General features: G+C 44.2%; 1 long non-coding RNA gene and 1 gene segment (V, D, J or C); both read right to left on the minus strand.

The window, feature by feature from the left end:
- Positions 1–38274: 38274 nt before the first annotated feature.
- On the minus strand, positions 38275–59190 carry LOC140487732 (Ig heavy chain C region, membrane-bound form-like). The segment is given in 9 exon segments: positions 38275–38531; positions 38671–38798; positions 41612–41941; positions 42396–42704; positions 44643–44948; positions 46776–47081; positions 57818–57908; positions 58549–58959; positions 59071–59190. Coding segments are annotated over 7 exon segments (1407 nt in total).
- A 7371-nt stretch (positions 59191–66561) lies between these two features.
- Positions 66562–97661, minus strand: LOC140487733 (uncharacterized). Its single transcript, XR_011962912.1, has 3 exons — positions 96585–97661; positions 70524–77237; positions 66562–66837 (listed from the first exon to the last, which is right to left on the minus strand). It is a non-coding gene; the product is annotated as an uncharacterized lncRNA (long non-coding RNA).
- Between the last annotated feature and the right edge of the window lie 46518 nt (positions 97662–144179).

Consider the following 144179-nt stretch of genomic DNA (forward strand, 5'->3'; position numbering starts at 1 on the left):
ATAATCGACAATGTACACCTCTCTATCTCAATTAATCTTTTTAGGCGCTTCTTCAGAAATACCTGTCAGGCCAGTGAGACACAATATTACTTGTTCAAAGCCATGTTGACTATCCCTAATCAGTTGTTACCTTTCAAAATGCGTGAAAATCCAATGCCTTGTAATCCTCTCCAACAACTTACCCATCACTCACATCAGGGTCACTGGTTTTTCGTTATTACCCTTCTTCAATCCTTTACGTAATGGCACCAAGTTAGCCAACCTCCAGTCTTCTGGCACTTTACCTGTCGCTATTGATGATAACACGGAGCCCAGCATTCACTTCCCTTGCTTCCCACAAAGTATAGCGTACATCTAATAAAAGCCAACACATTTTCCTTCCTTTGCATGTTTTAAGATCTCCAGCAGCTCCTCTGAAATACAGACACTTTCCAAGATGTCACTACTTATTTCCCAAGTTCTCTAGCTTCTATATCCTCCTGCACAGTAAATACTGATCCAAAATATTCGTTCAGTACCTCCCCCATTCCCTGTGGTTCTGCACATGGGCAGCCTTGCTGATCTTTACGGATGTCCTATTCTCTCCACAGTTCCTCTTCGTCCTTGATATATTTGTAGAATTCCTTTGGATTCTCCTTAACTCTATTTGCCAAAGCTATCACATGTAAACTTTTAATGCTCCCAATTTCCCTCTTAAGTATTTTCTTGTTGCCTTCAGACTCTTCTAGTGATTCACTTTAAATCAGGAATTAAGAGGCCAATGATGACCATTCCGATTGTCGGGAAAATCCATCTCGTTCACTGAGACCCTTTAAGGAAACAAACTGCCATCCTTAACTGGTCTGGCCTACATGTGACTCCCCAACCATAACAAAGTGGTTGTCTGTTAACTGCCCGCTGGGCAATTAGGGATGAGTAATAGTTGCTTGCCTAGCCAGGGACGCCCTCATCCCGTGAATGAATTAAGAAAAAAAATCTCCATTCCTGCTGTCTATATCTGACATATCCTTCCTTCTTATCCGTTACCAGAACCGCAAGTTCTCCAATCCTCCAGCATTCCTTACACGTACCAGCCTTACTCTTCACCCTAACAGGGATGGAATGTCTCTGTCCTCCTGATGTGTCATTTTCGAAGGCTACTCTCTTCTCAATTGTCCCCCTTCTCTGCGATTATCTGCCCCAATCGACTTTGGAAAATTCTTGAATATCATCAAAATTGGCTTTTCAACAATTTAGAACTTTAAGTTTTAGACCTGGTTCATCCTTTTCCATCTCTATTTTGAAACGAATAGAACTATGATGGCTTACCATAAAGTGCTCCCCCACTGATACCTCAACCACCCCCTCTCCACTGCCTTATTTCCAAGGGAAATGTGATGTTTAGATCCTTCCCTGTGAAGGAGAGCATTGGACAAGCAGCTGCAGCGTTATAACCGGTTATGGGGTCAGCAGAGTCTTCGATTCATTTGGTTGATTCTAACAATAATTTGTCTCAGTGCCATTTTTATAGAGTGTGACAGAGGGATTGTCTGTACGAGGCTGAGCTAGTTTCCTGGTGCTATCTTATGGAATGCATCTCATTAACTACCCACCCCACCACATGGTGACCCTCTCATTCAATGCCAGTCCGATTCTCCCACCCATCATGGCTGGAGGTACTCACCATCGTCCAGATGTCCCTGGATATTCCGTGAACCCTGACACTGGTGCCATCTTTAAAAGGCCAATGGGCACACAGTTGAGCTTTCTCTGTTAGGAGCTGCCCTACACAGTTTACCCCGAGCATGGCAGGTAAGGAACAATTACACAACGGTTTGTCGACAGGGACACGGAGGTCCTGGTGGATGGGCTAGTTCAGACGGGGCCATTCTCTTCCCAGAAGGGGCCACACCACCAGACCCACCGAGCATGGTCTGAGCTCACTACCCAGCTCAGTGCAGTATCTGCGGGCTGAAGAAATGTCCAGCAATACAGGACAAGCATCAATAACCTTCCCCGCTCTGTCAGGATAAGGATCACCGTACTCTCTCTGCTCCCTCACACTCACTGTATATCTGTTATAGCACCGACCCCCGAACAAGACTCATGCTCCACCACTCTCACTGCTGCAAACAGCACCTTCCTCTCTCTCTCTTTCCCCTCCACCATACCTCTGTCATTAATAACACTTTTTGGATACAATACGATGGACTGACTCCTTCTTGACACATCACCCTCTCCACCCCCCACCACCCACACCAGCACGAACAGCAGGGACCCCCACTCCTACCTTCACTCCCTCCCTCCATTTCTCGTATTCCAAGAGAAGCAGCCTGGAATAGGACAGAAAGGGACAAGCCGCGTTGTGGAGTGCCCAATATCCATCTCTCCACTACCACCCGGAACTGTGTGTCTGTATTTGACTCTGAGTATCTGTATGTAAGTGCAGGTCTGACCGTCACTGTGATGCTGAAAATGAACCAATCTCTCCCTCAGCTGGCCTCCCCACCCGACTGCAGTGACAGCGGCAGAGAGTGACAACCCTCGAGGATTCAGTCTGGGAGGGAGAGACAGTGAGAGAGCTCATAGCATGATCCAAACTGACAGCACCATGAATACTTACACACACGCAAACACGAGCAGGCTCGCACACACAATGCTGGTAGATGGAATGTTGTAAATATACTTGGGCCTGTCAGAATGGAAATGCTCATCTCTGAGTGAACCACTTTGTCAGGAGATCAGATGAATTAATTTCTCACTCCGTGACTTGCAATGTTAAAAACTTACGTGAGAAAGTATTGAAAAGTCCTGAAAAAGGTCCAGTAGTGTTGCTAATGACGCAGAAACAACATTGCTCAGTATCAGACAAAACTGCTGTATGCTTCCAACGATATTATTGAAAAATCAAACGGCCGTGCAATTTGGGAGGTACACAGTAAAGGATTTGTTATCTTCTGAGAGAGGAGAAAACTCTGCCATTGATGCAGTGGTGTGGGGAGGCCAGAAGAGGGTAGTATTGTATGAATCTAATCACTAAACTCAGAGGCGAGCACTGCTGCCTCACAGCGCCAGGCACCCGGGCTCGATTCCACCCTCGGGTGATTGTCTGTGTGGAGTTTCACATTCTCTCCGTATCTGCGACGGTTTCCACCGGACTCTCCTCTTTCCACCCACAGACCAAAGTTGTGGATATTAGGCGAATAGGCCATGCTAAATTGTCCAAAGTGCCCAGGGATGTATAGGTTAGGGACATTAGTGGTGAGTAAACATAGAATAGTAATTAAACGTGTCTGGGTGGGTTACTCTTCGAAGGGTCAGTGTGGATGGTTTGGGTCGAAGGGTCTGTTTCCACACTTTAGGAATTCTATGAACTCTGCGAACAACAGGGACAGACAGAGACAGTGGAGGAGGGAGACTTTGATTCCAATTTCATTATATTTACTTCAAAAACAACTTTGCACAGAGATGCAGACAGAGGTACACACAAACTGAGATACTGACACTAACATACATAACGTATGCACACAGAGGTACGCACACAGATATGGACGTTTACACACAAACACACGAACATAACCCCACATACAGGCACACACTGTCTTTAATACAGCGATATAAACGTTTTATTAATAAGTTATCAATGGTCAGTTGGAGAAGGCAGGAGAATGGGGTTGAGAAATATTTTTGCCGCGATCAAATGTCTTGACAGACAAAAATGGGCTGAATAGCCTAATTCTGCTCCAGGGTTCCTTGCTCATATGATCATGTGGTGCCTGGAATCGTCTTTCCACAACGTCAGTGGAGGCTGCATTTGGTAAGTATGTGGTTTAGGAGAGTTAATGAGAAAATGGACAGGCTTGAAGAGCTGAGTGATCAATATCTGTTTCTAATTGTTGTCTCCTTTTATATCAAAAGCGTGGTGATTACTTTGAAGGGAACATATTTTGAGAATAAGGAGATTCCCATTTCAGACTGAGACAGGGATATTCCTTTCTGTTTAGGGTTGTGTAATCTGTGGTGTTCTCATGCCGAAGTAGCAAGGTTCAGTTCCTTAGATCTTTGATGTACAAGAGAATCCATGTTTATTGGGTACAGACAGGAAAGGGATGTTTAGTAACAATCACATCAACAATGCACATTCAGAATGGTGCAGCAGGCACAAGGGGCTGAATGGCCAGCTGCTGCCCCAACCGATATGTTGTTTTCTCAACCACTCAATAATGTTACAGAGGTAAAGAAAGATCCCATTTAGCCAGTCAGCATCGTTATAATGAGACAGACGGAGACCATTCTGCCCTCTAAGGATTCACACAGGAATAGATTGAGGTTATTGAGCCGGCTAAGTACATTACACAGTGTAGGATGAGGCCATCCTACCTTTCTAGCTTACTGTCCAGCATCAGGGGAAACCTGGTAAACTATCAGGGAATAAATATTCCCTGATTTACAATTTACAATCTATACCAATGACATGGATGAGGTGACTGATTGGATTGGAGTTCAATTAGCTCATTTACCAAGACAGTCATTTAACAGGATATGGAGCCTCTGCAATGGGATACCGACAGGGGAAGTTAGTGAGTAAATTTGGCAGAAAACAGTATAACAAGGGCTAAGGGAAGTCAGTGCTCTGTAAAACAGATAAAATAACAGTAACCTACTTAAATGGAGAGAACATCACAGAACGCATTGGTCCGGAGGGATGTGTGTGTCTCGGTAAATGAGCCATATAAACCTAGTCAGCAGATTCCGCAAGGGATTAGGGAAGTGTATTGAATGATGCTGTTTCATGCAAAAGCTATCGGGTATAATCACCAGGATGTTTTACTGTATCTGTACATGACAATGCTGAGACTACATCGAATGTATTGTATGTAGTAATGAACCTTGAAATTGAAAGAGAAAAAATATGCAATTGTTTTGGACGCTTTTCACAGATGCTTCACTTTACTCCTTGTTAGAATGAAGGCCTGATAGAACCATAGTGTCATACAGCACGGAAACAGACCCTTCAGTCCAGATCATTTGCACCAACCAGATATTCCAATCTGATGTAAAACCATTTACCAACATTAGACCCATAACTCTCTAAACCTTCTTATTCATATACCCATCCACTGCCTCTTAAATGTTGTAATTGTACCAGCCTCCACCACTTTCACTGCCAGCTCGTCCCATTCACGCACTACCCTCTATGTGATAAAGGTACCACTCAGGTATCTTTTTAATTTTCCCCTCTCACTTTAAGTCTTTGCCCTCTGGTTTGGACTCCTCCAGCCTCGGAAAATAACCTTGGCCGATCACACATCCATGGCCCTCATGGCCTCTACAAGTTCAGAGTACTTCAGACCTGAGAATGAGAGTTGATCGTATTGAACCATATAAGATCCTAAGGAGAGTGTATTGGGGCGGAGCTGAGGGATGGGAGAATAAAACTATGGATTAAATTTTTAAAAACAACATACTCATTTTAACACAGGTACTATGAAGACATGAATTTATGTACAAAAAGTATATAGACATATATAAATATACCTTCAAATTATAAATTACAAATTATTCCTAAATGAAGTAGGTAACAGGGATGGAGTCATTCAATCAGAAGAATATTCAACCAGATCTTACCGAGTCCAGGTTGGTGTTTGGGTCACATTATTGCATGTTTCAGATCAGAGAGGGAGCAAATGCAAACTGTCGTAGAAACAACAGCCATTGCTCAGTCTCTACTTGTACTTCTCTACAGCAATCTATGAGAGCTGAAAACCAATCAGCCATCTTTAGCACTCTTTGAGGGTTCCTGTTGAGGATTCCTTGGAATCTCTCCACTGCCTGCAGCAAAGGGAATTCAGGCAAATCCAACTGTTCCATGAGGAAACCCCAGTGCTAGCAGCTTCTGTGAGGCAGAATCACTTCATAGGCAGAATAACAATTGAAAATCTCTATAATTTGCTTTTATTCTGAAATTAACTGTTATTTGGACAAAGGTCTTTCAAACTAATATTCTACAGAGTTCCATTTTTTTCTGTTTGCCTTCAGACGTGTGTGTGCTTGCATGCGTGTGCGTGTGTCTTCGTATGCATGTTTCTGTGTCTCAGATTTATAGAAAAATAAATGTTGATGTACATATTGTCGATGTTCAAACTGTATTGCATTTATGTATCCATCGTAATTCGAGTAAATTTGCTTTGGTTTTAGATTAGTTATTTTTACAAATTTAAAAAACCTATCTGACTTGTTCCTAACACTGAACCTGACCCAGTCTGAGACGGATATCATTTACCATATCACACACTTAGTTACACTGATAATTTGTCGTGACGTCTGGAGGAGTGTGACTAGAAAAAGAAGCAATGACTCTCTAACCTCGGTAGGAACAGCGATAAGGAGAAATTCTCAAAAGGCCATTTGAGTGGGAATTTCTCCTACCCACAGGTTTGTGGTCCTGTGTGTTTGCATTTATTTAAAGGTGTGTTAGTTAAATATTTGACGGGCAAGTGAATCAAGGATAATGAACTGTAGATAGGAACGTGGGGCTGAGACCACAATCTGATCAGCCACAACCTTAGTGCCTGGTAGTGCAGGGGCCCACTCCTGTTCCTCAGTCCTACTTCGCCCCATTCCATTCAGCCACTCAATCGGCCATTCACGAGCAATTGGAGACCACTTACTCCTACTACCTGGTGCACAGAAACTGAGGTGACCATTTAGCCCCTGAATACAGTCAAAATGATTTAGTGTGGATTGAAAAACGTTCTTGGGAAAAAGAGTTGGTGTTACTGTGAGACAGTCCCCTCCTGTCTCTATACGGAATTTCCTCTGTCTCCATTTAATTGTCATGTTGTTGACCCAGATTCATAGTGAATAATGACCACATACTGTACCCAGAAATTGCTCACAAAATCCTCTGGTCTCTTTGACTACAACATTCCTTCACAGGACTTCCAGGAAAATAACAACGATGAACCTTCCAATAACAGAATGCAAGAACATGAGAAGCAGGAGTGGGTCATTCTGCTCCTACGGTCTGCCTTTCCCTTCAATTGGATCATGGCTGATCTGCTCTAAGCCCCAACTCCTGGAATGTCAGCCGTTTCAACCATCCATCCATCCCTTCTTCCAACTACCTCAATGATCTATCTCCCCTTCCTCTGTGGAAGAGTGAAGTCCCGATGGTAACTCCCCTCTGTGAGAAGGGAACACACCGCAACTGTACACCATGACCTATTGACATCAACAAAATATATAAGAACCAGGTGAGTGGCCCTGACAACAAGGCAGTGTTTAACTGAGGATGGTATCAAGTAACCTGAAGAAAATTGAACATAATGGAAATGAAGGGTAACCTCCCCACAGGTTGGAGTGATTCAGCACAAAGAAGATGTTTGTGGTTCTTCGACATGTCCCACCTCAGTCTCGGGACATCTCTGCAGGAGATCCACAGCACAACCATCCTCATTTGTGCCTCGGTGTCTTCCCCCCCCCCATCAGAATCTCAGAAGTGGAGATTGTGACTGAAGATCATGTAAGGTTTAGAACAATGTGCCCCCCTCACCTCCTGAAGCAGCCTGTGTCCATGTGCAGGAAGACCCGGACAACATTGAAGTGTTGGTAACATTCATGTAACAGTCCTGCTGGATACTGTGCGTTACCAGAGTAAAGAGAGGTGCTCATTCAGCACCTCAAGCTCACTTCACAGGAATGTGAGGAGGTCATTCTGCCCATCAATGTTATTGGATAAGAATAGGGATAGCCCATTCATTCTTTCCTGACTATTACACAGGAAGATAAGGAGCCCAGTCAAATACATGAGCTGTTGAACAGGAAACACAGTTTGCCCAGTCAGGTTCTTGAGCATCTCCCATGCCATCAAGAGGTAGCCATTCAGCCGCTCAAGCCCATTGTACAGAAATAAGACGATGTTTTTTATGACCAAACAAGACAAACCAATGAAACAGAGACTGCACGGATAGATTGCTCTATGTCGTTCCTCCTGGCTCCATTGCTAATGGTACACAATAGATACATTAATACGGTTCGTTGACGGGGAGGAGGGTGGACATCTCCGAGAAGGCAGACCGGTATTCCCAGTGGAGGTCGGAAGCTGTTGGGAACAATAAATATTTTAGGCGTTGCAGCTGCTGACAGAATTGTGAACAATGTGACTTTCAGTGCAGGGTCACACACCAACTGCACATTGAGGCAATGAGAGTTCATTCAGAGCCTGAAGCTCTCTCCCAACCAACATAGGAGCTTCACAGAGGTACATAAACTAAAAAGAAGCATGTATCATGGGCAAAATGTAAGTTCCCATGCCATCAATGTTTTTCTCTGGACGTTTTGTGTGTTTGTCCATAATCTTCAAGGTTCAATGCAGTCAACTCTTATTCTCTCACGGTGCTGCAAATTAAACATCAATTTCCTTCACACTCTCTTCATGTTACCATCATCCCAGAGACTATTCTGATAAAACAGCTTTGCACTGCCTCTGTGACAAGGAGATCACCGATTTATAAAGGTCAGAAAATCTGTCCACAATAGCCTCAACAACTCTCCACAACTCCTACATATGATTCATTTTGTAATGAAGGCTAGCATTTCATTTCCTGGATGCCCTGCATGAATTCTGATCATGACGCGTGATCAAGGACATTCTGGTCCTTTTTGGCAAAAGCACTTCCCAACCTCGCACCTTCTAATAAATACAACATGAAAAGGAAAGTATATGTTAACAAAAAAGAACAAAGGAAATGTACAGCCCAGGAACAGACCCTTCGGCCCTCCAAGCCTGAGCCAATCCAAATGTACTATCTAAACCTGTCAGTCAATTCCTAAGCATCTGTATCCCTCTGCTCTCCATCTACTGCATCTGTCCATATGCATCTTAAATGAATCTACCATGCCTGCCTCTACCACCTCAGCTGGCAACGCATTCCAAACGGCCACCACCCTCTGTGTGAAGTACTTGCCGCATGTATCCCCCTTAATCTTTCCATCTCTCACCTTGAAAGCGTGACCTCTCGTTAATAAATCCTTCACACTGGGAAAAAGCTTGTCTCTATCCACCCTGTCTAAACCCTTCACGATTTTGTAAACCTCAATCAGGTCCCCCCTCAATCTCCTTTTTATTAATGAAAATAACCCTAACCTACTCAACCTTTCTCCATAGCTAGCACCTTCCATCCTCGTAAACCTTGTTTGCACCCTCCAAAAGGCGTCTATATCCTTTTGACAATGTGGCGACCAGAACTGTACAGTCTTCTAAGTGCGGCTGAACCAATGTCTTGTACCATTTTAACATGACTTGCCAGCTCGTATACTCAATACGCCATCCAATGGAGGCAAGCAAACCAAATGCCGTCTTGACTACTGTATCCACCTATCCAGCAACCTTCAGAGTACCATGGACCTGCACTCCCTGATCTCTCTGCCTAACAACTTTTCTTAAGGCTCTTCCGTTCATTGTATAATTCGCTCTAGAATTAGTCTTGCCTACTTGCATTACCTCACATTTGTCTGGATTGAAAACCAACTGCCACTTTCCGCAAAAATCTCCAGTCCCTCTATATCCTCCTGCATTCTCTGACAGTCCCTTATGCTTTCTGCTACTCCAACAATCTTCGTGTCACCTGCAAACTTGCTGATCATACCAAAAGTGTCCTCTTCCAGATCATTTATTTATATTACAAACAACAGTTGCCCCAACACTGACCCCTGTGGATCACCACTGGTCACCTTTCACCATTTCAAGAAACTCCCTTCAAATACTCCTCTCTGTCTCCTGTTTCTCAACCAGTTCTTTATCCACCTAGCTAGAATACCCTGCACACCATATGACTTCAATTTCTCCATTAGTCTACCATGGGGAATCTCATCAAACGCCTTACTAAAGTCCATGTATATGACATGTACAGCCCTTCTTTCATCTAGCAAATTGCTCACTTCCTCAAAGAACTCAATTAAGTTGGTAAGGCACGATCTCCCCTATACAAAACCATTTTGCCTATCACTGTAAACCCATTCTTTTCTAAATATAAGTAGATCCTATCCCTCAGTACCTTCTCCAGCAACTTTCCCACCACTGACGTCATGCACACTCGTCTTTGGTTACCCAGAATATCCCTACTACCCTTCTTGTATAAGGGGACAACATAAGCTACCCTCCAATCCTCCAGCACCTCACCTGTATTTAAGGATTCCACAAAGATATCTGTCAGGGCACCAGCTATTTCCCCTCTCGCCTCCCTCAGCAACGTGAGATAGATCCCATCCGGTCCTGGGGATTTGTCCACCTTAATAACCACTAGCCTACCCAACACATCTTCGCTACTTATGTCAGCGTGATCAAGACTAATCAAATTTCTATCGCTAATCTCAACATTCATCATGTCCCTCTCCTCAGTGAACACTGATGCAAAGTAATCATTCAGAATCTCACCCATTCTCTCAGGTTTGACACACAGGCTTCCTTCATCATCCTTTAGTGGACCAATCCTTTCTCTAGTTACTCTCTTGCTTCTTGTATAAGAATAAAATGCTTAGTGATTCTCCTGAATTCTGCTTGCTAAAGATATTTCATAACCCATTTAAGCCCGCTTGATTTCTCGTTTAAGACTTGTCCTACTTTTCCGATATTCTTCCAGGGCCCGTTCTGTTCTGAGCTGCCTAGACCTTATGTACACTTCCCTTTTCCTCTTTGCTCATCGTAGAATTTCTCCTGTCATCCACGGTTCACGAATGTTGCCCTTCCTATCCTTTGCCTTCAACGGGACATGCCTATCATTCACTATCTTTAACCTATCTTTCAAAGCCTCCCACATCTCAAATGTGGACTTCACTTCAAATAGCCGTGTCCATTCCACATTTCCGAGCTTCTGCCGAATTTTGATTTAATTGGTCTTGGCTCAGTTTAGTACTCTTCCCTTAGGACCACTCTCTTCTTTATCCATAAGTATTCTAAAACTTACAGAATTGTGGTCACTGTTCCCAAAGAAATCCCCCACCGCAACTTCTACCACCTGTCCTTGTTCCCCAGTACCAGGTCCAATATGGCCTCTTCCCTCGTCGGACTATTGACATACTGCAGTAGAAACCTCTCCTGGACATTTTTTACAAATTCTACCCCATCCAGACCTCTGACGTGAAGTATATCCCAGTCAATGTTGACAAAATTAAAATCTCCCATCACCCCTACCCTATGGCCTCGACATATTTCCATAATCTGTTTGTTCTTCTACCACATGCTCACTGTTGGGAGGCCTGTAATACAGCCCCAACAGTGTAACTGCACCCTTCTAATTTCTGTGCTTCACCCATAATGACCCACTACCCAAGACCTCCATAGTGTGCTCCTTTAGCACAGCCGTGATATCGTCCTTGACCAGCAATGCAACTCCACCTTTTACTTCCCTCCCTGTCCTGTTTTGAAGCGTCTATATCCAGGGATGTTTAATTGCCAATCTTCATGCCCTTCCTTCAACCAAGCGTCTGTGATTGCAATGACATGATACTCCCAGGCACCAATCCAAGCCCTAAGTTCATCTGTCTTTCACACTATACTCCTTGCATTAAAAGAGATGCATTTTAGGCTACCAGTTTTTTTGTGCTCTGTCTACTCTTCCCTTTATGAATGCAATCTTCGTAATTCTTACATTCTCCACATCACTGCCTACTTGTTTTCTCTTCTGGTTCCCAGTCTCCTGCCACATTAGTTTAAATATTCCCAAATGCAGTAGCAAAAAACCCACTAAGGACATTGGTTCCAGTCTGGTTCAGATGTACACCGTCCATTTTGTAATAGTCCCACCTGCCTCAGAACCGGTCCCAATGTCCAACAAATTGAGCCCCTCCTTTCTACACCATCTCTCAAGCCATGTGTTCAACCTGTCTTTTTTTTAAATTTCTACGCTGGCTCGCACGTGGCACTGGTAGTAATCCCAAGATCACTATCTTTGAGGTCCTCCTATTTAATTTCCCTCCAAGCTCCCTGAATTCTTCTTTGAGGACCTCATCGCATTTCCTACGCATATTGTTGGTGTCCATAAGCACCAAGACAACTGACTGTTCACCCTCTCCTTTTAGAAGGATCTGCAGCTGATCGGTGGCATACCTGACCTGAGCACCTGTGAGGCAACATACCATCCAGAAGTCCCATTCCGGCCACAGAACCGCCTATCTACCCCCTTCACAAGAGAATTCCCTGTGACAATGGTCCTACGAGTCGTTTTATCGCCCTTCTGAACAGCAGTGCCTGCCATGATGCCATGAACCATGCAACTGCTGCCCTCCCCTGGTAAGTAATCTCCCCCAACAGCAGGCAAAACTGTATACCTGTATTGCAGGGAGATGACCGCAGGAGGCACCTGCACTGTCTTCTTACTCTTTTTCTGTCTTTTAGTCACCCATTCACTGTCTCCCTCAGCAATTCTAAACTGTGTTGTGACCAACTCACTAAACGTACTATCCATGGCATCCTCAGCATTACAGATGCTCCACAGTGAGTCCATCCACTGCTCCAGAGTCGTCATGCGGTCAAACAAGAGCTGCAGCTGGACACACTTCTTGCAAGTGTAAGAGTCAGGAGCGTCAGCCACATTCCTGAGCTCCCACATCAAGCAAGAGGCACAGGCCACGGGTCTGAGTCAACCATTGTTGACATCGTACAGTGGAAGTTTATAGTATCCATTTGCCTTACAGACATCTTACATTTCATGATTTTCACATATCCATGGTGTGTGTGTGTGAGAGAGTGACAGAGAGAGAGGGGGGCTGACAAGAATCCTATTGTTATTTTGGTATACTCTAATTATATTCAGGGGTTCAGCCTTTTTTACATGAATGTTCATTACTTCGGTGTTTGGAACTGAGAATTAACCGGAGTTCAGAATGGTTAGGATCATATAACTTGGGCAGCTATTTAAAACAAATCTGAATCTGCTCAAATCTTCCACGTATTGACTCACAGTCCATGACTCACGAAGGAATTAATATAAAGCTAACATGACAAAAGAAAGGTTAAAAAATAACTTCAGATGACATTGGAGTGCTATAGAGAAATGTAGGTTAAGTGAGTCGTCAAAGGCCTGACAAATAGAGCTTTACGTGGATAAAAGTGAAGTTGTCCATTTTGACTGGATGAAAAGCATTTTTTTTAAATAGAGGGAGATTCCATAGCTGTGAGATGCAGTGGGATCAGAGTGTAACATTACCTGAATCACAAAGTGCTAGCAATACGTAATTAGGAAAGCGAATAAATGTTTTCCTTTTATCGTGGGGCAATTTAAAGCCAAAGGTAGAGAGCACTGTTGAGCTTGTATCTTGAATGCTCTAATTCTTATCGGTCACCCTGTTTATGGAAGGAAGTAAATTCATTGGAGGCAATTCGGAGAATGCTTACCAGAATAATACTTACAGAATGACTTTCATACAAAGGGAATTCGGATAGTCTAGGCTTTTGTCAGTTTGTGGTTAGGAGAGGAAGAGACAAATTAATTGAAACAAGATGTTTCCTCTTACGGAAGAGACGAGAATGAAGGATTGCTGTCTAAATGTCAGTGGTTGCCCATTTGAAACACATCGAGATGATTTGTTTTCTCTCAAAATGTGGAAACTCTGACACGTTATTAAAGCAGAGCTATGGAATATTTTAAAGGCAAAAATAAATAGTTTATTGTTGAGAGAGGGATGGTGAAAGGTTTTCAGGGTAGGCAGGAATGTGGATTTAACGTTACAATGAATGAGACATACTCATGTTGAATATCTAACTCATCCCTGTTTGTATGGGATGTGGCAGGTTGATTAAACTGACAAATTGGAGTTTCAATGTAAAGATCCAAAGTTTATAATGCTGAAATCCTCCATCTTCAGAGCCTTTTCAATGGTTGAATTTTTCAAGTGTTTGTTTAAAATCACCTAATTTGTGCTGTAACACTAATTGCCGATATGGAAACTGTGAAGAGATTCCAGTAATGAATGCAGTGATCACAAAGAAAGTTTTAGTCCAATGTGGGACTTAATTAAGATTCATCTAGAACTCAACAATGTGAAAGAAAATTAGTGTTACTTCCCGTAAGTTCTATGGAGGGGCTTCTGTCTGAGAACATGCCACAACAATGCAACAATAACAGTAAATTGCTGGTGGACTGACAGTTTCAGTAAGATAACGTAGAGACTCCTCATGAAAACAGCACACAGCAATGCAGAGAATACCATTCCCGACCATAGCAATCACATACTGCCTCTCCATTATCGACATTATCCTTCGGGTCAGAGAGTTTATTACAAAACAGACAGTTTTAGGAGAGGACATCAAGGAAGCTTGAATTCAAAATTGCTTGCAAATTTGAGTTACTTGTCCCTCCTCATTTTAGTGTCTTAAAATGAGTATATTCAAGAAATACGTATCCCATCACACTCTCACCTTTATCACCGGCTATAATGTTCATCAAACCTATGAAAGGGGTTGAAGAATAAAATCAGTATTGATTGCAGTATCCATCTGGGTTGTAAGAAGTTGAACAAAAGCAGCTGAACGCAAGCTGCAGGACTGCCTCCAGAGTCTTCAGCCATTCAAGCAGCTGGCACTCAACAGTAGCTGGAGGCAAATGCTAACTTCAGGATTTAATTTATCTTGTCTGACCAGTTACAGGCATGGTAAGGTTGACAATCCAAACTGCAAGGGATATGTAAAATATAATTCTCCAAGATTGTTTGCAATAACTGGAAAATATGTTTGATCTTTTGTGTAATTCGTACTTCATTTGATATTATATTTTCCAAGGCAAAGGCTGGAGAAGAAGCAGTTCCTGTGAAGTTATGTAGATATTTCCTTCTGCATCCAGGAACCATGTAGCAGGCCCTAGTTACCACAGTCAGCTTTAACCCCCAAAAGATGTATTACATCCAGAAGTGGGATAGTGTTCTTTCTTACAGGAGACTTTTGCAGTCATCATTTTATGAATTCTGGTGAAGCCCTGCTGGTTGAACTGAGAGCTGGAGTCAATCGTGATGGTTGGCAGTGCCAAGGGTGGCATGGTACTGACAGTAGGTAGTACAGAAGATGCTGCCTGATCACAAACCATCATTGAAATGGCATGATCCCAGGAGCTAACAGCAACAACAGAATGAAGACAGAGCAGTGATCTGTCCTTTGCTGCCAGTAGTGGTGGATATTGCTGAGCCTGTACTCAAGAGATTTGCAGGCCATGGCCCACTGCAGGAGTTGAGGAGCTCTCCTATTCACTACACAGACAGACACGAGTGGCTCTCAACTGGTGACTTCATTTCCCCCCCCACTGACAGGATAATATAATGGGGCAGAAGGGAGTTGGGCTTTGCTCCTGGACTCCCCTCCGCTTGGCCTGACTCATGAGAATCTTGACAAATGCCAGTTGACATGGAAAATGCAGCCCTGCATGTGGAGACAGTACCAAAGGTCTTCATTGGAGATATTGGAAAATTGGTTGCCAAGTCTCCATTTGGGCCTGGAGCTCTTCAATTGAGATATTTTGAGACGCTGCAACAAGTATAAAGTTTTGAAGAAATGAATTGATTGCATCGTATCTCCCTTTCTTTGCTTCCACACTCCAGCCTCATTAGCTTGTCTTGCCAACAGTTAATGAGGGTTTTGAGCTAATAAATCTTGAACCAGTTTTATAAAACTAGCTGTCAATCGCTTGAAATATTTACTCAATTCTTCAGGTTTATTATGATGATTTTATTGTGGATGTAGAGGTACGCTTAAAATGACTGAATAGCACGTTTCTGACTATTTGCAGATCACCTGAGAGTCCAAAGTACAAGGTCGATGAAAAGCTGTACACTCCAAAATCTATCATGAAAAAAGTAAGTTTGAAAACAATATATGATTTGCTTCATTCAGAGGACACAAAATAGAAAGTAAATCACTTTCTCTGGACTTTTCAGGAAACATCACACAGCAGCACAGGGAAGACCACTGCAGGCAAGAGCATTTGCATTACTGTCTCTCTGTTATCTGCATTAGAATGAGGGATTCAGAATTTTGTTTCAAAAATATCAGGAGAGAACATCGAAGACACTTCATTGTAAGTTTGCTTACATTTTATTATTGAAGTTTCTAAACTCTTAATATGAATACATTCAAGACCTTGCTATCCCATTTTTGTCTCTAATCATTATCACCAGCAACAAAGGTTTTGAAGAACAAATTCATCATTTATTGCTAAACATCACACAACACCAGGTTATAGTCCAACAGGTTTATTTGGAAGCATGCTAGCTTTCGCAGTGTCGCTCCTTCATCAGGTGATAGTGGAGGGCTCAATCCTAGCACACAGAATTTATAGCAAACATTTACAGTGTGATGTAACTGAATCATGAACATTTATTGCAGTCCCCCATCTGGAGTGTGGCCAGTTTCACTCAAACGGCTGAATGCAAGCTGCCGTCCTGAATCCCGAATCTTCAGTCTTCCAAACAGCTGGCACACAATTGTGGGATGGAGGCAAATGCTCATTTAAATAACTTCATGTATCTTTTATCATCAATTGCAGGCATAGTAAGTGTAACAATCCAAACTGCAATGGAAATGAAACCTATAATTGTCAGGAACAAATGAAGAAATTGAAGTGTCAGTTTGATCCAAAGTGCAATTTAACTCCTGAATAATATTGTATTTGGAATAAAGGCTATTGCTGCAGAACCAGCAATTCTTGTGAAGTTATGTAGGTATTTCCTTCTGCATACATGCAAGAACAATGTCAAATATGCTGTTCAGGCCACAGTTAGCACATTGTGGAAACTGCTGGGCTCTGCCTCCCAAGTGTGTATTTTACCGAGAAGTTAGATTGTGGTGTTTTTTTATTTAAACAAGGCTTTTGCAGTAATAATGTTGTGAATTGTGGTGGAGTCCTGCTGCTTGGACTGAGAGCTGGAGCCAGCGCTGCTGTGGTGGATGGCACCACCAAGGGCAGCATGTTGCTGATGTGGCCTGACCAAGAAGATATTGCTGGGTCACTGTCCCAAGAATGAAATGGCCCAATCCAAAGAGCTGATGGTGAAATCGGAACGATAACAGAGTGGCAAATCTTTCTGTGCCACCATTAATGTTTGCAATTGCTGAGCCAATACCCATTGATGAGGAAAAGTCAATCCTGTATTCGAACCAGTATCCAAAGCACTTCACTGGAGAAATTGGACAGTTCGTTGCCCTTCTATAATTGCCCCCAAGCTTTTTATTTGAGACTTTTCTAGACTGTGCAACTGTGAAGAAATAGGTTTGTAACATCCTTCATTTCCATGTTCCAGCCTGCCTGTCAGTGGCTTGAAATCCTGACACTCCTATTCAAGTTTCTAAAAATGTTTTTATTCTGAATGTAAATGTTTGCTAAAATTGACTTAATGGCACTTGATTACCATTTGCAGCTCTGAAAACATCAACTGCTGAAAGTGCAAGGGAGCTGGTGATTCTGGTTCTCCAGAAACTAAGAAGGTCATTGAAAAATAAGCTGAATACAATGTGTGACTGTCTACTAATAGCTAGCAGGTCTGGCTGCATCTGTGGAGTGAAAGCAGAGTTAATGTTTTAAGTTGAATGACTCATGTTCAGAACTTCAGACCTCTCTTAAGAAGGGTCACTTGACTCAAGGTGAACTCTGCTTTCTCTCCACAGATGCTGCAAAATATGTTGAGTTTCTCCAGCAACTTTTGTATTTTTTTCAGATTGTCAACTTCCACAGTTTGTTTTTTTACATTAAAGAAATTATTGACTGGTGTATAATCTTTGCTCTATCGTTAATCTTGTAAAAAGAGATTTTAGGTGGAAGCTTGCAGTGAATGCTGCAGACCTAATGCTCGGACTGAAACCTAGAGTTTTGGCGGATGCTAAGGATGGTATATTGCCAGCGGTGACCAATGAAGAGATTCTTCATTGATGAAGGGCTTTTGCCCGAAACGGCGATTTTCCTGCTCCTCAGATGCTGCCTGACCTGCTGTGCTTTTCCAGCTCCATTCTAATCTAAAATGAAGAGATTCCTGCTGGGGTTACTCATCAGTTGACAGTGCAGCTTAATTTCAAGAGTTGCTACTCCAGTAAGAGGGACACATTTCTGAGCCCTACTGTTCATACTGATCATTGTTGAGGCTGCAAAGGTGGGCACAATCAGGGAAATGAGGGAGGCAGGACTGAGAGATCATGCAGAGTCAAGATGTCAAAGAGAACTGGTCTATGTCAGCATGGCTTAGCAATGAGAAGGTGCCAGACTCCCTCCTGCCATTTTCCAAATTCGACCACCTCCCAGTTAAAGGTTAGTGAATAATTGAGTGAATAATGCATTAATACAAAGTCTTTCAATAATCATTTCCAGCCCTTCAATGTTCAGGCCTTCAGTAGTTCACTTCAAAGCACTGGACTGTACAGTGAGGCTAAACATATTGAAAACACATTGACTACCTAACTCTCTGCTTCCAGATACTATTACATTGGCCACCTCCCCTCACCCCATCTCTTCCAAAAGAACAGACTAAGGTGTCCTGCAAACCTCTGTGGAAGTTGAAAAAAAGTCAGCATATATTGCAGTCATATCTTTTGAAAGTGGCCTTTTTTAACAGAATATAATAGAACATAGAACAATACAGCACAGAACAGGCCCTTTGGCCCACAATGTTGTGCCAAACATTTGCCCTAGCTTAAGTACCTATCCATGTACTTATCCAATTACCAATGGATAAAGGTCACCAATGATTCTGACTCTGCCACTCCCACAGGCAGCGCATTCCATGCCCCCACCACTGTCTGGGTAAAGAACCTACCCCTGACATCCCCCCTATACCTTCCACCATTCACCTTAAATTTATGTCCCCACGTAACACTCTTTTGCATCCAGGGAAAAAGTCTCTGACTGTCTGCACTATCTATCCTAATGTAATCAGGAATTTCTGGAGAGCATTAATTTCTGTAAGATTTCTGGAGGAACTTCCTCTTGACAACATCTCTCAGTGCTATAGCAAACCCCACCATTCCAGACCACAGCCCCTCCCAATATTTGCATTACTCCTGGTGATTAGAGTGATTCCTCTCTTTTTTAAAAATATGCTGTATCAGCTCAATAGAGCCTTTTGATCTTCAGGGTTTATTTTCAAATGTTTGCAAGTCATTGATAAGTGTAAATCCTTTGTTTAATTTGTGCTTCACGATGACTTGTGCCTGGGGACATTTTGACAGACTAGATTGTCAGGAAGATGGGAATCAAAGTTTGCAAGACATGAGGAAGCAAGTTTGATTTGATCTGATTTTGATGTGGTTTAATTATGATTCATTTGGAATACAACAATGTGAAAAGGGAATGTTGGAGAACCATTGATTCCTTCAAAATGTTTTGTGCAATGCAACGAATGCCAGTTCAGAAAACAGCAGCTCCATTAAAGAGGCTGCTAGACTGCCTCCCAAGGAATTTAAGGTTAGGGACAGAGTTGTCTTAAACAGTAGTACCACCACCCTAAATGCTGAGAAGGGAAATTACTTGCTGATCAATATTGAGGTTCTGTTTCTGGACATCGGAGCTATAGTGAAAACACTGAAGAATTGTGTTCCTTTCCTTCACCCCACCTCATCGCTTCTTTTTGTCTCTCTTTCCTGCTCATCCTCACTCCCCTACCCCCGATTCCACACTACCTCCAAAATCATCACCATGGTCTCCAGAGTTCGGTGACATTTGATGAAATATGGCTGCATATTTGAAGAAATATGGCTATGGATTGGGACCAGCTCCTGGTATCCTCACCTTGGTCTATCTCCCATACAATGTCGCCATTGAATGCTTCACACTTTTTATAATTTAAGTTGGCCAGAGGCCATGTGTATCCACAGAGTCAGGCACATTCCCTAGTAATAGTCATTTGTTTGAATCAAGCTTATAAATTGCTTTCATGGTGAATTCAATACAGGCAGCATCACATCCACACCGTTTCACTGACATCATCAATGAATAGAAGCCTAAATACTGAGGTCATTACAGTGCTCTGGGTCAGAAATCTGTAATTACTCCCAGGTTTATTATGGTCAGGTCTTTCAGTAAACTCCAAACAGATGAAGGAAAAGGAAGGGAAAAGGAATAAAGTTCTCTTTTCAACAAAACAGCCAATACTGACTAATATGACATGAACATTCAGTGAATTTGAATAATGAGAAATTACTATATTCGGATTCTGAATCAAACATTGAGCTACAAATTGTGCTTGTAAGGGTTAAATTAGCAATAGTGTATAAAGGGCTTGAGTTACTTTTTCAGAGCTAAGGAAGTTAAACTTGAATCCTTGCATTTGGGATGTTGTCCCTCTGTCCAAGTGCAGACAAGTCTTGATTTGACCTCTTTACTCCCCACCGACCAACTCCTACCCTGACAGCCAAAACTTTCGATGTTAATAAGAAGTGCCAAACATTAATTTGTGATTATGCACATATTTAAAATGATTTAACTAGTAATTTATAACCAGTTGCAGCTGTGAAAATGTTGACACCTCACACTGTGAATTAGGTGGAAACCTAAGTTTGCCAGAAACTAAAAGGAACAAATTGGCAAGTAAGTTTGGTCTAATGTAAGATTTAAATCTGCTATATTATGGATCCAATAATGTGAAAAGGAAGTGCTGGCAGTTGTTGTATGATTATGTCAGGATTGCCTCACGAATGCATCCCATGGCAGTGTGGTGAACACCAACACAGATGAGAACAATCACAGAAAACAACTGCTTGACTGGTTCAGAAATGCTTGGCTTATTTCGAAAGACCAATCTTGAATCAGCATAAAATATCCAAAGTTTTTCAATGGTCGGTTGAATTTTGCTTGTCTTTCAGTATGAAGGTCTTGCATAGACCAGAAATAGCTATAAACAATGGTGACATACTAAATAAATGGTTTTCTCTTCTTTTCACTCTGTACTGTCTCTTCCACACCCCAACCCCAGCATTCCCTCATTGTATTGTACTGTAGAGATCCTGTGGAAGTCAAAAGAACCCCATAACAACAGGACCAAGATGGTTTATGATGCATCTTGAAAACAAATAAAGTCCCAGCACCATTTTGTAGATCATAGGACAGCATTGTCAATACACTCCAGGGGGATGGGTGGTGAAGGCATCAATAACTAGTTACATTAGCAAGATCACAAGACTGGGATTCAAGGTATACTGCTCTGTCATTACCCCCTCATTAATTTCACCATTACAAGGCTAAAATCGGGAGCATTGGAATCTTCACTGCTCACCTGGTGATGGGTTTGTTTGCAATAATAGTCAAGAAGCTCAATATGATCAAAGAGAGAGCAGTTTGATTGACTGGCAAAAGAACTAATGAACCTAATTTCCACCTCCTTCACCATCACTGAGCTACGATGTTGGGCTACCTAGTACTTACACTCTACGGAATGAACTGCAGCAACTTATTAGCCTCAAACTGAAAGGACCTTTCCTGTCTATAATCTCTATTTCTGAACAGAACAACGATCAGCTAAAGGTCTGTTACACCAGATTCTGACTTTGCATGGATATCTCTGTTCTGTTATTATCGCTATGGCAAAATAATGTGATTTATTAAAATTGCAGTCATTAACTAACTTATGAAAACTAATCGATCAGGCTTGGAATATTGAATCGCAAGTCTGCGATGTTTTTTGTTAAATTGCTTTGGACTTAATTCTGAATAAGTTTCCTGATAGCAAATTACTTAATTTGTGCTCTTCGATGAATTGCAGTTCTGGAAACATTGTCAGTGCAAACAGTGAGGAAAGTGGGAATGTAGGTTCTCCTGGATCAAGTGAAGTAATTGCAAAGTAAGTTTAGTTTCATGCATGACTGACGAAGTCATTATTTCAGAATATGACAAACCATTAGGAAATAACTGGTGAGCTGGGAGTTTGTGCAATGTTATACAACGATCAGTGGTAACAACTCGGAGGCAATGATTTGATGAACTCTCAAAGAGGACCTTGCCTGTGTTCACTCCCAAGTCCTTTTAGTATGTGATACTGCAAAACCTCTCCGTATGAAAATCGTAGATTCCCTTTGAAGACCATCAGTTGAAGCTGCCTCCACCACTACACTATTAGGCAGAACATTCCAGTTTCCGAACTATGCTGTTTTTTTTAAAAAAAGGATTCCTTGTAACCGTTGTTTTATTTTGCTGATCATCTTAAATCGGTGTCCTTTTCTTCTCAAGCCTTTTTAAAATAGAATCCGTACAGTATGGAAACAGGTCACTTGGCCCAACAAGTCCACACCAACCCTCCACAGAGTAACCAATCCAAATGTATTCTCCTCCCCTTTTACTCTACTCTATCCAAATCCCTCATGATTTTGAACACATGTAAAATGTCTTCTTCATCTTCTGTTCTCCATAAAGAGCAGCCCGAGCTTCTTCAAACTATCCACTTAGTTCTCCAGTTGCTCATCTCTGGTACCATTTTTGTGTACCTTTTGTGCACATTCTCAAATCCCTTCCTGAAGCGTGCTGCATAAATACTATACATGTGGGAAAAGCAGGACTGTTTATAACCATTTGTCATAATTTCCTTATTTTGCTAGTGACGGTCCTATTTCTCATGTTCAGAATCCTAATGATATCTTCAATCTGCACTGCCAACTTCATAATTTGTGTGCATACACACAATATGTATAAAATGCATTAAATATTAGACCGGGATCATTTCAGAAAGCATTGATCATTGTATCAAAAGATTTTAGCTTGTGTATTAAATGAACAAAGAACAATCCAGAATAATTCTGAGTTGGAGGAGGGCTGAGTTCAATGGGGCAAGAGGGCATTTGTGCAAGGGCATTTGAGCACAAATCTGGGCAATGTTCAGCTTCAGCTGTATAGTACAGCTTAACATTTCCACAAGCAGGAAATGGTGGCAAAAACAGTACTCTAATTCCCTGCATGATATTGCAAAGGATATGGATTATTGTTAACCTCAGTGAGGACCATGCTAAATATAGACTGTTCAGAGGAGAAATAAAGAGTAAGGGAGACTGGCAGCTAACTTTAAAAGGGAATCCAAAAGTCATCATTAGTCACAAACAGTGAAAGGGTACCAAAGGAATGAGTGGGGCCAATTCTCATTCATCTCCTGTTTAAACGTCATCGGGGCAGGGGCCTGGCTGAGGTATTATGAAGAGGAAGGTGATGTCCAGTTCATGGTGAAACAAAATGTAGTTGAGACTTGGATGAGATGAAGTTTGACAGAATTTTAGAAAGGCTAAAATAAAACAAAATTGCAGATGCTGGAAATCTGAAACAAAAATGAAACTGCTGGAGAATCTCAGCAGGTCTGGCAGCATCTGTGGCGGGAAAGCAGAGTTTTAGTTTTCGGGTCCTATGACCCATTGAGTAAATCCAGCTCTTTCTTTTTCAATGAGAAAGGCTGATCATCATTGAGTGTTGTAACTGATAACAGCGAAATTGGAGATACCTGAGGATACAGAGGAAAGGAACATTGAAGCTGCAGTGGGAATATCCACAACAACCGAATCCTGTTCAAATAGAGGCATGAAATCAGAGACAGGAGAATCACAACATTTCAAATACTTTTGTTCAAAATTGTCTGGATAAATCCAGCAACCAGATTCATCTTAGTGGTGGGAAAGTTTCTAATGAACTGTAATCACAGCTCAAGCAACAATACTGGGAGATCATATGGACTAAATTTATATGCTGACTAAAAATCTAATATGTAACCTGTTCACCTAAATCAACTGATGAAGGCTCATAATTCTGAATCTTCAGTTTTCTCGGATATTTAATCCAGTTTAGAAACGTAGAAAATAGGGCAGGAGCAGGCCATGCAATCCTTCGAGCCTGCCCTGTCATTCATCACGATCATGGCTGATTGGAGTATGACCTTGTTTCATTAAATTAGTTGATCAAGGCTTGAAATGCAGCATTGTGAGACTTCTGCTTTTTAAATGTCTGGCAATAAATTATAGACCCAGACACCATTTTAGTTTGCTTTCAATTTTGTGGTTATTGATCAATTGCAATTTAACAGACAGAGCATTCAAAAAAATTATAGACTCAATTCTACAGAAAAAAAAGTGACGAAAAAGTAAGTTTGATTTGTCATGTGGCTAAATTGTATTTTTAATGTGGAATCGAACACCATGAGAGAAATTGCTGGAGAGTCAGAATATCCTGCAAAATAATGTAGAGACTTTCTCATGAAGACATGCCCCGAAAACCAGTCTACATTGTTTGTCCTTGAACTTTTCCAAAAACCTTTCAAGGATTATGATCAATATGTATGGTTGTCTCAGATACATTACTGGCAAATGTTGTAACGCCAATGCCAAACCCAAGGTCTCTTTCTCAACTTTAAACATTCCTAGGAGAAATTGAGGATGGCAGAGTCTGGAGATCAGAGATGAAAAATGTGTTGCTGCAAAAGCACAGCAGGTCAGGCAGCATCCAAGGAGCAGGGGAATCGACGTTTCGGGCATAAGCAATAGTCAGTCATTTCTATCAGTATCCACCGTTACAGCTACAAAAAATCCTGTAATATCTCTCCTCAATGGGTCATTCTTCCCCTTTGAAAGTGGGCAGTGAGCACTCAGCTCTATCTTTTTTTTGGCAGCAAATGGCTACCTTACTTCCAGCCTGCTCTCAACAAGAGGTTAACTTGCACTGTCAAAGTGTGGCAATACTGAGAGGAATCCTCCCCATACATGATCCATGCTATGATCACAAGAGAGGGGCTTATACCCGAAACATCGACTCTCCTGCTCCTTGGATGTTGCCTGACCTTTCAAATATTCCTGTTGATGAATGTTTAGCTTCCTGAGAAACAATTGATAAGTCTTTTTATCTTCTCGATGCTTTCTGTAAGAGTATAGCACCAACACTTCTATCACTTGCATCGATAACTACATTGGATAGCTTTGGGTTATTAGTTGTCGCTAATATTGGGGCAGTAGTTAACACAACTTTCAGGCTGGCAAATGCCTTCTGACAGTTTTCCATCCATTGAAACTTCCTGCATTTCTACGCAATTCAGTGAGTGAAGCAGCCACACTGCTAAGACTCCCTACAACTTTCTGATAAAACCCACTTGTAGTACTACCAAATGCAGAACAACCTCTGTTATATGAACGTCAATTATCCAAATTTCAGATTATCTGAACAAGATCTCAAGGTCCTTTGTTTGCAATCTGATCAGTTATCTGAGCAATGCATTATCTGAACAATTAGTTATCCGAACAATTAGTTATCCCCACCCGTCTAATGTGGATAATCAAGATTGTTTTGTAGTCGTACTGCTCTTTTGGTCGATGAGGACACCTGTCCATGTTCAATAACATGGTCCAGGAGAGTGATTTGTGTTTTCTTGAGTTCGCTGTCAGCCAGGTTTATCACCAAGCCTGCCTCTCAAAGTCAAGTGAATAATTTTGAGAAATTCTGCAAATTTTCCCTCCATGTGTGACTAAAAACCAGGTCATCAATGTGTACCACGCAATTGGGGAATGAAGAAATTGCGTCATTGGTTAGTCTTTAAAATGTAGCTGGCACATTCTTCATACCACATGATATGGCTGTAAACTGTACAGTGCATTTTGGTGTCACGAAAGCCAAAATTGTCTTCACCTTTTTGAATAGAAGTAGCTGAAGGGATCCTTTGAGTAAGTCGTACAGAGAAATATAAATTGCTAGTCCCATCTTCTCAATATGGTCTTCCAAACTTGATTTAGGACATGTATCAGATTTAGTAACTGCATGGATTATGCATAGGTCCACACGTAATCATTGGATATTATCTGGCTTTGGTATCACTGATGTAGGTGAGCTCGATTCACTACGACAGATTTTGATTATATTGTCTTTCAGCAAGTGTTCAGTCTCTTTCTGAACCTGTGCCAACCTTCAAAGGTTAAATCTGTAAGATGTTATTTGATTGGAACAGCATTTCCTCAATCAATATTATGTGTAGTGAGATTAGTAATTCCCAGGTTATTCCCACATATCTCCCCATGTGATTATACTATTTATTTTGGGTCATTTCGATTTTCATCTGGAAGGGAACTCAGCAGTTTATCCCAGTTTCCCAGAACTTCCTCATTGTTCAATTTAATTTGAGGAGACAAATTCACAATCATCTGAAATTATTTTGTCACTCTGTGTTGTAACCAGTACCACATTCTCTTTTGTTTTCCTATCAAAATAGCTTTTGAACAAAACACATCTCTTCAAGCCACAGAATGGTCACAGAAGTAAGTGGAGCAGTAAGCCATTCAGCCCCTTAAGCATGCACTGCTGTTCAAAATGACGATGACTGATTATTCAACTCAGTACCCTGTTCCATCATTCTTTCTGTAAGCTTTGATCCCTTTAGCCCGAAAAAAAAACTATTACGTTTTGGACTCAATCAATTTCTATGACAGTGAATTCCAAAGAGTCACCACTGTCAGGGTGAAGAAAGGTTTCCTCATCTCAGTCCAAAATGCCCGAGCCAGTATCCTTAGACCGTGAGCCCTGGTTCTGGACTCCCCAGCCGTGGAGAACATCCTTCCAGACTATCTAATTCTGGACATAAACACTGACTTGTGCTACATCTTGTGATCTTAGCCTGGGTCAATATGGGGAGAGTTGTTCTCAGTATTGCCACACTTTGACAGTGCAAGTTAACCTCTTGCTGATAGCAGGCTGGAAATAAGGTAGCCATTTGTTGCTAAGGAAGAGATAGGACTGAGTGCTCACTGCCCATATTCAAAAGGGAAGAATTACCTATTGATAAGAGATATTAGAGGACTTTTTGTAGCTGTAACGGTGGACAGTGATAGAAATTACTGACTCCTGTGGAACACACAGGGAATCAGCAAAGGTGACCCAAAGTGCTGATTCCTAATTACACATGTTGCACTTTCCAAATGACAACAGCCCATTGTTGAAGAAGTTTTCCTTTATTTAAAATTAAAATGCCCATCGATGTATCATACACTTCTGGAGTAGGTGGGACAGGAAGATAAGCCTACTCAGTCTAACCTAGGAACTTAAGCTACTGATCTAGGGTAGGGAGACTACCATTCGACGATAAGAGGCCTTTTGGCATCTAATACAGAATCGATGCAATTGCCCTTAATTGCTTCATTAATCCCTGGGGATGTAAGTAATAAGCCACTTGTCAGAGTGTTGTGTTTTGCTCAAGTGTCACTGAGACGTGTGCTGATCTTTAAGTCGGAACGTTCAGGGTTCAAGATCTACCCTCGGGGTTAAAATAGACTAATTAATACTGCCACAGCAGTGCTGTCCTGAGATAATCCTACACATCAGACATATATGAGGCATTAAACCAAAGCCACTCTGCCCGCTAAAGGGACCCTTATTATTTTGATCTACCGTGAGGAGATTATACTTGGTGTCCCGGCCAATATTTATTTCTCAATCCCGATGAGCAGATGATCCAGTTATCATCTCCTTCCTGGTTTTCTCATGGCACACAAATTAAATATCACTTTTCTTACATGTGACTACATGATCAAAAGTACTTCGGTTGTTGTATAGAATATCTCTGATTGAAAATTGATTTGTCAGAACCTGGATGTATTGTTACTCAACTTTGCTGTTCATTTTTTTATTCTCTTCACTCTATGCTGTAAGAAAAAACTCCTTTCCAACTTCCACCAAAGGAGAATGAGACAAAGCTCAGTGCTGTAATATTTCACTTTGTACTAACATCTGGATCAAACTAAAATACCATTCAATGCAAATATAAAACGAATTGAACCAGTTTTAAATGTTTAAAACAAATTGCATATTTCACCAAAGGAGTGTATTGAAATATTTCAATAGTTCTCGTTGTGTCAAGTACCAGCAAACAGTGGAGTCTGTTCCAATCTATTTTATCTTGTCGAAAGAATAGGCTGAGGAAAAGAGCAGTGCATTATGGGCTCCTTCAATTTGAGAATGAGGAAAGGAGTACAATGTGGATCAGTGACTAACAGCAGGAACAGTATTCTCCAGGTTAGAATAGATGTGCAGTGGAATATACTAAAATGATAGAATGAGAGAAGCTGAAGTGGGAAGCTGAAGCGTGTTCAAATCGGGTCAGTCAGGATCTTATTGAATGGTGGAGCAGGCTCAAAGGGCCAAGTGACCTATCCTCGTTCATTGTTCATACCTCGAAACAATAATGTTAGTTACTCAAGTGGAAGTATTAAACACACATTTTAAACTGTTACATGGGTACGTGCTGATATTTCCATCTATGACTCCCTGGGTTTGATAACATGTAGTTGACAGTGGCCCCAGGGGTTCTGCACTTGTTTCAGAGATCTGGAAATAGATGTATAGGATACTCTGAGATTGCATTAAGATGTTATATAAATGCACAACTTTTCTACTTGTCTTCCTGCGAGGGTAGAGAGGGTTTTGCTCTTCATCAAACCTGTGCATCATTTGACTTCAATCTGCTTTTCTTTTTTGCATTATTGTGTGGAGGTTATTCTCTTAAGTCAATAGCCTGGGTTTTGCCCAAAGTTTAAGAGGTTTTTACTCACATTGGTGAGTTTCTGTATCCCATGAGGTAGATTCATTGCAATCAGTAATGGAAAATAGAGCAGATCAAATATAATGTTGTTAACTGTTATTAGGTCATTTAACAGGGATAACTATGTGCTGTTCTATGCCCCTCAGGATTTAAAAGCCTTTTCAGTGAGGCCATTGCTGATTTACCCAAGGCGCTATACTGGTGAAGTCACTGAGACTGCAACCTTTATAATCTGGGACAATGATGAAATACAAACTAACTGGAACTGCAACTTATCAGAAAAACTAGGGAACAGGGAGAGATTGGGGCCGAAGCTCAGAACACAGAGTCACTGTAAACCCAAGCACCCATTGACACAGCTTCTCGAGATGAGTTATGGTGTGGTTCTGCACTATTCGGGTCTGATCTCTGATCAGAACCAATGCTTCTCTGTCAAACCTATGTGGTTTGTGGAAACAAATAATGTCTGCTCGGAGGCAACTACAAAGCTCTCCTGCAATAATGTGACACACAATCAAGTGAAATTTGGAGTATCCCCTTTTGGGGCTTCTTGCATCCTTTCAAGTGGCAGCTGAATTTGTTGATCAGGTATCAGTTACCATCGAATTGGATGAAATCTTGTTAGTGGTTCATTTATTTACATTTCCCTATCTCTGAGGTTTGCCCCATTTCTTTATTAAAGAGCCAATGGGTGTGAGATCTCTTTAGTGCTGTCCATCGGAGAGCCGTGCTCCTGCCACTGTGCAACTTCATATTGATATCTGCCTTTAAAAACGATCTGAATCTATGGTCACATACTGGTGTCGGAACTGAGTAGGGCTCATAATAGAATGACCAACTCGACAACTGCTACAAATCAATGTGGGCTAGATTTTCCAACTGTCATTATCACAAGGGTGCTTTTGGTGCCACATTCACTATTCAGAATAACAATTAGTTTTTCTGCTCGTGCAGAATTTCTCTCTATTACTTTAAGTAATATTGTAATGATTGTGGTTTGTTTCTATTTATTTCTGTTCCTCAATGACTTTGCAATTCTTACTGTAAAAGGATCAAAGGCAAAGTAATGCCATTCTTCTCTCTCCAGAAGTACATTGTTGCTGGTTTTCCTCTGAGGCCAGTGCAGAACTCTACCAGTTCATTGTAGGCCTGATACATTATAGTTAAGTTTCACCTCTGCCAGCTGGTACAACATGGAAATTTGAGTATTGATGAAAATAAAGATTTTTTTTAATTTAAGTCTTTATTATTGTACTTATCAGGACACGGTCAAGAATACCAATGGGAAGGGAGAAGACATTTAATCTGTCTGGGTAATGAGTGCTGATTGGTAAAGGCCTGGAGAATGGACCAGCTGATGATTGGCAGTTTACTGCCAATGCTTGTTGTGATTCGACTAAATTGGTGATGGCCATTCTCTGATTCATTTGGCAGGGCAATACCTTAACCACTCAGGCAACCTGCCAATTGAAAACTGAACAAAGTTTAGCTGTTAACTGTCCGTCACCATCTGACCCGCCCATTTCCATTGGGGACATCTCAATCAATCATTGTGCACTTTCCAAAGCTGCAGATCTCTTTTCCTGTTCAGTGTAAACTGTTGTTTCCCTTTACATCAAAATCCTTGCAGCTATGCTGATGCATGCAAGACAACAAAAAATAGTATGTCCTATTTTACAGCAATACCCAATTTCTGTATTTGCAAACAACTGTTTGAAAATGGGAACCTTTTGCTAATGGAGGATCCAACATCCAGCTGATATGATTAAAATGGAGGAGAAAGTGAGGACTGCAGATGCTGGAAATCAGAGCTGAAAATGTGTTGCTGGAAAAGCGCAGCAGGTCAGGCAGCATCCAAGGAACAGGAGAATCGACGTTTCGGGCATAAGCCCTTCTGAAGAAGGGCTTATGCCCGAAACGTCGATTCCCATGATTAAAATGGAATCTAGTTTTCGAATTTGAAATAATTTAACCCCCTGACAAGCCCACTTTGTACATGCAGATCCTCTTTGAATATTGTATCAGTCTGGCTGTTGAAAGACAGCTTTGGAAAGTTGTTTGATTATGTTAACTTCATTTAATGAATTGCTGAACCGGTGGAAAATACATTCGATTGCATTTACAAAACTAAGATATCTTGTGAAATCAGGAGATGTGCACAATGCAAATGAACATCCCATTTACTGCTGGCCTGGACAAGACTGGTAAATTTAATCTGGCGCTTATAGAGAAAAGACTGAGAACTTAACTGGCTCATTATCATCTAATGTATTGAGTTTAAACTTATGTCTGTCTGTAAATTCTTCAAGGCCTTGATCCACGCTGTCTCTTGTACCCCCAATATACACACAATGTTCTTTTGGTTCTCTGATTGCTTTATATCTTTTTGTCCACGAGTATGGTCAAGTCCCCTTAATTAGCTGGACTTTACTGATAAACTTCCTCAGATGCCCCCTTTACTCATTCTCTCTTTGAAAGCTTACTTAAAAGGCAGTTTCATGTTTCTGGTCATTGGTCCAAACTCTACTGATACATGCCAACAACCTTCTCCTGTTTGGCTTTCGGTGCATCCTTTTCCAGTTTGGAAGGTCGAACTCAAATGCTGAATATAGGGTTAAAGACAGGATTCTTGGCAGGGTGGATGAACAGAGGGATCTGGGTGTGCAAGTACATAGATCCCTCAAAGTTGCCACGCAAATGGATAGGTTTGTTAAGAAAGCATATGATGTTTAGACTTTCATTTACAGGGAAATTGAGTTTGAGATCCGCGAGGTTTTGCTACAGCTCTACATGTCCCTGGTGAGACCACAATTAGAATATTGTGTCCAGTTCTGGTCACCCTCCTATAAGAAGTATATAGAGGCTTTGGAGAGATTGCAAAGAAGGCTTACCAGGATGCTGCCTGGACTGGAGGGCATGCCTTATGAAGAAAGGTTGAATAAGCTCAGACTTTTCTCTCTGGAGAAAAGGAGGAAGTGAGGAGACCTGATTGAGGTGTCCAAAATAATGAGAGGAATAGATAAAATCAAAGCTAGAGAGTTTTCCGCATGGCAGGATTGACAGGTACGAGGGGGTCATAGTTTTAAGATATTAGGAGAAAGGTATAGAGGAGACGTTAGAGTAGGTTCTTTACACAGAGAGGTGTGAATGCATGGAATACATTGCCAGCGGTGGTGGTGGAAGGAGATTCATTAGGGACATTTAAGTGACTGCTGGACATGCACATGGTTAGCAGGGAGTTGAGGGATGTGTAGGTTGTTATTATATTTTACATTAGGATTAAAACTCGGCACACTGTCGTGGGTCTGAGGGCCTGTTCTGCGTTGTACTTTTCTATGGTCTACGTGAAAGCACCTCATAAATGTGAGTAATAATGTCCACTTTTGGCAGATTTAATTGATTCTAATTGGAATGTATCTGCCAAACCTTTAGCAAAACTGAATCAGCAAACAGCTTCAAACTGTGCGCACATCCATCACATCACATTGCTGTTCCTCATTAACTCTTCAAATACACTGCTCCATTCCAAATAGCGGACCATCCCATTCCCATTCAGAGACATTTGTTTCTGATGGATGGAAGCGGTTGCTTCTGTACTTCTGCCATTTTTATTGAACTCATCTCAAGCTACACTTTAGAATTTGAGAGTCAGGCCAAGACTGTTTGTGTTAAGCTTTATCAATTTTGACCAGTTTTCCAGCTCTTCATGTTCTTGAATATTGGAATGGGACTGGGGTCTATCAGGCCTCAAGGGACAGGCAGCAAGGTCATTAGGTGGATAGTAGGGTGGAAGATGACAAGGGAAGGAAGGAGTTTCTGTGGCTCTCATATTTCCACCTCCGTAGTGTTTTATTGATCCCAAATTCGGGAAAGGATGGCTACTCAGGTGGTCAATGTAGAGTCTGTTCCCGCCAGTGCTGGCAGTTTATTAGCAGTAGGTGGGTCCTCCATTGCGTGGGAGACCTCCTCCTGCATCCTAGAGACACGCCTGCAGGATGTCCCTCCTAATGAAGTACCTCATGGCTCACAACAGGGTATCCAATCTGCATACTGGATCAGTCTCCTGTCCATGGTAGCGATTATTACGGGAACTGGAAATCAGAGTATGTGAGTGAAAGAAGCCGTGAGGGCTAGAGTGTTCACAACATTCCCAGGACCAGGTTGGCAGGTCCTACTGAAGCCATTAATAAGTCATTAAGATCCCCCAATTGGTGCATGGACAATGGGTTACTCCTACTCCTAGTAAGAGTATTGTGATTAATGCTTTTTAGTGCTATTAAGCAAATAGTGAAGTGTGGCCATGTGATAAAATCATTTACATTCACTGCTGAATACTCGGGACTTTTTGTGAGAAACTTTATAATTTTTCTAGCTGTTCTGAATACACTTTTTATTTCATACAATGGTGATTTTCTACATAGGGTTACAGAGGAAAAACAGACCATTTGGCACAATCAGTCCATGCCAGTGCTTCTGTTCCACTCAAGGTGTTTCACATCTTTCCTCATCTAAATCGCCCATTGTAATTCTCTATTCCCAACCCTTCCAAGTGCTCGCCTAGTTTCCTTGAAATACATCTAAACTATTGATTTCAACTATTCCGTCTGGTCACACATTCCCCATTCTCATCATTCTTTCAGTGAAGAGGTTTCTTCTGAATTCCCTTTTGGATTTCTTGAGGTACCGCCTTATATTGACAGCCTCTAGTTATGTTCTACCCCAAAGTGAAATGTTTTCTCTGTACCTTCTCTTTTCAAAACCTTTTATGATTTTAGAACTGTCAGCCTTCTTTTCAAGAGAGAAGTGAACAGCACAACAATTCTTCCTTGATATGCACAGCCAGAAACTTGTGTAGCATTTTTATAAATCTTCTCTTCACTCTTTCTCATACATTCTATAATATGTCAACTCGACCTGCAAGCAATACACTTAATTATAGTCAACCAAATTTTTATAGGGACCCTACTTTCAAATCTATCCCTTTCGGGATAAAGCTTAGAGCTTTGTTTGCATTTTTATGGCCTTTGGTACCTGTGGTGAAATTGTTGATGACTGATGTAATTGTCTGAAATCCCTTTGTTTATCTCCCTCACTTAGACGTGCATCTTTGAATAAGTGACCTGCACATTATTCCGACCAAGATGGAACACCTTACGTTTCTCTGTGTGGATCTTCATTTGCTAATTTTTTGAACATACCCTAAATTAATTAATGATCGCTTGCAACTTCTTGTAGTCTTCAGAATTGGCTACATTTCAACATTCCTTTCCAATTTGGTATCATTGAATTGCTCATTTTTTTTTGTCGTAATTAGATACAATATTTAATTTGCAGTTTTACTTTATTTTGTTTTGAATTTTTAGAGAGGTGCAGTAATCCACACGGTAACTATAACAACTAAATGTAGAATGACAGATAGATGAAAATTATTACAAACACAGGGTTAATTAATAGACTCTATTAACTGCAAGGTCAAAACAGGGAATTATTTTTTACACGAATGATATGGTGAGATTATCCGTAGTGGAATAACTTTTTGTCCATTTTTTTGTTGCAGTTTATTTCCTCAGGTCTTTCTGTGCTACTGGTACGAAATTGAAAAGGCACCCATCCTCCATTTTAAGCTAAATGATAATTTTTTAAAAAAGCATTTATATAAAATGTAACATGATTTATGAAGCCATCCCTCTTGGCTTATACATATTCACAGCCATGTAGAGTTATATAGGGAGAGGCTGAATAGGCTGGGGCTGATTTCTCTGGAGCGTTGGAGGCTGAGGCGTGACTTTATAAAGGTTTATAAAATCATCAGAGGCATGGATACGGTGAATAGACAAGGTCTTTTCCCTGAGTTGAGTGGAGTCTCACCTAAACCTATACTCGTGAGTATAGGTTTAGAGTGAGAGGGGAAAAAGTTGAAAGTACCTAAGGAGTAACATGTTCATGCAGAGGATGGTGTGTATAGAATGAACTGCCAGAGGAAGCAGTGGAGGCTGGTGCAATTTCAACATATAAAAGGCATCTGAGTGTGTATACAAATAGGAAGGGTTTAGAGGGAAATGGGCCAAGTACTAGCAAATGGGACTAGATTAGTTTAGAATATCTGGTCAGCATGGGCAAGTGAGACTGAAAGGCCTGTTTCCAAGTTGTAAATCTCTATAACTCTATGATCTACCCCTTTGCTCTTAATGTACTAGTCGAATCTCTTTGGATTATCTTGAACATTATCTCCCAAGGCTATCTCATTTTCCTTTCTTGCCCTCCTCATTTCCCTCTTTAGAATGTCCCTGCACCTCTTGGACTCTTCGAGATTCACTTGATCTCATTTATCTATATCTAATATATGATTCATTCTTAATCTGAACCAGAGCCTCAATATCTTTATTCCTCCGGTGTTCCCTCCTCTTACCAGCCTTATCTTCACACTAACAGGAACATCACGCCTCCGAACTCTCGTTATCTCACTTCTGAAAGCTTCACTCTTGCCAGCCGTCCCTTGAGCTGTAAACAGTCTACTCCAATCAACCCTTGAAAGTTTTTGTCTCATACTATCAAAATTTGCTCTAGTCCAATTAAGAACTTTAACTTATATATAATGCCAATCCTTTCCATAGATATTTTACAACTAATCGAATTATGACCCCGGCCCCAAAAAGCTCCCCTACTACCCATTCAGTCCCTTGCCCTGCCTTGTATCACAGGAGTAGGTCAGGTTTGATCCTTCTGTGATAGTTACGTCTGCATATTAATGAAGAAAATTGACTTTAGCACTTACCAAATTCCTCACCATCCAAGCTCTTAAGACCATGGCTGTCCCACTGTATGTTTGGAAGTTTAAAATCCTATTATTCTTCAATATAAATAAGATCTTTCAACATATTTGTTACTCAATTTCACTCTGACTACTGGGGGGACTATTACAATTGCATCAAAGTAATCACGCCCTTCTTATTTATGAGTTCCATCCACATAGCTTCACTGGACCATCCCTCAGAAATCCCTTGTGTTAGAACAGCACTTATATTTCACCACAAGAAAAATTGACTCCAATCTCCTTCTAGCTCTTCCTATTTCTGCCGAACCTTTGATGGTGGGAGGGGCTTTGAACATAAATTATTCAATTTACTGGTGATGGTTAGTAGCTGAAAATAAAGATACCATGGGTGACTTGGTGATGGGAAATAAAAGGTTACATTGTGTGGAAGGAAAATTCTGGATATAAACAAGAATTTTACAAACCGATCTCCATTCTGTCTGCCCAGGTCTTGCCTTCACCACTGTACCTCCAGAGGACTTTCCTTTTATTTTGATGAGTTCAAGTTAATCTCAGCCGCTGTTTTGTACTTGTCAACCATTTGTTAACGGGGGTTTGCCGTTTCAGAATGTAGGTTACCTTATTGTGTACCTTCTCAGAGTTCAGTGTTTGGGGTCCTTGTTGGTTCACCCTGTGCTTTGGTATATAATGCAAAATTACAGAAAAATATTAATAGTAATTTAAGGTAAAATGTTAGGATATTGGAAGAACAGCTAAGAGCATCAAGTTTGACAGAGGGTTGTGGGACAGGACATGGAAAGCAGCAGGGTTTCCAGAACTTCTCATCTCTGCCTTCCCTGATCGAAATCAACCTGTGATTTATCATTTTTGAGGATTGTTATTCATTAATATCGGTGTGTCAGATAGATCTCAGTCTCAGGGAGGTGTGACATGCTTCTTTGTTTTGTGATGAACTCAGAGGAACATACAATAGTAAGGGTGTAAACCCAAAGGGGTGAAGGAGCAGAGGATCCCCCGTGTGTATGTGCACAAATCAGGGAATGTACCATGACACGTGGACAGAAGAGCAAATAATCCCTACTTCATCAATAACGCTGTAGAGAACAAACACAAAGCAATTATATTAAACTCAAATAAAACAGTCTCTTGTCTCACCTGGAATGTTGCATCTTGTTTCTGGTGCCATGTTTTTGAAAAGATGCGAAGTTATGAGATTGAGTGTGTGACTGATTCACAACACTATTCCCGGAATGATACACCTCACCAACTCTGAGAAATTGGGACTGTTCTCCTCTGCTGATAGTTTCCAGACTCTGTGAACAGTTGCTCTGATTGGTTCTCAATTCAGTCTTGCGTCACATAGATCCCAATTGCTGAATATTTCAAGTACTCATGAGCTCTGCCTTGCCTGATCAACATCGACCTCTGATTTATTATTTGGGAGGGTTGCTGTTCAGGAATATCCCTGTCTCAGATAGATCTCAGTCTCATTCCCTGGGATTTGACAGGTGTGGTGTGTCAAATAGACCCCAGGAATTGTGCTCCATGAGATTTAGGTGTGAGAAAAACTCCAGTCCTGAGAATCCGCCCTTGGATTGTGCACGTGTTGTGTCTGAATACCTGACTGAACGTTGACATTTTTGGCTGATGAATGTTTCGTTGGGCACTTTAGGTGGCGATTTCTGCATTACTAACCCAGGCTTTCCCCACATTGGGAGCATTTTTAGTTTAGACGGTGTAGAGTAAAGTTTCAAACTCCTTTGCCTGCCTTTTATAGGCTTCTGGTGGAGCAAAGCTCCTCATTTGTATCATTAGATGACCCGAGGTCGTGACCCTTTGTGCATAAGAGGAAATGTTCTCTAATCATTCTGCCTCTGGAGTGTTCCATCAGGCATATGGTGTGATAGATGTATTTACATTAGTGGGCTGCATGGTAGCGCAGCATTAAACTAAATGACTGGATGAAACACAACCAAACAGAACAAGTGAAAGCATTTGGCTGGGAAAGGAGTAGGATGTGGGAAAATGTATTATTACTGACTGGCCTTGAAGAAAGAATTAAGTAAACTCAAGATTAGTGCATATTCATTTGAGATTTATTAACAATTTCAGAAAGCATTTTTATCCAAAAAGTTGATGTAAAAGCTAACAGAAGTGAATATAATGGCTGGATGCCACATTGAGATGAGAACACATGCGCTGTGAGCTGGGAATTTTCTGTACATCAGTAACAGTCACAAGAAAGGGAATACAAAGGCTCATCAGAAAGGGTTACATCAGGAACAGTCACAAGAATGGGAGTACTAAGGCTCATCAGAAAGGGTTACATCAGTAACAGTCACAAGAAAGGGAATACAAAGGCTCATCAGAAAGGGTTACATCAGTAACAGTCACAAGAAAGGGAGTACAAAGGCTCATCAGAAAGGGTTACATCAGTAACAGTCAGAAGAATGGGAGTACTAAGGCTCATCAGAAAGGGTTACATCAGGAACAGTCACAAGAAAGGGAATACAAAGGCTCATCAGAAAGGGTTACATCAGTAACAGTCACAAGAAAGGGAGTACAAAGGCTCATCAGAAAGGGTTACATCAGTAACAGTCACAAGAATGGGAGTACTAAGGCTCATCAGAAAGGGTTACATCAGTAACAGTCACAAGAAAGGGAGTACAAAGGCTCATCAGAAAGGGTTACATCAGTAACAGTCTCAAGAAAGGGAGTACTAAGGCTCATCAGAAAGGGTTACATCAGTAACAGTCACAAGAAAGGGAGTACTAAGGCTCATCAGAAAGGGTTACATCAGTAACAGTCACAAGAAAGGGAATACAAAGGCTCATCAGAAAGGGTTACATCAGTAACAGTCACAAGAAAGGGAGTACAAAGGCTCATCAGAAAGGGTTACATCAGTAACAGTCACAAGAAAGGGAGTACTAAGGCTCATCAGAAAGGGTTACATCAGTAACAGTCACAAGAAAGGGAATACAAAGGCTCATCAGAAAGGGGAGGCAACCATTCTGAGTAAGGAACTAATAAAAGCAAAACAAATGGGGCTTCAAACAACTGGGAAGCTACAAATTCTTCCAACCACAACCATCTCAAAGATATCAAAGTAAAAAGGAAAATCCATCAATAATTGTCTCAGTTACACGCTGATAAACTGAAGTAATCTCACTGTTAGAGTCAGCAACAGGACAGATTGTAGATTGGGAATTCAGAGACCTTGATAAGCAGATCAGGAAAATCAAGGGGGTCCACAATTCATTCACTTAACCTGGAAAAGAGAGATAAAGCAATGACGCAGATATTTATGATCAGGGACTTTCAGACTTAATGTTTATTCAATGGCACACTTAGAGATTTCACAAAACATATTGGGCTGCTTGGCGTGAGAAAGATGTGATTATTCTCACCTTCACCAGAGTGACGGCAGCGCTGTAGAAAATACTCAGGAAGAACAAGGTGATGAAAGTGGAAGCAGTTGTCCAGATGTTGCTGTTATCATCCTCATAGTCTTCAATCCAAGTGCGATCTATTGAATCTATGAATATAAAGTCGTGAGAACGCATTTAGATTGTTTATTGATCCAGATCGATCTATCTGCATCCAAGTCATGTAATTAGAGACCATTACATCTTCATAAAGCAGTCAGGTATTTCTCAAGTGTGACTCTTATCTGTATCTATTAGTGCATTATTGACTCTCAGCAAGAAATTACAAATACTAACTGCACATGTTCTTTCTTCATTGTCCATGTCAGAACGTTTTAAATTATTTTTCTTTCAATCTATTATTTAAGGATATTATTATTTGAGGAATGCTGATAACTAATGATTATTTTAATTGAATCATTATATTTTAAATATAGGCTGTGACAGCACTTTAGTTGAAAATTGTGGCCATCACTGAATAAAAGTTCAAATGTGGTTCTCATCTTTATGTATTGGTGACCAATTGCTTGGCAAATCATGAATATAAGTGACATCACAGTCAGGACATTGCTTCATATTTTTGTTTGTAGGATCTGTATATTTAGGAATAAGTGTTTGTCCATGTGTCCCTTAATTTATTTGATCTACTGCTTGGTGTGTTTGGTTTTCCTTCAATGTTTGTGTATGTGGTTATGAGAGTCTCTGACTTCACTCTTGCCCATGTTGGAGTCTGTGCGTGAATAAACATATTCCTGTTCCTTTACTGCTGGTGTGCTCATGTGTTTGTGTACCTAAATTTTGGTCTTTTCACATTGTGTCAGCATCATCATGCTAATATGCTACTTCATTGCTGCCTATGCTTATCTTGTAATTTTTTTGTGAGTGTTCACTTTTCATTAGTGCTATCTAAAATGTGTGGTTATGTGTCTGTTTCAGATCCTACCTACATTAGGTTATTTTCATGTTTATGCTTAATAAATGTTAGCATGCAATGTTATGTTTTGATGGATGTTTATCTTTATATGATGATGTTTGCTTGTGTGACAATCTTTCCCAAACCATCTCCTGAGAAGCTTGTTTGTGTTACTGTTTGTGGATGCTTGCTGATGCTTGTGCCCATTATCCTTATTTAATCAACACCCCTCTATTTGTTGATCTATGCACTTGTGTGTCTGCATGTGAGACTCTGAATTTGTGTGTACGTGTGATATTGTATCCATGCTGATCAATGCGGTTTAAAAATAACGAATTAAGCTGCCTCTGTCATTGTATGTTTGTGATTCTGAAAATGGGAAAATTATGATATTAATATTTATCTCTGTGCACTTACGTGCCTGTGTGAGTTGACAAGTGGGAGGACATTTTTCGGAATTTGTATCGGTGTTCATGCGTGTATGTCTGTACGCATTGTGCTGTATGAATGTAAATGTATTTGTGTGTCACCGTGTGTCTATGTTTCTCATGGTTATGTGTGAGTACCCCTGTTCATTTGTGCAAATGATTTTCATTCGGTGTATGTGAGTTTTTGTATGAGCTTAGAGAGTGTTCAAGTGCCACTTGCATGTGTGGCTCTGTGTGAGTATGCATGTGTGACATCTTATCTATATGCACATTTGAGTGTGCACATAAATATGTGTCTTTAGGTGAGAGCTCGTATATGTGTCATTACGAGTGTATTTGTGATCATCTCTCTGTATCTGTTCTTATACCAGACTGCAATTTTTATTATTCTAATTTATTGTTCTAATTTTAATGGATTGCCCATAATTAGATCTGACCTTGGTGTTGTAGGAAACATTTCCCATCGTCATGGAGAGATAAGTGTTTTATGAGCAACACTTCTGTTGCAGTGATAGAATTTCTGTCTCTGAGAGAAAAGTCTTGAGCTCAAATCCCCACTGCCCCAGAGATAACATTTCTGAATATATTTATTAGAAAATGTCGACTTGTGTTCTGTATGTGAAACAAAATGATATCAGGTATTCGAATACCAGAATTGATCCCATGTGCTCCAGAAAACTGAGACAAACCTATGGAATTCAAACTGGGACGATGCAAACACCAGTTTTGGATTATGGGAATCAATGTTAATCATTTGTTAACAGAGCCAAGCATGTCCAACATGCTTCAAAGGTATTATTTTGGAGGGAAATGTTAAATCTTTGGACAGTAAGCAAGACGCTGACAGTTCCTGTTAGCAACTGGGTTACATTACAGAGGACATCTTCCATGAAAACTCTTCACAGGGAGCAAGAGGACAGACCATTCATCATTCCCCTCCCCTCTGCTTCACGACAACTTATCTGTTGATTCTCTTTGGTGTGAAAGTGAAGATACATTCTGTCAACTCATGCGCTGGTGCAAGTTCCCCAGAAACAAAGGTTACATTCAAACTGTTCTGCACTATTTACGATTGGTATGTTCCAATCAAATTTAATTTTTACGTGTCTTAAATTTACATTTCCAATTGGTGCAATGTGGCAGTTTAAAACTGACATGAATTTTGTAAGAGTGTCCAATCGGGGGAATCAAGAACACCAAGTTCAAAACTCGTGCTCTACCCTTGACATAAAATGGACATTGTCAGATTTTGTCACAAAGGGATTTAGGATGGATAAGGTATTTGGCGGAATCCTGCAATGAGTGAGCTTTACTCTGTCTCTAACCCAGGGTGTATCTGAGCAGAGAACATTAACTGCACAAGACACTTGTCCTAGACCTGTTAATAATCCACTTTAACTACACAGATGGAATGGAAGTCAGGGTGGGAAACAATTAATTCAGTATTTAACTCACAACTGGAGGGAAAAAAAAACACTTCTATTACTTCTGTTGAATTATTAAATGCAACTTTGAGATTTTTATTGACATGAATTAACAGTGTCCATCAGTGCAAGCGAAATGTTTACAAAACTTGGTTTACCGCTGGATTTATCGACTGTTCTGTTGATGATCTTCAGTGGAATCGCTTCATGTCCCACCACACAGGAGTAAGAAGCACCGCTGGCCCACTCCTCCGCTGTAATGGATAACAGGCTGTACATGAAGAAGGAGATGTTGTCACTCTCCGCCATCACCTCAGTGTTCTTGTAGTTACTGGGATTCACCGGCTTGTCATTGTTTGTCCACTTGACGAAGATCTCTCGGGGGGAGAAACCTCTCACTAAACAGGTGAGGGAGAGAAACCTCTGAGCGGAGATTTCTTCTGTTGGTGGCAGGAGGACTGACACTGATGGCTCCAGTGGATTAATCACTGCAAAATATTTGAGACAAATATAAATCAACCAAAAAATGCTGAACCAATATCACAATTTCACTAAATATTAAAATATGCCATGTTTAATTTGGGATTTATTCACTTCCGTTTACTAAAGGAGCAGAATGGTAGACATTCTGTCCAGTAAAAAAGGTCGAGTTTAATGTGAAAGTTGCCTCCATGTTTCCAGCCCACAACAAGGACATTCTGTCCAACTGTCATTGCTGATGGTGACGTCACAACCCAGGCTTCTTCCCACTTTATCTGACTGAATCAGAATACAATATCCTTTGGTCCATCTTTTTCTTAATCAGCTACCCAGCTATCCTGCCTTCAGATGCATCATTAATACTCCCAATGGTGTTTGTTCATTACCAATCACAGCCTGACATTGATGTAACTGGATCTGGATTACACATGGGATCCTTTGTGTTTTAATCTCACCGCTCACCTTTCTCCTTGTGGATGGAGTCTCTCAGCGGAGTCGGTAGATTCTGATGGTACACCACACATTCAAAAGTAACGCCACTCAGCCAGGCTTCAGTAGAAATGTCTAATTTGCTGATCACGCTGTCGGGATTCTGTCCAGGCTGGTCAGCAATCTCTGTTTTCAGAGGCTTCTTTTCTTGTTTCCAGGTCACGTTGACTCCAGAAGGAAAATTGGACACAACGCAGGTTAACGTCACCGTCGCCTCCAGTAAGACTTGTTCTACTGGCGGTGGGAGGATTTTAACGGTGTTAGGGTGGCACTCGGTATCTTCTATGAAACAAAAATCAAAGTTAATGAAAAATGCCCCTTTATGATACAAACAGTCAATCCTCAGATTACTTCTTCACAGGGTGAAGACACCACCTTCAAAATGGCAACTCCAACTATTGCTGAAACGATGCTTACTGTTGTTGATGTATTTTGATTTGTGAAAGCATTTGTGATTACCTATAACATACCCTGTGTAAGTACTCCTAAAGAACACTGGCTTTGTAACAAGTGAAACCTGAAAAAAAATAAAATAATCGAAGATACCATCATGTAACCCATGGAATTACCTTTCTTTCAGAGTCTGTCTCTCACTTAACACCATCTATTGATACTTGTGACAAGAGTAATCTCAATATAATGAGTTCATTTCCATGTTCATAACCCTTAGGTGCAAATGCTGCTGGTCATGCTGACTGCCAAATCACATCCTACATTTTAGACAAATTATAATAAATAATAATTATTCTCTTTGCAGAGTTCTAAAGTGTTACAGGAGCGGTGAACAGCCATGGAAATTCTGTTCATTATATTTAACGTGATCAAAAATACTTTGCGTTATTGGTGTGATGTCATTCTCTACTTTATGTCATTGTTCCTCGTGAGCTGTGTTTGGAGTAGATCGGAAAACAAGACATTGAGTACAGTATTGGATATCGAGAAGGACACCCATCTCCTTAAGTCTTTCCCTCCATTCAGTTTGTTCGTAACTGGTCTGTACTTTCACTTTATTTACCAAGGTGCGTTTTTTAATTTCTTCATAGAGCAGGGGAGAAAAAAACAAACAAAAGCGTCTTAAATTAATCTACAAACGCGATGGAAATGTGCACTAGTTTTATAGACATCCACTACTCACTGTGTAAACATCACTACCCCAAACCAGGCTAAATCAGCCTGTCTCGAGTTCCTAGTTCATTCATCCCTATTGGACCGTTCTTACCAGAATTTATTCTCCTGCCTCATCCACTAATTACAGAGAGCATCTTAAAGAAGCTCATTGAGATCACGTTTATCCCAGTTGATGTGATACCCACTTGGTCTGGGGTCTGATCCCATAAGTGAAGTTAAGGAGTTCAGTACCAGATAAAAATCGATGTCGTACAATGTCCAAGACCAACAGGTCATTCCTGAGCAGGGAATGAAGCATTGAACGCATTTTGATTTATTTTCAAGTAAGGGTCACTGCATATTTTAACCACATCTTTTTGAGACCACAACATCATAAGATAGAGGATCAGAATAAGGCTGTACGGCCAATCCAGAGTTTAGATCAGAATGATGCTGGAAAAGCACAGCAGGTCAGGCAGCATCCGACGAGCAGGAAAATCGATGTTTCGGGCTACAGCCATTCTACTGTCTTCTCTAAACAAGAGCCGATCTATCTCTGGATTGAATACACACAATGGCCTGGCCTCCACAGCCCTCTGCAGCAACACGTTCCACAGCCTCATCACCCTCTGGCTGAAGACATTTCTCCCCACATCTCAGTTCGAAACGGTGCCCCTTTGACCCTGAGATTGTGCCCTTGGGTCCTAGTCTGGCCTACCAGTCAAAACATCTATTCCACGTTCACTCGACCTCAGTCTCTCAGTATTTTCTATGTTTCAATCAGATATCTCTCCAATATCCCCCCTCCACCCCCAAGCTTATCCTTGAAGCGGCCCTCTGAACGCCTCTCCCAGCATGGTCAGGCAATAAACTATTTAACAAAGCTCACTGTCTATATATCTATCTTCAACAGAGAGGAAACATGCTTTTCTGACTTGCCAAAATGTTGAGTCATGAGCGATGCTAATGTAACACTCAAACTGAAATGCAATATGTGGCATGTTGGGAAACGAGAAGCTGTACCGTACTGTTTACTACGCCTGATAAATGAGCGTGTTTGATTCACATCAGAGTTCAGAATGATTTGTAGCTCTCTCAGTGTGTGTCTCTTACCCTGGAGTGCGGTGATGTTTTTACTTTGAATGTTCTCTCCATGAGTGACCTGGCAGGTATAGACTGCGCTGTTGAACCATTCACCATAAGGGACCATCAGCCGACTCATCACTGAGAAGTTCCCGTTTGCCTCACACACAGGAGACGTGAAGAAGCCAGAATCCAAGGGTCGGCCATTTTTCAACCAACTCACGGAGATTGACTTCGGATGGAAATCGATGATTGAACAGACGACGGTTGCAAACTTGCTGCTTGTGATTTCTTCACTGGAGCTCACGGTTAGGAGAAGAGTTGGTGGGAGAATACCTAGATCAATAGGAAACACATCGCATAAATTATCTGACGAATTTCAGAACAAATACAATCAGTTCTCATATATCAAGGTTTCTTGTGGTTAATTGATAGAAGAATCATAATTGTGCAGAGTGCTGGAGAAGCTGGGATCCACACAGAAAGATCAGCAGGACAATGTGAAAGGCTAAAATTATAGGGCACAGCAAGGGAGTCAAGGAGGCATAGAAACTATAGGCCGGTAACATCAAAAGGGAGATAGCAATGTTGGATGGTATTCGTTTTAATGACAGAGTCTGATGAACAAGGCAGACAAATTACCGGCATAAATGAGGAAATGATGCGGTTGCTATCACGGAGACATATTGAGAGTCAGGCAGGAGTGGGCTATTCAATATTCCAGGATTTAGTGCCTTCAGGCGAGACAGGCAAAGATGGAAAAGGATGAGGGCTGGGGGTGTGCAATGCAGAATGTTGCTTCTGTCGCAATTCTGACAAGAGTATTTTAGGCTGTAAAGAGAAATGAAACCATGGATACCTCCTCGAACAAAGGCAAATGGACAGTACTTCAAAACCAAAATACAGCAAACATAACTACTGGGAGAGCACGATAGACCTTACTATCGGTCCAAAAGAGCAAGTGAACATACATGGGCAAATTTCAGAGAAATGTAAATTAAATAGGGGAATGAGAAAAGAGGTTTTTAACTTCCTCAGCTTAGGCTTGGATATTCATTTTGTCAAAAATTTAGAGGGAGCAGAATTCTGAAAATGCCCCCAGGAGAATATTTTAACAAAGTATGTGTTTAATATTGAGAATTTTAATCCAGACCTTGCAAGAGAGGGGTGAATCTGGACTTAACTTTAGGGAATGAAGTCGACCCAGTGGGTAAAACCTCAATGGTGGAGCACTGTGCAGACAGTGATCGTAAATCAGTTGGATTTCAGATTGTACTGTAAAGGAATAGAAATTGGCCCAAAGTTCTGAAAAAGGGAAGGACAATTTTAGTAAGATCAGGTAATGACTTGACCAGAGTGGACGAGAAGCTGACACTTATTGGTAAATCTGAGTCAGAGCAGTGTGACACATTTAAGAGAGAGATAAGAAAATCACAGGGAGGACATTTCCCAGGAAGCCACTGAGTGGGACCAAGAATGCAGTGGGCTCGAGACATTGACAATGAAGAGTAGGGAGATGATACTGGAACTTAATAGAACACTGGTTAGGCCATACTGAAGCGTTGTATGCATGTTATCAAAGGAATGTGATTACACTGAAGGCAGTATTGATGAGATTTGCCAGGATCTTGCCTGGGTTGGAGGGTTTCAGTTATGAAACTAGTTTAGATACACAGGGGTTTTCCTGGGAGCAGAGGAGAATTAGGGAGAAGATTATCATGATGTCTCGAATTATTTTAGGCATAGACAGGGTCAACTGGATGAAACCTTTCCCCTTGATGGAGAGATCAATGCCTCAGGGGCACAGGGTGAAGGTAAGGCCAGGAGCTTCCAAGTGGATCTCAGGGGAAAACAAAATCAAACAGAGGGTGGTGTTAGCCTGGAGCTCAGCACCTATAAGTCATGTAGAGACTGAGCCCCTCATAATAGGTATGAAGTATTGCGATGCATCCTTGCAAGGGCAAGTCACACAAGGCAATGGATCAGCTGCTGGCACATGAGACTGGAATAGTTAGGTGGCTGTTATTGATAGGCGTGAACTGGATGGATCAAAGGGCCTTTTTCCTGTGCTGTATAAGGTGATTCTGTGAAAACGGTTATAAATAATGCCTTGTTCATATTAATCCCAGATGCTCTGTTTATCTCAGTTCCCACAACACGTACCTGAACATGGCATTTCTTTGCTCTTGTGTGACCCGCTGTGTTGAACCTCACAGTAGATTTTGCTGGGGCAATCTGCCGCTGACCCGGGCAGGGTTAACTGGCTGCTCAGGGTGTAGGTTCCCTTCTTGTTTCTCACTGATGGGTAAGTCTTAAATCCATTCGTGATTAACTCCCCACCTTTCTTCCAGGTTACCTTGGTGACGTCAGGGGAATAGTCCATCGCCAAACAACCAAAGGTCGCAGAACCAGTGTCGTGCTCCTGACAGGAGGAGACCAGGCCATAAAGCGTGGGGGGAGATGGTGTCTCTACAATAGAATGACCAATTGAGCAAGTTAGTTTCTGTTCATTTGACCTTATCAGTTACTCAAATGTATCCTCAGCTGTAAACGTTTGCCAGTCTGCTCCCACAGAGTCTACAGCATAACGGGAGTTTATTTTTGTTTCCTACCAGTTACTGATCACGATCATTTGTTCCTTCTTTAGAAACATGCCCTCGACCTTGACCATTGCCATATAATTTAGGAAGAAGAACATTCTGATCCCACCCCAGTAACTTTGAAGATCTCACCAACTGACACTTTCACTGGATTGCTGTGAAGAGCAAAGACATTTCACAAAATACAAACCAAGGAAATGCAGATTCATCGAAATTCTACAGTGTGTGCAAACAGGCCATTTGGCCCAACAAGTCCACACCCACCCTCTGAAAAGTAACCCATCCAGACCTATTCCCCTACCCTATTATGCTACAGTTAACCCTGACTCATGCACCTAACCTCCCAATCACTGAACACAACATTTGCAATTCCCCCAGCTTGCACATCTTTGGACTGTGGGAGGAAACGCACACAGACATGGGGAGAAAGTGCCAACTCCACACAGACAGTCACCCAAGGCTGGAATGGACCCCGAGTCCCTGGCACTGTGAGGCAGCAGCGCTAACCACGGAACCAGCGTGCTGTCCCACGAGGTACCGTGCTGCTGGAAATACCCAACCGCTGGCAGTACCCCCGGAGAGAAATCAGAGTGAATCATAGAACATAGAACATTACAGTGCAATACAGGCCCTTTGGCCCTCGATGTTGCGCCACCCTGTCATACTAATCTGAAGCCCATCCCACCTACGTCTGTATGCCTAGGTAAAAACAATGACTACAGATGCTGGAAATCCGATTCTGGATTAGTGGTGCTGGAAGAGCACAGCAGTTCAGGCAGCATCCAAGCCTGTCCAATGATGACTTAATCTTGGCGAATCTACTACCATTGCAGGCAAAGCATTCCATTCCCTTACTACTCAATGAGTAAAGAAACTACCTCTGACATCTGTCTTATACCTATCTCCCCTCACTTTAAAGTTGTGTCCCCTCGTGTTTGCTGGAAATCAGGTCCAGTGAGCCTTCCTCACTTATCAATGCAAGGCAGAATGTTCTCTCTGGGAGGAAGGTCACTGCAGCAGCAGCACAGGCAGGAGCTGAGCACTGGGACAGGGAGGAGGGCTGTCACGGCTGAACTCAGGCCAATTGTCTGGAAGTTGAAACATCTAATTTACAATTATCTGAATTCTGGAGGCCTCTGAAAAATGGAGGACCATTAAGGTTCAGAGACTTTGGAGTGTTACAGCTGAGTATTTACGTAAATATGATTTGAGAAATGAACTGGTAATGTTTAACTTTAATAACTATCAAATTGACACACAGTTCACCACCAAACCTCATCTTTCAGACTAACCACTGCACTTACTCTGTCTAGACCTAAATGTCCACTCACATTGACAAACCCTACCCATTCATGCCCGGAACACACAACCCCTATCACACAAAACACATCCAAGGCAATCCATATTGGTAGTATAGCTGAGAAGAGAGATCTCGGTGTCTATGTACATAGATCCCTAAAAGTTGCCAGCCAGTTTGATAAGAGTTATTTAGAAGGCATACTTTATGTTGGCTTTCATCAATAGAGGGACTGAGTTTCAGAACCACGAGGTTAGGCTGCAGCTGTACAAAACTCTGGTGTGGCAGCACTTGGGAGTATTGTGTACTGTTCTGGTCACCACATTATAGAGAGAATGTGGAAGCTTTGGAAGAGATCAGAGGAGGTTTACCAGGATGTTGTCTGGTATGGACGGAAGGTTTAATGAGGAAAGGATGAGGGTCTTGAGACTGTTTTTGTTTGAGAGAAGAAGGTTGAGAGGTGACTTAATTGAGACATAAAAGATAAACAGAGGGTGGACAGTGAAAGTCTTTTTCCTTGAATAGTGATGGCTAGCAGGAGAGGACATAGATGATAGATGTCAGAGGTTGTTTCTTTACTCAGAGAGGAGTAGGGGCATGGAGCGCACTGCCTGCAACAATAGTACACTCGCCAACTTTAAGGGCATTTAAAGGTCATTGGATAAATATATGGATGAAAATGGAATAGTATAGGACAGATAGGCTTCAGATTAGTTCCACAGGTCAGCGCAACATTGAGGGCTGAAGGGCCTGTACTGCACTGTAATGTTCAATATTCTATATTCCAGATGGACATATGATCTCAATTCCTTTCACTCATTTACATTCCTGCCACCCTGCACCTGGCCCATGGTGAATCTGGCCCTGACTGGACCTGGCACCATCATTTTCACAACCTCTGACAAAAGCCCACTACCCAAGACATGACCTCAGCCCTTGATCACTGACCTTACATCTTACCCAAATCAACCTGTGCACATTGCATCCTCGCTCCTTTCGCATCTGTGCTTTACAACCTACCATTTTGCCAGACTCCGAGCTTTGCATTTTGACAACACGTCCACCTGTCACTTCATTACAGTGACCTTCCACCCTGAAACATCCTGACACTCTGCCCACCTCTGCACTAACCAGCCTGGCATCCTTCCCACCTCTCTATAAACCTGTCTGGCAAAGACAGACCTCCTGCATTTCAGCTCAAAGTACCCCTCACCTACCAAGCACAATTCGAACAAATTATCCTGTGACCATTACCATTTACCTTGATGCCACTTTGCCTGACAGAGTGCATGCAAGCTTACCCAGCAGCCAGCCAACACCTCACAGCCTACCAGCCCAAACTCTCCCACATGCCCAATCTAGCCCCTCACTTGCTCACCACCTTCCAACTTTGAGCCTGCTCCAACATAAAGTCAGAGAGTCATAAAGTCGTACAGCACAGAAACAGTTCCTTTGGTCCAGCTCATCCATGCTGACCAGAGTTCCCAAATTAAAGTCATTCCACTTGCCTGCCTTTGACCCATATCCATCCAGACATATCCTGTTCCTTTAGCTGTTCAAATGTCTTCTAAATGTTGGACCTATCTCTGCATTTACCACTTCCTCTGGCAGTTCATTCCAATGTTTTGGACAGTTACAACACGAAGCCCTAACTCCTGCACTCAGTGCCCTGACCAATGAAGGTACATATGCAAAACACCTTCAACACACTAGGTACTTGAGACAACGCTTTCAAGAATCTATGAGTCTGAACCCTCAGGTTCCTCAGTGTTCAACATCACTGTCCAATGCCCTACCATTAACCCTGTAAGACTCTATGAGTCTGGACCCTCAGGGCCCTGTGTTTAAACATCACTATCCAATGCCCTACCATTAACCCTGTAAGACTCTATGAGTCTGGACCCTCAGGGCCCTGTGTTTAAACATCACTATCCAGTGCCCTACCATTAACCCTGTAAGACTCTATGAGTCTGGACCCTCAAGGCCCTGTGTTTAAACATCACTATCCAGTGCCCTACCATTAACCCTGTAAGACTCTATGAGTCTGGACCCTCAAGGCCCTGTGTTTAAACATCACTATCCAATGCCCTACCATTAACCCTGTAAGTTGTGACCTGATTTATCTTCTCAAAAAGCAACATGTCGTATTCATTTAAATTAAACTCCATCTGCCACTCCTCAGCCCATTGGCCCAGCTGATCAAGATCTCATTGTACGTTTAGATAACTTTCACTGCCAATTATACCACCAATGTTGGCATTACATGCAAACTTACAAACCTACAAACCATGTCCCATTCAATGTTTTCATGGCTTTCAACCAATATTGTAGCCTGTTTCCCTTTCTCCCACATATCTGTAGCACTTTTTTAAAGATTGAAGGAATCTATCTCCTTATTGAAATCATTTAATGTTTTATCCTCAATCAATTTCTGTGGTGGAGAATTCCAAAGGTTCACCATTCTTTTGCTGAATAGTAAACAATCAGGTTCAATGTTATCGAGTGTTGGGAAGATTGGTGAGCAGCAAGATTAATGATGATCCCATGAATGGAATAGCCTTCTAGAGGGGCCAAGGTGCCTTCTTCAGCTTCCATTTTGCATGCTGTCATGTCTCTTCGGCAGCATGTTCCAAAATTGTGACCCTTGAGGATAAGGGCGCACATGTATGTAAATGCTTCTCCTGAAAGCTTTCCTCCAAATCAGACTTCAACTTGACTCTCAACTATTTCCCTGCCCGTTTCCTCTTCCTCAATCACAGCCATGGGACTCACTTCCTAACAGCGCTGTGAATGTGCTAATACCACACCAACTTCAGCAATTCAAATAGACTGATGACAACTGGTTTCTCAAGGCAATATAAAAAGTCTGACACTTCCACACCGGTCTAGAGATTCAAACAACCACTGGAAGAATTGTAAATAATTTGAGGCACTTGTGTGTCTACACAAGATGACATGGTTTCCTTTTGTGTGATTTGACTGTGTTTTCACTAAAGGAACAGAGCTATTTCTTAATCATATAATAGGAATCAAGCATCCCTCATTTTTAGCAAGGCAATCACACATTATATTTCTTTATTCCAGGGAAGTATAGTGTTAACTGAATGAAATATGATGATTGGGATGTTTCAATTGGAAATAGTCAGAGATTTAAAGTTTACTTTCATGAGCAATTAATTCCAGCCTCATTGTTTCACAGTACTTTGTTTACTGAATCAGTAAATCTGGGATAGTTTTTGCTTGTTAATCAAAGGTGTTAAAGAGTTTTAGCCAAAGGGAGACCTGCGGATTTAGCTCACAGATGCTCCATGATCTAAGTAAGTGGTGGAACAGCTCGAGGGGCTGAGTGCCCTCCTCTTGCTCCTACCTTCCTATCATTGTGTCATTCATTAAACTAGCACTGGCGGTGAACACTTTTTATTAAAATATTTCAACAAATTAATTATTTCACTCATGCTTTAAAAAGAATTCTGTTGAGTATTTGGAACGAGATCATTGACATTCTCTATTTGAGTGATCAAAATAACTTCCACCCAATTACAGCAGCCACTGCACCCTGGAGTGGGTTGTTACTTCATAATAGTTTCTTGTGAAACTACAGCTCGAGATCAGGGTGCTCAAATTCAATGATTCTCTGATCTTTCATATCTCTGAACATTCGCAATTTGTTCAAATGCATCTTTTCTCTGAAGAACGTGTTTAATCGAACAGAACTTTTTTCAATGAAACAACAAACTTTAAATGCTAGAAAACCAAAATAAAAGACAGAAATTTCTGAAGAAACTCAGCAGGTCTAGCAGCTCCTGTGGAGAGAAGGCAAGGTTAACCTTTCACATCCAGAGACCCCCTCTTCACCAAATTGTTTTCATGTTTTTGACACAAGAGCTCACACCTGTTGAGATAAACAGCGATTACGTTGGCTTGACTCCTGCTGGAGAAAGGATTCTTAGCAGAGGGACTGGATGGTCGGAGATAGCAATTGAAGACCATCTGAAAAGCTATCTCCATCTGCTGCAAGTATTGGATTCAGCGGAACTCCCACCGTACTGAACAATCAAATTCAGCTACAGCACTGGTTTAATATAAAGTAAAAACAGCCGAAGGATCATCTCATCAAATGTGCTTCGAAAATGATTCAATCTGGATTAGTTATAAATTATATTGTTAGAACAGCAAGTCAAAAGCTGGGATTTCTTTGAGCACTTACTCCATTAACACCATCTAGCAATGCCCAAAGGCTTGTGAACAAATATTGATCTGGAAAAAGCTGCTAACTGCCAAAATTCTGTTTAATATCTAAGAGACACAAGTCAGGACAGCGATCGAATAGATTTCACTGGCCTCTGTGAGTGGAATTCCAACAAACACCCAAACATCTCAATCTGCTTTCTTGCACTGAAGTAACCTGATAAGAGATGGTGTTACATACCTCTCTAACAGGTTGTAAGTGAACACAGGCCACCTGGCACAGAATCAGGAACACTACTACAACATCACAACAGACCTGAACACAATGAGCTCGACACTATCACAGAGAACACAGCCCACCTGTTTGACAGTACATAAACCATGTTAGTTATTAACACCTTCCAACAACCAGGAATTGTTCCAGAATGTTTGTACAATGAAAGTAACATTTCAACATTTATCCAAGAATACTTTGATAGCAGCTCCAAATTGTTCAAACTCTATGGGAACTACAGAGGAATAAAACTAGGAATTGTATTGCCATCAATTCACTGTCACTGGATTCCAACCTCGAACCCCCTTCCTCTTTCCCCTGTGAATGTTGCTGCACCAGCTGGTCTACTTAGTCTGAAAAAGATTAAAATGTTTTGAAGTGTAATATGACCGTTGCCAGTGACATTAAAAGCTGATAACAGGTTTTCAAATAATAAGATGCAAAAATTCTGATTCTACATTGTGCCACGAAACATGTCCTGCATAACTGAGGCACAAAGAAAGTATACAGCATATTTCCATCTGCCTCGCTCAATCAAATATCTCTTGTTGCCAACAACCAATTTCAAAACTCTTGCTATCTGCCTTTTGTTCCTGAAACGTTCGTTCTGATTGGAACAACTTAGTCAGGGCTCTCAATTCTGAGGTACCTAATCAAATATTGTATTTCTGGCTGATAAAAATGGTTTTGAAGCGCGAGATGAAATTGAACTGTCTGAGATTCAGGGATCCGAATTGGACAATTTACAAATGGTCAGGACCGTTGACAAGTTAGTCAGAGATAGCACTGAAACAAACTGTACAACAGACTTAATCCTAGAGGATACATTGCTCAACTCCTCACGTCAAATATATTCACTGTACTTGAACATTCATCAGAGGAACTAACCAGTGGATTAATGTGAACGAGAATGTGTTCACAATGAACATAAATAACCACTGAGTTAATAAACTTAATAAGTCATTGTATTTAATAAAATGATTGAGGTGGGAAATATCGCCAATTAAAGCACAGATCCGGAGGCAATGGATTATTCTCTAAATTATTTTTACATTTTTTTTCAGATTAGATTACTTACAGTGTGGAAACAGGCCCTTCGGCCCAACAAGTCCACACCGCCCCGCCGAAGCGTAACCCACCCATACCCCTACATCTACATCTACCCCTTACCTAACACTACGGGCAATTTAGCATGGCCAATTCACCTGACCTGCACATCTTTGGACTGTGGGAGGAAACCGGAGCACCCGGAGGAAACCCACGCAGACACGGGGAGAATGTGCAAACTCCACACAGTCAGTCGCCTGAGGCGGGAATTGAACCCGGGTCTCCGGCGCTGCGAGGCAGCAGTGCTAACCACTGTGCCACCGTGCCGCCCAAAACGTTCCTTGAACTGGGGAGATTTTGCATGCACTGCATAAAGTCAATACTGCATTTCAGTGTGGAAAGCATTTCTGTTGAAGGAATCAGGGCAAGGTCATTTTCTTGTTTACTGCTTTTAATGAACGAAAATGTTTAAAAAGGTATGAATTGAAAACATGCTTCTGTCTGGAGTTGCCCGCTTTAACAGATGTCTAAGTAAATGTGGGCACTGCTGCCTCACAGATCCAGGTACCCAGGCTCGGTTCCAGCCTTGGGTGACTGCCGATGTGGAGTTTACACAATCTCCCCTGTGTCTGTCTGGGTTTCATCCCACAATCCAAAGATGTGCAGGTCAGGTGAACTGGTCATGCTATATTGTCCATAGTGTTAGGTGCATTAGTCAGGGGTAAATATAGGGTAGGGGAATGGGTCTGGGTGGGTTACTCTTCAGACGGTCGGTGTGGACTTGTTGGGGTGTGGACCCCAACTCGGTGACTCGGTGTGGACATACTGCAGGAAATCTAATCTAAACGATTGTAACACTTAACAAATGTGAGCAGATTCCTTTGGATCGCTACATTGCAATAAATCAGTCAAGTATATTAATTAAAATAAATATTACTCTATTTTCAGTGTCTGAATAAACAATGTGCTCCGTTATCCTCTAGTTCATGTCTTCTGCAAATTTGTGAACTCTGCATACGTCTGAACACATCGATATAAAATGAATTCTCTGTGTTTGCAGCAAGTACTCCCATGGTTTTAAGAGTAGAGTTCCTACAGTATGGAAACAGGCCATTTGGCCCAACAATTCCACACTGACCCTCTGAACAGTAAGTAGCCCAACCAGACCCATTCCCCCTAATTTATATTTACCCCTGACTAATGCACTCTAACCTAGTCATCCCTGAACACTATGGCTGTGCTAAATTGCACAAATCACCTGACCTGCGCATCTTTTGGACTGTGGTAGGAAACCAGAGCGCCCGAAGGAAACCCACGCAGACACAGGGAGAATGTGCAAACTCTACACAGGCAGTCACCAGAGGGTGGAATCGAATTTGGGATCCTGACGCTGTGAGGCAGCAGTGCCAACCACTGAGCCACCATGCTGCCCTGCGAGTTCATGGGTGAATTATTTTAATTAATCCAAAATTTGTCCTTGGTCACATAATTCACTATAGCAGTTGTTTCCGAAAGAATGACTCTTCAGTTGATATTTTTTTGTAAAATGTAACTATTTAATTAAAATGCACAGATTGGGAACACATAAAGCACTGTGCAGATTAAATAATTCAGTTAATGTTTTATTTTTATTCTGCAAATCCAGTTTAAATCAGGGACATAACAATGAATTAACTCAAGTTACGTATGAAACTGATCAAAGCAGTGAAACTGATCTGTTCTTCATAGAATTGTGCAGAATTTCCAAATGATCTTTGCCAATGATCTTTTCCAGTCAGAAAAATATGTATGTAGTGTACAGCGGAATTGAAAGGTGTTTCTTGATCAATTATAACACTGTCATGGCATTTTTGCTCAAGAGCAAGAACTATTAGAACATTAGATTTTTGAAATGCTATTTATATTTCTCTATGACTTGTAAACTGTTTAAAGACAGACCTTGTGATTGAACTAGATAGTGGAGTTCTGAATTTGGATTGGAAAGCATGGATTAGATTAATCCTTAATTATTACTTTTAAGTAAAAATGGCGCCTGTAGGTATCTGTTTTCCCTTCATTTCTAAAACCTTTGCGATTTGCCTTTCACTTAATAATAGGCTTTATGAAATTTCAACTCGCATGCTGATTGCATTGAATGAGGAACCTGGAGCGGTTCACTGTCACCAACCGTGTTAACATTGCAAAAACAATGTTGAAACCAGAAACGGTTTCCCAAATATAACACATTTAATGTTACCCAAGCACAGTCCTTCCTCAACAGATGAACGATCACCAGATCACAACATGGTGTGTTTGCAGCAGAACTGGCTCTGCAAACATTTTCAACAGAACCAAGAACATGATGTAACCTCACACAAAAAAACAAACTGAAGTCTAACAAAGCTGCTCAGAATCAAGCAAACTAATGATTAAATTGAATAGAAATAACAAGTCATAACAGCAACCTTGTTTGTGAGGGGACTTAACACTTAAAGCTGTAACATTTCTGGCAACAGTTCAATTTATTTCCAACCTGCACACCCTTCTTGATCATGACAATCCTGTGCAGCACACAGTAGAGCGGTTGAAGGCATATATTGATTAATCACTTCATGGTCAAAACAAAATTACTGAATGGACAAATATTATCGCATTATAATTTTAAGTTAGTTTCAATTACATAATCTGTTCAATTCTGCAGTTTCAGATTTTAGTCCCAAATTTTATTTTGAATGAGGCTACTCAAAACAAAATTCAGTTAGCTTCCAATTAGAACTGAGTTCTTTTTTTAAAAATTCAATGCATTAAAAACTTATTTTTTTCATTTCTCACACTTCTGGGTTTCTGCCTTAAGTTGGTTTTCAGACGGTTACAAATGGATGTAATGTTTTCAATCAAGCAGAGAAAAATGTGTCATATAAGTTGAACAAATGCAGAAATGATTCATGAAAAACAATAGAACTTCACAAATATTGGTAATGAACAGTAATCCAGAGAGACAATCTCCTCACCAGAAAGAAAACACCAATTACAGAAAGCATGAAAACGCTGATCAATTCCACAAATTGAATAAGAATTCAATCAACTCAATTCAACAGAATCAAGGAAAATAAAATCAGAATCCAATCAACTCAAAACAACAGATTTGAATGAAACATAATCAGAATACAACCAATTCACTTCAACAGAATCAAATAAAACAATTTCAAATACCAATCAACACACTTCAACAAAACCAAGTAAAAACAAAGCCAAAATCCAATCAACTCAATTCAACAGAATCAAGTAAAACAACTCAGAATCTAATCAACAAATTGCAATATAGCACCGCAAGAAAATTTTATGACAGTTTCTAACCTGCTTGTCATCAACAAAATAAATGAGAAAATATAATCATGGTCAGAACATATATTCAAGAAATGAATAATGATATTTTAGCATATTTTAATCATGTTTGGTAATGTCTCAAACATCTTTGAATTCTTAGCGTTTGTTGTTGACAATAAAACTCACAGTCAGTGTGTCACTGACATTAAACATTATTTATAGCTGACTGTTTAAGAGACAATAGTGCTTCAAGTAACCCAACCACACAGAATGCCCATCTGATCAAAAAAAAAGAGATACACGGAGCAACTGACGCCATCATCACCATTTTAGCTATTTGCTGAGCCTTAACTGAAGTCTATAATCAGTCTGAACAAAAATCAATCCGAACCAAACCAAACTCAGCACAGAATCTGAGTTTCATTTAATTCAGAAATTAGTCACATGAATAGAAAGTTTTTAAAAAGTTACGAAGAAAGTTCATAGTTCTTACCTGAAGTCACTGTCACCATGGTCCCTTGGCCCCAGTAATCAAGATAGTCACAGTGTTACATTCTCTGGACTGGGTCACACAATAACTAGCTCTGCATAAAACAAATCAAAAATTTACCATCATTTTAAATTTTCAGAACCACAGGCAAAAATAAAGTCACAATAAATCTTCATCACATAATTGCGCTAGTGAATTCTGATCATTCTTGATAAATTTTAATACTGTTTTATACTTCACAGAGTAACACATGAGCTGATTCTCAAAATCCCCAAATGGTGTATCGATAATTACCCAACACTTTTACAAATTAAATAGTGATACTGGCATTAAACCCCACAGAATTAATACTGCACTGCAAGTTAAGACGATTTGAAGAAGTAATCACTGACTAGTTTCAAACAATGGAGGCTGAATAGGTTTTTGTATTGATCATAATTGCAGTGTCACTCCAGTTATATCACTGTGAGACATGTTGTGTCAAATACTATGACAGACTGTAAACTGTAAAATGCAGATAATTTCTTCACTTCCTGGAAAGCAGTGATTCAGACTCCTCTAAGAATGATTTGGTGCATTATTTCTGCTTTTACTCTTCATTGTATTTTGAAAACTTGGAATACTTTTCCAGGTTTGGTCTGCATTTAACTTGACAATCAACACGAAGAAGGTAGAAAAAAATTATACATTTGTACAAACTAGCACGACTGGATTGTGTTTAAATTGCATCTCACATTATTTCTCGCTCCTGCTATGGTAGAAATCACCAATTTGAGATAATCACTTGTCAGTGGTTATTGTATGAGGATGTCGCTGTGCACAACACTGTGACCCACTGTAGTATCTTGCACAGTAATAGATGGCGGTGTCTTCGATCTTCAGGTTCCCCATGTCCAACGCGAAAATGTTGTTTGAATTGTCTTTGGACGCAGTAAATCGATTCTTAATCGCTGGTGCATAGTTACTGCTGGATGAACTATAGTACCACAGCAGCCACTCCAGACCCTGTCCGGGAACCTGTCGGACCCAGCTCATGTAGCTGCTGCTAAGATCGAAGCCGCTGGTTTTACAGGTCAGTTTCAGGCTGCCTCCGGGACGGCCAGTCTCTGCCTCTGGCTGAGTCAACACAATCTCCGACTGGACACCTTTAAAAAAGAAAACAAATAAACCATGAGCATTAATGCTGATGAAATCATGCCTGCGGTAGACTAACATTGAGACAGTGACAAAGACAGACTTCAACAAAAAACACTCACATGATAAGAAAGTAAGGAATAAACTGAGAAAAATTGTCGACACAATCATTCTGATAACTTGTGGGAAGCGGTTCTGTCAAGATCGTTCTAAACAGAGCCGACCCAGGAGTGTTGAATTACGGTCTAGTGCCCAGGATTTATATGGCCATCGGAAAGGGGCAGGATCACAGCTTCCGCCTGTTGGTTTCCTGCTGGAGGCTCAGACTAGATCCTGGTCTCAGCTTGTACAGCCCGAACACATGGGATCATGTATTTACGAGGTTACGCTGAAACATGGACATATACACATCTTGGGATATTTATTTTGCTGAATAGCTTCTTTGGGAGTGTTTTTATTTAAATGGTGGAAGTAAAATTGAGTAGCTTCAGGTGTGTTTCACATGATAGTTGTAAGTATTTTGTTTAAAAAAAACAAATTCATTCGGATGTTAGCTCCCTTTATTTCTACATTAATTCACAAGCAGATAAAACTAAAATCAAAGTTCAAACATATTACCAGCTAGTAAAACAATTGAGCTTGTTTTCCCAGGACACTGCCAGTCTCTGTCCCACTACAAAATAACATGTAATTCATACTAAACATTTCAAAATTCAATTTAGACAACTGAACTTAGAGCTTGTCCAAAGTGATTATATTTAGAATATTCAATTAGAAGTTAACTCCCTTTAATTCTACATTCCACCACAAGCAGATAAAGCTAAAAAGAACTTCAATAATATATTAACCAACAAAATTAGTGACTTTATTTTTGCTGTCAAAGTCGCTCTCACTTTACAAAATAACATACCATTTCTAATCTGCGTTTCTAAATTCAGTTTAGGCAACCTAATATGGAGCATGTCTAAAGTGATTATGTTCAGAATGTGAGTGTGTGTCACTAAACAGTTTGGACTCGGAGATTAAAAGCACCTCCTTACATTGCAGAATGTCTCTCCCTGCATCTTTTTTTTCAAATTGCTCCGACCCTAAAATGCATAGTAAAGGAAAGCTGTGTGCCTGAGAAACAAAAAAATGAGTTGGCAGTGATACATAACACCTAGGTAAACTTTTGAAAGAGCATCTAATGAACTAGAACAGGACAGTCCATACGTCCATATCTAACAGTCTGGGTGCATCAGGAATGTTTGATTAAATTAGAGAGTATTACAATAATCATTACCACGGATGGAGGTTATAAACAGTACATGTCTCTGCTCACTGATAGCTCTGACAGGGGCAGATAACTCATAAAAATCAGTAAAAATTCGCTGTTACACTCAGTTTTAATGAGATGCATGAATCCGAGAATGGTGTAACAAGTGATGTGAGTTTGAACCAATTCAAGTTTGCTAATTTACTTTGAGATGATAACAAATGTTACTGCAATGTGGGATTTTGGATCCATTAACTTCATATTCAGGAGCTTTAAAGATACTCAATAAACAGGCTGAACTAACCAGAACGTCACTGCATTCAATGTCCTGTTTTCTGACAGTCATACAGTGAATGCTGTATTCAGTGACTTTCCTTTTTAAAGAAGAAATGCCAAGTGAAATGTATCCATTGTAAGTAAATGGGAAAATATCGTTTGTTTGGTAGGATTTTACTTTAGTTTATTCATTTTCCCTTTAATCAGCCAGATACAATAGTTGGCAGCAATTAAACTGACTGCCGAAGGGGTCCTTGAGTTTCCAGTTTCATTTACTGGAAACAGGTGGAGTTTCTGCAGTGGATCAAAGTTTTTTGTCTCACTGTTGACCAGTTGGTGGAAAGCAAACTGCAAACCATAACCACCGCCTCCTCAGAAACAAATCGACTCAGCAACAATGCTGGAGGAAAGTTTATTTTTCAGTTATGTAACTTGGAGAACTCGTCACTCCTCTCATTGAAAGAAATATTCACAGAGTCTCAGACACAACCTTAACATCAACAGTTCATTCGAGGATCACTACAGCACTGTTTAATATTGAGAAAAATTGATAAATAGTCAGAGTCATGTTGTGATACAGCATGGTTCCAGACCCTTCGGTCCAACCAGTCCATGCCAGTCATAATCCCAAACTAAACTAATCCCACCTGTGTGTACTTGGACCATATCCTTCCAAACATTTGATATTCATTTACTTATCCAAATGTCTTCTAAAGGTTGTAAGATCATCCCACACAAAAACCATTCTCATTGTAAAAAGTTGTCTCTGATATGTTTTTTAAAATTTTTCTCCTCTCATTGTAAAAACATGTTCCCTATTGTTGAAATCCCACACCATAGGGAAAATTCACCAATGTCTTAGTCAAAAATTGAAAACAATCCCAGCTCCAAACACTTACAAAATATCACTATGGATCTTCCTCGAGTCCAAAATAAGATTGTCCCCTTTGATCAATGATTTGTAAAATTTACTCGTGTATCTACTGTGATAGACGTTTTCAAATAACTTCTTAAATGCAAATGGTTCACATCAATCGGATTAAAGTAACATTTCGTGCACTACCCCACACAAAAAAAAGAACTAGTTTGTTAACATGATTTGCTCTGAGGAAGTCTACGATGGATTCTTTTATCAAACAAAATCATTTCCACTGTTGTGAGCGCTCGTCTATCTTCTGTGCAATGGTCTGAATTTTAAGTTGTGTCTGACTGCAGATGAAACTGGCTGATCTGGGTAAAAGTACAGTTTGTGCCTTTCACATTGTTAATGTATATTGCTGACTTTAGGTGTTGTCCCAGGCATCGTCTGGCACCATTAATTAGACCATTAATTTCCACATCACTAGCCAGATTATCAGGTGGAGTTTATTGATATGTGATATTTTTGAAACGAAAGCTTCGTACATTTCCAGTATGAATCATGTCAATTAGAGCCATTCACCTTTCCACTCATGGCTTGATAAACTTATATGAGGTCGCCCCCCCGAACTCTCACCCTCCTGTGATAAAGGTTCCAGTCTATCTGGATTTCCAATGGTGGTTCTGTTCCCTCACATTCTGCTGTTTAAGATCCTCCTGCCACCCCAGGTCCACAGACAGTGTCCCTTGATACCAATTCAAAGAAATGAAAGGAACTTGTCCCACCATATTTTTCAATTTTCTTTGGCTTCAAACACCATCAAAAATAAATGTTTGTGTCATTGCTGATTTATGGGAGAATGCCGTGTACACAATATCTGCTGAAATACCTGCCATACCATCCTGAATCTGGTTCGCAGGTTCATCTGTTGCTCACAGACGCAACCAGACATCAGGGAACAATGAACATCGCCCACACCCAACTCTCCACCATTCCCCTCTGTAGTTTGCACTTTGTGAAATCCGTGTTGTCAATAATAATTTAAAAGAAAGTTTCTTTTTTAAACTTTCTTAATTCATGTTGCTGATCTTGGCTGAATAAAGGTATGTTGCTGTCAGCATTTCTGGGGAACATGTCTGCACTTTTTTCATGTCAGTTTATATTAAGACAAGAATTGTCAAAATGTCCTGAGAAACAACGTTTAGAAATGGGCCTATTAGCTCCTCAGGGCTGTACCAACTGTTTGAATATTGATACAGTTCTGCCCCTACTTTTTCCCCATAAGCCAGGATTTACAGCATTGGAGATCATATCTATGTTGATAATGGATTAGACCCTACACAATGTTCCCGAATGTTTACAGTGCTATCACCTGCAGGGTTATGGACAACATGCTATAAATTGGGTCTTGGCTGGAAGGCTCTGTCTTCACGTGATACAGGTGCGATGGGCGAAGTGATCTCTCTCTGTCGTGAAAACTTCCTACTACTCTAAATTCATCTTTCCTACTTTGTCTCGTTCAGAGGCTCTTCATACCAGAAATATTCCAAGCATTCGTTTCAATGAGATCAATACATTCCACCTGATAGTCTGGCTTGTGATGTGGAAATTAATGGTCTAATTAATGGTGCCAGACAACATCACTTTATTCAACTAAAGTCAGCAATATACATTCACAATGTGAAAGGCACAAACTGTACTTATACCCAGATCAGCCAGTGTCATCTGCAGTCAGACACAAAATTCAGACCATTGCACAGAAGATAGACGAAGATAGACTGTTTGATAAAACAGTCCATCATAGACTTGCTTAGAGCAACTCGTGAATATTGCTTGATATCTTTTTGTGTGGGGTAACACATGAAATGTTACTGTATTCCGACTGATGGGAACCATTTGCACTTCAAGTTATTTGAAAACGTCCTTCAAAACAGATATGTGAGTAAAAGTTAGAAATCATTGATCAAAGGGACAATTTTTTTGGATTCAAGGAAGATCCATAGTGAGATTTTGTAAATGTTTGGAGCTGTGATTGCTTATATTTTTAACTAAGACGTTGACATACAGTGGACAACTTCACAGTTTGCTGTAACATGAAATTCGCAACCTGTGAACCTGGAAGGTAATGGTTCAGAATTTAACAAGGACCTAACAAGGTTCGTGAATGGACCAACGAATGAATCATGAAATTTAACAAAGGCATTTCTGAAATGATTAATTTAGCTAGGATGAATGTAGAGACACAAATTCACATCTCTGTTTGCATTTCAATATGCTATAAATCACTTTTCTATTATATCCTAAAATACTTGCTTCTTCGTTCATATTTAATACACTCTATCTTGTTCCAGTGTGAAGATAGTTTCTTTATTTATTTCACTCAAGACTGTAAGCTGTATTTTTGCCTCAGTATTGACCAAACTCGGTTTGGTGCAGATAATATCACTTGATCTGCTTTTTCAGGAAGTGAATCTCTCCACCTGTTATGTCAAAATAATCTGTTCATGCTTAGTTCGAAATGAATCCTGTTAATATCATCCCAAATTCAGACTCAGTTATTTTGTATTTATTCATTGGAAATGAACAGAATATGACTGGTCTGTTCTTGGTGGAGTGGGAGAGGGAGTTAAAGTGTTCAGCCACGGGGCCGTGGGGTTGGTTGGCACGGGTGTCCCACAGATGTTCTCTGAAATGATCAGCAAGTTAGTGTCCTATCTCCCTGATGTAGAGGAGTCCACATCAGGTGAAACAGACACAGCAGATGACATTTGTGGAAGTATAGATAAATTTCTCTGGATCATTTGGGGCCTTGTCGGAGGTGAGGTGGAGGTGTGGGCACAGATTTTGCACTTCCTGTGGTGGCAAAGGAAGGTGATAGGGGTGAGGAGTGGGCTGGTGGAGGGGCATGGACCTGACGAGGGAGTCGCGGAGGGAATGGTGCCACCGGAATGCAGATAGGGGTAGGGAGCGAAATATACCCGAGTGATGGGGTCTGTTTACAGGCGGTGGAAGCAGCGGAGGATGATATGATGTATGCAAGGTCGGTGCATTGGAAGTTGAGGACCAGGAGGGCTCCCTGTTGAAATTGGAGGAATGGGGTTCAAGGGCATCGTTGACCACGTGGGAGGGGAAATTGCAATTTTTGAAAAAGGAGGTTATCTGGGATGTTTTATGGTGGAACTGGTCCTCCTGGGAGTAGGTGCGGTGCAGGCAGAGGAATTGACAATAAAGGGATGGCATTTTTACAGGAGGTCAGGTGGGAGGAGTGTAGTCCAGGTAGCTGTGGGAGTCAGAAGACTTGTAGTAAATGTTTAGTTGGTCACTGGAGATAGAGGTGGAGAGGTCTAGGAAAGGGAGGGAGGTGTCCGAGATGGTCCCTCTGAAGTTTAGGTCAGGGTGGAAGGTCTTATTAAAGTTGATGAACTGTTCAACCTCCTAGTGGTAGCATGAGGTGGCATTGATACAGTCATCAATGTAGCGGTGGTAAAGGTGCGCAATGGTATCAGTGTAGCTGTGGAAGATTGACTGTTCCACATATCTGACAAAGAGGCAGGCATAGCTGGGGTCCATACAGGTGTCCATGGCTCCCCCTTTGGTTTGGAGGAAGTGGGAGGATTGAAAGGAAATGTAGTTGAGGTTGAGCATGTACTGCTTGGGTTGGCGTGACAGGAAGAAACGGAGATCTTCGAGGCCTACATCATGGCGTTTGGATGTGTACAGGGCCTGGACATTCTGTTCATTCTGGGGCTTATCAATTGCTTGCAGTTATTATGGAACTGCAAGGACAATGGCTGGGAACTCGGAGAAACCAATGATTAGGTCTTCTGCTTGAAGCAAATTTAGATCAGAACATTTAAACACCACAAAGCTCACTGTAGGAAATGACAGTGGTGCAACTTTTAATAATATTTGAAACTTTGTTAAAAATAGGGATTTTTAGTCATAGTTTCTGAAATAATCAAGAAAATAATTAACCGTTAGAACAAGCTCTTTCGAAGAGAGAGGATTTGCAAAGTTTGAAACCATACAGTGCTGTGGTTTATTTGAATTCAATGTCGGTCAGAGTTAGATACAGACAAGGTGATCTCTCCATATATTGATTCTGTTAATCTGACAGACCGACATACCTGTCTGTACAAAACTGTATTATTTGTTTAGTTGATCAAAATTTAGGAAACAGATCAAACAGAATGTATTCGGCTGGGAAGGTGATGGATACAGAAGGCAGAATCAAAAACTGGGAACATTAAATCTGAGAGAGTTACAAGGAGTACAAGATCAAAGACATGATAAGGTGCATGTCAATATGTTCCAGACGTTAGTGAATCGATTGAGTTTGTTCGATGGTCGAGAGACTCGTCCAATGACGTCCTGGAATCAGACCATGAAACAGAGATCGAAAGGTCGATTTGCAAATGTCACTTCGATGTGATCGCTTCACACTCTGTGTCCTGATATAGGCCACATTGGCAGATGTTTCCGCTAGATTGCATCCCCTGGGTTTATTTTCTGATCAGAAGTGAGATGTGTGGCTTGCTGCTGGCACATAGAAACAGGAAGTTGCGCGCCAGCTGAGAATGATCCATCAGGCGCTACTTTCCGTATTATCAGCACAAACAGTCTTCCTACCTCTGAGGGTGAACACACACTGACAGGGTCAAGAACAAACAGACAGATTGCTGTAGGTCTCAACGTTGTATTCAATTCCATTCCCATTTCCCAGAATGAAACAGAAGAGACACAAGGTTATTTCAGCTAGAGTAAATTATCTGTCAGAGAGATAAGAAGAGTTACCATCGGGTGAAAGGAGCTAAATGACAATATGTAGTTTCGCTCATAAACCTATGTTTAAAAGTAGAAAGCTTGAGGGAAGTTAATAAGTAAATCTAAGAGACAGCATTCATTAAAAGTTGGAAAAGTAAAGTTTAAGCAATAAAATTCAGCATGGTAACTCTTCTTATCTCTCTGACAGATAATTTACTCTAGCTGAAATAACCTTGTGTCTCTTCTGTTTCATTCTGGGAAATGGGAATGGAATTGAATACAATGTTGAGACCTACAGCAATCTGTCCGTTTGTTCTTGACACTGTGGAAGTGATATCATATCGGAAGTGGTTGATTCTGTTTTCCGGAGAGGCAATGAGATGTGACATCGGGTGTAAAAAGTGGATGTAATGCTTCTTGACTTCAATCAGGTTTTTGACCAGATCTTGCATCTTCAATAAGGTAAGGGTTCATGGGATCTGGTGCAGTTTGGCAAATGCATCGAAGGTTTATTTGTTGGCAGAAGGTGATGTTTGAAGGTAGTCATTGTGAAGACATCTTGTGTCCAGTGGCTTATTATATGACTTGGTGCTGGATCCTTTGATGTTTGCAGAGTATATGAAAGGTCTAGTCAAGAATGGAGCAATTTTGATCAGTAAGTTCAAAGATGAGGTGAAAAACATTTGGTTTTGCAATTAGTGAGGAGGAAAGCCAGTGTGACATCGATGACCTTGCCTGTCGGAGAGAAGAATTGAAAACAGAACATTATATCCTAAAGTCTGTGAAGTAAAGCATTTTCAAGACTAACAATTTAAGTGAATATATGATGTATTGTTAGAATCTACAAAATACAAAGGATAAGCGATCTTCAGGAATCCTGAAGAAGGGCTCATACCCGAAACGTCAATTCTCCTGTTCCTTGGATGCTGCCTGACCTGCTGCACTTTTCCAGCAACACATTTTCAGCTCTGATCTCCAGCATCTGCAGTCCTCACTTTCTCCTCGATATTGTGGCTAGACCATTAATTCAGGAAGCTGGGGTCTGAGCCCACAGTGCTGCCACATCAAGACCTGAATTAAGGTTGATAATTAAACAACTCATTGAAGGAATAAGCTCCACAGATATTCCCTTGCTCTGCTTTGGAAAGAACAACACATCAGCGCAAAAGTTAAGGCTGAAGCGTTCACAGCAACCTTCAGCCAGATGTGCCAATTGTCTGATCCATCTCAGCATCTTCCATAGATCACCAATATTACAGATACCTGTCAGCAGGGAATTCGCTTCGCTCCACGTGAAATCAAGACACTGTTGGGCGAGTGGCACTGGTTACTGCAAACGCTATGGAGCCTGACAAAATTCTGGCAATAATACTGATGACTTGTGCTAGCCAAGCACTCCCGGTACAGCTGCAACACTGGCATGGACAATGTGGAAAATAGGCCAGGCATGTCCTGGGCACAGAAAACAGGTCAAACCACCCCGGTGAATTACTGCCCCATCAATCCATGCTCAATCATGAGTTAGGTGTAGGAAAGTGATTTCCACAGTGCTATCAAGCAGCACTAGCTCAGCAATAACCTGCGTAAATGTGGGTCATGCAAGGCCTACTCAGCTCATGACTGAATTACAGACTTGATTGAAACATGGACAAAGAACTGAATTCCAGAAATGAGGGGAGAGTGACAGCCCTTCACACTAAAGTCACATTCGACATAGTGTGATATTATGGAGTCCTCGCAAAACTAGATTCAATGGGTATCAGTTGACAACCTCCCTGCTGCCTGCAGTCAGACCTCCCACATTGGAAGATGGCTCTGCTTGTTAGAGGTCAGTCGTCTCAGCCAAAGCAAATCTCTGTTGGAGTTCCTAAAGGAAGTGTTCTTGGCCCAATCATGTTCAGCTGCTTCAGCAATGGCCTTCCCTCCATCAGAAGGTCAGAAGTGAAATCTGCATTGATCTAGCACTTTTTCTGTGACTCCTCAGTCCACATTCAAACGCAACAAAATCTGGACAATATCCAGACTTGAGCTGACAAGTGACAAATAGCATTCACACCACAAAACTGCGAGACAAAGACCATTGACAATAGGAGTGAATCTAACCAAAACCCCTTGATATTCAATAGTGTTACCTTCACTGAATCCCTCACCATCGACATCCTGGGTTTTATTGTTCATTAGAAATTGAGCTGGACACTCCATATAAATACAATGGTTGTAACAACAGGACAGAGGCGAGGAATACTGCAGCGAGTAACTCACCCTTCTGACTTGCAAAGCCAATTGACTATTTAAGAGACAGAAGTCAGGAGAGTAATAGCACAGCTCACCCCTTGACTGGATAGGAGCACCTTCAACTGCACTCAAGAAGTTAGGCATTGTCCAGGACAAACATCCCACTTGATCAGCAGTACATCCACAAGTGCCCATTGCCTCCATATCTGATGCTTAGTACCAGCCGTATGCTGAAAAATGAGTTGCTGGAAAAGCGCAGCAGGTTAGGCAGCATCCAAGGAGCAGGAGAATCAACGTTTCGGGCCTAAGCCCGTCTTCAGGCATACCTGCCATATGCACTATCTAAAATACTGCACTGCAGAAACTTAGCCACTTCCTTAGACAGTATCTTCCCACTACCACTTGCATCTCAATGGACAAGAATAGCAGATACTTGGGAACAGCACCACTGTAAGCTCCTCTCTAAACCACTCCTGACATGGAAATATATCATCGATCCTTGACTGTAACTGGGTCAAAATCTGGAACTCCCTTCCTCAGGCCATTTTGGAACATGTTATTTCAGAAAGGCAGCTTACTGCCATCGTCTGAAGGACACCTACAGACAACTGAAAGCAACCACCGTGTTCCATGAGTCAATAAAAAAAATCATTCAAGCTAACATGACAGTTTGAGAAAGTGGTTGAGGAGGCACTATGGGTATGTAATAAGCAATCAAAAGGTTTGGAGCAAAGTTCCAGAATCAATCTCTACCATGGGAGCTTCAATTAATGAAAGAGTATGAAATGAAAATGCTGGGGTAATGAATGATAATCACAGACCTACCAAAGTTTTGAAACAGGTGAAATGGTTCAGTATTGTCCTTCAGAGGAGGATGTGTGACTTTCCTACCTGGCCTGCCTACCTGTTCAACAAAAAGGCGATGGTTCCTTTCCTGTGCCGAACCTGACTAAGAAAGTGAGGACTGCAGGTGCTGGAGACCAGAGTTGAGAGTGTAGTGCTGGAAAAGCACAGCAGGTCAGGCAGCATCCAAGGAGCAGGAGAATCAACGTTCCAGGCATAACAACTTCATCAGGTATCTTAATGAAGGCCTCATGCCTGAAACGCCGATTCTCCTGTTCCGGATGCTGCCTGACCTGCTGTACTTTTCCAGCACTACAGTCTCGACTGAGAAGCCATTTGGTTGTAATAAAGCTTAAGAAAGATCAACCATAATTAGCCGAGCAAGATGGCAGACCTTCAAAAAGGTAGCTGATGACCACCTTCTTGGGATATGTGACTAACTTTTTCATAAGTCAGTGCAGAATTCAAAAATGCAAATTATGGTGAGTCAGGCTGTTCAGACAGAGCCCGGTACACATTTAAGATTGATGATTGGATGCAAAGTCTCCTGTGGTGTTGCTGTGAACAGCAAAAGAGTTCTTGCCAGTATTGCACTCCAATATTTGTTCATGAAGTAGTGTCAGATTTATTGCATTTCTGTGCTTTCTGTGCATTTCCCACATTAGGTTCACAGTGGTGATATCATGAGACCAGGATTCTCGAACTCCAGTTTGATGTTGAATGGCCAGGGTTTGGAATACCATCGTTTGCCCAGGGTGAAATTTGAATTTAAAGAAATCCTGGAATCGGAAAGAAAGCCAAATGGTGACCATGTAGCCCGAGTCAATGGAAAAATACAAAAACAGCTGCTGCACGAATGCCAAGGCATCTGTCACCTTTCCATGGTCTGGCCGACATGAGATTCCAGACCCACTGGGAAGTTAATTGACTGTGTTCTGAAGTGGCTTTAGCAAGTTATTCAATGGGCAATTGGGGATAGGGACTCATCGCTGACCCGAACCAGAAAGTAATACGTGTAACAAAACCTCACAACAACTATATCAATTAAATGTAATTGTTGCGGCAGTTCCTGATGACATTTCATGTATTTCATGTGAATGTTCTAACACACACTTTGAGTGATGTTGCACCGTCTAAACGGACTACAATATAAATCATTGGTCATTCAGAGTAGATCCAGTTCAACATTTAAGTTTAATAGCAGAATTTTCAGCACTGAATTTTTAACCTAAATAAAAGTTTTCAATAAATAAAATATGTTGCAATTCGTCTTCATTACTTTGTATTCACTTCTACACATGGTCAATATTCTTAAAACATACTTGTTTCGATTTGAATCTTACCAACAAATCACTTTGTTCATCTGGCTTTGCTGTCATCATCACTTCCTTGAAGCCAATTAAGCATTTATGTAAATAAACACAGAAATAGAATTCTCAGAATAGATTACAGAACCACAAAACCCTAATTTATATTTCCCCACAAGCACCGCACACGAATTGTGGAAAAAATGCAAATAACTCAATGGATTCCAATACTAATTGATGTTAGGACTTTTTAATACATAAGTTGTATGATTGTTGAATGACAGAGGTATCAGTTCTCATGTTTAGTCAAAAATCTATAATTCAGAGATACATTGGCACAGCTAATATTTCTGTCTCTCTTTTTCTCTCTTCCCCTCCTGCCTTCTCCCCTTTTATCTTTCTATCTGATGCCGTGTTTTGCCTCTCCACAATCGGACGATGTTTTCCTTAATAACCTGAAGCCAACACCTCCCCAACATATCCTCTCAGCCACATTCATCCATTTCATTAGAGAGATTTGAGTCAAGATTTTCTCAAAAATCTGTCTGAGTATTGAGTGATCTGGAAATACTTGATAGGAATGAGGCTGCAAGACTGGGATAGCGTTTTCATTGTATCTCAGCAGTATTATTCTTGGCTGAGGAATGTTTAATGGTTCAGGGCAATGCTTATTTAGACTATAATTAACCTTTACTGCACATCTCATGGAATGTTTAATATTGTAGAGGTCGATTTATTCTGTATCGACTCTGTGTCGTACCTACTCTGGGAGGGTTTTTTTTAAGGGAACCCTGGACGCAGCTCTACTCTATGTCTAAACCAAAATATATTTGACATGATTGCATTGGACAGTACAATATAGAGGGAGATTTACCCAGCACATTACATGAGCTGTACATTCACAGAAAACATTTGATGTAGCCGTGTAAAGGGGCTTGGACTCCTACCCACTGTCTTTGTGATTTTGAAATGCTTGATACCAGAATAAAAAGGGAACAACACTATGCACCGAAACTTTGTTATACAAGCAGATTATCATCTACAGGCACATACGCAAATCATCTATGAACAACCCTTGCAGTGTTTAATGGATGAGTGCTGAGAGAGCTTTAATATGCAATACGTGTCTATTCCATGCAACACATGCCGACAGTGTGTTTGATATGGTCGTTTAAATGTAGTTTTGATTTGTCTTTAACCTTTTCTGTGACAGTCGTGGTTGTGTTTGACAAATATTCAACAGAACTGGAGGACTCTATGACTATAAATACAGTCACTGCATTCGAGGCAGAATGCAATGCCATCAAACAGGGAGAAAGATGATCCCTGTCTTTTTTCATGATGAGGAGAGATTGAAGCAGCTGGGCTTCAAACACGAAATTTAAATGAGGCCTATATAATTCTGAAAAGAGTAACTTAGAGCAAAGGTCAATGATAGGGAACCAGAAGCAGCTTGTTCAGCCAATGGAGTTTGGTCTTCCAAACAATGACATCATGGCTGAACTGATAATCCTCACCTCCACTTCCCAGCGTTTTAAATGTAAGCATTGATTCAATTACCAAATCAAAATCTGTCCATTTCAGCCTTCGGAATACTGAATGACCCAACCTCGACAGTCTTCTGTGGAAATGAATTCCACAGATTCACAACATTCTGGGAGACAAAATTCTGTTCTGCCTGAAAATTGTGACCTCTAATTCAGAGATTCTACTCCCTGGTCCGAAACTCTCCCACAAGGGGAAACAACATTTCTGCATTTACACCATCAAGTTTCCTGAAAATAATAGATGTTTCAGAATGTCACCACTGAGTCTTCTATGTTCCATTGAGTATAGGCCCAAACGACTCAATCTCTACTCTCAAGACAGTCCCTGCATCCTCAGGATCAGTCGACTCAACCTCGTGTGGATTGTCTCACATTCCAGTGTACCTTTTCTTTGTGATATGAGTCCAAAGAACAATTCACAGTATTCCAGCTGTGGTGAGAATAGAGGTTTTTTTCAGTTTTAACAAAGATTATAGTCATACAGACATCCAGCAAAGAAACAGACCCTTCGGTCCAACTGCACTGACCAGACATCCCAATCTGACTGAGTACCATTTGCCAAACATTTGGCCTACCTTCCTCTAAATGTTACCTGTTCATACACCCATCCAGGTGCCTTTGAAATGCAGTAATTGAACCTGCCTCCACCACTACCACTGGCAGCTTTAACCATACATACACGTGAAAAGGTTACCCCTCAGGTTCTTTTCAAACGTTTCTCCTCTCACCTTAATCCGCTGTCCTCTAGTTTTGGACTCTCTCACTCGAGGAAAAAGGCCTTGGCTATTCACCATATCAATGCCCCCCATGATTTTATAGGTTTTGTTCAGGCCACTCCTCAGCCTCCTTTCCTCTCACTGCAGGGAAAAGAAAAGCCCCAGCCTATTCAGCCTCACCTTATACCTTAAACACTCCAGTTCCAGCATCATTCTTGGAAATCTTTTCTACACCCTCTCAAGTTTCACAAAATCCTTCATAGAAATGGTCAACCAGATTTGTCTGTAATAATTCTAAATGTGGCCTCACAGACGTTCTGTAGAGCTGAGACATGACATCTCGACTCCTACACTTAATGTTATGACCAATGAAGGAAAGCATGCCAAACACCATCTTCCCCACCCTGTCTCCCTGCAACTCCACTTTCAAGGAATGATTCATCTGCACCCTTTGGTGTCTTTGCTCAGCAAAACTCCCCAAGGCCCAGCCATTAATTGTGTAAGTCCTGCCCTGGTTTGCCTTACAAAAATGCAACACCTACATTTATTTAATGAAGCATGGGTTCATGAAAGGCAAGTCAGCTTTAACTGATCTATTGGAATTCTTTGAGGTTATAACGAGCGTGGTAGACAATGGGGAACTGGTGAACGTGGTGTATCTGGATTTCCAAAAGGCATTCAGCAAGGTGCTGCACAAAAGGCTGTTGCATAAGATAAAGATGCACAGTGTTACGGGCAATGCATTAGCAAGGACAGAAGAATGGTTAACTAACAGAATGCAAAAATTGGGGATAAATGGGTGTTTTTCTGGTTGACAATCAGTGGCTAGTGATGTGTCTCAGGGATCAGTGTTGAGACAGCAATTATTTACAATGGTTGGGACTGCAATTGTTTACAATTCAGATAGATTGCTTCAAGTTAGAGACCCAAGTGTAGAGTGTTGTAATTCACAGAAGCCACTTAAATGAGTGATAGGGCAAAGTGTGCAGAAGGATATAGACAGGCTAAGTGAGTGGGCAAGAGTCTGGCAGATGGAGTACAATGTTAGTAAACGTGAGGTCATCCATTTTGGTAGGAACAATAACAAAGTGGGCTACTTTAAAATTGTGAAAAATTACAGAATGCTGCTGTGCAGCGGGACCTGGGTGTTCTTGTGCATGAAACACAAAAGTATGGTTTGCGAGTACAGCAGCTAATTAGGAAGACAAATGGAATAATGTCCTTCATTGCCAGTGGATAGAGTTTAAAATTAGGAGCTGCAGCTGTATAGGGCGCTGGTGTGGCCACACCTGGAGTACTCTGTACACTCTTCATCGCCTTACATGAGATGGCACTGGGGTGGGGTTTGCTGACGAGGTTGACTGTGTTGATTCTGGAAATGAGGGTGTGGGCTTACGAGGAGAGATTGAGCAGACTGGGATTATACTCATTGGAATTCAGAAGAATGGGGGACCGGGTTTGTAAAATCATAAATGGGATAGATAAGACAGAAGCTGGGAGGCTCAACGTTTGGGAGAAGATTTGTAGTTCGGGTGCTCGTTGTTGTGGTTCTGTTTGCCGAGCTGGGAATTTGTGTTGCAAACGTTTCATCCCCTGTCTCGGTGACATCCTCAGTGCTTGGGAGCCTCCTGTGAAGCGCTTCTGTGATGTTTCCTCCGGTATTTATATTGATTGGTATCTGCCGCTTCCGGTTGTCAGTTCCAGCTGTTCGTTGCAGTGGTCGGTACATTGTGTCCAGGTCGATGTGTTTGTTGATAGAATCTGTGGATGAGTGCCATGCTTCTAGGAATTCCCTGGCTGTTCTCTGTTTGGCTTGTCCTATAATAGTAGTGTTGTCCCAATCGAACTCATGTTGCTTGTCATCTGTGTGTGTGTGGCTACTAAGGATAGCTGGTTAAGCCAAAGTCTTCACCCAAAGGGTTGTGAATCTCTGGAATCCCCTGCCTAGTGAAGCAGCTGAGTCGAACCTGTTGAATATTTTAAGGTGAAGATAGATTTGTGAAGAGTAAAGGAATGAAGGGTTATCGTGAGGGGTGGGTAAGTGAAGTCTCAGTCCATTGAAAGATGATCCACGATATTATTGAAAGGCAGAGCTGACTCATGGAGTCAGATGGCCTCCTCCTGATTGTATTTCTTATGTTCGGATGTTGTTATGTTCTAACAGGCCTCCAATTCAAAACGTAATGCTCTCTAACTACTAAATAAAAACTGAAAGAACTGTGGATGCTGTGTATCAGAAACAAAAGCAGAAACTGCTGGAAACGCTCAGAAGGTCTGGCAGCATCTCTGGGGTGAAAGGCTCACCAGTTTATGGTTCCCTGGCTTTTCCATCCAACTTTCTTCAATAATGCTGCCCCATTAGTCACTCTCCAGTCTTCTGGCATCTCATCTTTGATTATCAACAATACAAATATCTCAGCAAGGGGTCCAGGAATCTCTTCCCTAGCTTCCCACAAAGTTCTGGGAAACACCTAATCTAGTCTGTAGGATTTATTTCCATTTTTCTACTTTAGACCTCCAACATCTCCTTTTCTGCAAAATGAACTCATTTTATGATCACATTATTTATTTCCCTAGCTTCCATGCTCCTGTCTACTGTAAATATTGATGCAAAATATTTGTTTAGTGTTTCAGCCATCCCCTGTGGTTCCATGCATGGAAAGCCATGTTGATCTTTAAGGGCTGTATTCTCTCCTTAGATATTCTTTTAACCTTCAAATAATTTTAGAATCTTTTCGGATTCTCCTTCATTCTATTTGCCATAGCAATTTGATGTCCTCTTTTTTCCCTCATGATTTCCTGTTTAAGTATACTCCGATTGCCCTTATACCCTTCTCAGGATTCACTCAATCCCAGCTGTCTATATCTGATGAATGCCCCCTTCTTTTTCTGGACAGAAGTTGCAATTTCCCTCATCATTGAGCTTTCCCCATGCCTTGCCCTTCACACAAACAGAAACATACCATCACTGAACTCTCATTGTCTCATTCTTAAAGGCCTCCCACTTGTCAGCCATCCCTTTACCTGTGAATAACCTCCCCAAACCAACTTCTCAAAGTCTAATACCATCGAAACTGGCCACACTCGTATTTGAAACTTTTCATTTTTAAATCAATTCTATCCTTTCTCATCATTATCATTAAACCAATAGAATTATGATCACTTTCCCTGAAGCCTGCCCCTGTGGACACCTCAGTCACTTGCCCTGTCTTGGTTCCCAACAGAAGGTCAAGTATTGTGAACTGTCTAGTAGGTGCATCCCCATATTGAATAACAACATTTTCTTGTACACACTTAACCAATTTCTCCACCTTCCAAGATCTTAACACTACCCCAAACTCTGTTTGGAAAGTTAAAATTCACGATCATTATCCGTTTTTTCTTACAGATAGCATATTCGCTTGTAAATTTCCCATTAACTATTAGGAGGCCCATTTTACAATCCCAGCAAGGTCATCACCTCTTTCTTATTTTTATGTTTCATCCATATAACTTCACTGGGCAGTCTCCAAGAAATATCCTCTCTACATCCAGCTGTAATGTTCTTTCTAACCAAAACCACCACTCCATCTCCTCTCTTGCTCCTCTGTCTATACATTCTATAGCATCTATATCCTGGAACATTAAGCTGCCAGTCCTGTTCATCCCTGAGCCACATTTCTGTAATGGTAATGATATACTTGTCCCACATTCCCATCTATGGCCTATGTTCATCTGTCTCACATGTTAGGCCTCTTGCATCAAAGTAAATGCAGTTTCGCAGCCTTCCCTCGCTCTTGCCGAACTGTTATCTGCCTTGACCCCTAGAACTGCTCACCATATCACACCTCAAACATTTCTCTTTTCTCACAATCTTGTTGGTTCCCACCATCCCCCTTACTGGTTTAAAACCTTCAGCATACTGCTAGCAAATCTCCCCACAAGAATATCGGTCCCCTTCCATTTCAGATCCCTCTTATATAGGTCATTTCTATCCCTGAAGAGATCCCAATGATTGAAAAATGGGAATCCGAACCCCTGCAGCAGCTCCTCAGCTACACATTAGCTGCTCGATCTGACTGTTCCTAATCTCAATATTCCATTAGTTTTTAAACAAATCCCAACATGACATTTGCCATCCTTATTGACAGTTGAAATTAAAAGCTAACTTTTTGTGGTTCGGAGATGCAGACTCCCTGTAGATTTCTGAATTCAATCTCTATCTTGCCTGTTAAAATGCATAACTTCACGGTTTATGTCTGTTCTCATTTATTTCATCCACATTACATTATTATGCAAAGCTCCTTGTTCACTCTCTTGTCCTATCTGTATGCCTCCACAAACTTCTTTTTGTGTCATACTCACCACTTGTCTCCGCTCCAACTTTTGAGTCATTCGCAAACTTGCCTGCAATATATTCACTTTCCTCATCTAAGTCATCAAAATACTTTGTAATTTTTTTTGTTATCTCCAGAACAGACTTATGTGGTACTCCACAGGTTGACATCCTGTAAAATAAAACACTTAATCAAACTTTTCTGATTGGGATTTCAAAACTCCTCTCTCCATGTTAATACAGTCCCTCCAAAGCCAAGGCTCCTTTCTTATTCAGTAATCTTATCCATGGGTGCTATCAAACACCCTCAGAAAATCAAAACATATTACAATCACAGTTTCCTCCATTTTCTCCAAGAATTCCGATACTTTTATCAGGCAAGATTTCCATTTTGTAAAGCCATTCTCAGTTTTCTGCTATAACATTCCTTTTTAAAGACTCCACCATTTTTTTCAATAAATGATGTTCAACTAACTAGCCTCAGTCAATATTTGTGTGCCTTAACTTTTTATGAGTGAAGGTGTTGGGTGAAGGATCTACTATCAGCCCTCACTTCCAACTGCTGGAGAAGCACTGTCATTGCATCTACTGTGAAAATCTCAACAAAATGTATCTATGTTCATTTACTGAGAAAGCAATTCCACAAATGTTCTAGCTCATCACCTTCTGCTGGCGGACCCAGATTTTACGAAGCAACTCATTGAAAGTCAACAAGGCTAATTAGCATCAAACCAAGATCAATATTTGAGCAAAAATATCTCAATTCCTGGTCACGTATTTTTGTTCATCTCTTTTTCGGACATTAGCTTCGACAATGTGGAGACTGTGTGGGTGGAGCTGTGAAATACCAAGGGACAAAAAACATTAGTGGGTGTCATACAGAGACCCCCAGACAGCAGTGGTCATGTTGGAATAGTATTAAACAGGAAATTAGCCAAGCATGTGATATGGAGACATCGGTGATCATGGGTGATTTTAACCTGCATCTAGATTGGACAAATCAAATTAGCCACAATGTCTAACAGGCAGAATTCCTGGAGTACATATGGGATGGTTTTCTTAACCAACATGTGGATGAACCAACTAGAGAGCAGGCCATCTTAGACTGGGTACTGTGTAATGAGAAGGGAATCATTGCCAATCCAGCTGCGTGAGACTCCTTGGGGATGGGTGACCATGACATGATACAACTTTTTTATCAAGATGGAAAGTGAGCCGGCTGATTTGGAGACTAGGGTGCTGAATTTTAATAAAGGAAACTATGAAGATATATAAGGCATGAGTTGGTGTTGATAGATTAGTGGAAGGTGCTTAAAGGTGTGACAGTAGATAGGCATTGGGAAATATTCAAGGAAATCATGGGGGAGCTGCAACAACTATTTATTCCTGTCTGGTACAAAAGCAAAATGGGTAACAGGGCCAATCCATGGCTTATAAAGGAATTCAGATAGTATCCATTTGAAGGAAGAAGCATAAAGATTGGCCAAGAAAAATAATAGGTCTGATATTTGAGCACAGTTTCGAATTCAGCAAAGAAGGACCAAGGGATTGATGAAGATGGGAAAACAAAGTACAAAAGGAAGTAAGATTACAGGGAACATGGAGACTGAGACGACAAGGTTCCACAGTACGTGAAGAGAAAGAGATTGATGAAGACAAATGTAGGTCCCTACAGATGGAAATTGGGGAAATGTATAACAAAGGACAACGAAACAGCTGAGCAATTGTATACATCCTTTAGTTCTGTCTTCACAAAAAACGACAGTTGTACAGGAGGTTGGTGAGGCTGCAGTTGGAGCATATGTTCTGTTTTGGTCATCTTGCTCGAGGAAGGAAGTTATTAAACTGGAAAGAGTGCAGAAGAAATTTATACGGATGTTGCTCGCACTCAGTGGTCTGAGTTATAAGAAGAGGCTGAACAAGCTCGAACTTCTTTTCTTGGCAGTCCAGGAGACTGAGAGGGGACCTTGTACAAAATTATGAGAGGCATACACTCAGTCTTTTTTGCCAGGGTTGGGGAATCGAGGATTAGATGGCATTAGTTTAAGGTTAGAGGGGAAAAGTACAAATGGGAACCTGAGGGGCAATTTGATTACACAGTGGCTGGCACGCGTATGCAATGAGCTGCCAGCGGAAGTGGTTGAGGTGGGTACGTTAGCAAAATTTATCGGCATTTTGACAAATACATGGATAGGAAAGGGTTAGAAGGGTGTGGACTAAATGCAGGGAAATGGGGCTAGCATGGGTGGACATTTTGGTCAGTATGGACCAGTTTGGGCTAAACGACCTCTCTCTGTGCTGTAGGACTCTCTGACTCGAAGATAGAAATCAGGTACCAGAAATCCTGGAGAATCCAAGATTTATTGAGAGGGAAGAACTGAAGGAGGTCAATATTAATAGAGAAATGCTGCTGGGAAATTGAGGGGATTGAACCCGATAAATCCTCAGGGCCTGATAAATCTACATCCCAGAGCACTTAGGAAATGGTTCTAGAAATAGTGGATGCTTTGGTTGTCAGGATTCACTAGATTTTGGTACAGCCTTTGCAGATTGGAGGGCAGCTACTGCCACTCCAATACTCAGAAAGAGAGGTACAGAGAAACCAAGGAATTATAGACCAGTGAGCTTCAGATCAGTAGTGGGGAAAATTATCAAATCCTTTATCAAGTACTTTATGGCCAAGCATTGAGAAAGCTGTGGCAAGATCAAACAGAGTCAGCATGGATTTATGGAGGGGAAATCATGCTTGTCAAATCTATTGGAATTCTGTGAAGATGTAACTATCAGAGTCGACAAAGGGGCACTGGTCAATATGGTATATTTGGGCTTTAAGAAAGTTTTTGACAATGTCCCACTTAAGACATCACTGTACAGTATTAAAGCGCATGGGATTGGGGTAGGTGTACTGAGATCGATAGAAAACAGATCGGTCGAGAGGAAACCGAGTAGGGCTTAAGGGGTCCGTTTCAAATTGGCAGCCAGTAGCTCGTGGGGCGCCACAGGGAGCCCAGCTATTAACAATTATTTTAATGATTTGGATGAGGGAATAAAATGCAATATCTCAAGGTTTGCAGATGATACCAAGTTGGGTGGGAGGGTGAACTGTGACGAGGATGCAGAGACCCAATGGCATGGTCTGGACAGATTGGGTGAGCAGGCAAAACAATGGCAGATGCAGTTATTTTGGATAAATGTCAGGTTATTCACTTTGGAGACAAAAGTAAGGTGGTGGATTACTACCTGACTGGCTGTAAATTGGGAGAGGAGAGTGTGCTGCAGGGCCTACATGTCCTTGTGCACCAGTCACTGAAGGTAAGCTTGCGAGTGCAGCAGGCAGTAAAGAAGGCAAATGCTATATTGGTCTTCATTGTGAGATGCTTCAAGTACAGGAGCAGGGATGTGTTGTTACAGTTAGTTATACAGAGCCTTGGTGAGGCCACACCTCAAACACTGTGTGCAGTTTTGGTCTCATTTTCTGAGGAAGGGTGTCCTTGCTTGGAAATAAAATACGAGGATAGATTGTCCAGCTTAGGATTGTATTCACTGGAGTTTAAACGAATGGGAGGGGATCTCATTCTAACAGGACGAGACAGGGTAGATACAGGGAGGATGCTCCTGATGGTGGGTGTGTCTAGAATCAGGGGACACAGACTGAAGATTTGGGGTGGATCATTTAGGACAGAGATGAGGGAGACATTTCTTCACCCACAGAGTGATGAGCCCGTGGAATTCATTATCACAGGAATTAGTTGATGCCAAGACATTAAATGTATTGAAGAGCGGCTCAATATAGCACTTAAGGCAAATAGTTCAAAGGGGGAGTAAACAGGATGAGGTTGTTGAGTTGGACAATAAGCCATGATCATGATAATGTCAGAGCAGGCTCAAAGGGCTGAATGGCCTCCTCCTGCTCCTATCTTCTATGTTGAAGAGGATATTGCCCTGAGAAAACCATGGACAGTATTAGTGCTTCCCCATTTAACTCAAAATATCACTCATCATCCCACCCGAAAAATAATATGGAGACATAACCACTCAAATTTCAATGACACATCACCTCCCAAGTGTCAAGATGTGATGACTGAAGTGCAGCTTTGCTCAGTCTTAACACAAGATGTCATTTTGTTCTGTGATTGTGTGTGTGTCTGCAATTCTATGTGCGCATGTGTCTGTGTGCGTGTATCTGTGTATGTATGTGTCTGTGTCTGTATGGTTGTATGTGTGTGTGTGTGTGTGTGAGTGTCTGTGTGTGTCTCTGTGTGGGGATGTGTGCATAACTGTGTCTGTTTGTGTCTCTGTGTAGGTGCATGTCTGTGTGTGTGCGTGTGTATGTGTGCATGTACATTTCTGTATCTGTAGCCATGTGAAGCACATCATATTTCCTTGAAACTACTTTCTTTGTCAGAGGCCACCAGCATGCTCCAGTTGCTGGAAGGTGCTCTGATGTATTTCAGATTGTGTGCCTCCATGTAATGTAACTTTACTGCTTGATGAAAAGACTGATTCATAAGAGACAACTTCTATCACCAATTTCTCACTAACAATTACAGAGTGTCATGATGAGTTATTATCTTTAGTTTTAGCATTTAAGGTCACCCTGACAGCACATGTCAAACCAATGGAAATCTTCCCATTCATTTCTCTCAGCCAATAGGGACTCTCTCCATGTATAGTCGATGTTCAAGACTGTCATACCATTCTTCAGCGTTCCTAAAGCGGACCCTTTGGTCCATCACTAGCTGCCTGGCTGTAGGAATCTCACCATGCAGGAAGTAAGTTCACATGTCACATGCTTCTATTCTGTCAACATGCCCAAGATACACTTGTTGGATGATTTAGGGACTCTCCATTTGAGAGGACACAGAATTCAAGAATTTGTCATGTCACCTCCAAATCTCAGCATTCTAACTGGGATACCTTCACCCACATCTCAATTCAACCCAACAAACGCTGCATGTCTCCATACCTTTTCATTCCACCCTCTGTATGTTCCAGGAACACAAAACTCCTTGCAAGGGCATCCGTACCTCTCAGATTATTCCAGACCAGACAACCAAGGGAAAGGGAGTAAGAAAGGACTGCAGCTCAGAGTCAAAAAGCGTGGCGCTGAAAAAGCACAGCGGGTCAGACAGTATATCCAAGGAGAAGAGTCAACGTTTGGGGCATAGGCTTTTCATGGAGTGTCCTGCCCGAAACATTGACTTTTCAGTCAGAAGTGAAGACTATTGTTGGGACAAGGTCTGCTGTTAGAATTGGGCAGTGAAAAGTTAGTTGTCACTCTAATAGAATGCCATAATACAACATTCTTGTGGATGGATTATCTCATGCTCCAAATAAAATACAATGAACATCATTGTTATGTGAATCATGAAAAAATTGGAGAACATTAACAGACTGATAACAAAGTCACAAAGCCACCAGTTGACACAGGAGAAGAAAACAAAGAATACAGATAAGCAAGTTCAAGCAGAATTATCAGAGACCATATTTGATTGAATGACTGAGACAAAACAACTACAGATGACGAACAAATGGATATTTTCAGTTCAGAGAAATTAACTGAGCTACAGCGGAAAGATGAAACACTGAAGCAATATATTGAAAGGCACACACAGAAGTAGAATCGGAAAGCATTCCCAAATGTTACTAACCTAAAAATGATGTCTTGATGAGGAAATGGAGGCGATCACATATTCAGGCAGATGGGAAAGTGGCAGAAATTCATTACCAGGGGCTTTTCGAAAGGAGGTGTGGCATGGAGCACCTGAGCTACCTGTAGGTCATTGTGGGAGTGATAAAACTCACCAAAATACAAGAACATTTTTACTGGCCTAGAATGCATTAAATGGAGTTTACAGTTGATAGAAATGTCAAACATGTCATGCATCTGGAAAACCTCAGGCAGGAATAAAACCAGCACCTTAATACCCATCCCTGAATTTGAGGAACCTTTTACAATTCTTTGAAGAGGTGACAAGTAGGTTAGACCAGGGAAACCCAGTGAATGTGGTCTACCTAGACTTCCAAGAGGCCTTTGATAAGGTGCCACACGGGAGGCTGCTGAGCAAGGTGAGGGCCCATGGTGTTCGAGGTGAGCTACTGGTATGGATTGAGGATTGGCTGTCTGACAGAAGGCAGAGAGTTGGAATTAAAGGTTCTTTTTTGGAATGGCAGCCGATGACAAGCGGTGTCCCGGAGGGTTCAGTGTTGGGGCCGCAGCTGCTCACATTATATATTAATGATCTGGATGAAGGGACTGGGGGCATTCTAGCGAGGTTTGCCGATGATACAAAGTTAGGTGGACAGGCAGGTAGTACTGAGGAAGTGGGAAGGCTGCAGAAGGATCTGGACAGTTTGGAAGAGTGGTCCAGGAAATGGCTGATGGAATTCAATGTGAACAAATGCGAGGTCTTGCACTTTGGAAAAAAGAATACAAGCATGGACTACTTTCTAAATGGTGAGAAAATTCGTAAAGCCAAAGTACAGAGGGATCTGGGAGTGCTAGTTGAGGATTCTCTAAAGCTAACCATGCAGGTTGAGTCCGTGATTAAGAAAGCGAAAGCAATGTTGTCAATTATCTCAAGAGGGTTGGAATATAAAAGCACCGTTGTGCTGCTGAGACTTTATAAGGCTCTGGTTAGGCCTCATTTGGAGTACTGTGTCCAGTTTTGGGCCCCACACCTCAGGAAGGAGATACTGGCACTGGAGCATGTCCAGTGGAGATTCACACGGATGATCCCTGGAATGATAGGTCTAACATATGAGGAATGGCTGAGGATCCTGGGATTATATTCATTGGAGTTTAGAAGATTAAGGGGAGATCTAATAGAAACTTACAAGATAATACATAGCTTGAAGAGGGTGGACGCGAGGAAATTGTTTCCGTTAGGTGCGGAGACTAGGACCCGTGGACACAGCCTTAAAATTAGAGGGGGTAAATTCAGAACAGAAATGCGCAGACATTTCTTCAGCCAGAGAATGGTGGGCCTGTGGAATTCATTGCCGCAGAGTGCAGTGGAGGCTGGGACGCTAAATGTCTTCAAAGCAGAAATTGATAAATTCTTGACGTCACGAGGAATTAAAGGCTACAGGGAGAATGCGGGTAAGTGGAGTTGAAATGCCCATCAGCCATGATTGAATGGCGGAGTGGACTCGATGGGCCGAATGGCCTTACTTCTGCTCCTATGTCTTATGGTCTTACGGTCTTACAAGGTTCTTAACTGATTCAGTAGGTCCCCTACATAAAACAAAAAGTGGGAGTCAGTATTTGTTAACAATAATAGATGAGTCCATTAGATTTGCAGAGGCTATTCCATCTGTGCAATATCACTGCTCGAAGGATTGTAGAAGAGTTACCCCAGTGTTTAACTCAATAAAGACTACCCACAGAGATACAACCAGATCAAGGATCAAATTTTACATCAAATTTATGGCAGGGAGTGTTAGAAAGGTGGCATCAAACTTCAAAGACCATTAACAAATTTAGGGAAGACCATATTGTGGGCTTATATTCAAGATAATCCAACCAACTGGATAAAGGAATTCCATTTGCACATCTTGCCAATAGGGATGTACTAAATGAATCTGCCTCTTTCAGTCCATTTGAATGAGTGTTGGGGCACGAGCTGAGAGGACCACTGAAATTAAATAAGGAGAAATTAGTGAGTCAGAGTTCACCTACATATTTGAACTGTGTATCAAATTTTAGGCAATGATTAAATTGAGCGGGGAGTTGGCTAGATGGCATTTAAAAGAAGCACAGCACCTAATGAAGCAGGAAGCAGACAAGAGATCGAAAATTTGGAATTTTTTGAACATGGATAAAGTGTTAGTGTTACTTCCACTTGAACAAATAAAAGCAAGATTTAGTGGAACTTATCAAAGTGAAAGAAAATTGAGTGAGGTGAATTATTTGATAAGGACTGCAGATAGAAAGCAATCTCAGAGTGTCATGTGAATATGCTCAAATGATAATTTGATCCTGTGACAAAGCTGTTACTTTAACAAGGTTAGGTTGTCATTCGGTCTTTTTTCTTCTGGAGGTCATAAAAACTCAGGTTCAGAAAAAGTCTGAGTTTGGAAGGGTTCTAGGGCCAATTTGACAATAGCTAACAGATACTGCCGCATGCAGAATGCTTTCAAGTTTAAAAAACAAACACTTGTATATTGAAAGGGAGCGGCCAGTTCTCCCAGCTCAGCTTTTCTCTGGTTTAGTTTTTTTTAGCAGTCGTGTGAAGAAAGACTGCTGGACCCAAAGAAGCAGGTCCAGGCTGGTAATCTCTCTCAGGTGTCTATCCTGTGATAACTTGTGTTTGATATGACCATTTGTGCCAAGGGGTGCTTGTGGGGATGTTGCAAGTACCTTGGAACAGATACACTGTTAGGTTTTAGGATAGGATAAGTTATTCGGTATTCTGTTTCTGTTCTTTGTGTTTCATTCAGTAATCTTTTAAATAAATCCTGTTTGGTTTACAATGAGGTGGTTTAACCAGCTGATTCTCTCCTTGAATATCCACTGTACACCTTCTCAAAACAACTAGCAAAGTTAGGGTCTGGGCTACCTTCTTGAAATATTTTAAGGGGTTTGGTCTGGTCCATAACAATCGAGAAGGAAAGTAAAAGGAGAGTGTGTGACTGGAATCAACTCGCGTGACAAAGTGAGTTCACAGGATTCTGAATTGGACTTTCCTCAAATTAAAATGGACAATGAGGACGTTCTCAAAATTTGGTATAAATTATTGAGGTACCTTCCACCGGAAATCAAAGTGACCTGAAAGAGTTATTTCTATTACATGGGTGAGATATGTGGGAATAAGCTGGGAAGTACTAATTTAATTATGCATGATATAGATATAGGAAATGCTGTTCCAATTAAGCAATATCCTTATAGATGTACGCCAAAGAAAGTTGGTATCGGTTCAAAGACAACTTGAACGCATGTTCCAAAACAACAGCATCAAAGGGAGTTGCAGGAATTGGAGCTCAGTCATAGTAATGGTGCCACAACCAGATGATTGTGTGCAGCCTATTGCAAAGTTAATGCACTTGCAGCGTCTGATTCATATCCAATTCGACATTGAGAAAACTGTATTGAAAAGGTAGAACAAAGCAACTTATATTTGTAATTTGGACTTGCTCAGAGGATACTGGCAGGTACCTTTATCCAAAGGAGAGAAGACAATTTCGGCTTTTGTAACAATGAATGGATGTTACCAACTTAAAGTCATAGAGTCATAGAGATGTACAGCATGGAAACTGACCTTTCGGTCCAATCCGTCCATGCCGACCAGATATCTCAACCCAAACTGGTCCCAGCTGCCAGCGCCGGCCCACATCCCTCAGTAATCTTTTAAATAAGGTGGCTTACAATGAGGTGGCTTAACCAGCTGATTCTCTCCTTGAATATCATATATCAATCCAGATGCCTTTGAAATGTTGCAATTGTACCAGCCTCCACCACTTCCTCTGGCAGCTCATTCCATACACGTACCACACTCTGTGTGAAAACGTTGCCCCTTAGGTATCTTTTATATCTTTCCTCTCTCACCCTATACCTATGCCCTCTAGTTCTGGACTCCTTAACCCCAGGGAAAATACTTTGTCTATTTATCCTATCAATGCCCCTCATAATTTTGTAAAATTCTATAAGGTCACCCCTCAGCCTCCGATGTTCCAGGGAAAACAGCCCCAGCGTATTCAGCCTCTGCCTGTGGCTCAAATCCTCCAACCCTGGCAACATCCTTGTAAATCTTTTCTGAACATTTTCAAGGTTCACAACATCTTTCCGATAGAAAGTGGACCAGAATCGCACACAATATTCCAACAGTGGCCTAACCATTGTCCTGTACAGCCGCAACATGACCTCCAAACTCCTGTACTCAATACTCTGACCAATAAAGAAAAGCATACCAAACACCACCTTCACTATCCTACCTATCTGCGATTCCATTTTCAAGGAGCTATGATCCTGCACTCCAAGGTCTCTTTGTTCAGTAACACTCCCTCAGACCTTACCATTTAGTGTACAAGTCCTGCTAAGATTTGCTTTCCCAAAATGCAGGACCTCACATTTATCTGAATTAAACTGCATCTGCCACTCCTCAGCTCATTGGCCCATATCCTGTTGTAATCTGAGGTAACCCTCTCCGCTGTCCACGACACCTCAAATTTTAGTGTCATCTGCAAACTTACTAACTGTACCCCTTATGCTCGCATCCAATTCATTTAAGTCATGCAATTTGGTTTAGAAAATGTGCCAGCCACATTTGAAAGGCTAGCTAATAAAGTAATTTCTGGGTTATTCAATTGTACGGTGTACATCGACAACCTTGTGATCTTTTAGTCACACACAGAAGGAACATTTGCAGCATTTATTGGAAGTATTCAATTGACTTTGGGAGGCAGGCTGGTGATAAACCTGTCTAAGTGTGAATTCTCCAAAGTCCGAGTCATGTCCCTCAGCCACGTTGTCAGGCATGGACAGGTGGCCCCGACAATGCCATTGACAACGACAGCAGGACGATGGTTCCTGGGAATGAAAAGGTTTACCAGAAGTTTGTACCAAACTATAGGAGTGTGGTTGCTCCACTAATTGACTAATTGAAGAAGTGCAGGAAATTTCAGTGGACAGTAGAATGTCAGAAAGCATTTGCCAACCTGAAAGCTGTGTTAGCCACTGCCCCAGTGTTAGCGATGCCGAATTGCACAAAGCTCCTCAAGATGGCTTCTGATGTGAGTGATATGAGTGTTGGTGTTGTATTCTTACAAGATGACAATGAGAAGATAGAAAGCCCCATTGGGTATTTCTTCAGGAAATTGAATACTCATCAGAAATATTCCACAATTGAGAAGGAGAACCTTGAGCTTGGTGTTCCAACATTTCAACATTTGTATTGTCAGTAATGGGCCTTGGTCAATTGTCTGGACTGATCATAACCCATTAAAGCTTTTGGTGAAATGTAAGGGCTGCACTTCCAGATGGTTTACATGGAGCTTATTACTGCAGCCATTCAATTTGAAAATGATACACGTGGCAGGATGAGAAAATGCATTTGCTGATGACTTGTTACAACTTGGATAATGTAAGATGGAGGGATTTGGTGACAGGAGTAAATGGACAGAAACAGAATGCTGTAGTGAATACTTGCATGGTTCCAGGTGATGCAAGGTGTATGTATTGTCATGTAATAATAGATTAAGACTAAGGTTTTTAAAATGAAATCATCTTTGTCTCTTATTCATGTTGCAGTACAACTACAATACTGGTACCAAACCAACAATGTGGAAACTTGCCCAGGATGTCCTGTACATTAAAAAAAGGACAAATTCCAGCCAATTAACGCCCCCATCAGTCTATTCTTGATCATCAGTAAAGTGATGGAAAGTGTCATTAACAGTACTATAAAGCAGCACTTGCTCAGCAATAAGCTGCTCAACATCCTGGGCATTATTATTGACCAGAAACTCAACTGTACTTGCCACAAACACAGTAGCTACAACAGCAGGTCAGAAGCTAGGAATACTGCAGCAAGGAATACTGCAGCCTGTCCCCCATCTACAATGTACAAGTTGGAAGTGTGATGGAATTACCCCAACTTGCCTGGATGGGTGCAGCCCCATCAACACTCAAGACGTTTGGCACCATCCAGGAAAAGCAGCCCACGTGATTGGCACCACATCCACAAGAGTCAACTCCCTCCACCACACATGCTCAGTACACACTGCTGCTGCTACTATCTACAAGATTCACTGCAGAAATTCACCGAGGATCCTCAGACAGCATCTTCCAAACCCACAACCACTTCCATCTAGAAGAACAAGGGCAACAGATGTGTGGGAACTCCACTATCTTCAGTTCCCCTCCAAGTCATGCATCATCCTGACTTGAAAATATAACGCCGTTCCATCACTGTCACTGGGTCAAAGTCCTGGAATTCCCTCCCTAATTACATTGGGGGTTAACCCACAGCAGTTCAAGAAATCAGCTCACCCCCACCTTCTCAAGGACAACTTAGGTCAGGCATAAAATGCTGGCCAGCCAGCGACACCCACACCCCATAAAATAAATAAAAGATAATAGTTCATTGTGTGTGTGTGTGTGAGAGAGAGAGAGTGAGTGAGTAAGACCATACCTCTGTATGTGTGTGTGTGTGTGTGTGTGCGCGTGTGTCTCTGTGTATGTGTGTATGTGTATTTGTGTATGTGCGTGTCTGTGTGTGTGTGAGAGAGAAAGACCATACCTCTTTGTGTGTGTGTCTCTGTGTGTGTAAGAGAGAGAGAAAAACACTGTGCCTGAGCATGTGTAAGAGAGTGAGTCAGAGAGAGAGAGAGACCATGCCTCTGTGTGTGTGTGTGTGTGAGAGAGAGAGATAGCAAAAGACTGTGTGTGTGTGTGTGTGTGTGTGTGTGTGTGTGTGTGTGTCTGTCGGGGGCAAGCGGAGTGGGGGGTGTGGTGATGTGAGGATGCTGTTATCATAAAAATGTTATTTTTGTCCTGTGTTTTTTTGAAGAGAGATTGTAAGGGCAGAGGTGCTGAAGAGTCCAGAGTGTTTGCAGCTTTTTCTTTAAAAAAGTTTAACAATGGAAAAGGAGTGGCCAGTTCAGGTTCTTCTAGTTTTGGTTGAGCTGCAGCATTCCCAAGATGTTTTGAGTATCAGAAGGTTGCAAGCTTCAGTAAATGATTCCTAACTGAGCACTCGGACATTGTTCCCTCCTGCCTGTAAGAATACGAGTTTGAATTTACCTTTTTGCCAAGGGGTGTGTTGATGAGATGTTGTAACATTGGATCAGGAAATTCGTAAGTTACTGTATCAAGTAGTCGGTTATGTTTTCCAATCGTTTAATGCCACTTTCTTTTGTTTGTGTTTCAACCGTAGTGTTTAAGTGAATTCTGTTTGGCTTAATGCAGAGTGGTTTAACCAGTTGCATCACATCTGGAACATCAATGTCACATTTGCCTTTAAACAAAGAAAACCTTATTTACCCTATCCATGCCTCAATGATTTTACAAACCTCTATAAGGTCACCCCTCAGCCACCGACACTCCAGGGAAAACAGCTGCAGCTTCTTCAGCCTTTCCTTGTCGCTCAAACCCTCCAACCCTGACAACATCCTTGTATATCTTTTCTGAACCCTTTCAGGTTTCACAGCACCCTTCCTTTATGAGGGAAATTGCACGCAATATTCTAACAGTGGCCTAACCATTGCCCGGTATAGCCGCAACATGACCTCCCAACTCCTATACTGAATGCTCTGACCAACAAAGGGAAGCATACTCAATGCCTTCTTCACTATGCTGTCTTCCTGGGACTCCACTTCCACGGAACTCCAAGGTTTCTTTGATCACCAACACTCCCTAGGACATTACCATGAAGTGTGTAAGCCCAGCCCTGATTTGCCTTTCCAAAATGCAGCACCTTGCATTTATCGAAATTAAACTCCATCTACCAACCTTTGCTCTATTGGCCCATCTGATCAAGATCCCGTTATAGTTTGAGGTAACCTTCTTCGCTGTCCATTACACCTACAATGTTGGTGTCCTCTGCAAACTTACTACATATACCTTCTATGTTCACATCCAAATCTTAAATGTAAGTGATGAAAAGCAGTGGATCCAGCATTGATCCTTGTGGCACATCACAGGTCACAGGCCTCCAGTCTGAAAATCAAACATCCACCACCATCCTCTGTCTTCTTCTACCTTCAAGCCAGTTCTGTATCCAAGTGGCTAGTTCTCCCTGTATTCCATGAGATCTAACCTTGCTAGCCAGTCTCCCATGGGGAACCTTGTTGAACGCCTTACGCCTTATATAAATCACGCCTACTACTCTGCCCTCATCAAATCTCTTTGCTCCTTATTCAAAAAACTCAATCAAGTTTGAGAGACATGATTTCCCATGCACAAAGCCATGGTGACTATCCCTAATCAGTCTTTGTCTTTCCAAATACATTCTGTCCCTCAGGATTCCCTTCAACTGCAATGCACCCCCCCCCCCCCACACCGCCCCCAATGATATCAGACTCACTGGGCTATAACTCCCTGGCTTTCCATGCCACCTTTCCTCAATAGTGGCACCATGTTAGCCAACCTGCTGCCTTCCAGCACCTCATTGTGACTATCGATGATAAAAATATCTCAGCAATGGGCCCAGCAATCACTTCTAGCTTCCCACAGAGTTCAAGCGTACACCTGATCAGGTCCTGGGGATTTACCCACATTTATGTGTTTTAAGACATCCAGCACCTTTTCCTCTGTAATGTGGACATTTTTCAAGATGTCACTGTTTATTTCCCCACATTCTATTTCTTCCATGCCCTTCTCCACAGTAAACACTGACACAAATACTCCTTTAATGTCCCCCTCCCATCTCTTGCAGTTTGATACATAGGCTGCTTTGCTGATCTTTGAAGTGCCCTATCCTCTCCCCAGTTACCATTTTGTCCTTAATGCTTTTTTTGCAGAATCATTTTGGATTCTCCTTAACCCCATTTGCCAAATGTACCTCATGCCCCCTTTTTGCCCTCCTGATTTCCCTCTTAAGTATACTCCTACTGCCCTTATACTTGAAGAATTCACTCAATCTCTACTGTCTATACCTGACGTATGCTTCCTTCTCTTTATTGAGCAAACCCTCAAGTTCTCGAGTCATCCAGCATTCCCCACACCTCCCAGCCTTGCCTTTCATCCCAATAGGAACATACTGTCTCATTATCTCATTTTTCAAGGCTACTCATTTTCCAACCATCCCTTTACCTGCAAAAATCCGCACATAATCACATTTTCAAAGTTCTTCCCTCATCCTGCCAAAATTGTCCTTTATCCAATTTCGAACTTTAACAGTTAGATCCTGTCTATCCTTTGCCAGTACTATTTTAAAACTAATCGAATTATGGTCACTGGCACCAAAGTGCTCCCCCACTGACACCTGCCCTGCCTTATTTCCCAAGGGAAGGTCAAGCTTTGCACCTTCTCTAGTAGGTACATCCACATACTGAATCAGAAAATCTTCTTGTACACACTTAACAAATTCCACTCCTTGGGTGCTCCGGTTTCCTCCCATAGTCCAAAGATGTGCAGGTTAGGTGAATTGGCAACGCGAAGTTGCCTGTAGTGTCAGGTGAAGGGGTAAATGTAAGGGAATGGGTCTGGGTGGGTTGCTCTTCAGAGGATCGGTGTGGACTCGTTGGGCCAAATGTCCTGTATTCCACAGTGTAAGTAAATCTAATTTAATCTAACCTTATCTAATCTAATCTAAACCCTTAGCACTATGCCAGTTCCAGTCTACATTTAGAATGTTAAAATTCCCTACCATAACACACTATTATTCTTATAGATAACTGAGATCTCTTTACAAATTTGTTACTCAATTCCCTGCTGATTATGTGGAGCTCCAAGGTACAATCCCAAAAAGGTAATAGTCCCTTTCTTATTTCTCACTTCCACCCAAATGAATTCCCGGATGTATTCCCAGGAATATCCTCCGTAATTATAGTCATAATGTTATCCCTTATCAAAAATGACACTCCTCCTCCTCACCTGCCTCCCTTTCTATCCTTCCTGTAGCATTTGTATCTTGGAACATGAAGCTGCCAGTCCTTCCCATCCTTGAGCGACGTTTCTGCAATTGCTCTGATATCCCAGACCCATGTTCCTAACCATGCCCTGAGTTCATCTGCCTTCCCTGCTAGGTCTCTTGCATTGATGAAAATACAGTTTGATTTATCAGTCCTACGTTGTTCTCTGCTTTGTTCCTGCCTGCCCTGACTGTTTGACTTGCTCCTTTTCCCAACTGTACCAGTGTCAGATTGATCTCTTTCCTCACTCTCGCCCTGGGTCCCATCCCCTTGCCCACCTTATTAATTTAATTCCTCCCAAGCAGTTGCAGCAATCTCCCTGCCAGTATATTAGTCCCTTTTGAATTCAGGTGCAATTCATCCCTCTTATATGGGTCACTTCAGCCCTAGAAGAGCTTCCAATGATCTAAAATGTGAATCTTTCTCCCACACACAAGCTCCTTGGCTACACATTAATCTCGGACACCACCTTCCCTCTCCTTCCTAGACCGCTCCATCTCCATCAACAGTGTCCGACTCAACACTGACATCTTCTACAAACCCACCGGCTCCCACAGCTAAACAAGGACAGAATCCCCCTGATCTTCACGTTCCACCCCACCAACCTCCGGATACATTTCGTCATCCTCCGCCACCTACAAATGGACCCCAGCACCACAGAGATATTTCCCTCCACACACTTATTTGTATTCTGTAAAGACCATTCCCTTGTCAAGTCCACACCCCACACCCCACCAACCCACCCTCCCCTCCTGGCACCTTCCTCTGTCACCACAGGAATTGCAAAACCTGTGCCCCGATCTCCCTCTCACTTCCCAAATGCCCCAAAGCAGCCTTCCACATCCAACAGAGCTTTCGCTGCACTTCCGCACACGTCATTTACTGTATCCGTTGCTCCCGATGCAGTCTCCTTTACATTGGGGATACAGGTCGCCTACTTGCTGAGTGCTTCAGAGAACATCTCCAGGACACCCGCACCAACCAACCCCACCACTGTGGCTCAAAACCTCTCAACTCCTCCCCCTCCCCCTCCTCCTCCTCCTCCCCCCCCACCCCCTCCCCGCCCCCGACTCCCACTCCGCTGAGGACATGCAGTTCCTGGTCCTCCTCTATCACTAAACCCTAACCACTCGTCTCGTGGAGAAAGAATGCCTCACATTCTACCTTGGGACATTGCAACCACACACTATCAATGTGGATTTCACCAGTTTCCTCACTTCTCCTCCCCCTCACCATCCCCCCAATCCCAGCCCCAACCTTCCAAATCAGCACCACCATCATGACCTGTCCGATCTGTCAATCTTCCTTCCCACCTATCCACTCCACCCTCCCCCCGACCTTTCACCTTTACCCCCAACTCCATCCATCTAATGCACTCTCATCTACCTTTCCCCAGGCCCACCCCCCCTCCCATTTATCTCTCCATCCCCTTGGCTCACAGCCTCATTCCTGATGAAGGGCCTTTTCCTAAAATGGTGATTCTCCTGCTGCTCAAATGCTGCCTGACCTGTTGTGCTTTTCCAGCACCACGTTCTCGACTCTGATCTCCAACATCTGCGGTCTTCACTTTTTCCTAGACGTTCATCTGCTTGATCCTCCTATTCCGAGCCTCACTAGCTCACAGCATCGGGAGTAATCCAGATATTACTACCCTCGAGGACCTCCTTTTAAAATTCCTGCCTAACTTTCTCTCTCCTCTCTTCAGCATATCATCCATTTTCCTTCCTGTGTCATTTGTTCCAGTGTGCACAGTGACCTGCTGCTGGTCCCACTGCCCTTTGAGAATATTCTGCCTTGATCCTGGAAACAGGGAGACAACACACCATTCTGATTTCTCACTGTCGGCCGCAGAAACATCTGTCTGTGCCTCTGACTAGAGAGTCCCCTCTCACAATCGATCGCTTGGTACCTGACATACCCCTTGTAACATTACAGCCTGTCTCGGTCCCAGAAACTTGGCTGTTCATGCTGCATTCTCCTGAAAGGCAATCACCCCCTACATTTTCCAAAACAACATACTTGTTTGAGATGGGGTTAACCACAGGAGACTCCTGCACGACCTGCCTCCCTCTCCTACTTTTCCTGGTTTTTCTCCCTTTCTTAAAACTACCATCCGTCAGATGCCCCTAGTTCCTGTAAATTCCTCCTTGCCTCAAACTGACGCTCCAAATGATCGATGCGATCTGATAGGATTCAGAACTAAACATACTTACTGCTGACATAATCATCAGAATTAAGGAAACTGTCCCTAATCTCCAACAGCTGACAGGAAGAGCACATCATTCTACTCAAGGCCATCTTTGTACCTTAACAACCTACAGAAAATAGCATAGTCTTATGCACTAAAAAAAATAGTAATCCAGTCGAACTTAATATCTATGTTTCATATTTTTAAATTTTAATCAAAGGACAGATCTCAAAAAAAACACTCACCATTAAAAATGACAGCAATATTACACTTAAAAACCAGGCACTTATCTGCTCCTGTGCTGTGTGCTCTCCAACATAGGTTCCTCGAATGTCAGCTGTGAATTTCGCTGTTTGTCAATTTTTCTTCAACACACTCCAATATCCGGAAACACTTGAACTCAAACAGCAAAGGCAGTAACTGTGCAGATTCACTGCTGTGTCAGTTCGCAGTGTCAGTTTCTTTCTCTCTGTCTCTCTCTCTCTCCCTCTCCGTTTCTCTCCCAGACCATGTGGTCACTACCTTTGTTCACTTCCTCCTTTTTAAAGAGCCATTGTTTTGATCTTTTCTTCCAAAACAATGCAACAGCTTAAAAACAGTAATTACTGCTTGTGGAATTCGAGGAACTCACTTCCAACACGTAAAATACTCCAAAAGCGAGCAGTTTTTACAGCCAAAACTTTTCCCATCCTCCATCTTGGATTACCCAAATCCTGATAGCTTTTACTCCATCTCCATGTCAATCCTTATCACTCATTAATTGGTTCTCCCTGTTTCAGTTTGCTTACTTGTCTTCTAATCCTGACCAGTGTAGGGCAGAAATGTTCAATTTTGTTTTTCTTTTAGCAACATTTTGGTTTTGTTCAGTTCTATAACAATAATTCACTATCTTCTTTTTAATGTCCTTTCCACTTCTCTAACAACTATATTTATTGCCTTCAGTTGTGAAGAATATTTGTCCCTATTCTCGTAGAAACTGAGCTCATCTTGTACCAAACTGGTTGAATGTCAGACAGATCGGGGAGTTAGGCATCATTCACCCCAGACTTACACTGACAAGGAAAGCCCAGACTTCAGTCAGGTTTTCTCTTGTTTCTCACCAGCTATTCCTTAAGATACTGAAACTTGACTGTCCTCCAGTCCATTTCTGGAGTTCTTAATCCATGAACCTTCAACCTTCAATAGGGCCAATGGTGAAATACCACAGTGGGGGTGATCCCTTCAAAAATGAACTAACTTGTGTCAGAGATGCTAAAATGGCTCAATATAGCTAATGCAAAACTAATTTATTTGACTTTTATCCAAAATATTAAACCTGTCTCACACAGGTTAATTAACCTGAGCATAAACAGACTCAGTGAACATGGCTTGGGCCTGGATGTGGTTAACAGCACAATCTCATTGCTGCAGTTCCTTATGAACACGTCGGTGTCTCAGCAGGTTGAATGAGCGAGCAAACCCTTCTTACACACAGAGCAGGTGAATGGCCTCTCCCTGGTGTGAACTCACTGATGTTTGATGTCAGATGATTGACTGAACCTGGTCCTGCAGTGAGAGCCCCAGAAAGGTTTCTCATCATTGTGAACATGTTGATGGAACATCAGTTTCCTGGAACCTTTAAAGCACTTCCCACAGTCTGGACATTTAAAAGGCCTAGTCTCAGTGTGAACTCACTGGCCTCCCAGTAGGGCAGAAGAGTGAGTAAATCCCTCCCTAAACACGGCGCAATGAAATGGTCTCACGCTTGTGTGAACTCACCGGTGTTTTTGCACATAGGATATGGTACAGGATACCTTCTCATTCGGCTCAGAGGAACAGTCTGAGTTTGCCGATATATCTGCAGCTGGATGACTGAATGAACGCCTTGCTGCAGTCAGAGCAGGTTCTCAGCCTCTACCCAGTGTGATCTCGCTGGTGTGTAGTGAGTTGAAATAATTGTCTGAACTTAATGCCGCAGTGAGAACTCCTGAATGGTCTCTCCTCTGTTCGAATACGTCAATCAGTTGCCCAGAATTTCTATGGCATTTTCCAAAGTCTTGTGATTTAAAAAGCTCTTTTATCTGGGTGAACTCTATGGTCTGCCTGCAGTTGAGAAGACTGAGTGAATCCCTTCCCACACTTGGAGCAGATGAATGGCCTTTCCTCAGTGTGAGTGCATTGCTGAATTTCCAGTTGAGGTGGGGATTTGAATCCTCCTTCACTGTCCTCATATTCCTATCCTTTCTCCCCAGCTTGACTGTGATTATATTTTGACAGTTCAGATGATTTCATCCACACACAGGACAGGTGCACAGTTCCTCGTCACTTGATGTTTTTTCCTTCCAAGTTCAGAATTGAACAATATTCCAAACATAAAATAAAAATCAATCTTTCCAATTCTAATATGATACCTGGTTCTGTTTCCTGACCACAGAGTGTCCCCTTCACATAATCTATGAAGCTAATTAAAGAGAAGCAAAGTGAGTGAGAAGACCACAATCTGACTGAATGGTCATCCCTGAGACCTGGCTGCAGGATGAAGTTCTAGGACATTCCTGAAGAGGGCGCGCGATATCTCCCCCGCCCCCCAAAAGACACCGGTGCGCAGGCGCTGGATTGAACACGTTGGAGCATGCGCAAATTGACTGAAGGCCCCTTTTTAAGTATCCAGGTTATGGCGGGGAGAGGGTGGTCCCGGAGGAATAATAGAGCCAGTGGTGGGAGAGGTGGTGCGATCTGTCTTCGTAATATCCAGTAAAGGTCCCGCGAACCGAATAAGAATGAGCGGGTCCCGCGGTTTCAGCCCTGAGTTTAATTTCCGGGACCTGGCCGTGGCCACCATTTTGTTTGGGGCCAGGCGCATGCGCCGTTATACTGGTGACGCAAAGGGGGTGGGCGGGGCCTACGGTCCCAGTGACGGAGACAATGGAGACAATGGAGATGGGGAGGGGCCTGTGGGACTGACCCAGGAGGAGGGAGAGCCTGGGGGCGGGGACAGGCTTCACAGATCAGGGGGAGGGGGGGACAGGGATTCACAGATCAGGGGGAGGGGGTGGGGGACAGGCATTCACAGATCTGGGGGAGGGGGGGGACAGGCATTCACAGATCTGGGGGAGGGGGTGGGGGACAGGCATTCACAGATCTGGGGGAGGGGGTGGGGGACAGGCATTCACAGATCTGGGGGAGGGGGGGGACAGGCATTCACAGATCAGGGGGAGGGGGGGACAGGCATTCACAGATCTGGGGGAGGGGGTGGGGGACAGGCATTCACAGATCTGGGGGAGGGGGGGGACAGGCATTCACAGATCTGGGGGAGGGGGGGGACAGGCATTCACAGATCTGGGGGAGGGGCGGGACAGGCATTCACAGATCTGGGGGAGGGGGGGGACAGGCATTCACAGATCTGGGGGAGGGGGGGACAGGCATTCACAGATCTGGGGGAGGGGGTGGGGGACAGGCATTCACAGATCTGGGGGAGGGGGTGGGGGACAGGCATTCACAGCTCTGGGGGAGGGGGGGACAGGCATTCACAGATCTGGGGGAGGGGGGGACAGGCATTCACAGCTCTGGGGAAGGGGGTGGGGGACAGGCATTCACAGATCTAGGGGAGGGGGTGGGGGACAGGGATTCACAGATCTGGGGGGGGGGACAGGCAGTCACAGCTCTGGGGGGGACAGGCATTCACAAATCTGGGGGGGGGGAGACAAGTATTCACTGCTCTGGGGGAGGGAGGGGGCTAGGCATTCATAGCTCTGGGGTTGGGGGGGACAGGCATTCACAGCTCGGGGGGTGGGGGGACAGGCATTCACAGCTCTGGGGGAGGGGGAACAGGACAGGGACAAATAATTCACCAATACTGGAATGGTCTGAACTTCTCTCCTGTATTGACAGTGATCACTTTTATAAACTTCTTTTACAGGGCATCAGGAGAGAGCTAGAGAAAGGAAACTCAAACCAAACCAAAAACAGTCAAAATCTGATACGACACAATTAATCAGGAACTGAATGCTATCGGTCTTTGAACTTGAAAGCAGAAGTGTTACAACCAGATGATCAGCCTAGAAAAAGCTTTGCACCATTCGCAGCAGACAGGACCTGGACAGCATAGAGTTACAGAGATCTACAGAACAGAATAAGATCCTTGAGCCCTTCTACAATTTAAACCAAACACACAGAAAAACTCACCTTGCCTCGTAATATGTTAAGGTATGAGAGACAGAGGACTCCTAAATTCCACTATTTAAAGAAAATTATCAATTTTATTCTTTAGCCCTAAAAGTGAATATGAAACATTAAACAAAAATGAACATTTTTATTGGGGAAAATGAAATTATGATGCGATCAGGCAGGAGTTGGGAAGTACAAACTGAGAGCAATTGTTCCACAGATAGGGCACAGCAGACATGTGGCGACTATTTAAGGAGCAGTTGTTGCAAGTGATGCACCAAGTTGTTCCTGTGAGACAGGTACGAAGGGGTAAGATTAAGGAACCTTGGATGACGAGAACAGAGGAACGTCTCGGCAAAAGGTAGAGGGCAGCTTAGGTTAGGTGGAGGAAGCAAGGATATAGCACAGTTTTAGATTATTACAGGCGAGTTAGAAAGGAGCTCAGTAAATGGACTGAGGAGAGCCAGGAGGGGGCACGAAAAAGGCTTGGCAAGAAGGATTAGGGAGAATCCAAAGGCATTTTACTCCTACGTGAGGAACAGAGAATGATCAGGGAGAAGGTAGGGCCAATCAGGGATAGCGTAGAGAACTTGTGCTTGGAATCTGAGCAGATAGGGGAAGCCCTAAATGAGTTTTTTTGCTTTGGTTTTCACTAAGGAAAGGAACCTTGTTGTGAATGAGAACTTTGAGGAGCTGGGATACAGGCTGGAACCGATCAAGATTGATGAGGTTGATGTGCTGGAAATTTTGGCAAACATTAAGATTGATAAGTCCCCAGGACCAGACCAGATTTATCGTAGGTTACTCTGGGAAGCAAGAAAGGAGGTTGCTAAGCTGCTGGTGAAGATTTTTGCATCCTCACTCTCCACAGGAGTCATACAGAAGGATTTTTTTTTGAGTGCGAGCAGCAGCTAAGGTAAGACTTTGTTTTAAAAGTACTTACCGGTAGCGGGCAGCGGTGTTTTTTTTTCACTCTCTCTTCACAGAAAGAGCGGGAGCAGCAGGGGGAAGTGACGACGACCAGAGAGGCAGCCGAGACCCGGAAGCAGGTAGAGCGTAAGCTTACCTGGGTAGGTTTGTTTCCCCTTTACAAGCGCGCAGCCGAAGAACCCGAGGCACTACGGAGGTAGTGCCTCCCACCCGCTCTCCTCCTCTAACCTAATAATAAGATCCGTTGTGGGAAGGAGGTAAGTGCTGAATTTTGCTTGTTGTATTCTTTAGACCCAGTTTTGTTTTAAAATAAAGGTTAGCTTTAGAGGGATGGCAGTGAAGGCAGTGCAATGTTCCTCCTGCAACATGTATGAAGTGAGGGATGCCATGGACGTCCCTGCTGATTACACTTGCAGGAAGTGCACCCATCTCCAGCTCCTCCAAGACTGTGTTAGGGAACTGGAGCTGGAGTTGGATGAACTTCGGATCATTCGGGAGGCAGAGGGGGTCATAGATCGGAGCTATAGGGAAGTAGTAACTCCAAAGATGGCAGATAGATGGGTGACAGTGAGGGGGACAGGGAGGAAGCAGCCAGTGCAGGGACCCCCTGCGACCGTTCCCCTCAAGAACAAGTATACCGTTTTGGATACTTGTGGGGGGGGGACTTACCAGGGGTAAGTGACGGGGCTCAGGCCTCTGGCACGGAGCCTGTCCCCGCTACTCAGAAGGAAAGGGTGGAGAAGAGCAGAGCAATAATAATTGGGGACTCGATAGTTCGGGGCACAGATAGGCGGTTTTGTGGGAACGAGAGAGACTCACGTTTGGTATATTGCCTCCCAGGTGCAAGGGTACATGATGTTTCTGATCGTATTTTCCGGGTCCTTAAGGGGGAGGGGGAGCAGCCTGAAGTCGTGGTCCATATTGGCACCAATGACATAGGTAGGAGGAGTGCTGAGGATGTTAGACAGGCTTTTAGGGAGCTAGGTTGGAAGCTCAGAGTTAGAACAAACAGAGTTGTTGTCTCTGGTTTGTTACCCGTGCCATGTGATAGAGAGTCGAGGAATAGGGAGAGAGAACAGTTAAATGCGTGGCTACAGGGATGGTGCAGGAGGGAGGGATTTCGGTACTTGGATAACTGGGGTTCTTTCTGGGGAAGGTGGGACCTCTATAAACAGGATGGTCTGCACCTGAACCTGAGGGGCACCAGTATCCTTGGGGGGAGGTTTGCTAGTGCTCTTGGGGGGGGTTTAAACTAACTCTGCAGGGGCATGGGAACCCAGACTGTAGCTTTAGGGTGCAGGACCTGGAGTGTAGGGAGGTTAGGAATATGGCATCAATCTTAAAGGAGGGTGCCTGTAAACAGAAGAATGGCTTGAAGTGTGTATACTTTAATGCCAGAAGTATACGAAATAAGGTAGGTGAACTCGCAGCGTGGGTTGGTACCTGGGACTTCGATGTTGTGGCTATTACGGAGACATGGCTAGATCAGGGACAGGATTGGCTGTTGCAGGTTCCAGGGTTTAAATGTTTTAGTAGGGTCAGAGATGGGGGTAAAAGAGGGGGGGTGTGTGGCTTTGCTTGTCAAAGATAGTATTACAGCGGTGGAAAGGAAGATGGACGAAGATTTGCCATCTGAGGTAGTTTGGGTTGAGGTTAGGAATAGGAGAGGTGAGGTCACCCTGTTAGGAGTCTTTTACAGGCCTCCTAATAGTCCTAGAATCGTTGAAGAAAGGATTGCGAAGATGATTCAGGAGAAGAGTGACAGTAATAGGGTGGTTGTTATGGGGGACTTTAACTTTCCTGATATTGATTGGGAAAGCTATAGCTCAAGTTCGTTAGATGGGTCAGTGTTTGTGCAATGTGTGCAGGAGAGTTTCCTGACACAATATGTAGATAAGCCAACAAGAGGTGAGGCCATACTGGATTTGGTTCTGGGTAACGAACCAGGCCAGGTATTAGAACTAGAGGTAGGTGAGCACTTTGGGGACAGTGACCACAATTCGGTGATTTTTACTCTAGTGATGGAGAGGGATAAGTGTGTACTACAGGGCAAGAGTTATAGCTGGGGGCAGGGAAATTATGATGCGGTGAGGCATGACTTAGGATGTGTGGATTGGAAAAGTAGATTCCAAGGCAAGAGCGTAATTGATATGTGGAACTTGTTCAAGGAGCAACTATTGAGTGTCCTTGATAAGTACGTACCTATCAGGCGGGGAGGAAAGGGTTGTGTGAGGGAGCCGTGGTTTAATAAGGAGTTGGAATCCCTTGTTAAATGGAAGAGGGCGGCCTTTGTAAAGATGAGGTGTGAAGGTTCAATCGGGGCGATTGAGAGTTATAAGGTAGCCCGGAAGGACCTGAAGAGAGAGCTAAGAGCAGCAAGGAGGGGACATGAAAGGTCCTTAGTTGGTAGGATTAGGGAAAACCCTAAGGCTTTCTATAGGTATGTTAGGAATAAAAGAATGACTAGGGTAGGAATAGGTCCAATCAAGGATAGTAATGGGAAGTTGCGTGTGGAGGCTGAAGAGATTGGGGAGGCACTAAATGAATACTTTTCATCAGTATTCACTCAGGAACAGGACATTGTTGTCGATATGAATACTGAGGCACGAATAAGTAGAATGGATGGCTTTGAGATATGTAGAGAAGAGGTGTTGGAAATTCTGGAAAGGGTGAAAATAGATAAGTCCCCTGGGCCTGATGGCATTTATCCTAGGAATCTCTGGGAAGCAAGGGAGGAGATTGCAGAGCCATTGGCCTTGATTTTTGTGTCCTCTTTGTCTACAGGAGTAGTGCCAGAGGACTGGAGGCTAGCAAACGTGGTTCCCTTGTTCAAGAAGGGGAGTAGGGATAATCCTAGTAACTATAGGCCAGTGAGTCTCACTTCTGTTGTGGGCAAAGTCTTAGAGAGAATTGTAAGGGATAGGATTTATGCACATCTGGATAAGAATAATGTGATCAAGGATAGTCAGCATGGTTTTGTGAAGGGCAGGTCGTGCCTCACAAACCGTATTGAATTCTTTGAGAAGGTGACTAAGGAGGTAGATGAGGGGAAAGCGGTAGATGTGGTATATATGGATTTTAGTAAGGCGTTTGATAAGGTCCCCCATGGTAGGCTACTGCAGAAAATACAGAGATATGGCATTGAGGGTGAGTTGGAGGTTTGGATTAGGAATTGGCTGGCTGGAAGAAGACAGAGGGTAGTAGTTGATGGCAAAGGTTCATCTTGGAGTGCCGTCACTAGCGGTGTTCCGCAAGGATCTGTTTTGGGACCATTGCTGTTTGTCATTTTTATAAATGACCTGGAGGAGGGGTTAGAAGGTTGGGTGAGCAAGTTTGCGGATGATACGAAAGTCGGAGGAGTTGTAGACAGTGAGGAAGGATATGGCAGGTTACAGCGGGATATAGATAAGCTGCAGAGCTGGGCAGAAAGGTGGCAAATGGAGTTCAATGTAGCTAAGTGTGAGGTGATTCACTTTGGTAGAGTAACAAAAAGATGGGGTACTGGGCTAATGGTTGGATACTTGGTAGTGTGGAAGAGCAGAGGGATCTTGGTGTCCATGTACACAGATCTCTGAAAGTTGCCACCCAGGTAAATAGTGCAGTGAAAAAGGCATATGGCGTACTGGCTTTTATTGGTAGAGGAATTGAGTTCCGGAGTCCTGAGGTCATGCTGCAGTTGTATAAGACTCTGGTGCGGCCACATCTGGAATATTGTGTGCAGTTTTGGTCGCCATACTATAGGAAGGATGTGGAGGCACTGGAACGGGTGCAGAGGAGGTTTACCAGGATGTTGCCTGGTATGGTAGGAAGATCGTATGAGGAAAGGCTGAGGCACTTGGGGTTGTTTTCATTGGAGAAAAGAAGGTTTAGGGGTGACTTGATAGAGGTGTACAAGATGATTAGGGGGTTAGATAGGGTTGACAGTGAGAACCTTTTTCCACGTATGGAGTCAGCTATTACAAGGGGGCATATCTTTAAATTAAGGGGGGGTAGATATAGGACTGATGTTAGGGGTAGGTTCTTCACTCAGCGAGTCGTAAATTCATGGAATGCCCTGCCAGTAGCAGTGGTGGACTCTCCCTCTTTATGGGTATTTAAGCGGGCATTGGATAGGTATATGGAGGATAGTGGGTTAGTGTAGGTTAGGTGGGCTTTGATCGGCGCAACATCGAGGGCCGAAGGGCCTGTACTGCGCTGTATTCTTCTATGTTCTATGTTATTGCTAGGAGGCCAATGTTGTTCCCCTTTTCAAGAAGGGTAATAGGGAAATCCCTGGCAATTACAGACCAGTCAGTCTTATGTTTGTGGTCAGCAAGGTTTTGGAAAGAATTCTGAGGGATAGGATTTATGACTATTTGGAAAAGCATAGCATGATTAAAGGCAGTCAGCATGGCTTTGTGAGGGGAAGGTCATGCCTCATAAATCTTATTGAGTTCTTTGAGGAAGTGACAGGATAGATCGATGAAGAGGATATGGTGTATGAGGACTTCAGCAAGGCATTTGATAAGGTGGTCTCATCCATAAAGTCAGGAGGTATGGGTTACAGGGAGATTTGGCAATTTGGATTCAGAATTGGTTAGCTGACAGAAGGCAAGATGGAAAGTTCTGCCTGGAGATCAGTCTTAAGTGGTGTCCCACAGGGCTCTCTTCTTGGGTCTCTGCTCTTTATAGTTTTTATAAATGACTTGGATGAGGGGTGGGTTAGTAAAGTTGGAGATGACACAAAGGTTGGAGGTGCCGTTGATAGTATCGAGAGCTATTGCAGGCTGCAGCGCAACATAGGCAGGGTGCAGAGCTGGGCTGTGAAATGGCAGATGGAATTCAACCTGGATAAATGCGAAATGATGCAATTTGAAAGGTCGAACTCGAATGCTGAATATAGGATTAAAGACAGGATTGTTGGCAATGTGGAGGAGCAGAGGGATCTTGGTGTTCAAGTACATAGTTCCCGCAGATTTTCCACCCAAGTGGATAGGGTTATTAAGAAAGCATATGGTGATTTGGCTTTCATTAACAGGGGGATCAAGTTTAAGAGCCGTGAGGTTTTGATACAACTCTACAAGTCCCTGGTGAGACCACACTTGGAATATTGTGTCCAGTTCTGGTTGCCCTACTGTAGGAAAGATACAGAGGCTTTGGGGAGGGTGCAAAGAAGGTTTGCTGGGATGCTGCCTGGACTGAAAGGCTTGCCTTATGAAGAGAGATTGAAGAAGCTCAGACTTTTCTCTCTGGAGAGAAGGAGGAAGAGAGGAGACCTGATTGGAGATCTCCCTGGGTCATCTTTGGACTTCTGCTGCAAGGGTAAAAAAAGTACCGTTGATCGAGAGTGTTTTGGATGGCAGTCTCTCTCTCTCTCTCTCTCTCTCTCTCTTTGGGTTTTAGTAAACTGGGGCATAATTTAAACAGATTGGCTGAATTCAAATTGTGGTCAAAATACTGAGGTATCTAATTTACAACCAAATGTTGCATATTTTCAATTTTCCAGAACACTCTGAGACTGCTAGTCAGTCACACAGCAGTTGCTCTCACTGCCAAAACAGCCTTCACTCTCCCTTAAAGGTACAGTATACACCTTCAACTTCATAACAACATCTTCAATATTTGGAGAGTTTCTCCTTCTGTCACCCTTACAGACAGTAAGTTCCCATTTCCCACTACCCTGGGGCTATGCTTGTGTGTGTGCAAGGCTTGAACTGATCACACAACCTGGAGACAAGCAACAACACCAGTACCACAGGGAAACCATGTAAACATGGGGATTGTGGAAAGGCATTCAAATACTCATTCCTGTTGGAAATTCATCCGCACAGTCACTCTGGAGAGAAGCCATTCTCCTGCACTCAGTTTGGGAAAGGATTCACTCAGTCAACAGCTCTGCTGACACACCAGCTATTTCACACAAGTGAGAGACCATTCACCTGTTGTCTCTGTGAGAAAGGATTCACTCAGAGTGACTGGTAGATCAGGTTCATACTGGGGAGAAGCTATTCATTCCCCTGCTCCATTTGAGAGAGGGATTTACTCAACTGTCACAGCGACTGATCCATCAACATGTTCAAACTGCGGAAAGAATATTCATCTGCCGTGTGGGAGAAAGGGTTCCTGAATACATCTAACCTTCTGACCCATCAGTGAGTTCACACTGTGTCAAGGCCATTCACCTGCCCTGTGTGAGAGAAAGGATTCACAACTTCATCCAACTTCTGACACATCAGCAGATTCACACCTGGGAGTGACCTGTTCAACCAGTGCAAGTGGATTTAGTCAGCTCACACACCAGCAAGTCCACATGTGACTGCAGAGGTTGGAATATTCCATTACTCCTGTTGCTCGTGACATCCAGCATCGAATCAGGTATGTCCTGACAGTTAGGGTTTGTTTCTGCTGAAGTTACTTCCTTATCACGAGAGTAGAGTTGAAGATTCTTGTCATTGTAGCTGACAGCGATCTTCGGGGTATAGTGACCCTTTAAAACCAGCTCTCTGTGATTATTCTGTAAAATTCAGAAAAATTACACAGGCAATTAGTGTGCAATTAGTATTGAATTTCTGCTTCAAATGGAACTTGCTCCCTGTGATAAGAACTGAAATTTGATATCTGAAAGGTCCCCGGCATTAAAATCTCCAGTAAGAAAGTGCTGATGAATCCTTGCTGACAATTCTTACTGAATCCTTCCTGACAATTCTTACTGAATCCTTGCTGACAATTCTTACTGAATCCTTGCTGACAATTCTTACTGAATCCTTGCTGACAATTCTTACTGAATCCTTCCTGACGATTCTTACTGAATCCTTCCTGACAATTCTTACTGAATCCTTGCTGACAATTCTTACTGAATCCTTCCTGACGATTCTTACTGAATCCTTCCTGACGATTCTTACTGACTTGAACATTCCACACATGGCCCTACTTTCCTACCAGGAAGAATGGGAATCAAAGTTTATGTCAAAACTGAGGCGATTGGTGTCAGGGACTGTGGGACCGCAATCTCCCCTTGTCTGATATAAACCAACCCCAGAGTCAGTGACACCATTCTCTTCCTGTCTGATATAATCCAGCCCCACACACACTGACACCAATCTCCCCCTGTCTGATATAAACCAACTAGGTAAAAACAAGGACTGCAGATGCTGAAAACCAGAGTCTAGATTATAGTGCTGCTGGAAAAGCACAGGTAGCGTTGATATAAACCACCTCCACTGTCAGTGATACCAATCTCGCCCTGTCTAAGATAAACCAGCCCCACAGACAATGACACCAATCTCCCCCTGTCTGACATAAACCAGGACCGCAGTCCCTGACACCAATCTCCCCCTGCCTGATATAATCCAGACCCACAGTCACTGACACCAACCTCCCCCTGTCTGATATAAACCAGCCCCACACTCACTGACACCAATCACCCCCAGTCTGATATAAACCAGCCCCACAGTCCCTGACACCAATCACCCCCTGCCTGATATAATCCAGACCCACAGTCACTGACACCAATCTCCCCCTGTCTGATATAAACCAGCCCCACACTCACTGACATCAATCACCCCCAGTCTGATATAAACCAGCCCCACAGTCCCTGAGACCAATCTCCCCCTGTCTGATATAAACCAGCCCCACACTCACTGACATCAATCACCCCCAGTCTGATATAAACCAGCCTCACAGTCACTGACACCAATCTCCCCCTGTCTGATATAAACCAGCCCCACAGTCACTGACACCAATCTCCCCCTGTCTGATATAAACCAGCCCCACAGTCACTGACACCAATCTCCCCTTGTCTGATATAAACCAACCCCAGAATCAGTTACAACAATCTCTTCCTGTCTGATATAATCCAGCCCCAAACACACTGACACCAATCTCTGCCTGTCTGATATTAACCAACTCGGTAAAAACAAGGACTGCAGATGCTGGAAACCAGAGTCTAGATTATCGTGCTGCTGGAAAAGCACAGGTAGTGTTGATATAAACTAACTCCACAGTCACTGATGCCAGTCTCCTCCTGTCTGATATAAACCAGTGGCTGTGGGTCCCGTTTATATTAGACAGGGGGAGATTGGTGTCAGGGACTTTGGGCCTGGTTTATTTCAGACAGGGGGAGATTGGTGTCAGGGACTGATGGGTCTGGTATATGTCAGACAGGGGGAGGTTGGCATCCGAGACTGTGGTGCTCGTTTATATCAGACAGGGGGAGATTGGCATCAGAGACTGTGGTGCTGGTTTATATCAGACAGGGGAGATTGGCATCAGAGACTGTGGGTCTGGTTTATATCAGACAGGAGGAGTTTGGTTTAGTGGTGCTCGAAGAGCACAGCAGTTCAGGCAGCATCCAATGAGCAGCGAAATTGACGTTTCGGGCAAAAGTCCTGATGAAGGGGTTTTGCCCGAAACATCGATTTCGCTGCTCGTTGGATGCTGCCTGAACTGCTGTGCGCTTCCAGCACCACTAATTCAGTATTTGGTTTTCAGCATCTGCAGTTAATTTTTTAACCAGGAGGAGATTGGTGTCAGGGCGTGTGGGGTAGGTTTATGTCAGACAGGGGGAGATTGGTGTCCGTGACTGTGGGTCTGGTTTATATCAGACAGGGGGAGATTGGTGTCAGGGACTGAGGGTCTGGTTTATATCAGACAGGGGGAGATTGGTGTCAGGCACTGTGGGACTGGTTTATATCAGACAGGGGGAGATTGGTGTCAGGGACTGTGGGACTGGTTTATATCAGACTGGGGGTGATTGGTGTCAGTAATTGTGGGGCTGGTTTATATCAGACAGGGGGAGATTGGTGTCAGTGACTGTGGGGCTGGTTTATATCAGACAGGGGGAGATTGGTGTCAGTGACTGTGAGGCTGGTTTATATCAGACAGGGGGAGATTTGTGTCAGGGACTGTAAGTCTGGTTTATATCAGACAGGCAGAGATTGGTGTCAGTGACTATGGGGCTGGTTTATATCAGACAAGGGGAGACTGGTGTTAGTGACTGTGTGGCTGGTTTGTATCAGACAGGGGGAGATTGGTGTCAGTGACTGTGGTGCTGGTTTTGATCAGACAAGGGGAGATTGGTGTCATTGACTGTGGGTCTGGTTTATATCAGACAGGGGGAGATTTGTGTCACTGAATGTAGGACTGGTTTATATCAGACAGGGGGAGATTGGTGTCAGGAACTGTGGGGCTGGTTTATATCAGACAGGGGGAGATTGGTGTCAGGAACTGTGGGGCTGGTTTATATCAGACAAAGGGAGATTGGTGTCAGTGACTGTGGGGTTGGTTTATATCAGACAGGGGAAGAATGGTGTCAGTGAGTGTGGGTCTGGTTTATATCAGACAGGGGGAGATTGGTGTCAGTGACTCTGGGGCCGGTTTATATCAGACAGGCAGAGATTGGTGTCCGTGACTGTGGGGTTGGTTTATAGCAGACAAGGGGAGATTGGTGTCAGTGACTCTGGGGCGGGTTTATATCAGACAGGCAGAGATTGGTATCCGTGACTGTGGGGTTGATTTATATCAGACAGGACGAGATTGGTGTCAGTGACTTTGGGGCTGGTTTATATTAGACAGTGGAGATTGGTGTCAGTGACTGTGAGTCTGGTTTATATCAGACAAGGGGAGATTGGTGTCAGGGACTATTGGTGTGGTTTATATTAGACATGGGGAGATTGGTGTCAGTGACTCTTGTGCTGGTTTATATCAGACAGGGGGAGATTGATGTCAGTCATGGTGCGGCTTGTTTATATCAAACAGGGGGAGATTGGTGTCAGGGACTGTGGTGCTGGTTTGTATCAGACAGGGGGAGATTGGTGTCAATGACTATGGGTCTGGTTTATATCAGACAGAGGGAGATTGGTGTCAGTGACTGTGGGGCTGGTTTATATCAGACAGGAGGAGATTGGTGTCAGTGTCTGTGGGGTTGGTTTAAGTCAGATAGGGGGAGATTGATGTCAGGGAATGTTGGTCTGCTTTATGTCAGACAGGGGGAGATTGGTGTCAGCGACTCTGGGTCTGGTTTATATCATACAGTGGGTGACCAGTGTCAGGGATTATGGGGCTGGATTATATCAGACAGGCGGAAATTGGTGTCAGTGACTGTGGAGTTGGTTTATATCAGACAGGACGAGATTGGTGTCAGTGACTTTGGGGCTGGTTTATATTAGACAGTGGAGATTGGTGTCAGTGACTGTGAGTCTGGTTTAGATCAGACAGGGGGAGATTGGTGTCAGTGACTGTGGGGCTGGTTTATATCAGACAGGTGGAGATTGGTGTCAGTGACTGTGGGGCTGGTTTATATCAGACAGGGGGAGTTTGGTGTCTGGGACTGTGGGCCTGGTTTATATCAGACAGGGGGAGATTGGTGTCAGTGACTGTGGGTCTGGTTTATATCAGGCAGGGGGAGATTGGTGTCAGTGACTGTGGGACTGGTTTATATCAGACAGGGGGAGATTGGTGTCATGGACCGTTGGTCAGGTTTATGTCAGACAGGGGGAGATTGGTGTCAGGAACTGTGGGGATGGTTTATATCAGACAAGAGGAGATTGGTGTCAGTGGCTGTGGGGTTGGTTTATATTAGACAGGGGGAGATTGGTGTCAGTGACTGTGGGGCTGGTTTATATCAGACAGGAGGAGATTGGTGTCAGTGTCTGTGGGGCTGGTTTAAGTCAGACAGGGGGAGATTGATGTCAGGGAATGTTGGTCTGCTTTATGTCAGACAGGGGGAGATTGGTGTCAGTGACTGTGGGTCTGCATTGTGTCAGACAGGGGGAGATTGGTGTCAGTGACTGTGTGGCTGGTTTATATCAGACAGGGGGAGATTGGTGTCAGGGACTGTGGTGCTGGTTTTGATCAGACAAGGGGAGATTGGTGTCAGTGACTGTGGGACTGGTTTATGTTAGACAGGGGGAGATTGGTGTCAGTGACTGTGGGGTTGGTTTATATCAGACAGGACGAGATTGGTGTCAGTGACTGTGGGGTTGGTTTATATCAGACAGGCAGAGATTGGTGTCCGTGACTGTGGGGTTGGTTTATATCAGACAGGACGAGATTGGTATCAGTGACTTTGGGACTGGTTTTTATTAGACAGTGGAGATTGGTGTCAGTGACTGTGCGTCTGGCTTATATCAGACAAGGGGAGATTGGTGTCACTGACGGTGGGGCTGGGTTATATCAGCCAGGGGGAGATTGGTGTCAGTGACTATGGGGCTGGTTTATATTAGACAGGGGGAGATTGGTGTCAGGGGCTGTGGGGCTGGTTTATATCAGACAGGCAGAGATTGGTGTCAGTGACTCTTGTGCTGGTTTATATCAGACAGGGGGAGATTGGTGTCAGTGACGGTGCGGCTTGTTTATATCAAACAGGGGGAGATTGGTGTCAGTGACTGTGGGGCTGGTTTATATCAGACAGGTGGAGATTGGTGTCAGTGACTGTGGGGCTGGTTTATATCAGACAGGGGGAGATTGGTGTCAGTGACTGTGGAGCTGGTTTATATTAGACAGGGGGAGATTGGTGTCAGGGACTGTGGTCTGGCTTATGTCAGACAGGGGGAGATTGGTGTCAGTGACTGTGGGGCTGGTTTATATCAGACAGGGAGAGATTGGTGTCACTGACTGTGTGGCTGGTTTATATCAGACAGTGCGAGATTTGTGTCAGTGACTGTGGATCTGGTTTATATCAGACAGGGGAAGATTGGTGACACTGACTGTGGGGCTGGTTTATATCAGACAAGGGGAGATTGGTGTCAGTGACTGTGGGGCAGGTTTATATCAAACAAGGGGAGATTGGTGTCAGGGACTATGGAGCTGGATTAGATCAGACAGGGGGAGATTGGTGTCAGTGACTGTGGGGTGGTTTATATCAGACAGGGGGAGATTGGTTTCAGTGACCGTGGGGTGGTTTATATCAGACAGGCGGAGATTGGTGTCAGTGACTGTAGGTCTGGTTGATATCAGACAGGGGGAGATTGGTGTCAGTGACTGTGGGGTGGTTTATATCAGACAGGGGGAGATTGGTGTCAGTGACCGTGGGGTGGTTTATATCAGACAGGGGGAGATTGGTGTCAGTGACTGTGGGTCTGGTTGATATCAGACAGGGCGAGATTGGTGTCAGTGACTGTGGGTCTGGTTTATGTCAGACAGGGGGAGATTGGTGTCACTGACTGTGGGGCTGGTTTATATCAGACAAGTGGAGATTGGTGTCAGTGACTGTGGGGTAGGTTTATATCAAACAAGGGGAGATTGGTGTCAGTGACTGTGGGATTGGTTTATATCAGACAGGGGGAGATTGGTGTCAGTGACCGTGGGGTGGTTTATATCAGACAGGGGGAGATTGGTGTCAGTAAGTGTGGTGCTGGTTTCTATCAGACAAGGGGAGATTGGTGTCAGGGACTGTGGGATTGGTTTATATCAGACAGGGGGAGATTGGTGTCAGTGAGTGTGGGTCTGGTATATATCAGACAGGGGGAGATTGGTGTCAGGGACAGTGGGGCAGGTTTATATCAAACAAGGGGAGATTGGTGTCAGTGACTGTGGGGCAGGTTTATATCAAACAAGGGGAGATTGGTGTCAGTGACTGTGGGGTGGTTTATATCAGACAGGGGAAGATTGGTGTCAGTGACTCTGGGGCTGATTTATATCAGACAGGGGGAGATTGGTGTCAGTGACAGTGGTGCTGGTTTATGTCAGACAGGGGGAGATTGGTGTCAGTGACTCTGGGGCTGGTTCATATCATACAGGGGGTGACTGGTGTCAGGGACTATGGGGCTGGATCATATCAGATAGGCGGAAATTGGTGTCTGGGACTGAGGGTCTCGTTTCTGTCAAACAGGGGGTGATTGGTGTCAGCGACTTTGGGGCTGGTTTACATCAGACAGGGGGAGATTGGTATCAGGGACTGTGGGTCTGGATTATATCAGACAGGGGGAGATTGGTGTCAGTGGCTCTGGGTCTGGTTTATATCAGACAAGGAGAGATTTGTGTCAGGGACATTTGGTGTGGTTTATATCAGACAGGGGGAGATTGGTGTCAGGGACTGTGGGGCTGGTTTATATCAGACAGGGGGATATTGGTGTCAGTGACTGTGGGGCTGGTTTATATCAGACAGGGGGAGATTGGTGTCAGTGACTGTGGGGCTGGTTGAAATTAGACAGGGGGAGATTGGTGTCAGTGACTTTGGGCTGGTTTATATCAGACAGGGGGAGATTGGTGTCAGTGACTGTGGGGCTGGTTTATATCAGACAGGGAGAGATTGGTGTCAGTGACCGTGGGTCTGGTTTATATCAAACAGGGGGAGATTGGTGTCACTGAATGTAGGACTGGTTTATATCAGACAGGGGGAGATTGGTGTCAGGAACTGTGGGGCTGGTTTATATCAGACAGGGGGAGATTGGTGTCAGGAACTGTGGGGCTGGTTTATATCAGACAAAGGGAGATTGGTGTCAGTGACTGTGGGGTTGGTTTATATCAGACAGGGGAAGAATGGTGTCAGTGAGTGTGGGTCTGGTTTATATCAGACAGGGGGAGATTGGTGTCAGTGACTCTGGGGCCGGTTTATATCAGACAGGCAGAGATTGGTGTCCGTGACTGTGGGGTTGGTTTATAGCAGACAAGGGGAGATTGGTGTCAGTGACTCTGGGGCGGGTTTATATCAGACAGGCAGAGATTGGTATCCGTGACTGTGGGGTTGATTTATATCAGACAGGACGAGATTGGTGTCAGTGACTTTGGGGCTGGTTTATATTAGACAGTGGAGATTGGTGTCAGTGACTGTGCGTCTGGTTTATATCAGACAAGGGGAGATTGGTGTCAGGGACTATTGGTGTGGTTTATATTAGACATGGGGAGATTGGTGTCAGTGACTCTTGTGCTGGTTTATATCAGACAGGGGGAGATTGATGTCAGTCATGGTGCGGCTTGTTTATATCAAACAGGGGGAGATTGGTGTCAGGGACTGTGGTGCTGGTTTGTATCAGACAGGGGGAGATTGGTGTCAGGGACTATTGGTGTGGTTTATATTAGACATGGGGAGATTGGTGTCAGTGACTCTTGTGCTGGTTTATATCAGACAGGGGGAGATTGATGTCAGTCATGGTGCGGCTTGTTTATATCAAACAGGGGGAGATTGGTGTCAATGACTATGGGTCTGGTTTATATCAGACAGAGGGAGATTGGTGTCAGTGACTGTGGGGCTGGTTTATATCAGACAGGAGGAGATTGGTGTCAGTGTCTGTGGGGTTGGTTTAAGTCAGATAGGGGGAGATTGATGTCAGGGAATGTTGGTCTGCTTTATGTCAGACAGGGGGAGATTGGTGTCAGCGACTCTGGGTCTGGTTTATATCATACAGTGGGTGACTAGTGTCAGGGATTATGGGGCTGGATTATATCAGACAGGCGGAAATTGGTGTCAGGGACTGTGGGTCTGGTTTATATCATACAGTGGGTGACTAGTGTCAGGGATTATGGGGCTGGATTATATCAGACAGGCGGAAATTGGTGTCAGTGACTGTGGAGTTGGTTTATATCAGACAGGACGAGATTGGTGTCAGTGACTTTGGGGCTGGTTTATATTAGACAGTGGAGATTGGTGTCAGTGACTGTGAGTCTGGTTTAGATCAGACATGGGGAAATTGGTGTCAGTGACTCTTGTGCTGGTTGATATCAGACAGGGGGAGATTAGTATCAGGGACTGTGGGTCTGGTTTATATCAGACATGGGGAGATTGGTGTCAGTGACGGTGCGGCTTGTTTATATCAAACAGGGGGAGATTGGTTTCAGTGATGGTGGGGCTCGTTTATATCAGACAGGGGGAGATTGGTGTCAGTGACTGTGGGGCTCGTTTATATCAGACAGGGGGAGATTGGTGTCAGTGACTGTGGGTCTGGTTTATATCAGACAGGGGGAGATTGGTGTCAGTGACTGTGGGGTGGTTTAGATCAGACAGGGGGAGATTGGTGTCAGTGAGTGTGGGTCTGGTTTATATCAGACAGGGGGAGATTGGTGTCAGTGACTGTGGTCTGGTTTATATCAGACAGGGGGAGATTGGTGTCACTGACTGTGGGGCTGGTTTATATCAGACAGGGGGAGATTGGTGTCAGTGACTGTGGTGCTGGTTTTGATCAGACAAGGGGAGATTGGTGTCAGTGACTGTGGGTCTGGTTTATATCAGACAGGGGGAGATTGGTGTCAGTGACTGTGGGGCTGGTTTATATCAGACAGGGGGAGATTGGTGTCAGTGACCGTGGGGCTGGTTTAACTCAGACAGGGGGAGATTTGTGTCACTGACTGTGGTGCTGGTTTATATCAGACAGGAGGAGATTGGCGTCAGTGGCTGTGGGGCTGGTTTATATCAGACAGGGGGAGTTTGGTGTCTGGGACTGTGGGCCTGGTTTAGATCAGACAGGGGGAGATTGGTGTCAGGGACTGTGGGTCTGGTTTATATCAGACAGGGGGAGATTGGTGTCAGTGACTGTGGGACTGGTTTATATCAGACAGGGGGAGATTGGTGTCAGTGACTGTGGGACTGGTTTATATCAGACAAGGGGAGATTGGTGTCAGTGACTGTGGGGTTGGTTTATATCAGACAGGCAGAGATTGGTGTCCGTGACTGTAGGGTTGGTTTATATCAGACAGGACGAGATTGGTATCAGTGACTTTGGGACTGGTTTTTATTAGACAGTGGAGATTGGTGTCAGTGACTGTGCGTCTGGCTTATATCAGACAACGGGAGATTGGTGTCACTGACTGTGGGGCTGGGTTATATCAGCCAGGGGGAGATTGGTGTCAGTGACTGTGGGGCTGGTTTATATTAGACAGGGGGAGATTGGTGTCAGGGTCTGTGGGGCTTGTTTATATCAGACAGGCAGAAATTGGTGTCAGTGACTCTTGTGCTGGTTTATATCAGACAGGGGGAGATTGGTGTCAGTGACGGTGCGGCTTGTTTATATCAAACAGGGGGAGATTGGTGTCAGTGACTGTGGGGCTGGTTTATATCAGACAGGTGGAGATTGGTGTCAGTGACTGTGGGGCTGGTTTATATCAGACAGGGGGAGTTTGGTGTCTGGGACTGTGGGCCTGGTTTATATCAGACAGGGGGAGATTGGTGTCAGTGACTGTGGGTCTGGTTTATATCAGGCAGGGGGAGATTGGTGTCAGTGACTGTGGGACTGGTTTATATCAGACAGGGGGAGATTGGTGTCATGGACCGTTGGTCAGGTTTATGTCAGACAGGGGGAGATTGGTGTCAGGAACTGTGGGGATGGTTTATATCAGACAAGAGGAGATTGGTGTCAGTGGCTGTGGGGTTGGTTTATATCAGACAGGCAGAGATTGGTGTCCGTGACTGTGGGGTTGGTTTATATCAGACAGGACGGGATTGGTGTCAGTGACTTTGGGACTGGGTTATATTAGACAGTGGAGATTGGTGTCAGTGACTGTGAGTCTGGTTTATATCAGACAAGGGGAGATTGGTGTCAGGGACTGTGGCGCTGGTTTATATTAGACAGGGGGAGATTGGTGTCAGTGACTGTGGGGCTGGTTTATATCAGACAGGAGGAGATTGGTGTCAGTGTCTGTGGGGCTGGTTTAAGTCAGACAGGGGGAGATTGATGTCAGGGAATGTTGGTCTGCTTTATGTCAGACAGGGGGAGATTGGTGTCAGTGACTGTGGGTCTGCATTGTGTCAGACAGGGGGAGATTGGTGTCAGTGACTGTGTGGCTGGTTTATATCAGACAGGGGGAGATTGGTGTCAGGGACTGTGGTGCTGGTTTTGATCAGACAAGGGGAGATTGGTGTCAGTGACTGTGGGGCTGGTTTATATCAGACAGGGGGAGATTGGTGTCAGTGACTGTGGGTCTGATTTATATCAGACAGGGGGAGATTGGTGTCAGTGACTGTGGGGCTGGTTTATATCAGACAGGGGGAGATTGGTGTCAGTGACCGTGGGGCTGGTTTATATCACGACATGGGGAGATTGGTGTATGGTACTGTGGGCCTGGTTTATATCAGACAGGGGGAGATTGGTGTCAGTGACTGTGTGGCTGGTTTATATCAGACAGGGGGAGATTGGTGTCAGGGACTGTGGTGCTGGTTTTGATCAGACAAGGGGAGATTGGTGTCAGTGACTGTGGGGCTGGTTTACAGTAGACAGGGGGAGATTGATGTCAGTAACTGTGGGGCAGGTTTAACTCAGACAGGGGGAGATTTGTGTCACTGACTGTTGTGCTGGTTCATATCAGACTGGAGGAGATTGGCGTCAGTGGCTGTGGGGCTGGTTTATATCAGACAGGGGGAGTTTGGTGTATGGTACTGTGGGCCTGGTTTATATCAGACAGGGGGAGATTGGTGTCAGTGACTGTGGGTCTGGTTTATATCAGACAGGGGGAGATTGGTGTCAGTGACTGTGGGACTGGTTTATGTTAGACAGGGGGAGATTGGTGTCAGTGACTGTGGGACTGGTTTATATCAGACAGGACGAGATTGGTGTCAGTGACTGTGGGGTTGGTTTATATCAGACAGGCAGAGATTGGTGTCCGTGACTGTAGGGTTGGTTTATATCAGACAGGACGAGATTGGTATCAGTGACTTTGGGACTGGTTTTTATTAGACAGTGGAGATTGGTGTCAGTGACTGTGCGTCTGGCTTATATCAGACAACGGGAGATTGGTGTCACTGACTGTGGGGCTGGGTTATATCAGCCAGGGGGAGATTGGTGTCAGTGACTGTGGGGCTGGTTTATATTAGACAGGGGGAGATTGGTGTCAGGGTCTGTGGGGCTTGTTTATATCAGACAGGCAGAAATTGGTGTCAGTGACTCTTGTGCTGGTTTATATCAGACAGGGGGAGATTGGTGTCAGTGACGGTGCGGCTTGTTTATATCAAACAGGGGGAGATTGGTGTCAGTGACTGTGGGGCTGGTTTATATCAGACAGGTGGAGATTGGTGTCAGTGACTGTGGGGCTGGTTTATATCAGACAGGGGGAGTTTGGTGTCTGGGACTGTGGGCCTGGTTTATATCAGACAGGGGGAGATTGGTGTCAGTGACTGTGGGTCTGGTTTATATCAGGCAGGGGGAGATTGGTGTCAGTGACTGTGGGACTGGTTTATATCAGACAGGGGGAGATTGGTGTCATGGACCGTTGGTCAGGTTTATGTCAGACAGGGGGAGATTGGTGTCAGGAACTGTGGGGATGGTTTATATCAGACAAGAGGAGATTGGTGTCAGTGGCTGTGGGGTTGGTTTATATCAGACAGGCAGAGATTGGTGTCCGTGACTGTGGGGTTGGTTTATATCAGACAGGACGGGATTGGTGTCAGTGACTTTGGGACTGGGTTATATTAGACAGTGGAGATTGGTGTCAGTGACTGTGAGTCTGGTTTATATCAGACAAGGGGAGGTTGGTGTCAGGGACTGTGGCGCTGGTTTATATTAGACAGGGGGAGATTGGTGTCAGTGACTGTGGGGCTGGTTTATATCAGACAGGAGGAGATTGGTGTCAGTGTCTGTGGGGCTGGTTTAAGTCAGACAGGGGGAGATTGATGTCAGGGAATGTTGGTCTGCTTTATGTCAGACAGGGGGAGATTGGTGTCAGTGACTGTGGGTCTGCATTGTGTCAGACAGGGGGAGATTGGTGTCAGTGACTGTGTGGCTGGTTTATATCAGACAGGGGGAGATTGGTGTCAGGGACTGTGGTGCTGGTTTTGATCAGACAAGGGGAGATTGGTGTCAGTGACTGTGGGGCTGGTTTATATCAGACAGGGGGAGATTGGTGTCAGTGACTGTGGGTCTGATTTATATCAGACAGGGGGAGATTGGTGTCAGTGACTGTGGGGCTGGTTTATATCAGACAGGGGGAGATTGGTGTCAGTGACCGTGGGGCTGGTTTATATCACGACATGGGGAGATTGGTGTATGGTACTGTGGGCCTGGTTTATATCAGACAGGGGGAGATTGGTGTCAGTGACTGTGTGGCTGGTTTATATCAGACAGGGGGAGATTGGTGTCAGGGACTGTGGTGCTGGTTTTGATCAGACAAGGGGAGATTGGTGTCAGTGACTGTGGGGCTGGTTTACAGTAGACAGGGGGAGATTGATGTCAGTAACTGTGGGGCAGGTTTAACTCAGACAGGGGGAGATTTGTGTCACTGACTGTTGTGCTGGTTCATATCAGACTGGAGGAGATTGGCGTCAGTGGCTGTGGGGCTGGTTTATATCAGACAGGGGGAGTTTGGTGTATGGTACTGTGGGCCTGGTTTATATCAGACAGGGGGAGATTGGTGTCAGTGACTGTGGGTCTGGTTTATATCAGACAGGGGGAGATTGGTGTCAGTGACTGTGGGACTGGTTTATGTTAGACAGGGGGAGATTGGTGTCAGTGACTGTGGGGTTGGTTTATATCAGACAGGACGAGATTGGTGTCAGTGACTGTGGGGTTGGTTTATATCAGACAGGCAGAGATTGGTGTCCGTGACTGTGGGGTTGGTTTATATCAGACAGGACGAGATTGGTATCAGTGACTTTGGGACTGGTTTTTATTAGACAGTGGAGATTGGTGTCAGTGACTGTGCGTCTGGCTTATATCAGACAAGGGGAGATTGGTGTCACTGACGGTGGGGCTGGGTTATATCAGCCAGGGGGAGATTGGTGTCAGTGACTATGCGGCTGGTTTATATTAGACAGGGGGAGATTGGTGTCAGGGGCTGTGGGGCTGGTTTATATCAGACAGGCAGAGATTGGTGTCAGTGACTCTTGTGCTGGTTTATATCAGACAGGGGGAGATTGGTGTCAGTGACGGTGCGGCTTGTTTATATCAAACAGGGGGAGATTGGTGTCAGTGACTGTGGGGCTGGTTTATATCAGACAGGTGGAGATTGGTGTCAGTGACTGTGGGGCTGGTTTATATCAGACAGGGGGAGATTGGTGTCAGTGACTGTGGAGCTGGTTTATATTAGACAGGGGGAGATTGGTGTCAGGGACTGTGGTCTGGCTTATGTCAGACAGGGGGAGATTGGTGTCAGTGACTGTGGGGCTGGTTTATATCAGACAGGGAGAGATTGGTGTCACTGACTGTGTGGCTGGTTTATATCAGACAGTGCGAGATTTGTGTCAGTGACTGTGGATCTGGTTTATATCAGACAGGGGAAGATTGGTGACACTGACTGTGGGGCTGGTTTATATCAGACAAGGGGAGATTGGTGTCAGTGACTGTGGGGCAGGTTTATATCAAACAAGGGGAGATTGGTGTCAGGGACTATGGAGCTGGATTAGATCAGACAGGGGGAGATTGGTGTCAGTGACTGTGGGGTGGTTTATATCAGACAGGGGGAGATTGGTTTCAGTGACCGTGGGGTGGTTTATATCAGACAGGCGGAGATTGGTGTCAGTGACTGTAGGTCTGGTTGATATCAGACAGGGGGAGATTGGTGTCAGTGACTGTGGGGTGGTTTATATCAGACAGGGGGAGATTGGTGTCAGTGACCGTGGGGTGGTTTATATCAGACAGGGGGAGATTGGTGTCAGTGACTGTGGGTCTGGTTGATATCAGACAGGGCGAGATTGGTGTCAGTGACTGTGGGTCTGGTTTATGTCAGACAGGGGGAGATTGGTGTCACTGACTGTGGGGCTGGTTTATATCAGACAAGTGGAGATTGGTGTCAGTGACTGTGGGGTAGGTTTATATCAAACAAGGGGAGATTGGTGTCAGTGACTGTGGGATTGGTTTATATCAGACAGGGGGAGATTGGTGTCAGTGACTGTGGGGTGGTTTATATCAGACAGGGGGAGATTGGTGTCAGTAAGTGTGGTGCTGGTTTCTATCAGACAAGGGGAGATTGGTGTCAGGGACTGTGGGATTGGTTTATATCAGACAGGGGGAGATTGGTGTCAGTGAGTGTGGGTCTGGTATATATCAGACAGGGGGAGATTGGTGTCAGGGACAGTGGGGCAGGTTTATATCAAACAAGGGGAGATTGGTGTCAGTGACTGTGGGGCAGGTTTATATCAAACAAGGGGAGATTGGTGTCAGTGACTGTGGGGTGGTTTATATCAGACAGGGGAAGATTGGTGTCAGTGACTCTGGGGCTGATTTATATCAGACAGGGGGAGATTGGTGTCAGTGACAGTGGTGCTGGTTTATGTCAGACAGGGGGAGATTGGTGTCAGTGACTCTGGGGCTGGTTCATATCATACAGGGGGTGACTGGTGTCAGGGACTATGGGGCTGGATCATATCAGATAGGCGGAAATTGGTGTCTGGGACTGAGGGTCTCGTTTCTGTCAAACAGGGGGTGATTGTTGTCAGCGACTTTGGGGCTGGTTTACATCAGACAGGGGGAGATTGGTATCAGGGACTGTGGGTCTGGATTATATCAGACAGGGGGAGATTGGTGTCAGTGGCTCTGGGTCTGGTTTATATCAGACAAGGAGAGATTTGTGTCAGGGACATTTGGTGTGGTTTATATCAGACAGGGGGAGATTGGTGTCAGGGACTGTGGGGCTGGTTTATATCAGACAGGGGGATATTGGTGTCAGTGACTGTGGGGCTGGTTTATATCAGACAGGGGGAGATTGGTGTCAGTGACTGTGAGGCTGGTTTATATCAGACAGGGGGAGATTGGTGTCAGTGACTGTGGGGCTGGTTGAAATTAGACAGGGGGAGATTGGTGTCAGTGACTTTGGGCTGGTTTATATCAGACAGGGGGAGATTGGTGTCAGTGACTGTGGGGCTGGTTTATATCAGACAGGGAGAGATTGGTGTCAGTGACCGTGGGTCTGGTTTATATCAAACAGGGGGAGATTGGTGTCAGGGACTGTGGTCTGGCTTATGTCAGACAGGGGGAGATTGGTGTCAGGGACTGTGGCCTGGCTTATGTCAGACAGGGGGAGATTGGTGTCACTGACTGTGGGGCTGGTTTATATCAGACAGTGGGAGATTGGTGTCAGTGACTGTGGGGCTGGTTTATATCAGACCGGGGGAGATTGGTGTCAGTGACCGTGGGTCTGGTTTATATCAAACAAGGGGAGATTGGTGTCCGTGACTTTGCGACTGGTTTATATTAGACAGTGGAGATTGGTGTCAGTGACTCTGGGTCTGGTTTATATCAGACAGGGGGAGATTGGTGTCAGTGACTGTGGTGCTGGCTTATGTCAGATAGGGGGAGATTGATGTCAGGGACTGTTGGTCTGCTTTATATCAGACAGGGGGAGTTTGGTGTCAGTGACTGTGGGGTGGTTTATATCAGACAGGGGGAGATTGGTGTCAGTGACTGTGGGGCTGGTTTATATCAGACAGGGGGAGATTAGTGTCACTGACTGTGGGGCTGGTTTATATCAGACAAGGGGAAATTGGTGTCAGGGACTGTGGTCTGGCTTACGTCAGACAGGGGGAGATTGGTGTCACTGACTGTGGGGCTGGTTTATATCAGACAGAGGGAGATTGGTGTCAGTGACTGTGGTCTGGTTTATATCAGACAAGGGGAGATTGGTGTCAGGGACTTTTGGTGTGGTTCATGTCAGACAGGGGGAGATTGGTGTCTGGGACAGTAGGCCTGGTTTATATCAGACAGGGGGAGATTGGTGTCAGGGACTATGGGTCTGGTTTATATCAGACAGGCAGAGATTGGTGTCAGGGACCGTGGGGCTGGTTTATATCAAACTGGGGGATTTTGGCATCAGTGGCTGTGGTGCTGGTTTATGTCAGATGTGATGAGATTGGTGTCAGTGAGTGTGGGTCTGGTTTATATCAGACAGGGGGAGATTGGTGTCAGTGAGTGTGGGTCTGGTTTATATCAGACAGGGGGAGATTGGTGTCACTGACTGTGGGGCTGGTTTATGTCAGACAGGGGGAGATTGGTGTCAGGGACTGTGGGGCTGGTTTATATCAGACAGGGGGAGATTGGTGTCAGGGACCGTAGTCTGTCTTATGTCAGACGGGGTGAGATTGGTGTCACTGACTGTGGGGCTTGTTTATATCAGACATGGGGAGATTGGTGTCAGTGACTGTGGGGCTGGTTTATATCAGACAGGGGGAGATTGGTGTCAGGGACCGTAGTCTGTCTTATGTCAGACGGGGTGAGATTGGTGTCAGTGAGTGTGGGTCTAGTTTATATCAAACAAGGGGAGATTGGTGTCAGGGACTGTGGGTCTGGTTTATATCTGACAGGGGGAGATTGGTGTCAGGGACTGTGGTCTGGCTTATGTCAGACAGGGGGAGATTGGTGTCAGTGAGTGTGGGTCTGGTTTATATCAGACAGGGGGAGATTGGTGTCAGGGACTGTGGTCTGGTTTATGTCAGACAGGGGGAGATTGGTGTCACTGACTGTGGGGCTGGTTTATATCAGACAGTGGGAGATTGGTGTCAGTGACTGTGGTCTGGTTTATATCAGTCAGGGGGAGATTGGTGTCAGTGACTGTGGGTCTGGTTTATATCAGACAGGGGGAGATTGGTGTCAGGGACTGTGGATCTGGTTTCTATCAGACAGGGGGAGATTGGTGTCACTGACTGTGGGGCTGCTTTATATCAGACAGGGGGAGATTGGTGTCAGGGACTGTGGGGCTGGTTTATATCAGACAGGGGGATATTGGTGTCAGTGACTGTGGGGCTGGTTTATATCAGACAGGGGGAGATTGGTGTCAGTGACTGTGAGGCTGGTTGAAATTAGACAGGGAAAGATTGGTGTCAGGGACTGTGGTCTGGCTTATGTCAGACAGGGGGAGATTGGTGTCACTGACTGTGGGGCTGTTTTATATCAGACAGTGGGATATTAGTGTCAGGGACTGTGGGGCTGGTTTATATCAGACAAGGGGAGATTGGTGTCAGTGACTGTGGTCTTGTTTATATCAGACAGGCGGAGATTGGTGTCACTGACTGTGGGGCTGCTTTATATCAGACAGGGGGAGATTGGTGTCAGTGACTGTGGGGCTGATTTATGTCAGACAGGGGCAGCTTGGTCTCACTGACGGTGGTGCTGGTTTATATCAGACAGGGGGAGATTGGTGTATGTGACTGTGGGGTGGTTTATATCAGACAGGGGGAGGTTGGTGTCAGGGACCGTGGGGCTGGTTTATATCAAACTGGGGGATTTTGGCATCAGTGGCTGTGGTGCTGGTTTATGTCAGATGTGATGAGATTGGTGTCAGTGAGTGTGGGTCTGGTTTATATCAGACAGGGGGAGATTGGTGTCAGTGAGTGTGGGTCTGGTTTATATCAGACAGGGGGAGATTGGTGTCACTGACTGTGGGGCTGGTTTATGTCAGACAGGGGGAGATTGGTGTCAGGGACTGTGGGGCTGGTTTATATCAGACAGGGGGAGATTGGTGTCAGGGACCGTAGTCTGTCTTATGTCAGACGGGGTGAGATTGGTGTCACTGACTGTGGGGCTTGTTTATATCAGACATGGGGAGATTGGTGTCAGTGACTGTGGGGCTGGTTTATATCAGACAGGGGGAGATTGGTGTCAGGGACCGTAGTCTGTCTTATGTCAGACGGGGTGAGATTGGTGTCACTGACTGTGGGGCTTGTTTATATCAGACAGGGGGAGATTGGTGTCAGTGACCGTGGGTCTAGTTTATATCAAACAAGGGGAGATTGGTGTCAGGGACTGTGGGTCTGGTTTATATCTGACAGGGGGAGATTGGTGTCAGGGACTGTGGTCTGGCTTATGTCAGACAGGGGGAGATTGGTGTCAGTGAGTGTGGGTCTGGTTTATATCAGACAGGGGGAGATTGGTGTCAGGGACTGTGGTCTGGTTTATATCAGACAGGGGGAGATTGGTGTCAGGGACTGTGGTCTGGTTTATGTCAGACAGGGGGAGATTGGTGTCACTGACTGTGGGGCTGGTTTATATCAGACAGTGGGAGATTGGTGTCAGTGACTGTGGTCTGGTTTATATCAGTCAGGGGGAGATTGGTGTCAGTGACTGTGGGTCTGGTTTATATCAGACAGGGGGAGATTGGTGTCAGGGACTGTGGATCTGGTTTCTATCAGACAGGGGGAGATTGGTGTCACTGACTGTGGGGCTGCTTTATATCAGACAGGGGGAGATTGGTGTCAGGGACTGTGGGGCTGGTTTATATCAGACAGGGGGATATTGGTGTCAGTGACTGTGGGGCTGGTTTATATCAGACAGGGGGAGATTGGTGTCAGTGACTGTGAGGCTGGTTGAAATTAGACAGGGAAAGATTGGTGTCAGGGACTGTGGTCTGGCTTATGTCAGACAGGGGGAGATTGGTGTCACTGACTGTGGGGCTGTTTTATATCAGACAGTGGGATATTAGTGTCAGGGACTGTGGGGCTGGTTTATATCAGACAAGGGGAGATTGGTGTCAGTGACTGTGGTCTTGTTTATATCAGACAGGCGGAGATTGGTGTCACTGACTGTGGGGCTGCTTTATATCAGACAGGGGGAGATTGGTGTCAGTGACTGTGGGGCTGATTTATGTCAGACAGGGGCAGCTTGGTCTCACTGACGGTGGTGCTGGTTTATATCAGACAGGGGGAGATTGGTGTATGTGACTGTGGGGTGGTTTATATCAGACAGGGGGAGGTTGGTGTCAGGGACTGTGGGGCTGGTTTATGTCAGTCAGTGGGAGATTAATGTCAGTGACTGTGGTGCTGGTTTATATCAGACAGGGCGAGATTGGTGTCAGTGACTGTGGGGCTGGTTTTTATCAGACAGGGGGAGATTGGTTTCAGTGACTGTGGGTCTGGTTTATATCAGACAGGGGGAGATTGGTGTCAGGAACTGTGGGTCTGGTTTCTATCAGACAGGGGGAGATTGGTGTCACTGACTGTGGGGCTGGTTTATATCAGACAGGGGGAGATTGGTGTCAGTGACTGTGGGGCTGGTTTATATTAGACAGGGTGTAATTGGTGTCAGTGACCGTGGGGCTGGTTTATATCAGACAAAGGGAGATTCGTGTCAGTGATTGTGGGACTGGTTTTTCTCAGACAGAGGGGAGTTTGGTGTCAGTGACTGTGGGGCTGGTTTATATCAGACATGGGGAGATTGGTGTCAGGGACCGTTGGGCTTGTTTATATCAAACAGGGGGATTTTGGCATCAGTGGCTGTGGTGCTGGTTTATGTCAGACGTGATGAGATTGGTGTCAGTGAGTGTGGGTCTGGTTTATATCAGACAGGGGGAGATTGGTGTCAGTGACTGTGGTGCTGGTTTATATCAGACAAGGGGAGATTGGTGTCAGTGACTGTGGGGTTGGCTTATATCAGACACGCAGAGATTGGTGTCCGTGACTGTGGGGTTGGTTTATATCAGACAGGACGAGATTGGTATCAGTGACTTTGGGACTGGTTTTTATTAGACAGTGGAGATTGGTGTCAGTGACTGTGCGTCTGGCTTATATCAGACAAGGGGAGATTGGTGTCACTGACTGTGGGGCTGGGTTATATCAGCCAGGGGGAGATTGGTGTCAGTGACTGTGGGGCTGGTTTATATTAGACAGGGGGAGATTGGTGTCAGGGACTGTGGGGCTGGTTTATATCAGACAGGCAGAGATTGGTGTCAGTGACTCTTGTGCTGGTTTATATCAGACAGGGGGAGATTGGTGTCAGTGACGGTGCGGCTTGTTTATATCAATCAGGGGGAGATTGGTGTCAGTGACTGTGGGGCTGGTTTATATCAGACAGGTGGAGATTGGTGTCAGGGACTGTGGTCTGGTTTATGTCAGACAGGGGGAGATTGGTGTCACTGACTGTGGGGCTCGTTTATATCAGACAGTGGGAGATTGGTGTCAGTGACTGTGGTCTGGTTTATATCAGTCAGGGGGAGATTGGTGTCAGTGACTGTGGGTCTGGTTTATATCAGACAGGGGGAGATTGGTGTCAGGGACTGTGGGTCTGGTTTCTATCAGACAGGGGGAGATTGGTGTCACTGACTGTGGGGCTGCTTTATATCAGACAGGGGGAGATTGGTGTCAGGGACTGTGGGGCTGGTTTATATCAGACAGGGGGATATTGGTGTCAGTGACTGTGGGGCTGGTTTATGTCAGACAGGGAAAGATTGGTGTCAGGGACTGTGGTCTGGCTTATGTCAGACAGGGGGAGATTGGTGTCACTGACTGTGGGGCTGTTTTATATCAGACAGTGGGATATTAGTGTCAGTGACTGTGGGGCTGGTTTATATCAGACAGGGGGAGATTGGTGTCAGTGACTGTGGTCTGGTTTATATCAGACAGGCGGAGATTGGTGTCACTGACTGTGGGGCTGCTTTATATCAGACAGGGGGAGATTGGTGTCAGTGACTGTGGGGCTGATTTATGTCAGACAGGGGCAGCTTGGTCTCACTGACGGTGGTGCTGGTTTATATCAGACAGGGGGAGATTGGTGTATGTGACTGTGGGGTGGTTTATATCAGACAGGGGGAGATTGGTGTCAGTGACTGTGGGTCTGGTTGATATCAGACACGGGGAGATTGGTGTCAGTGACTGTGGGTCTGGTTTATGTCAGACAGGGGGAGATTGGTGTCACTGACTGTGGGGCTGGTTTATATCAGACAGGGGGAGATTGGTGTCAGTGACTGTGGGATTGGTTTATATCAGACAGCGGGAGATTGGTGTCAGTGACCGTGGGGTGGTTTATATCAGACAGGGGGAGATTGGTGTCAGTAAGTGTGGTGCTGGTTTCTATTAGACAGCTGGAGTTTGGTGTCAGGGACTGTGGTCTGGCTTATGTCAGACAGGGGGAGATTGGTGTCAGTGAGTGTGGGTCTGGTTTATATCAGACAGGGGGAGATTGGTGTCAGGGACAGTGGTGCTGGTTTATATCAGACAGGGGGAGATTGGTGTCAGTGACAGTGGTGCTTGTTTATGTCATACAGGGGGTGACTGGTGTCAGGGACTATGGGGCTGGATCATATCAGACAGGCGGAAATTGGTGTCTGGGACTGAGGGTCTCGTTTCTGTCAAACAGGGGGTGATTGGTGTCAGCGACTTTGGGGCTGGTTTACATCAGACAGGGGGAGATTGGTATCAGGGACTGTGGGTCTGGATTATATCAGACAGGGGGAGATTGGTGTCAGTGGCTCTGGGTCTGGTTTATATCAGACAAGGAGAGATTTGTGTCAGGGACATTTGGTGTGGTTGATATCAGACAGGGGGAGATTTGTGTCAGGGACTGTGGGGCTGGTTTATATCAGACAGGGGGAGATTGGTGTCAGTGACTGTGAGGCTGGTTTATATCAGACAGGGGGAGATTGGTGTCAGTGACTGTGGGGCTGGTTGAAATTAGACAGGGGGAGATTGGTGTCAGTGACTTTGGGCTGGTTTATATCAGAAAATTCGGAGATTGGTGTCAGTGCTGTGCGGCTGGTTGATATCAGACAGGGGGGAGATTGGTGTCAGTGACAGTGGGGCTGGTTTATATCAGACAGGGGGAGATTGGTGTCAGTGACTGTGGGGTGGTTTATATCAGACAGGGGGAGATTGGTGTCAGTGACTGTGGGGCTGGTTTATATCAGACAGGGAGAGATTGGTGTCAGTGACCGTGGGTCTGGTTTATATCAAACAGGGGGAGATTGGTGTCAGGGACTGTGGTCTGGCTTATGTCAGACAGGGGGAGATTGGTGTCAGGGACTGTGGCCTGGCTTATGTCAGACAGGGGGAGATTGGTGTCACTGACTGTGGGGCTGGTTTATATCAGACAGTGGGAGATTGGTGTCAGTGACTGTGGGGCTGGTTTATATCAGACCGGGGGAGATTGGTGTCAGTGACCGTGGGTCTGGTTTATATCAAACAAGGGGAGATTGGTGTCAGGGACTGTGGGTCTGGTTTACATCAGAGAGGGGGAGATTGGTGTCACTGACTGTGGGGTTGGTTTATATCAGACTGGACAAGATTGATGTCCGTGACTTTGCGACTGGTTTATATTAGACAGTGGAGATTGATGTCAGGGACTGTTGGTCTGCTTTATATCAGACAGGGGGAGTTTGGTGTCAGTGACTGTGGGGTGGTTTATATCAGACAGGGGGAGATTGGTGTCAGTGACTGTGGGGCTGGTTTATATCAGACAGGGGGAGATTGGTGTCACTGACTGTGGGGCTGGTTTATATCAGACAAGGGGAGATTGGTGTCAGGGACTGTGGTCTGGCTTACGTCAGACAGGGGGAGATTGGTGTCACTGACTGTGGGGCTGGTTTATATCAGACAGAGGGAGATTGGTGTCAGTGACTGTGGTCTGGTTTATATCAGACAAGGGGAGATTGGTGTCAGGGACTTTTGGTGTGGTTCATGTCAGACAGGGGGAGATTGGTGTCTGGGACAGTAGGCCTGGTTTATATCAGACAGGGGGAGATTGGTGTCAGGGACTATGGGTCTGGTTTATATCAGACAGGCAGAGATTGGTGTCAGGGACCGTTGGGCTGGTTTATATCAAACTGGGGGATTTTGGCATCATTGGCTGTGGTGCTGGTTTATGTCAGATGTGATGAGATTGGTGTCAGTGAGTGTGGGTCTGGTTTATATCAGACAGGGGGAGATTGGTGTCAGTGAGTGTGGGTCTGGTTTATATCAGACAGGGGGAGATTGGTGTCACTGAATGTGGGGCTGGTTTATGTCAGACAGGTGGAGATTGGTGTCAGGGACTGTGGGGCTGGTTTATATCAGACATGGGGAGATTGGTGTCAGTGACTGTGGGGCTGGTTTATATCAGACAGGGGTGAGTTTGGTGTCAGGGACTGTGGGGCTGGTTTATATCAGACAGGGGGAGATTGCTGTCAGTGAGTGTGGGTCTGGTTTATATCAGACAGGGGGAGATTGGTGTCAGTGACTGTGAGGCTGGTTTATATCAGACAGGGGGAGATTGGTGTCAGGGACAGTGGGGCTGGTTTATATCAGACAGGGGGATATTGGTGTCAGTGACTGTGGGGCTGGTTTATATCAGACAGGGGGAGATTGGTGTCAGTGACTGTGAGGCTGGTTGAAATTAGACAGGGAAAGATTGGTGTCAGGGACTGTGGTCTGGCTTATGTCAGACAGGGGGAGATTGGTGTCAGTCACTGTGGGGCTGGTTTATATCAGTCAGGGGGAGATTGGTGTCACTGACTGTGGGGCTGGTTTATATCAGACTGTGCGAGATTGATGTCAGTGACTGTGGAACTGGTTTATATCAGACAGGGGAAGATTGGTGTCAGTAACTGTGGGGTTGGTTTATATCAGACAGGGGAGATTGGTGTCAGTGAACCTGGGACTGGTTTATATCATACAGGGGGAGATTGGTGTCAGGGACTGTGGTCTGTCTTATGTCAGACAGGGGGAGATTGGTGTCAGTGAGTGTGGGTCTGGTTTATATCAGACAGGGGGAGATTGGTGTCAGGAACCGTAGTCTGGCTTATGTCAGACGGGGTGAGATTGGTGTCACTGACTGTGGGGCTGGTTTATATCAGACAGGGGGAGATTGGTGTCAGTGACCGTGGGTCTAGTTTATATCAAACAAGGGGAGATTGGTGTCAGGGACTGTGGGTCTGGTTTATATCTGACAGGGGGAGATTGGTGTCAGGGACTGTGGTCTGGCTTATGTCAGACAGGGGGAGATTGGTGTCAGTGAGTGTGGGTCTGGTTTATATCAGACAGGGGGAGATTGGTGTCAGGGACTGTGGTCTGGTTTATATCAGACAGGGGGAGATTGGTGTCAGGGACTGTGGTCTGGTTTATGTCAGACAGGGGGAGATTGGTGTCACTGACTGTGGGGCTGGTTTATATCAGACAGTGGGAGATTGGTGTCAGTGACTGTGGTCTGGTTTATATCAGTCAGGGGGAGATTGGTGTCAGTGACTGTGGGTCTGGTTTATATCAGACAGGGGGAGATTGGTGTCAGGGACTGTGGGTCTGGTTTCTATCAGACAGGGGGAGATTGGTGTCACTGACTGTGGGGCTGCTTTATATCAGACAGGGGGAGATTGGTGTCAGGGACTGTGGGGCTGGTTTATATCAGACAGGGGCATATTGGTGTCAGTGACTGTGGGGCTGGTTTATATCAGACAGGGGGAGATTGGTGTCAGTGACTGTGAGGCTGGTTGAAATTAGACAGGGAACGATTGGTGTCAGGGACTGTGGTCTGGCTTATGTCAGACAGGGGGAGATTGGTGTCACTGACTGTGGGGCTGTTTTATATCAGACAGTGGGATATTAGTGTCAGTGACTGTGGGGCTGGTTTATATCAGACAGGGGGAGATTGGTGTCAGTGACTGTGGTCTGGTTTATATCAGACAGGCGGAGATTGGTGTCACTGACTGTGGGGCTGCTTTATATCAGACAGGGGGAGATTGGTGTCAGTGACTGTGGGGCTGATTTATGTCAGACAGGGGCAGCTTGGTCTCACTGACGGTGGTGCTGGTTTATATCAGACAGGGGGAGATTGGTGTCAGGAACTGTGGGTCTGGTTTCTATCAGACAGGGGGAGATTGGTGTCACTGACTGTGGGGCTGCTTTATATCAGACAGGGGGAGATTGGTGTCAGTGACTGTGGGGCTGGTTTATATTAGACAGGGTATAATTGGTGTCAGTGACCGTGGGGCTGGTTTATATCAGACAAAGGGAGATTGGTGTCAGTGACTGTAGGCCTGTTTTATATCAGACAAAGGGAGATTCGTGTCAGTGATTGTGGGACTGGTTTTTCTCAGACAGAGGGGAGTTTGGTGTCAGTGACTGTGGGGCTGGTTTATATCAGACATGGGGAGATTGGTGTCAGGGACCGTTGGGCTTGTTTATATCAAACAGGGGGATTTTGGCATCAGTGGCTGTGGTGCTGGTTTATGTCAGACGTGATGAGATTGGTGTCAGTGAGTGTGGGTCTGGTTTATATCAGACAGGGGGAGATTGGTGTCAGTGACTGTGGTGCTGGTTTATATCAGACAAGGGGAGATTGGTGTCAGTGACTGTGGGGTTGGCTTATATCAGACAGGCAGAGATTGGTGTCCGTGACTGTGGGGTTGGTTTATATCAGACATGACGAGATTGGTATCAGTGACTTTGGGACTGGTTTTTATTAGACAGTGGAGATTGGTGTCAGTGACTGTGCGTCTGGCTTATATCAGACAAGGGGAGATTGGTGTCACTGACTGTGGGGCTGGGTTATATCAGCCAGGGGGAGATTGGTGTCAGTGACTGTGGGGCTGGTTTATATTAGACAGGGGGAGATTGGTGTCAGGGGCTGTGGGGCTGGTTTATATCAGACAGGCAGAGATTGGTGTCAGTGACTCTTGTGCTGGTTTACATCAGACAGGGGGAGATTGGTGTCAGTGACGGTGCGGCTTGTTTATATCAAACAGGGGGAGATTGGTGTCAGTGACTGTGGGGCTGGTTTATATCAGACAGGTGGAGATTGGTGTCAGTGACTGTGGGGCTGGTTTATATCAGACAGGGGGAGATTGGTGTCAGTGACTGTGGAGCTGGTTTATATTAGACAGGGGGAGATTGGTGTCAGAGACTGTGGTCTGGCTTATGTCAGACAGGGGGAGATTGGTGTCCGTGACTGTGGGGCTGGTTTACATCAGACAGGGGGAGATTAGTGTCAGTGACTGTGGGGCTGGTTTGTATCAGACTGGGGGAGATTGGTTTCAGTGACTGTGGGGCTGGTTTATATTAGACAGGGAAAGATTGGTGTCAGGGACTATGGTCTGGCTTATGTCAGACAGGGAGAGATTGGTGTCACTGACTGTGTGGCTGGTTTATATCAGACAGTGCGAGATTTGTGTCAGTGACGTTGGATCTGGTTTATATCAGACAGGGGAAGATTGGTGACACTGACTGTGGGGCTGGTTTATATCAGACAAGGGGAGATTGGTGTCAGTGACTGTGGGGCAGGTTTATATCAAACAAGGGGAGATTGGTGTCAGGGACTATGGAGCTGGATTAGATCAGACAGGGGGAGATTGGTGTCAGTGACTGTGGGGTGGTTTATATCAGACAGGGGGAGATTGGTGTGAGTGACCGTGGGGTGGTTTATATCAGACAGGGGGAGATTGGTGTCAGTGACTGTGGGTCTGGTTGATATCAGACAGGGGGAGATTGGTGTCAGTGACTATGGGGTGGTTTATATCAGACAGGGGGAGATTGGTGTCAGTGACCGTGGGGTGGTTTATATCAGACAGGGGGAGATTGGTGTCAGTGACTGTGGGTCTGGTTGATATCAGACAGGGGGAGATTGGTGTCAGTGACTGTGGGTCTGGTTTATGTCAGACAGGGGGAGATTGGTGTCACTGACTGTGGGGCTGGTTTATATCAGACAAGTGGAGATTGGTGTCAGTGACTGTGGGGCAGGTTTATATCAAACAAGGGGAGATTGGTGTCAGTGACTGTGGGATTGGTTTATATCAGACAGGGGGAGATTGGTGTCAGTGACCGTGGGGTGGTTTATATCAGACAGGGGGAGATTGGTGTCAGTAAGTGTGGTGCTGGTTTCTATCAGACAACGGGAGATTGGTGTCAGGGACTGTGGGATTGGTTTATATCAGACAGGGGGAGATTGGTGTCAGGGACTATGGAGCTGGATTAGATCAGACAGGGGGAGATTGGTGTCAGTGACTGTGGGGTGGTTTATATCAGACAGGGGGAGATTGGTGTCAGTGACCGTGGGGTGGTTTATATCAGACAGGGGGAGATTGGTGTCAGTGACTGTGGGTCTGGTTGATATCAGACAGGGGGAGATTGGTGTCAGTGACTGTGGGTCTGGTTTATATCAGACAGGGGGAGATTGGTGTCAGGGACTGTGGGTCTGGTTTCTATCAGACAGGGGGAGATTGGTGTCACTGACTGTGGGGCTGCTTTATATCAGACAGGGGGAGATTGGTGTCAGGGACTGTGGGGCTGGTTTATATCAGACAGGGGGATATTGGTGTCAGTGACTGTGGGGCTGGTTTATATCAGACAGGGGGAGATTGGTGTCAGTGACTGTGAGGCTGGTTGAAATTAGACAGGGAACGATTGGTGTCAGGGACTGTGGTCTGGCTTATGTCAGACAGGGGGAGATTGGTGTCACTGACTGTGGGGCTGTTTTATATCAGACAGTGGGATATTAGTGTCTGTGACTGTGGGGCTGGTTTATATCAGACAGGGGGAGATTGGTGTCAGTGACTGTGGTCTGGTTTATATCAGACAGGCGGAGATTGGTGTCACTGACTGTGGGGCTGCTTTATATCAGACAGGGGGAGATTGGTGTCAGTGACTGTGGGGCTGATTTATGTCAGACAGGGGCAGCTTGGTCTCACTGACGGTGGTGCTGGTTTATATCAGACAGGGGGAGATTGGTGTCAGGAACTGTGGGTCTGGTTTCTATCAGACAGGGGGAGATTGGTGTCACTGACTGTGGGGCTGCTTTATATCAGACAGGGGGAGATTGGTGTCAGTGACTGTGGGGCTGGTTTATATTAGACAGGGTGTAATTGGTGTCAGTGACCGTGGGGCTGGTTTATATCAGACAAAGGGAGATTGGTGTCAGTGACTGTAGGCCTGTTTTATATCAGACAAAGGGAGATTCGTGTCAGTGATTGTGGGACTGGTTTTTCTCAGACAGAGGGGAGTTTGGTGTCAGTGAGTGTGGGTCTGGTTTATATCAGACATGGGGAGATTGGTGTCAGGGACCGTTGGGCTTGTTTATATCAAACAGGGGGATTTTGGCATCAGTGGCTGTGGTGCTGGTTTATGTCAGACGTGATGAGATTGGTGTCAGTGAGTGTGGGTCTGGTTTATATCAGACAGGGGGAGATTGGTGTCAGTGACTGTGGTGCTGGTTTATATCAGACAAGGGGAGATTGGTGTCAGTGACTGTGGGGTTGGCTTATATCAGACAGGCAGAGATTGGTGTCCGTGACTGTGGGGTTGGTTTATATCAGACAGGACGAGATTGGTATCAGTGACTTTGGGACTGGTTTTTATTAGACAGTGGAGATTGGTGTCAGTGACTGTGCGTCTTGCTTATATCAGACAAGGGGAGATTGGTGTCACTGACTGTGGGGCTGGGTTATATCAGCCAGGGGGAGATTGGTGTCAGTGACTGTGGGGCTGGTTTATATTAGACAGGGGGAGATTGGTGTCAGGGGCTGTGGGGCTGGTTTATATCAGACAGGCAGAGATTGGTGTCAGTGACTCTTGTGCTGGTTTACATCAGACAGGGGGAGATTGGTGTCAGTGACGGTGCGGCTTGTTTATATCAAACAGGGGGAGATTGGTGTCAGTGACTGTGGGGCTGGTTTATATCAGACAGGTGGAGATTGGTGTCAGTGACTGTGGGGCTGGTTTATATCAGACAGGGGGAGATTGGTGTCAGTGACTGTGGAGCTGGTTTATATTAGACAGGGGGAGATTGGTGTCAGGGACTGTGGTCTGGCTTATGTCAGACAGGGGGAGATTGGTGTCCGTGACTGTGGGGCTGGTTTACATCAGACAGGGGGAGATTAGTGTCAGTGACTGTGGGGCTGGTTTGTATCAGACTGGGGGAGATTGGTTTCAGTGACTGTGGGGCTGGTTTATATTAGACAGGGAAAGATTGGTGTCAGGGACTATGGTCTGGCTTATGTCAGACAGGCAGAGATTGGTGTCACTGACTGTGTGGCTGGTTTATATCAGACAGTGCGAGATTTGTGTCAGTGACGTTGGATCTGGTTTATATCAGACAGGGGAAGATTGGTGACACTGACTGTGGGGCTGGTTTATATCAGACAAGGGGAGAGATTGGTGTCAGGGACTGTGGGGCAGGTTTATATCAAACAAGGGGAGATTGGTGTCAGGGACTATGGAGCTGGATTAGATCAGACAGGGGGAGATTGGTGTCAGTGACTGTGGGGTGGTTTATATCAGACAGGGGTAGATTGGTGTCAGTGACCGTGGGGTGGTTTATATCAGACAGGGGGAGATTGGTGTCAGTGACTGTGGGTCTGGTTGATATCAGACAGGGGGAGATTGGTGTCAGTGACTATGGGGTGGTTTATATCAGACAGGGGGAGATTGGTGTCAGTGACCGTGGGGTGGTTTATATCAGACAGGGGGAGATTGGTGTCAGTGACTGTGGGTCTGGTTGATATCAGACAGGGGGAGATTGGTGTCAGTGACTGTGGGTCTGGTTTATGTCAGACAGGGGGAGATTGGTGTCACTGACTGTGGGGCTGGTTTATATCAGACAAGTGGAGATTGGTGTCAGTGACTGTGGGGCAGGTTTATATCAAACAAGGGGAGATTGGTGTCAGTGACTGTGGGATTGGTTTATATCAGACAGGGGGAGATTGGTGTCAGTGACCGTGGGGTGGTTTATATCAGACAGGGGTTGATTGGTGTCAGTGACTGTGGGTCTGGTTGATATCAGACAGGGGGAGATTGGTGTCAGTGACTGTGGGTCTGGTTTATGTCAGACAGGGGGAGATTGGTGTCAGTGACTGTGGGGCAGGTTTATATCAAACAAGGGGAGATTGGTGTCAGTGACTGTGGGATTGGTTTATATCAGACAGGGGGAGATTGGTGTCAGTGACCGTGGGGTGGTTTATATCAGACAGGGGGAGATTGGTGTCAGTAAGTGTGGTGCTGGTTTCTATCAGACAACGGGAGATTGGTGTCAGGGACTGTGGGATTGGTTTATATCAGACAGGGGGAGATTGGTGTCAGTGAGTGTGGGTCTGGTTTATATCAGACAGGGGGAGATTGGTGTCAGGGACAGTGGGGCAGGTTTATATCAAACAAGGGGAGATTGGTGTCAGTGACTGTGGGGCAGGTTTATATCAAACAAGGGGAGATTGGTGTCAGTGACTGTGGGGTGGTTTATTTCAGACAGGGGAAGATTGGTGTCAGTGACTCTGGGGCTGATTTATATCAGACAGGGGGAGATTGGTGTCAGTGACAGTGGTGCTGGTTTATGTCAGACAGGGGGAGATTGGTGTCAGTGACTGTGGGGCTGGTTTATATCAGACAGGGGGAGATTGGTGTCAGTGACTGTGGAGCTGGTTTATATTAGACAGGGGGAGATTAGTGTCAGTGACTGTGGGGCTGGTTTGTATCAGACTGGGGGAGATTGGTTTCAGTGACTGTGGGGCTGGTTTATATTAGACAGGGAAAGATTGGTGTCAGGGACTATGGTCTGGCTTATGTCAGACAGGGAGAGATTGGTGTCACTGACTGTGTGGCTGGTTTATATCAGACAGTGCGAGATTTGTGTCAGTGACGTTGGATCTGGTTTATATCAGACAGGGGAAGATTGGTGACACTGACTGTGGGGCTGGTTTATATCAGACAAGGGGAGATTGGTGTCAGTGACTGTGGGGCAGGTTTATATCAAACAAGGGGAGATTGGTGTCAGGGACTATGGAGCTGGATTAGATCAGACAGGGGGAGATTGGTGTCAGTGACTGTGGGGTGGTTTATATCAGACAGGGGGAGATTGGTGTCAGTGACCGTGGGGTGGTTTATATCAGACAGGGGGAGATTGGTGTCAGTGACTGTGGGTCTGGTTGATATCAGACAGGGGGAGATTGGTGTCAGTGACTGTGGGGTGGTTTATATCAGACAGGGGGAGATTGGTGTCAGTGACCGTGGGGTGGTTTATATCAGACAGGGGGAGATTGGTGTCAGTGACCGTGGGGTGGTTTATATCAGACAGGGGGAGATTGGTGTCAGTGACTGTGGGTCTGGTTTATGTCAGACAGGGGGAGATTGGTGTCACTGACTGTGGGGCTGGTTTATATCAGACAAGTGGAGATTGGTGTCAGTGACTGTGGGGCAGGTTTATATCAAACAAGGGGAGATTGGTGTCAGTGACTGTGGGATTGGTTTATATCAGACAGGGGGAGATTGGTGTCAGTGACCGTGGGGTGGTTTATATCAGACAGGGGGAGATTGGTGTCAGTAAGTGTGGTGCTGGTTTCTATCAGACAACGGGAGATTGGTGTCAGGGACTGTGGGATTGGTTTATATCAGACAGGGGGAGATTGGTGTCAGGGACTATGGAGCTGGATTAGATCAGACAGGGGGAGATTGGTGTCAGTGACTGTGGGGTGGTTTATATCAGACAGGGGGAGATTGGTGTCAGTGACCGTGGGGTGGTTTATATCAGACAGGGGGAGATTGGTGTCAGTGACTGTGGGGTGGTTTATATCAGACAGGGGGAGATTGGTGTCAGTGACCGTGGGGTGGTTTATATCAGACAAGGGGAGATTGGTGTCAGTGACTGTGGGTCTGGTTTATGTCAGACAGGGGGAGATTGGTGTCACTGACTGTGGGGCTGGTTTATATCAGACAAGTGGAGATTGGTGTCAGTGACTGTGGGGCAGGTTTATATCAAACAAGGGGAGATTGGTGTCAGTGACTGTGGGATTGGTTTATATCAGACAGGGGGAGATTGGTGTCAGTGACCGTGGGGTGGTTTATATCAGACAGGGGGAGATTGGTGTCAGTAAGTGTGGTGCTGGTTTCTATCAGACAACGGGAGATTGGTGTCAGGGACTGTGGGATTGGTTTATATCAGACAGGGGGAGATTGGTGTCAGTGAGTGTGGGTCTGGTTTATATCAGACAGGGGGAGATTGGTGTCAGGGACAGTGGGGCAGGTTTATATCAAACAAGGGGAGATTGGTGTCAGTGACTGTGGGGCAGGTTTATATCAAACAAGGGGAGATTGGTGTCAGTGACTCTGGGGCTGGTTTACATCAGACAGGGGGAGATTGGTATCAGGGACTGTGGGTCTGGATTATATCAGACAGGGGGAGATTGGTGTCAGTGGCTCTGGGTCTGGTTTATATCAGACAAGGAGAGATTTGTGTCAGGGACATTTGGTGTGGTTTATATCAGACAGGGGGAGATTGGTGTCAGGGACTGTGGGGCTGGTTTATATCAGACAGGGGGATATTGGTGTCAGTGACTGTGGGGCTGGTTTATATCAGACAGGGGGAGATTGGTGTCAGTGACTGTGAGGCTGGTTTATATCAGACAGGGGGAGATTGGTGTCAGTGACTGTGGGGCTGGTTGAAATTAGACAGGGGGAGATTGGTGTCAGTGACTTTGGGCTGGTTTATATCAGAAAATTCGGAGATTGGTGTCAGTGCTGTGCGGCTGGTTGATATCAGACAGGGGGGAGATTGGTGTCAGTGACAGTGGAGTTGGTTTATATCAGACAGGGGGAGATTGGTGTCAGTGACTGTGGGGTGGTTTATATCAGACATGGGGAGATTGGTGTCAGTGACTGTGGGGCTGGTTTATATCAGACAGGGAGAGATTGGTGTCAGTGACCGTGGGTCTGGTTTATATCAAACAGGGGGAGATTGGTGTCAGGGACTGTGGTCTGGCTTATGTCAGACAGGGGGAGATTGGTGTCAGGGACTGTGGCCAGGCTTATGTCAGACAGGGGGAGATTGGTGTCACTGACTGTGGGGCTGGTTTATATCAGACAGTGGGAGATTGGTGTCAGTGACTGTGGGGCTGGTTTATATCAGACCGGGGGAGATTGGTGTCAGTGACCGTGGGTCTGGTTTATATCAAACAAGGGGAGATTGGTGTCAGGGACTGTGGGTCTGGTTTATATCAGACAGGGGGAGATTGGTGTCAGTGACTGTGGTGCTGGCTTATGTCAGATAGGGGGATATTGATGTCAGGGACTGTTGGTCTGCTTTATTTCAGACAGGGGGAGTTTGGTGTCAGTGACTGTGGGGTGGTTTATATCAGACAGGGGGAGATTGGTGTCAGTGACTGTGGGGCTGGTTTATATCAGACAGGGGGAGATTAGTGTCACTGACTGTGGGGCTGGTTTATATCAGACAAGGGGAGATTGGTGTCAGGGACTGTGGTCTGGCTTACGTCAGACAGGGGGAGATTGGTGTCACTGACTGTGGGGCTGGTTTATATCAGACAGAGGGAGATTGGTGTCAGTGACTGTGGTCTGGTTTATATCAGACAAGGGGAGATTGGTGTCAGGGACTTTTGGTGTGGTTCATGTCAGACAGGGGGAGATTGGTGTCAGGGACTATGGGTCTGGTTTATATCAGACAGGCAGAGATTGGTGTCAGGGACCGTGGGGCTGGTTTATATCAAACTGGGGGATTTTGGCATCAGTGGCTGTGGTGCTGGTTTATGTCAGACGTGATGAGATTGGTGTCAGTGAGTGTGGGTCTGGTTTATATCAGACAGGGGGAGATTGGTGTCAGTGACTGTGGTGCTGGTTTATATCAGACAAGGGGAGATTGGTATCAGTGACTTTGGGACTGGTTTTTATTCGACAGTGGAGATTGGTGTCAGTGACTGTGCGTCTGGCTTATATCAGACAAGGGGAGATTGGTGTCACTGACTGTGGGGCTGGGTTATATCAGCCAGGGGGAGATTGGTGTCAGTGACTGTGGGGCTGGTTTAGATTAGACAGGGGGAGATTGGTGTCAGGGGCTGTGGGGCTGGTTTATATCAGACAGGCAGAGATTGGTGTCAGTGACTCTTGTGCTGGTTTATATCAGACAGGGGGAGATTGGTGTCAGGGACTGTGGTCTGGCTTATGTCAGACAGGGGGAGATTGGTGTCAGTGACTGTGGGGCTGGTTTATATCAGACAGGGGGAGATTGTTGTCAGTGACTGTGGGGTGGTTTATATCAGACAGGGGCAGATTGGTGTCCGTGACTGTGGGGCTGGTTTACATCAGACAGGGGGAGATTAGTGTCAGTGACTGTGGGGCTGGTTTGTATCAGACTGGGGGAGATTGGTTTCAGTGACTGTGGGGCTGGTTTATATTAGACAGGGAAAGATTGGTGTCAGGGACTGTGGTCTGGCTTATGTCAGACAGGGAGAGATTGGTGTCACTGACTGTGTGGCTGGTTTATATCAGACAGTGCGAGATTTGTGTCAGTGACTGTGGATCTGGTTTATATCAGACAGGGGAAGATTGGTGACACTGACTGTGGGGCTGGTTTATATCAGACCGGGGGAGATTGGTGTCAGTGACCGTGGGTCTGGTTTATATCAAACAAGGGGAGATTGGTGTCAGGGACTGTGGGTCTGGTTTACATCAGAGAGGGGGAGATTGGTGTCACTGACTGTGGGGTTGGTTTATATCAGACTGGACAAGATTTATGTCCGTGACTTTGCGACTGGTTTATATTAGACAGTGGAGATTGGTGTCAGTGACTCTGGGTCTGGTTTATATCAGACAGGGGGAGATTGGTGTCAGTGACTGTGGTGCTGGCTTATGTCAGATAGGGGGAGATTGATGTCAGGGACTGTTGGTCTGCTTTATATCAGACAGGGGGAGTTTGGTGTCAGTGACTGTCGGGTGGTTTATATCAGACAGGGGGAGTTTGGTGTCAGTGACTGTGGGGTGGTTTATATCAAACAGGGGGAGTTTGGTGTCAGTGACTGTGGGGTGGTTTATATCAGACAGGGGGAGATTGGTGTCAGTGACTGTGGGGCTGGTTTATATCAGACAGGGGGAGATTAGTGTCACTGACTGTGGGGCTGGTTTATATCAGACAAGGGGAGATTGGTGTCAGGGACTGTGGTCTGGCTTACGTCAGACAGGGGGAGATTGGTGTCACTGACTGTGGGGCTGGTTTATATCAGACAGAGGGAGATTGGTGTCAGTGACTGTGGTCTGGTTTATATCAGACAAGGGGAGATTGGTGTCAGGGACTTTTGGTGTGGTTCATGTCAGACAGGGGGAGATTTGTGTCAGGGACTATGGGTCTGGTTTATATCAGACAGGCAGAGATTGGTGTCAGGGACCGTGGGGCTGGTTTATATCAAACTGGGGGATTTTGGCATCAGTGGCTGTGGTGCTGGTTTATGTCAGATGTGATGAGATTGGTGTCAGTGAGTGTGGGTCTGGTTTATATCAGACAGGGGGAGATTGGTGTCAGTGAGTGTGGGTCTGGTTTATATCAGACAGGGGGAGATTGGTGTCACTGACTGTGGGGCTGGTTTATGTCAGACAGGGGGAGATTGGTGTCAGGGACTGTGGGGCTGGTTTATATCAGACATGGGGAGATTGGTGTCAGTGACTGTGGGGCTGGTTTATATCAGACAGGGGGGAGATTGGTGTCAGGGACTGTGGGGCTGGTTTATATCAGACAGGGGGAGATTGGTGTCAGTGAGTGTGGGTCTGGTTTATATCAGACAGGGGGAGATTGGTGTCAGTGACTGTGAGGCTGGTTTATATCAGACAGGGGGAGATTGGTGTCAGGGATAGTGGAGCTGGTTTATATCAGACATGGGGAGATTGGTGTCAGTGACTGTGGGGCTGGTTTATATCAGACAGGGGGGAGATTGGTGTCAGGGACTGTGGGGCTGGTTTATATCAGACAGGGGGAGATTGGTGTCAGTGAGTGTGGGTCTGGTTTATATCAGACAGGGGGAGATTGGTGTCAGTGACTGTGAGGCTGGTTTATATCAGACAGGGGGAGATTGGTGTCAGGGACAGTGGGGCTGGTTTATATCAGACAGGGGGAGATTGGTGTCAGTGACTGTGAGGCTGGTTGAAATTAGACAGGGAAAGATTGGTGTCAGGGACTGTGGTCTGGCTTATGTCAGACAGGGGGAGATTGGTGTCAGTCACTGTGGGGCTGGTTTCTCTCAGTCAGGGGGAGATTGGTGTCACTGACTGTGGGGCTGGTTTATATCAGACAGTGCGAGATTGATGTCAGTGACTGTGGATCTGGTTTATATCAGACAGGGGAAGATTGGTGTCAGTAACTGTGGGGTTGGTTTATATCAGACAGGGGAGATTGGTGTCAGTGAACCTGGGACTGGTTTATATCATACAGGGGGAGATTGGTGTCAGGGACTGTGGTCTGTCTTATGTCAGACAGGGGGAGATTGGTGTCAGTGAGTGTGGGTCTGGTTTATATCAGACAGGGGGAGATTGGTGTCAGGGACCGTAGTCTGGCTTATGTCAGACGGGGTGAGATTGGTGTCACTGACTGTGGGGCTGGTTTATATCAGACAGGGGGAGATTGGTGTCAGTGACCGTGGGTCTAGTTTATATCAAACAAGGGGAGATTGGTGTCAGGGACTGTGGGTCTGGTTTATATCTGACAGGGGGAGATTGGTGTCAGGGATTGTGGTCTGGCTTATGTCAGACAGGGGGAGATTGGTGTCAGTGAGTGTGGGTCTGGTTTATATCAGACAGGGGGAGATTGGTGTCAGGGACTGTGGTCTGGTTTATATCAGACAGGGGGAGATTGGTGTCAGGGACTGTGGTCTGGTTTATGTCAGACAGGGAAAGATTGGTGTCAGGGACTGTGGGGCTGGTTTATATCAGACAGTGGGAGATTGGTGTCAGTGACTGTGGTCTGGTTTATATCAGTCAGGGGGAGATTGGTGTCAGTGACTGTGGGTCTGGTTTATATCAGACAGGGGGAGATTGGTGTCAGGGACTGTGGGTCTGGTTTCTATCAGACAGGGGGAGATTGGTGTCACTGACTGTGGGGCTGCTTTATATCAGACAGGGGGAGATTGGTGTCAGGGACTGTGGGGCTGGTTTATATCAGACAGGGGGATATTGGTGTCAGTGACTGTGGGGCTGGTTTATATCAGACAGGGGGAGATTGGTGTCAGTGACTGTGAGGCTGGTTGAAATTAGACAGGGAAAGATTGGTGTCAGGGACTGTGGTCTGGCTTATGTCAGACAGGGGGAGATTGGTGTCACTGACTGTGGGGCTGTTTTATATCAGACAGTGGGATATTAGTGTCAGTGACTGTGGGGCTGGTTTATATCAGACAGGGGGAGATTGGTGTCAGTGACTGTGGTCTGGTTTATATCAGACAGGCGGAGATTGGTGTCACTGACTGTGGGGCTGCTTTATATCAGACAGGGGGAGATTGGTGTCAGTGACTGTGGGGCTGATTTATGTCAGACAGGGGCAGCTTGGTCTCACTGACGGTGGTGCTGGTTTATATCAGACAGGGGGAGATTGGTGTATGTGACTGTGGGGTGGTTTATATCAGACAGGGGGAGGTTGGTGTCAGGGACTGTGGTGCTGCTTTATGTCAGACAGGGGGAGATTAATGTCAGTGACTGTGGTGCTGGTTTATATCAGACAGGGCGTGATTGGTGTCAGTGACTGTGGGGCTGGTTTTTATCAGACAGGGGGAGATTGGTTTCAGTGACTGTGGGTCTGGTTTATATCAGACAGGGGGAGATTGGTGTCAGGAACTGTGGGTCTGGTTTCTATCAGACAGGGGGAGATTGGTGTCACTGACTGTGGGGCTGCTTTATATCAGACAGGGGGAGATTGGTGTCAGTGACTGTGGGGCTGGTTTGTATTAGACAGGGTGTAATTGGTGTCAGTGACCGTGGGGCTGGTTTATATCAGACAAAGGGAGATTGGTGTCAGTGACTGTAGGCCT

This window comes from Chiloscyllium punctatum, chromosome 17, assembly GCF_047496795.1.
Source record: "Chiloscyllium punctatum isolate Juve2018m chromosome 17, sChiPun1.3, whole genome shotgun sequence".
NCBI lineage: Eukaryota > Metazoa > Chordata > Chondrichthyes > Orectolobiformes > Hemiscylliidae > Chiloscyllium > Chiloscyllium punctatum.